The sequence below is a fragment of the Pinus tabuliformis genome, chromosome 9 (genome assembly GCF_031772625.1).
Source record: "Pinus tabuliformis cultivar Carrire ecotype Pingquan chromosome 9, CPIR1, whole genome shotgun sequence".
Lineage (NCBI taxonomy): Eukaryota > Viridiplantae > Streptophyta > Pinopsida > Pinales > Pinaceae > Pinus > Pinus tabuliformis.
This window is the reverse complement of record NC_142307.1, coordinates 1765330180-1765474358: the sequence shown is the minus strand read 5'-3', so window position 1 is coordinate 1765474358 and position 144179 is coordinate 1765330180. Positions and strand designations below refer to the sequence as shown.

Genomic DNA, 144179 nt, shown 5'->3' with positions numbered 1-144179 from the left:
ACTTTTCATAAATTTTCAAACTGGATCCATAAACATCAAGAGATCATCAAGTACAAGTAAATCACCCAGTCAACTGCAGTAACCAGATCAATAGTAACAGTGAACTAAAACCAGAACACCTTATCAACAGAAAAATTCAGCCAACAAAAGTCTTAAGACAGATCTGCAGTTTTTCTTTATCTGGCCTGCGTGGCTCCGCACTTCACCCTCTGCTCCCCTGCGTATACCCGCAGAGAGCCTTCTGCTGCACTGCGTGTCAACGCACCTGCACCTTCTATCGCGCCGCGTACATATACTATAGCTCCGCACCTGCGGCTTCTATCGCGCCGCGTACCTCTACTGTAGCTCCGCACCTGCGGCTTCTGTCGCGCCGCGTATCTTTACTGTGCCTCCGCACCTGAACCTTCTATCGCGCTGCGTACCCACGCACTGCGCCTTCTTCTGCTCTGCGTATCCACGCACTGCACCTTCTTCTGATGTGCGTACCCTCGCACTTGCACCGTTAATTACCTGCGTACCTCTGATTAGGGCCAAATTGGCAGTCAGTGTGTCATAGATAGTCAGATGCCCAGATCTGATCATGTGCCCGAGAGATCACACTTCATAGATTCGCTTTCAACTTCACTTTTATATAGATCAAGCCTTTTTTAAACCGATAACCCAATATTTCAGATCTTAGGATATTCAATTTGCAAAAGATGCTTTGGCCAAGTGATCTCCTTCCCTATTTATAGTCAAGCCCTCATTCACACCATGGGACAAAACCATCAATAACCAATACAAGGGATCCAAACCGGGGCTAAATTAGATCCTATACCACGGACCAAAACCATAGAAACAAGAACGGCAAGCTAAATACCACGGGCCAAACATAAGAAACCCCACGTGAGCGCGCTTCTCTGCCTTGAAGTGAGTGAACTGGGGTCCGCACCTTTTACATGGTGCACCTGCGGGTGTGTACGCACTTCCTGGCCGACATACCTGTGGGTATGCACCTTTTGAACCATTCACCTGCGTACCTCTTAATTTCCAACATTTTGAGAGAAGAGAGTTGCCATCAAGTACAACACCTGTAACATAGAGCCATATCAGAATCATAATGCCAACACACCCATCATCACTATGTTGCATCTCATCATGCTTCATCAATCATCACTGTACTACATCATGTGCCATTGCTGCACCATGTTGCTATACTGTCCTATGTGATTGTTGCACCTTGCTTGCTTGGTGTCCCTTGCTATACCATATGCTGCACCATGTCCCATTGTTGTCACATAGCTGTACCATGTTGCATATACCAGCCTTAGCTGCTTGTTATGGATTGCAGCCTAGCAAAGTAGCTAGGCTATAGTTCAAGTTCAAAGATACAACTTCTTCCTCAATATAGAGACAGTTGTTACCATACATAATCCAGGTTGAACAACAGTGTTTAGACATGGCTACTAGATTTCCAATGCAATGACTTAGGGCAGAATACAGGACAGCGTTAGTTCCTATGATTAGGCCAACGTATACATCTTACTGTAGTGGATATTATGACAGCAGATTAAGGTCTCCTCATGACAACATATCTGTGGTATAGAAGACAGCAGCTAGGGCTCATTTGAGGCTTCCTTTAACAGTGTATGGAAGCCTCCTTGCTGCGTTGAGGAGCCCTCTTTAAGGATAGAGAAAGAGTCTCTATCTATGGTGACAAGACCTGCGGCTAAGGCATGAAGACCTGCGGCTAGGGCTTGATAGAACATGCGGCTAGGGCAGAATAGGACTATGTATTAGGGCAGCGAGTATAGGCCTTAGATCTCCCTGCTTGGACTGCGGCTAGGCATCCTTTAGACAGCGTATGAGGGCAGGTTAGGGTAGCGAATGGGAGCCTCCTTACTGCTGTTAGGGTATCCCTTTTGCTGCATCTAAGGGATGTGTCAAACCCTCCCAGAACAGCGTATAGATTAGGGTATGATAGCACTGCGTTAGGGCTGAATTAAATCAGCATTTAGGGTTGGATTAGACTAGTGTTTAGGGCAGCCTCTAGGTCTGCATTAAGGCCCTTTAGTCTACATCTAGGGCTGCCTTCCATTTGTGTCTAGGGCTGCCTTCCATCTGTGTCTAGGGCTGTCTCTTTTCCTCTTCCACTCCTAGATTTCTCTTCCGCTAAAACCCAAGACAAGTGGAATCAAGATAGAAGTGTGTGTAAGAAATGACTCTCAAGTCATCTCCTTTTATACTAAAACGTTGAGCACATGTGGGCTTTATTTGGTTGTTGGCCGACCTTGACGAATTGTCTTATAACACAAATAAATTCATAACTCCATAAATACTTATCAGAATCAAATGATCTTTAGATCAATCCTACACCTCTCAATGAGAGGGATCCACGAAAAATATCCGCTGCTATAAATAAGATGACCCACATGGAGTTTGGCCCTAGTTGCCAATTTTAACAGTGTTCTTGATTAAATGTCAATTTATCCCCTTGTACATGACAAAATCCAATGGAAACGTTGCAGTCCTGCCAATCCTGAAATCCTGAAAAACTGTTAAGTTGGCTGGATTTTGAGTGGGATCTAAAATTCTTCTTTCTCCATATGAAATTTAATGAGGTCGAAACCACTCTCAAACATCCCGAGTAAGACCAGTTCAGACAAGTTTTCCCTAAAAACGGTTGGCTGGTCCAGTTCTGATAACACTGATGTGCATTATCAAATACTGTTAACACATGATGAACGTGCTACACATGTCACATATCACAGAGAAATTTATGTCTCCAAATCCAGAATGATAAAACAACAAGAACTCCAAGGAACTCTATGCTAAGGTCTAGTCATCAGGTTTGATAGAAAAGCGTCTAAATACGAAAAGGAACATCAGTGATATTGTAGTCAGGTGGATCAGGAGGTATCAATGCATCCGGAAGTCTTATACTTCCTTTAAGATATATTATTTGGAGAACTTAATTCTCCAAAATATTTTGCAGCCCAGGATCAGTTACATTGCTCTTGTTTTGATGATGGAGGTTGTGTGGTAAAGCATGTGCTGTTGAATTGTTTAGTTGACTGGTAGCTGCTGAACATAGTATGCTCTTTGTCGCACAGTTCAAAGGAAGGGACTTTTATTTGGAGACAAGTGAATAGCCCAGCAGCTGAGCAGGTGTATGTCGGATATGATCAACTTGATGGGCTTATTTTATTGTGGATTCATGAGGTATCATCTACATTCAGTTTGGAAAAAGTTTCTACATTCCAATCAGATTTGGCTTTCTTGGTTTGAGAAAGGATTAACATGTGCAGGAAGGATATAGATTGTCTACTGGTTGGAGCCAAAGTGGATATTTTGGCAATCCTGGCCTATGTAGCCTGGGGATTCCAATGTACCCCATCTCTGGTTCGTGGATATGGTGATTGATCTTGGTGTACATGTTTTATTTTAATAAATATATGTTGTATCTTTTAAAAACAAATAACATGGGCATAAGTTTTAATAAGAAGAAAACTTTCAGTCCCGAAGGTTAACTTAATTGGTCGAGTTCCTGTCATTAAAACACCTCGTTAATGGTTAATGGAAAGTCATGGGTCAATTCTCCTCAATACTCTCAAGGTGCATCTACCCAGATATTTTCTAAAAAAAATTAAGAAAAAAAATTCAAGAAACTTCAATTGCCAAAAGTAACGATACAGTCATATATGCTGCATTTTCAAGAAACAAATAACATGAGCATAAGTTTTAATAAGACGAAAACTTGAGCAAACTTCAATTGCCAAAAATAAGAATACAGGCCCCGGTACCTAGCGCACATTGTAGTTTGCCTGATGGCATCAGAATCTCAAAGCGCTGCAACTGCAAAATAAATTACATGAAGATTTTCTACGTTTCTGAGTTAAAAACCTAACGCAATATAAAGAGTAACATAGTAAGCATGTAGAAAATCCATAGTGAAGGACCATGAACAAGTTACAATGTTGAAAATAGTACGAAAATAGTAGTGAGAATGTTTCTTTGACTTGTATCTTAGTCAAAAAGATCATAATCACTTTTTATCATGCATGAATTCTTAAAAGTTGGGGCGAGTTCGTATAAATGCACTAGAGTGGGAAACTCAGTTTGTTGTCTCCTAGTGCGAGTTAGTTTAGTTTTGGAAATTGACATGCGAAGAGTCTCAGTGCTAAATTGGGACTAAACGAGTTACGAGAATCAGTTTGACTCAGTTAACTCATCAGCCATTAGTTCGACTTCCAAAAATAAAACTTGCCAGATTTAACCTATTCTAAAAGCTTATAAAGAGGATGAAGACACAAATGTTTCATTGTTTTGTGAACACGACTTGGTGAGACAAGGCAATAGAGAGCACTAGTTTGTGTGTTGAAGCTTGTGCATGGGAAGGGCGTACTAAGGAGAAACCTGTGCACAGTTGATAAAGGAGAATTGCCTTGGAGTTTGTGCAAGGAATTAGGGAAGCAGGATCAGGGTTCTTGCAAGGTGTTTCCGCTTAGGACCAGCAGAGAGAACATGGCTGTTTTTCTATTGAAACAAGGTTTTATGGTAAGGGATTTATTGCTCAAAATTCTATCAATCAAAATTCTCAAACAAGTAGAGGGTTTTCCCAACTAGGTTTCTTGGAAAATATTGTGCTTTTGTCATTGTGTGACTGTGTTTATTTTTGTTCCTATTCCACTGCAAACAAATAGAGAAATTTTGTGTCTTAATGAAAAGAAACTAATTTTCAGATTGCTCAGTTGCAGAATTTCATGGATTTTCTACGAACAATCAAACATAAAGAGGAACATGATAAAAATATAGAAAATTCACGGTAAAAGTTCACCCGCATAAAGGGGCAAATACAACCCAAAATACCATTTTATGCATTGATTGAGAAATTGCCATAACCAACCTCATATCAGATACAGACTGCGTGTCTGTACACTGAAGATTGGTAGTCTGATTCGGAGGGCAAAAAAATGAAAAAACCCGTACGGCATCATACTGTGCTTGGTGACACCAATCCAAGCAAAATCCAAGCAAAGATGCCATTTAATCATCAATCTAAAGAAGGAACCCTAAATCAGAACTTATTTCATTACGTCCAGAGGTTAAAGGTGCACTCCCACAAATTACGAGGGAATATAAACTCTGAAACTAGAAATCAGTGGCTTGAAATGAAATTCTGTAACATCACCACAATCCATAGCTCCTTAGGAGATTCATGAATTTCTTTCTGACACGTGAACTCACAATAACAATGATAGTAACAGTCCAAGGTATCGAACCTCCACCAATAAACTTGAGCTTGTGGACCCACTGAGGAGGTTCTCTCAATATTATGACCAACAAAAATGTCACCAGAGCCAGCAACATCAATATTTTTGAAATTGGTTTTAACCATGAGTCCTGCAACCAAAAGATTAAAGGGAATTAATTAAACTAACCCTAAACCCAGCAAAAATCAACAATATGGTTTTATGAGGATTTTAATAAAGAGCCGTGAAATAAGAGGTGAGAAGTCATTCATTAAACTCACCTGAACCCTACAAAAGCAGGGGGCTATGCATACTAAATATTTCATCCATTGAAAACTGTGAACAAATACATACCTTGGGCTCCCCGTCGAGGCAAACCAGATTTCCCGTGTAAGGCAGCATGGAGAGGCCATTCCTGGGATTTAACCTGAGACGCAGGCCTCGTCCTGACCTGGCACTATAGGCATAGAGGTCCTTGAGGCCATAGTCGTCCATGATCTGCTGCAGATCAAGCCTATCCTGATCCCACCCACCAAGCGGGGTTTTGAATACATGGATGGGTCCTTCTCCTCTCACGTATAGGCTAACCTCGACTTCTGGAATTGTGGTCGTTTTCTTTTGGGATCCATTATCGTCGTCTCTGATTATCTCCTCTTCCATTTCTTTTTCTCAATTTTTCTTTCTATGCCCAATTAGTCTGTTAGATTTAATACAGTTTTTCTTTGTATCTCCGGTTAGTCTTTGATTTGATTGAGATTGTGGATAAATGGGCTTTCACATTCAGGTTCTTTGAAACTGCATCACCATCACATTTGATTGGAAGCTAGAGCCATTGCCAATGGACTTGTGCCGAGCGCTCCAACTCATTCAATTCACCATAGCTTCACCTTACCGACGAATACTGGAAGCAGGAGTTAGAGGGTTATACATAGACTTATTGATCTCATGTAAAGCGTAAATGTGTGTTTATGATATATACAGTTCTATTTAGAAAAGATAAATTTATTATCTATTTTATTTATATTATAAAAAAAAATGTATGGATTTTAGGTGTTTCCATGGAGTTTTGAATTGGGGTCACCTTTGCTTTAAAATCAATCACTAAAATATTTAAATAATATTAATATTTTAATATTTAAACTAAATATGGATAATATTTTTGTAAATTAAGCATTTTAAAAATATATAATTAATTATATTTTTCTAAATTTAGGTCGCATAACTATAGCGCCGTCTTTATAGTAGAAATATTAAATTCAGATACGACTACAAGCAATAAGTGGCGTCCTTGCACCTTCAATACCCTCAGTTCAACATCAATGATAGCACCCTTGAACCATCCAACTCTCTCGCTCTGCATCCACCTCATGATCTCTTAGTATTTCGCTCTCATGCTCCATTCATGTCATGTGCCCCCCCTCAACTTGGATGAATTCATTGATTTCATGGCCCTCCCCTGTCCCATTCCATGCCCTGCTCTCTCCCTTTTTGGCTCTATCATTCTTTCGTCCCTCTCGACATTGTCCTCAATCACCTCGGCTTCACACATTGCATCCCTCAGCCTGCAAAAATGATTTGAGAGTGTGATAGAGTCTGATGAAGTGGTCGTGATCGAGGGCATCCCACTTGAAATCCTTCAATTGACGAGAATGCAAAGCTCTTCGACCTTGACATTCTGACTCATATCTGTCACACAATTACTTCTCTAGAAGCCGAGGAGAGCAGATGCACAGGGGACAAACAATGGGCCGTCAGAATTTGTTGGTTCATCACTTGTGGACACAGAAGCTAGCTAGAGAATGGGCAAAGCAGAAGACAGTGGAAGCCAATGCTCAAGTTAGCAGCACTCGTCAATCTTTGTGCCATCTATCTAGATGTATTGGCATTTCCTTTCCACCTGTCCCCCTTTCACCTTCTTCCTCCAACTCTCAGGATGGCTCTGACTCCCATTCCTTCTCTCCTCCATCTCATTCCCCTTCTCTCATGGTAGATGATATGCAACTCCAAAGCCAAGAGGGTTAGCACACAGAGAAGGAACTGGCTCAGCAAGAATCCAACTCATATGGTTGCCTCATTGTGGAGGAGAAGTTGGAAGATGAAGCGGCTTCGACAACAGTCAACAAGGAACATGAGGTCTCCTCAAGCTCCAAAGGCAAGCATGTGGTCTGACCAAACAATTAGTGTTTTTCTTGCCCTACCTCTTTACAACTCTATGCACAACACTCATGTAGACAATCATATCCATTTTTGTAACTTTGTTAACAAATATTTTGCAATATTTTCATGCACTTTGTATGGACTTTGCACTATCATACATATGCTTTCACTAAGGGATCATCTGATTTCCCCTTGGCAGACAAATGGTCCAAGCTCTACTACTCCTGACATTATTATGGTCCCAGGTCTATCAACGATATCATGACTATAATATATGTAAACTATTTTTACTAATATAAAGTTCCTTGCTTGCTTACAAAAAATAAAAATAAAAAAATTATATTTATAGTAATTAATCAAATTATTATGTTTGGTTAGTTTGTTTGATGGAAGGGTATTTAAGCCATCAAAGTTGTGATCCAAAAGCATGTAAATTATCAAATTCATTCAAGATTTGCATATCATCTATTCATACCAATTTTTAATATGGTTGGATTTGTGCCCATGGAATTTTGAACTTGAAAACTTTTTTTTTGGTTGATAAGTGGGTAAATCCTGAAAATCACGTTTACCCTGTGGCTGAGAGGCCACGACTCAAGGGCATCTAAACCGTCAAAGTCATCTGGGGATCACACCCGACCTGAGCCACACCATCGGAAACCATGCTGGATTTTTGGTATCGGCGAGACTAGAACAGGTGACCTTTGCTTACGGAGCGCCTTAACAACGCGCTCCTTCACCGACTGTTCTAAATCTCTTTGATTGAATTTTGAACTTGAAACCTTAACAATGTACCCACCCTTGTTTTAAGTCCATGACCTTAATTAAATTAACTTTTAAAAATAATTATATTATAATTAATTAATGTTAGTTGGATTTATGGATGGTCATTGTTATGCTCCTCGCCACTATTTAATTCTTCTTGTGTGACATATTGAAATTATAATGAATATTTCTTGTAATAGCTTTAAGCCTTGTTATCTAAATAATCTCTAAAGGACCAAAACATATATATTCCTCATAATATAAAGATATTTTTCAGAAAATATCAATATTACTAATAATTATTATTTTTTCATTATATTAATTTTAATGTTTTTTAATAATAAATTCATATTAAATTTATTAAGTGTTAGTATAGATATATATTAAATTGGGTAAATATGAATCTAACTATATATTTATGGAATGTCAATTGGGTTTTATCTTGGGTGGTTGGGAGGAATAGTTGGGATTCTCCCCAGCGAAATTAAATTTCTTCATGTAACATGATGAGCTTTGTTATAATGATTTCACGCCTTGTTGTTGAGAATTAATAGTCCCTCAAGGAAGGATTAGAACATGTATAGAATTAAAAAAAAAAAAAAAAAAAAAAAAAAAATCTTGAAATAGAGTAATAATATATCAATGAATGTTAGTTAGGGGCATCTCCAACTATTGATTTTAAAAGGTAATGAAATTGAAATCTTGAAATAGAGTAATAATATATCAATGAATGTTAGTTAGGGGCATCTCCAACTATTGATTTTAAAGGGTAAAGCAAGTACTTTGGTTTGGATCTTGGTTCATTGGTATGGTTTGTAGGCTATCATATGAGGTCAAAGAGGTTTTTCTTTGCAATAGCCCTACATAATCCCTACTGACAATAAATTAAAATAAATAAATAAATAATTCAACAAATTAAAAATTACAATTTTAATGAAAATTATTTCATGGAATTTTATTGCTAACGAATAAAAAAATTGAAAACTTAAAATACTTAATCAAATATGATTAAGAATAGCTTGATTCGTTGATCGTCCTTGGCAATCCTCTCTTTGTAATTGTGGGTTCAATGGGAATCAACAACAATAATGTTGCAGAATTTTTAGCATTGGAAAAAGGACTCCATCTTGCTAGCTCTAAAGGCTTTAACAAATTACTTGTGGAGGGAGACTCTCGTATATCTATTAAGACCCTCAAGTGGCTTCAAAGTGGCATCAAATCAAATAAATTGTCTACCAGCTAGAGGCTTGAGAAACACTTCACCAACATTGTGAGATGGTTGGATCACATACATGTCATCATTTTGACTCATGTTCGTCGATTAAGCATTAAAGTCGTAGATTGTCTAACCAATATAGGTTGTGTTGAGCATGATCTCTATTTATCTTATCATTGGGAATCTTTCCATTCCTCTACCCTGGTCGCGAACTATACAACCCTTGTTCTCAAAGATCAAAAGTCATCCTGCCCCTCCTCTAAGCACTCCATGTGATGTTTCTTTTTTTGATGTTCCTCATGGCATAGTTAGGATGAATTTTCAGGGTTGGAGGCAGACATGTCACATCTGTAGGTTTACTTCATCAATGGGCCCAGGGGATTTTGGAGATGTTTCATGGGGTTTTGAGGAGTTTCTATCGCATCCAATGACATTTGCTTAGCATATTCCATCATCTGTGCAACTTTTCTTTTATTTCGTCGTATTCCAACAACTTTCAGAAAATAGGGTTATTATTGGGACTAATCTAGTTAATTACACTTAAGGTGGCATTATGAGAGGAATACTTGACAAAACACCTTTGTGTAATAGCTCGTTGGAACCAGGATGGGTAGATCTACAAGATGGAATGGTTAGAAGTGATTTTCAGTGACATGAGGAGGCATGGTGGCCAATTTACCCTTTTCCCACATTAAAAAAAAATATTTTAATTGAAATAAAAAAGAGGGAAAAGTGTTCAATGATTAAAATAATAATAAAATGAGAGGTTTTAGAGGAGTCCATCACATCTATAAAAAGAGGAGGAGGAGGTCATTAGAAGACATCTTGGATTTGATATTTCTTCTTGTATGAGAGGTTGGGAACCCGATTCTCTACTTCACCGATAGCCCCAGGACAAAAACCCTTAAGTGATTTAGTGAGATTGGGGAGTACCCATCTCCCCTTGGTGAATTCATCTAGAATTCACAGGAGAGCTTAGCAATGACAATTCAGATCAGTTTTGGTGGAGGGGCAGTGCAAAATTGGAGCATATCCTTGAAGCTAGTTCTATCTTAGCTATATCAGCTATTTTGTTATTTCAACATCTAAAACTCTAGTTTATATATTATAATATAAATTGATATTATAATTGCATGCATTTTATTTGTTCTATTTTATATGGCAATCTTATGTTAATTGAATGGTAATTTTATGAAGAAATTTTGGTTGAGTTAGTTTACTACAAAATTAGCAAAATATCTTGTTTATTGCAATGCTATTAGGGCTAGCTTTTCCTCGCAGCCTTAAGGTTTATTGCAAAATGAAATTCATGGGTTATTCTAAAATGCCAAAGAGAAATCTATTGTGGGAAGATATTTGTTGCAGGTATTGAAGATATTGGAGTCGAGTTATTAAAAAAATAGGGTTGTAGGCCTTCTCGTAGTGGCCGAGATCAAATATTAATGTGATCAACTTCCTTGGAGATCCAATGCACCAGAGGCTGAGCAATATTCTTGTGGATTGGACTATTTACCTAGGAGCGTATATCTTTTTATTTTCTTCTCCAAGTGCGTGGGGAGTCGGGGACAAGATCTCAGCTAACTGAGCGTGTTTCAAACTTGGACCGATGTCAACATTGTCTTCCGCTGCCAGAACAATTGTAGAATCATTGATTACTACATCCATGGATCATGATTCATTGATCTGTTGACCTAACTTGTTATCGGCTTGGTGCTAAATTGGTGGAGGGTGCCACCGCGACAGAAAACAGCTCTAGTGGACCTATCCCCTCTATCACGAAATCCATGCAACATTGATTTGTGGCAGTGCGATTAACCTGATGTCGAACATAACCCGTGTGCCTTTAACAAAGACCGAGACATTGTGATTATTCAAGTGGTGTGTTCTTGGCTGGATCGTTGGTCAGTGACATCATGTTGAAGACGCGTGGAGGCCGAGTGGAGATCTGTACTGGTGTTTGAGAAATGGTGCATTGGCTAACTGCGATTCGAATACCTGTAGCTCAATGGTGCGATTAATGCCCAATGTGTATTGATGGTTGGTGTTTGTTGTGCAAATCGAACACTAGAGATATTTGTGGTATCCAAAAAACGCAGGAATTCGTAAAAGTCCAAGAGGGTAATTACGAATGAAACCTCGCCATTTGTAGCTCAGTCGAGACACTTGTTCACCGTTGTTGGGGTCGAACATCGTGGTTCATAGGGTCTGAGTTCTTTTTAACTGTTACGTGCAAAATTTGTTGACCGCATTCATTGAATTAGCCAGCATATGGGCTGAGCTCACTGAATCTTTCTGTAGATCAACGCACAGTAGAGATTGAAACATTACTAGTAGCCCAAATTGAATGATGTACATCACAGTATATAGATCAAGCTGACGTAATTTGGTAGTCTCAGGTATACCCGTAGCTGATGGAGGATTGCATGGATGCAGTTTTTCGAACATATTGCAAGGATTAATTTCTATTGGAGGTGACAGAGCCACGAGAATACATGATTTTTCACAATTTAGGGCCGAAGCATTGCATAAAGCAGACGTTAAAGGGGTACCGGTGCTGGTCTGAAATCCTCTGTGTTAAGTCGTCTCTAGAATAAGTGCCATAGTGATGTTGGTGTTCTTATGTCCATGCATGCAAACGTTCTTCCCCGGTAGAGTCTAATTTTCAAAGTCGTAGTTTAACTAGACTTTTTTTTTGCTCTAAAAATTTTGAAAATTCCGACAATATTTTGACAAATTCCTTTAGGGATTTTTGTAAATCCAGGTTAAAGTTGTTAATCTTAAAGATTTTGGGTGCCCCAAAGGTTTTTGATGGTGTTGAATCTATTGCCACCTTCAAAAACATGATTTAAACAATGCTTATGCTAGATTTGTTGAATTTTTTTTGCCCAGATTCCGGCCAAAAATAGTTGTCTGGGAAATTCCTCCGCCTCGATAGACTTGTTCATTTTCAAGTTTGTTAATTGAAGTGATATACCAGGTTCCATCTCCCTGGTCCCTGTGTATGCATGTTAGTAATGTGTAATTTTTGTAATTTTCCTAAGTTTGTAATCAGTCCAAAATATTGTCGAGTACTATCATGGTCACTAAGAAAATTATTTGAGTTAGAGTTATGTTGAATCTGATATATTTTGATGAGTTGATGAGTCAAGGCATGTGTTAGATTTATGAGTATGATAGAGTTATGGGTCTCACAGTGTCAATGTATGCATAAGAAATTTGTCATAGTACCATGAAAACAAATCTTTGGAGTGTGGTGGGAGAGCATGTTTTAAGACAATTGGTCATATCAATGTAAAATCATTATATACTTTTGTTGTGCTGCCAGCCAAGTCTTGTATAAGTCAGTTTGATGTTCTTGTCCTCATTGAGCCAAAACATGGATCAAACCTTTATAAACTCCCTTAATAAACCAGCAACAACAAACATCAGACCCTTCTCAAAGGGGGTCTATGCCATTCTTCAGAGAGAACAACCAAAGGATGTGCAGAAGGGGCAAGAAATAGGGCACAAAATATTTGCACTTGGGACAAATTTGAAGCACATGAGGGTCACATGGAAAGTCCTTTTCAAACTAGATGAACTAGATGCACTCCTTTCTGAAGTGAACCAGTTAGAAGGGAAGAAACTAATTTGGGCTCTAAAACCAGCTATGCTTGCTCTCATACAACACAAGTTCTTGGGGGAACTTTGTGAAGGGGTCAGACTTCCAGTTGCATCTTGTCTCAGTAACATTATGAGGTTGACCACACCTATACCTCCTTACAACGATGATGTTATGAGGAGAGTTTTCAGATTGATAGTAGAGACCTTTCAGGACTTGGATAACACTGTGGGTCTTACCTTTGGGAAAAAGCTCTGAATTTTGGAAGATATGGCCAAACTCTGAACCTATGACATCATGTTTGATCTAGAGTGTGATGACCTGATTCTTCAAATGTTCCAATCCTTTTTCAGCATTAAGAAACATCATCCAGACATGGTCAAAGCACACATGCAGTCCATCTTGTCTTCAGTTATGGGAGATCGTGATGCCATCTGCAAGAAGTTACAGTCTAAGTTGTTGGCCATTTGGAGAGAGGAACAAATGGTCTTGCCTACTTATGAGCTAGCCGAAAGGTTGGTTGAGTAGAATATTAGATTGTTCCGGAGATAGTTGACCAGGGAGGAGCTGCTCAGGATTGGTGGACCATGTAGCAAGAATGAGTTAAGGAGGAAGGGTCTTTGCTTCACCTGCAAGGAACCTTGGGGACTTGACCACTCATGCAGGATTGACACGGAGGAGATGGCAGAGGTAGATCAGGAGGAGGTTCCCTCTGACTTTTTGGTTGAGGATTCTTCTTTAGTTGAGTCCATGGGTTCTTATGGGGATGCCTCCGAGGAGCACGAGAAATAATATGACAGTAGCCCATATATGCATCGATGTGTGGGAGAGGAGTATTATGAGAAACCGATTGTTCCCATGAGGGAAGGAGACCAAGGAGAATATGAGTGACTGATGTTTCAACATAAAGAGAACATAGAGGAGCATGAGTTATATGATACACACAGTGTGTTGGATGGGACATTTTTGGAGGGTCAACTAGTGGCTCATGTTGAGCCCATGATGGGGTATGAGCAGACACCCTTGGGGCCGACCATTGGTGAGGAGGAGGAAGATGTGCAAACAACTACTAGGGAGGTAGTATTTGCAGATATTGGTCATCAGGAGGTGTTGGGACCTGACAAGACAATTTTGCAAGTAATGAGTGGACCGATGAAGCATGGACTTTCCGTTTAGACGAGGGAAACTCTTTGGGAGATAATGGTGCATCCATCATTAGGTATACCGAGTGACAAGGTGCAGATAGATGCAGTGGAAGCTAACGAAGTTGTGGTATTTCCAAGTCGCATCCCTCTCTAGGAGTACATAGATAGGGCGTGAAACAAAGGTTGCCCACTTATAGGGAGAGAGGTAGGCATTCTTAGACATATTTGGGGGATTGGTTGGGTAGAACTACATGAGTTGAGCATGGTGCAACTCAGTGGACTCTTACCTTGTATAGGTACACATGCATCTGATCCTTCCCACGGGATGGATTACCGGGAGACCATGAGTTGGTATCATGTTGGTGGCATGATATTTTCAATTTGGGGCTTAGGGCAACAGGAGCCAAGGAGTATTGATGCATGTTCTTGGTGGCATTGGGACACGGGAGGATTTTCTGATGACAGTTAGAGGATGGTCTAGGATCTAGGAATTGAGGGGTTCTTTCCTAGTGGATTGGCACAGAGCCATAACATCACCCAGTGGTTTGTATGGGATCCGAGCATTGGGTCTCAGTTGCATTGGGCCACCATATTGGTCCACAATTTTGGATTGCTTGAGGACAAGAAATCTTGGGGTGAGAGGATTTGTCATGTTCCTTTTTCTGGTGTTCCTCATGGCATGGTTAGGATGGACTTTCAGGGTTGGAGGCAGACATGTCACAAATGCAAGTTTACTTCATCAATGGGCCCAGGGGCTTTTGGAGATGTTTCATAGGGTTTTGGGGAGTTTCTATGGAATCCATAGACATTCGCTTGGTGTATTCCATCATCTGCATAACTTATATTTCGTTCCATCGCATTCTGACAACTTTCAAAAAACAGGGTTATTATTGGGCCTACTTCAATTACTTACACTTAAATGGAATTATGAGAGGAATACTTGACAAAAAACCTTAGTGTAATAGCTCGTTGGAACCAGAACGGTGTTGGGTTGTGTTATATTCTTTCCACGACTAGCCCACGTAGTTAACTGGGGGGTGCCCCACCTTTGTTGCGCTGATTGCGTAGCGGGGGGTGGGTAGCCCCGCTCTATGGGTCTGAGGCAGTGCCCCGGGCAAATTTTTTTTGGACCCTATATTAAGTTGGGCAGACCTACCTATGGTTTTGTGCATGGTTTTCACACATGGTTTTGGACGCGATGGTTTTCGGTCCATGGTATTGGACATTTCAACATGTATAAATATGTATTATAACATTGAAAGCAACATAATGAAAATCAAGCTAGTAGTCCCGGTTTTTGGATCCAGGGGAAAATCTCTGTGTATATGTGTTTTATGTGTTATGCTCTTGCATTGTTTATTTTCTGTGTTTTAAAATTCGTATGCAAGTAATTTCTGTATGGGGTTAAAACCTACATTTGGTATCAGAGCTGTTTTCTCTTCAAGGGGATGCCTTTGTTGCTGAGGGGTTTCGCTTGGGCCTGTGGTAGACCTTGTTCAGTGGGAGATCTGCGAGATAGATTCTGGTGGTGAAAGAAGATGGTGAGTGTGGAAAGATAGAGATCGAGAAATTTAATGGTCAAAGTTTTGAGTTGTGGAAACTCAATATGGAGGATCTGTTGGTGGACAAAGATCAGTGGATCGCAGTGGATCGGAGTACTAAACCAACAGGAGTTTCCGATGAAGAATGGAAGAAGTTGGATCGAAAGGCAAATAGCACAATACGATTGTGTGTCTCAGATTCAGTATTGTTGAATGTATCAGGGGAAGCTACGGCTAAGGCTTTGTGGGACAAGTTAGGGACTTTATACCAATCTAAGTCTCTGGTGAATAAACTGTTCCTACGGAAAAAGTTGTATAACCTGAGGATGAAAGATGGAGTCTCAGTGATAGATCATATGAACGCATTTAATACTATGGCAAGTCAGTTATTATTTGTTTATATTAAAATTTTAAATGAATATAAGTGCATCAGCTTGTTGTGTTCTCTACCAGATTCATGGGATAGTCTGGTTATTGCAATAGGTAGCAATGCAACTGCCTTGCAGTTTGATGAAATAGTCTCATCCTTGTTGACAGAGCAGATGAGACAGAAAAATATGGAGAGCCAGAATGGTGATGCCTTGTCTGTACGAGGACGATCCCAGAACAGAAACAAAAGAAAGTCATCGAGTGGCAGATATAAATCTAGAGGGAGATCTAAATCTCTAGGAAAACCTATAAAGGTGGTTCGCTGGAAATGCAGAAAGGAAGGGCACTACAAAAGGGACTATAAATCTAAAGTTCCTAACAAAGGAAAGAGATCTCATGATGCTCCTTCTGCAGAGGCGAAAACCACCTCAGATGAAGGTGGGGATGTGTACTTGGATTCTTCAAGTACACATGTAGATCATGAGGCATGGTTGATTGACTCAGGTGCATCATTTCACTTCATTCCCCATAGAGAGTGGTTCTGCGAGTATGAGAAATACGATGGTGGTGATGCCTTCTTAGGGGATGATAGGAAGGCTAGAATCGTTGGTCGCGGAAAAGTAAAGTTGAAGTTGCAAGGTGGAAGGGTTAGAACACTTCCGGGTGTTTTGCATATTCCTGTATTAGCCAGAAATCTGATTTTTGTAAGCAAGCTTGATGATGCAGGTGTAAAAACAATGTTCGAGAAGGAAACCTGCAAGATGGTTCGAGGAGCACTGGTATTGATGCGGGGAGTTCAAATTGGAACTCTGTACACGCTGCAAGGTAGCACTGTTGTTGATTGGTGCAACAATTCTATGGTTCCTGAAAGTGGAGTAGAAAATCTAGTGGTCTTTGGAGAGAAGACCATGTTGTGGCGTCAAAGGCTTGGACATATTGGAGAGAAGAACCTTCGAATACTTCATGGTAAAGGTATGGTAGAAGGTATGAGTAACAATTCTCTAAATTTAAAATCTCTGTGAAAATTGTGTAAATGAGAAGCAGAATCGGGTAAGTTTCCCCTTTGGTGGTAAGAGGGCAAAACAAATATTAGAGCTTGTACACAATGATGTGTTTGGACCTGTGAAGGTTCCATCATTGGGTAAGTCTATGTACTATGTATCATTTATAAATGACTTCTCAAGGAATACATGGATATATTTCCTTAAGAAGAAATCTGAAGTCTTTGACAGGTTTAAAGAATTTAAGGCTTTGGTGGAAAACCAAACAAAGAATAAGATAAAGGTGCTGAGGACAGATAACGGTGAAGAGTTTTGTAGTAAGGAATTTAAAGAATTCTATAAGAAGTGTGGTATAGCACGACAGAAGACTAATCCATATACACCTGAGAAAAATGGAGTTGCAGAAAGAATGTGTAGAAATTTTGAATAATTTAACACATATTCAATGGAGGTTATCCTGATCATGTACTATTGCGAAAAACATACACAATACATAAGCTCCTATACGTTGATCATCAATATCGCAGCATCAATAACAATAAAACATCAAGAGCATTCACACATTAACACAGTATGTAACCCGGGGAAAGCATCTCGCTAAAAACCCCACACTATCTGTATATTAATGATTGAGTCATGTAACATTACACAACATAATACTTCTCACAAGTATCTCCACCTCTGTTACACACAATACAGCTCAGATCTGATCTCCAAATCTCTTCCACTGCTTGCCTGCCTCCACTGCTCAATACCTGCTCAAGAACTGATGAGAATGGCTCACCAAACTCGTTTTTCACCTGCAAAATAGTCACTCACACTTTGTTGGACGTGAGCACAAGCTATAATGTGGGCAAATACGTGAGCAAACTCATTGGCATACTCAATCCCTTGATTGTGCAAGATCTGGTGCACAACTATAGTCACAACTGATAACAATCTGATTCTCTACCACCTGTCCCTGTTGAACTGAACATGCACTGACATGCAACTGAGTTAACTGATGTATTCATTAGTTGTATTATGAGTTAATAACTTGTGAATTAATTAATAACTAATTCACCCAACTCATCTCTAGTCTATTTGCCAGTTAGACTAAATACAACCAGTTTAACAAAGCTAAACTGAACACAACTCCATCAACTCCACAATCAACTCCACCAAACTCAACTGATTGAGTTCTAACTGAAGTCATGCATGCAACAACTCAACTGACTCATAAGAAAAGCGTATTTCCTTCTGACAACTGCATGTGCCACCTATGTAGCTCAAACTGAAGTGCTCCAAGAGAATAAGATTAAGTTTATAGTCCAAATATTATTGTGAGATAATAATATATGACTTTTCTATTTTTGACAGCCAGTCTAAAAATAGACTTTGATCACTCACACTGTGATCACTCATACTTTCATAAAAAATAGAAGTCCATCTATTTTTTCCCAACTTGATCAATCATCCATAAACAACAACCTGCAATCCATAGACATGATCCATATGTCTAAAAATAGACAGTCTAAAAATAGACTTGCGCCAAAAATAGCCTGCGGGCCCACTTAGTGAAGGCGACTCTTTTCACTAAGCTCCATCATCTTGTTGCAATCTCAACACTCCCTCTCGACAAGATATGGATTATCAGCAACCCCTATCCTGCCTCGGTGGTACTCGAATTTGCTCCTGGTGAGAGCCTTCGTCAGAATATCAGCATCCTGATCCTCCGTTGGAATGTACGAAAGTAACATGATCCTCCGCTGCACACAATCTCTGATATGATGGTACCTGATGTCAATATGTTTAGATCTATCATGAAATACAAGATTAGCCGAGAGTTTAATGCAACTCTGGTTATCACAGTAAATCACAGTAAGATCCAAATGAGAACCGAACAAACCAACTAGGATCTTCCTCATCCATATAGCCTCGCATGCAGCCAAACTTGCTGCCATATACTCGGCCTCCGCTGAACTGAGTGCCACGGATCTCTGTTTCCTGCTGTACCAAGAAACTGCTGTCGATCCAACACTGAAGACCCCTCCTGATGTGCTCTTTTTGTCTGTTGGGCTCCCTGCCCAATTTGCATCCGTGAAGCCACATAGCTTCACCTCATCCTCCTGTCTGTACCACAAACCATATCCCGATGTGCCTCTCAAGTAGCGCAATACATGCTTGCCCGCCTTCCAAAAGAGCTTGGTAGGCTTAACCATAGATTGTGAAATCTGGTTAACTGCATAGCATATATCAGGTCGTGTATTGACCAAATACATCAGCGACCCCACCAACTGTCGATAAACAATGGCATCCACTTCTTCTCCGGAAGTGGCATCCTCCTTCCTCCAACCTCCAGGAAGAGGAGTATCAACAGGCTTGCAGCCATGCATGTTGAACTTCTCCAGTATCTCCCGAGCATACTTGCCTTGAGAAACAAACAGTCCACCACTGCGCTGCCATATAATAGTGAAGGAGGCCCAAATCCTTCATCTCAAACTCTGTAGCAAGATCCTTCTTGCATGACAGTATCAACAGCTCATCACCCGTTAGAATCAAACCATCAACATACAGTACAATGATAAGCAACCTACCCTCCACCACAATCTGGTATAGGTTCGGATCCGCCTCGCTCTTGGAGAATCCAAGTCCTGTGAAATAGTTGTCTATCCGTGTGTACCAAGCACGTGGTGCTTGCTTCAACCCATACATCTCTCTCTTGAGCCTGCACACATGCGACTTGCTGCTGAAGACTTCAAAGCCTTCGGGTTGCTCAATGTACACCTCCTCCTCAATGACTCCGTTGAGCAACGCAGTCTTCACATCCATCTGATGAATGTGCCATCCCATCTGCGCTAAGAGAGCAAGAATCGTCCGTATGGAAGAATACCTTGCAACAGGTGCAAAGGTCTCCTCATAATCGATCCCCTCAATCTGTGAAAAGCCTCGGACAACAAATCTTGCCTTGTACTTCTCCACACTCCCGTCAGCTGCCTGCTTAACTTTGTAGATCCATCTCGAACCCACCACTGATTTCCCTTCCGGTCTAGGAACAATCTCCCATGCACTGTTTCTGACAATAGAATCATACTCTTCCACCATGGCGTCTACCCATGCGGGATCCTCCACAGCTTCCTCGAAAGAGGATGGCTCAGTCACAACACACTTTCTCATAAGAGCCATGTATCCAGTGTACCAATCAGGTGACTGTCTCTGCCTGCGTTGGGCTGTAGGTGGTCCGACAACTTTCTCTGCATCTTGAGCCAGTCGCTCAGCTTCTGTCAAGCGCTTTCACCCTCTGATGGTTGGCGCTGCATGAGTGGTCTCTTCCACTCCATGAACCTCGTCCTGAAGCTCATCCTTAGGAACTAATAGCTCCTCATCTGCATGAAAGTGTAGCTCCCTCTCAAGCGAACACTTCATGGCTTTCTCCTCCTGAAATTTTATATCCCGTCGCACAACAGTTTTACCACTGTCTGGCAAATACACACGATAGTTGTGGGGCGTATCAGTGTACCCCACAAATATCCCAACCTCTGCAGTCGGCTCCAACTTCTTCCTGGCATCCTTCGTCACATGCATGTAAACGTTAGCACCAAAAATCCTCAAATGAGAAAGATCAGGCTTCTTACCAGAATAAGTCTCCTCAGGTGCACTCATGCCAAGTATCCTATGAGGACAACGGTTCTGCACATAAACTGTTGTATTGCATGCTTCCGCCCACAAGTGAAGGGGTAGGCCCTGATCATGCAACATTGCCCGTGCAGCACCCACAATCGTTCTGTTCTTCCGCTCAGCTACCCCGTTCTGCTGTGGGTTATGGGGAGCTATGAGCTCTCTACGAATCCCTTCTGTCTTGCAGAAATCCTTGAACTCGTCCGAGATGTATTCACCACCATTATCGCTCCTAAGAGCCTTCACCTTCTTCCCCGACTTCTTCTCGACCAGTGCTTTGAATTCACAGAACTTTGAATATGTCTCACTCTTCTTCTGCATGAAGAAGATCCAGCACTTACGAGAGAAATCATCAACAAAAATCACATAATACCTGTGTTTTGCTGTCGAAGCAACTGAGAAAGGTCCACACACGTCTGTGTGAATTCTCTCAAGGATCGTCGTGGCGCGACTATCCTTCTCGTGAAAGGTGGCTTTCACAAACTTCCCCAAAGTACACCCCTTGCATTGATCTGACTGCGCAAGTGTGCCTTTAGGAAGCCCTGTAGTGATATTTTGCAGTATCTTCAAGGCTCCATGGTGAAGGTGACCCAATCTCCTGTGCCACAACTCGCCATCATCCCGGCTCACCAATCCTTCTGCCTTGCCTGCCATTGTTGCGCATCCATCTACATGCAACTGATAAAGGTTCCTCACTCGAACCCCTATCTTCCGGGTCTCACCAGTTGTCTTGCTGCGCAGGAAGGCCTTTCCCTCGCTGAAAACAACATCATACCCCTTGTCTTCTAACATCGCCACTGAGGTGAGATTCTTCTTCAATCCTGGAACATGCATGACTTCCTTCAGTACAAAGGGTTTACCAGACTCCCTCTCAAAGGAAATGGTACCGATACCGGTCGCACTGTATCTACCATCATTGCCCATCTCGATGTGCACTCCAAGATCTTTGTCCTCCAGATCAGAGAACAAATCTCTATCTCCCGTCATGTGAAAAGACGCACCACTGTCCAAGAACCACACTGATCCCATCACACTTGAAACCAAGCATGCGATCAATGAAAAATCAAGCTCAAACTGAGAAGCTAAGGCCTCTCCCCCTGCAGATCCAGCTGCTTGCTTGTTCTTCTTCTTCTGCGGAAAATTTGTGGCATAGTGTCCGTGCTGGTGACAGTGAAAACACTTCACCTTGGACATATCCTGCTTCTTGCCTTTCGCACCGGAATGAGAAGCTTTCTTGTTCTTCCCCTTCTTTGCTTTGGCAGCCAAAGCGCAATTCTCTTCATCAGATACCTTTGATGAAGATCCATTCTCACCTTTATTGTTACTGATTTTATCCTTGAGCGCCAGGTCACTCTTGCTTTGGAATAACATTCGCAATCCGTTGAAAGACATTTCAACAACACTGCTGCAAATTCGAATTCCACCAGCTACCAACTCAACCGCTTCCGATCTAAGATTCGTGAGAACACAATATTTCTCGTACAGAGATTGACTATATGGGCATTCACCAGATATCTCACCTTCCAAAGGAAGGATGAATCCAGAGGCTACCTGGCCCGATTACAGACTCTGCCTGAAGATATAGAATGTAAACACTTCCTGAATAGTAGATCTGATGATCAATCCTCGCTTGATATCCTATAAAAATCTCTTCTACAAATCAAGCAGCTCTGATACCATGTAGAAATTTTGAATAATTTAACACATATTCAATGGAGATTATCCTGATCATGTACTATTGCGGAAAACATACACAATACATAAGCTCCTCTACATTGATCATCAATATAGCAGCATCAATAACAATAAAGCATCAAGAGCATTCACACATTAACACAGTATGTAACCCGGGGAAAGCATCTCGCTAAAAACCCCACACTATCTGTATATTAATGATTAGTCATGTAACATTACACAGCATAATACTTCTCACAAGTATCTCCACCTCTGTTACACACAATACAGCTCAGATCTGATCTCCAAATCTCTTCCACTGCTTGCGTGCCTCCACTGCTCAATACCTGCTCAAGAACTGATGAGAATGGCTCACCAAACTCGTTTTTCACCTGCAAAATAGTCACTCACACTTTGTTGGACGTGAGCAAAAGCTATAATGTGGGCAAATACGTGAGCAAACTCATTGGCATACTCAATCCCTTGATTGTGCAAGATCTGGTGCACAACTATAGTCACAACTGATAGCAATCTGATTCTCTACCACCTGTCCATGTTGAACTGAACATGCACTGACATGCAACTGAGTTAACTGATGTATTCATTAGTTGTATTATGAGTTAATAACTTGTGAATTAATTAATAACTAATTCACCCAACTCATCTCTAGTCTATTTGCCAGTTAGACTAAATACAACCAGTTTAACAAAGCTAAACTGAACACAACTCCATCAACTCCACAATCAACTCCACCAAACTCAACTGATTGAGTTCTAACTGAAGTCATGCATGCAACAACTCAACTGACTCATAAGAAAAGCGCATTTCCTTCTGACAGCTGCATGTGCCACCTCTGTAGCTCAAATTGAAGTGCTCCAAGAGAATAAGATTAAGTTTATAGTCCAAATATTATTGTGAGATAATAATATATGACTTTTCTATTTTTGACAGCTAGTCTAAAAATAGACTTTGATCACTCACACTGTGATCACTCACACTTTCATCAAAAATAGAAGTCCATCTATTTTTTCCCAACTTGATCAATCATCCATAAACAACAACCTGCAATCCATAGACATGATCCATATGTCTAAAAATAGACATAGTCTAAAAATAGACTTGCGCCAAAAATAGCCTGCGGGCCCACTTAGTGAAGGCGACTCTTTTCACTAAGCTCCATCATCTTGTTGCAATCTCAACAGAATGAACAAGACGTTGATGGAAAGGGCAAGAAGCATGCTCAGCGTTGTCAGGTTAGGACAAGAATTATGAGTAGAGGCGGTGGAGAGAGCATGTTACCTGGTCAACAGATCACCTTCATCAACGTTGGAGGATAAGACTCCAAAAGAGGTATGGACTGGTAAGAAACCCTCTTTTTCACATATGAGGGTATTTAGATGTGATGCATATGTACATGTTCCAAAGGAGAAAAGAACCAAGTTGGATAGTAAATCTGGAAAGTGCATCTTTATTAGGTATAAGGATGGTTTAAAAAGTTATAAGCTTTGGAACCTAGTAATAAGGAAGGTTGTGTACAGCCGAGATGTGGTGTTCAGAGAGGTGAAAGATGTTATTAAACATAAAGTTCCATCAAAGGAACCTGAGAAGATAGAATTTGAGCTAAAGGAGGAAGAATCAAACTCTACAACAGAGGAGAAATCAGAAGGTGAAGAGCCACAAAATCCAGGTGTGAGAAGATCAGTTCGAGAAACAAGGCAACTACAAAGGTATAGTCCATCTGCTTTCTGTTCAAATTTTGCTTTATCTATTATTGATGATGATCCAAGAACTGTGAAGGAAGCAATAGATTCAAAGGATGGAAAACTCTGGAAAGAGGTCATGGTTGATGAAATGACATCTTTGCACAAAAATGAGACTTGGGTTCTGGTGGAGTTGCCGACTGGAAGGAAATCCATTGGCAGCAAATGGGTGTTCAAGAAGAAGACAAATGCAGAAAGAAAGGTGGAGAAATACAAAGCTCGGTTGGTAGCAAAAGGTTTTTCCCAGGTGCGGGGAATTGATTTTGGTGATATTTTTTCTCTTATTGCCAAGGTAGTTTCTATTAGATTACTTTTATCTGTTGTTGCTGCTTTTGATTTTGAGGTAGAACAAATGGATGTGAAGACATCATTTCTTCACATGGATCTGGAAGAGGATATCTACATGAAGCAACCTGAAGGTTTTGCGGTGAAGGGTAAGAAAGAACTAGTATGCAAGTTAAAGGAGTTTCTGGATGGGTTAAAACAGTCACCAAGGATGTGGTATCAGAAATTTGATACATTTATACGGGGACTTGGCTTCATCGGAAGAAAAGAAGATCACTGTGTTTATTTTAAATTAAATGGTGACCGTGTTATTTATCTGGTCTTTTATGTGGATGATATGTTGTTGGTTGGAAATGACAAAGAAATTATCCAGGATTTGAAGATCCAATTGTCCTCCAAATTCGACCTGAAAGATCTTGGTGCTGCAAACTATATTTTTGGCATGGAAATTAAAAGAGATCGGGCAAAGAGGAAGCTCTGGTTAAACTAGAGGAAGCATGTCGAAACAATACTACAGAGGTTTAATATGCAGGATAGTAAACCAGTGAAGGTTCCTATTCCTGTACGTGTAAAGTTATTTGCCGAATTGTGTCCCAAGACACAAGAAGAGGAAGATGACATTTCCGGTGTTCCATATGCAAGTGCAATCGGTAGTCTGATGTATGCGACGATTTGTACTAGACCAGACATTGCACATGCAGTGGGAGTATTGAGTAGGTTTACGTCAAAACTAGGAAAGGAGCATTGGACAGCAGTGAAACAGGTTTTCAGGTATTTGTGTGGCACTAGTGATTATGGTTTGTGCTACTAAGGAAGACCAGGATTGGACAGATTTTTGGATATCCGTGGCTTTGTTGATGCGGACTGGGTTGGAGATATGGATCAGAGACGATCTACAAGTGGGTACGTGTTTAACCTATTTGGAGGTGCAGTCAGCTGGATGAGTAAAAAACAATCTGTAGTGGCACTATCAACTACAGAGGAAGAATACATGGCAGCCACTCATGCAAGCAAGGGAGCAATTTGGTTGTAGAGATTGTGTTCAAGTATGGGGTTAGTACATGGAGCTATAAGGATAGGCTGTGATAGCCAAAGTGCAATTTTCTTGGCAAAGAACCCTGCTTACCATTTAAAGACAAAGCACATTGATTTTCAATATCACTTTGTGAGGGATATGATAGAAGACAAAAGGGTGTTGCTGGTAAAGGTGGACACTTTGAAGAATACTACAGATGCATTGACAAAATATGTGAGCTCTGAGAAGTTCTCTTGGTGTAGAGAAACAATGGGCGTTGCAGGGCTGGATAAATGACTAATCTCTCTTGTGGCCTCCTGTGGAAAGAAAACAACAAGTGGGAGAATGTTGGGTTGTGTTATATTCTTTCCACAACTAGCCCACGTAGTTAATCGGGGGGCTAGTGGGGGGAGGGGGGGGGGGGAAGCCCCCCCTTCGTTGTGTCGATTGCGCAGTGAGGGGATCACAGGGGGTAGCCCCCCTCTATGGGGTCTGGGGCAGCGCCCTAGGCAAAAAAATTTTGGACCCTATATTAGGTTGGGCGGACCTACCTATGGTTTTGTGCATGGTTTGCGCACATGGTTTTAAACGCAATGGTTTTCGATCCATGGTATTGGATGCTTCGGCATGTATAAATATGTATTGTAACATTGAAAGGAACATAATGAAAATCAAGCTGGTAGTCCCGATTTTGGGATCCAGGGGAAACTCTATGTGTATATGTGTTATGCTCTCGCATTGTTTATTTTCTGTGTTTTATAATGCGTATACAGGTAATTTCTGTATGGGGTTAAAACCTACAAACGAGAATATCTATAGGATGGAATGGTTAAAAGTGATTTTTAGTGACATGAGGAGTTTTGGTGGCCAATTTACCCTTCTCCCGCATTACAAGGGATATTTTAATTGAAATAAAAAGAGGTAAAAGTGCTCAATGATTAAAATAATAATAAAATGGGAGGTTCTAGAGGAGTCCATCAGATCTATAAAAAGAGGAGGAGGAGGCCATTAAAGGACATCTTGGATTTGATATTTCTTCTTATATGATAGGTTGGGAACCTGGTTCTCTACTTCATTGGTAGCCCTAGGATAGAAACCCTCGGGTGATTTAGTGAGAATGGGCGTTCAATTCAGTTTTGGTGAACGGTCCATGCAACATGGGGTAGATCCTTGAGGCTAGTTCTATCTCAATTACATCAACTATTTTGTTATTTCAACTTGTAAAACCCCAGTTTATATATTATAATAAAATATGAGATTATTTTTGTTCATTGTATGATTGAATTGCATGCATTCTATTTTATTTTGATTTACATGGCAATTTTCTGTTAATTGAAAGGTAATTTTATGAAGAAATTTTGGTTGAGTTAGTTTTTTGCAAAATTAGCCAAATATCCCGTTTGGGACATTACACTCCAGTAACCTCCTCTCTGATCATGGTGTCAATAGCCAAGTGTGGGAAGGGGTAAGGGGGGCTAGTCATTAGTCATCACCCTGCCCCCTTAAAGGAGGAGGTTGAATCTTCCCTCCCCCACCCAACTCACTCATTTAAAACTTGGAGGTGCATGTATTAAGATTTGCAAAGCCCAAGGCCCCTTTACCATGTGCAAGCGAGTTAACTTATTTCTCATGGATCCTTCTCCTGCATGCATATAGCATTGTAGCTAATCCATCATCCCTCGACACAAATTTCTACACATTTGTGTTGTTTCCTTTGCTCACACCGGAGCAAGAATAGGTCCTCCTTACATAGCCTCCACAAATATCACAATTCTCAACATTTTGTTGGCTTGAAGGCTCTCTCATCCCTTGCATGGTGTTGTGGCTTTTCAAGTGGTGAAGGGAGGGGGCCTTTGGTGCACTTGCAGTGAAGGGAATTTGGCAACTATGTTGTGTCAACTTAGGCCTTGCCTTGTCAATACGAAGGTGTCTCCCATCACTACTAGTATTTATTCCTCTACATCTCTAGTTGCTTTGATAAATGGTCTGTTATGCAAGCTCATTTCTACGTACAAGTATTTTTTTTTTCCACTATAGGTTTTGTATTAATCTCTTTCCCTATGCGATTTCCTCTGCTACGTAGTTTTATTGTTTTGGTACTCTGGTTGCTCAACCTTGCCACCATCTTGTGACATCCTCACTCTTTGGGTGGCTTCTTGAACCTTTATGTGCTCCTCCTCATTGTTGGTCGGTTGCGTCCTGTTACACCACCTCATCTCTTCTCGTTGTATCCTTTCCATTTGTTCGACATCATGTTCCTAGCTTGGTCCCTCAGTAACTAACTCTTAACACCATGCCCCGACAACGCATGCATTGCAGAAAAGTCTATGCTATTCAACATTTACTCAACCAAGATGTTACTGAACTTATGCATGAAAGAGATGCATGCATGGATGATGACATTCTCACTCACTTTGTTGATTGGATTCTAGACCCTGGCCACACTCGTGGCCGAAAAAATCAATATTTGTGCATAGTAGAACTCTATTGGCACATTAAGACACTCTTGGGCAAGGCTTTGGAGGATAAGGAAGACAATAAAAACAATATTTCACTGTAGCTATGCATCCTTCAAGGATGAAACAGGTAGATGTCCTTGAAGCACTACAACATGCCCATGTAACTCGCTAGAATTGAGGCTCTTTTATCCAAAGGAAAAGGTCCAATGTCTCCAAGTACCCGTGTGATGCCAATAGACTTGTATAACTCCTCTTTGTTATCTAATGGTTATCTTTATTAGTATGCATCATATCGTAGGAAGATACACTGTTATTTTGTGTTTGCTATTTTTTTTAGATTGTATATGCTTACAATTGTAGGAATGTATAGGGTAAGTTCCTCAAATAGAACACCAAAGGACATTGCTCACAAACAGATCACAGATCAGTACACCAGTATTCTTGACGTGGTTAAAACCCTCAAAGACGGAAACAGTCCATGACCTGAGCCAACGCGGCCACTTCAACAAATTTATTAACGTAAAAGAGAGGAAAATTTACATAAGCTTCTCTCATGGACATTCACCTTACAAATGACCCTCCATGCTCTTTAAATAAAGATCATGGACCAATCGGTGTTAAGCCACAGATCAAGTGTCGGTAATACCGAAGAGAGAATGAACTGTCAGATCACTTCATGTCTAGAACATATTGTGACCGTCAGATTGTAAGTTACAAAAAGTACATACTAAAGAAACACACTTTACCTAACTATACATTAGACCAATTTATACTTAACTATTTCCTATGTGTTGGAATATCCTAACATCCCCCCTTAAGAACAAATTGGGATAGGATTGAAGGATGTACGAATATGACACAATAGGAGAAGGAAGGAGGCATTAAAGTCTATCCCCCTTAGTGACAACTTCCTGAACTCCAACAATAAATTGAAGTTTAGTAAACTTCACCTCTATGAGAGCCTTTGTAAAGATGTCTGCAATTGATCATTGGTTGAACAATATTTCACTTCAAGAACATGGTCATGAATGAACTTTCCGATGAAGTGCATGTGTAGTTCAATGTGTTTGCTATGTTGATGTTGGACTAGATCTTTGCATAGTTGAATGACACTTTGATTACCACACCAAAGTGTAGTCGGATGTTGCTGCTAAAAGCCAAACTCTAATAGGATCTAATGAAGCCATAGGACTTCCTTACTAGCTTCTACGGCGCCACGATACTCTTCTTCTGCTGAAGAAAGAGAAATAGCACTTTGTTTCTTACAAGCCCATGTAATGGGTCGTGAACCAAGAGTGAATACATAACCTGCAATAGACTTCCGATCATCAGGGTCACCAACCCAATCGGAATTAGTGAAACCAACTAATAGAGGAGATGCTTTTGCACTGTAATGAATCCCAAACTGAACTGTACCTCGAACATAACGAAGTATTCTTTCAGCTGCTTTCCAATGACTCTCATGTGGGTTTTTCATAAACTAAGCAATAAGGCCAACAACAAGGGTAAGGTCAAGATGGGTATGGGTCAGATACAAAAGTTTTCCTACAAGTTGACGGTATAAGGTAGCATCAACATCAGGGGAAGTACAAGTGATTGAAAGTTTGGCTCCAGACTGAAAGGGAGAAGGGGCTGGCTTACAGTCTTCCATGTGAAAGTGGCGTAGAATATCACAGGCATACTTGGACAGGGAAAGGGAAATACCTTCCTTGGATTGCGAGACTTGAAGATCAAGAAAACAATGCAAGTGTCCTAAGTCTGTCATTTCAAACTGCTTTTTAAGGCTGGAATTCACATGGTTTATAAGCTTGGGATCACTACCAGTAATGATAAGATCATCAACATAAAGAACAAGAATGATAAGAGACCTACCCACTTTCTTGGTGTAGACAGTATTGTTAGAATGACACCTAGAAAATCCAGTATCTAAAAGAAAGCTATCCATTTTGGCATACCAAGCTCGAGGGGCTTGCTTGAGACCATAAAGGGATTTCTTAAGATGACATACAAGGTTGGAGTCTGTTTGTATAAATCCAGGAGGTTGTTCCATATAGATTTCTTCATGCAGGTCCCCATGCAAGATGGCAAATTTAACATCCATCTAATGTACTTCCCATTTGAAAGAGGCAACAAGGGAAAGAACAAGGCAGATAGAGTTCATTTTGGCAACAGGGGAGAAGGTTTCAATATAGTCAATGCCTTCAACTTGTGAAAACCCCTTAGCAACAAGACGAGCTTTATGTTTCTCAACTTTTCCATCTGGTCTAAACTCGGTTCTGTAAACCCATTTGCATCTAACAAGTTTTCGTCCCTTTGGAAGAGGAATAAGATCCCATGTATCATTTACCAATAATGAACAATATTCTTCATTCATAGTTGCATCCCAATATGGATGGCCTAAAGCTTCTGCAAAGGTGTTAGGATCACAATTCGTTGAAGCTTGAGCCAGTAAAGAAGAGGTTCTATTGAACTGAGAATGTGTACGTCGTTGATCTGTAGGATCACCTGCAAGAGAACATGCTGCATCTCGAGTAGGACGAACCTAGTTTAGAAGCTGAGGAGTTGAAGGAAGATCCCGAGAAGGCAGGGGAGGATTTTCATCCTCATTGTCATCATCTGAAGAAGAAATATTTTTAGAAGTAGAAGGGATAGAGAGATGTGGCACATCCGTCGAACTAGGCTCGTAGGCCGATATATTTTTAGAAAAATGTACATCTCTTCTAATGATAACATTTTTGGATTTAGGTGGAAGAAGTCTATATCCTTTGACATCTTCAGAATATCCAACAAAACTACATTTCTCACTCTTAGGTTCTAAGGCTTTATGTTTCTCATCGAGAATATGGGCCCATGCTCCACTTCCAAAAACACGAAAGTGACTTACATCTGGTTTAATTGAGCTCCAAGCTTCTTCTGGAGTGATATCCTTTAAAACCTTAGTAGGAGTGTGATTTACTATGTAATTTTCACAGTTAATTGCTTTTGCCCAAAAATTAAGACTAAGCCCTTTAGATTGAAGCATACAATTAGCCATTTCCTTTAAGGCGTGATTCTTCCTTTCAGCTACCATTTTGTTGTGGAGTATATGGAACAACATGTTGCAATCTTTTATTACTCCATGGCTTTACCATAGCTTTTATGTCTTTCATGTAAACTATATTTCCATTGTTGGTCTGGTTTCCCCAGCGACAGACTATGGGTGGAAACAATATGATATATGTTTTTTCTTACAAATCAATAGAACTACTCAACTTACAAAAAAAAGTGTGATTGGTTGAACATATGTGGAAATTGCATGCACACCTAAAGGAAAAAAATCTTCTATGGTTGGCTCTTTGCAATAAATTATTAACCTAGGATAATGGCATAAAAAGGGGTTTGATTGATGCCAACCAGTGTTCCCTATGTAAGAAAAATGTAGTCTATGTATCATCTGTTTGTTTCATGTAATTATACCTCCCAGGTGTGGCCTCATTAGTTAAAAAAATTGTTACTAGGACTAAATGGAATATGTCATCATTCAAAGAATGTGTTGGTGCATTGGTGGTTATTTTTTGTTCTTTCCCTTGTATCTTTATAGAGTTGATTTGATGGTCATGAAATATGTGCATTTTCATGATAAGAGCCTATTTTTGGAGGTTGTGTCTTCTCTAATTAAGATTTCGACTAGGGAGCACAAACATGATCCAAAGAAAGCAAAGAAATCCAATCCTTTAATCCCTTCTTTGGACTATGATATACATTGGGGCTTCTTCGATGGAGCCAACCAAGAACACCCACCAAAGTGTGAGAATGGTTGTGTTCTGCTCTTGGAATGGTTTTAAAATGAAAGTTGAGTTTGCAGCAATATGGACTCTCTTATATTATGCTTAGCATCTTCAGTTATCAAAGTTACAAATTCTCCGAGACTCCAAATTTATTATTGGTTGGGCCAAAAACAGATAAAAACACAAAACACACACAATTGATCTATGCTTCTTTAGATTAGAGATTTAATCGAGGATTTAGCATGGACCGTTTTTTTCCACATTTTCAGGGAACTCAATATAAAAGTAGATCACGTTTCCAAAGAAGCTTTAACACCCCAAAATGGGTCTTTCATATTGCAGGAAGTTTATGATGGTTGGGTGAACAAGGATATGTCCTTTCTCTTATAGCATGTTTCTCTTTTATGTGGTTATGGGATTCATATGTTTTTTTGGGGTTGACCACCTCACCATACAATTTTTGTTACGTTTTGTGCCTATGAAAGCAATTGAAGAATTGGATGGAATTGATAGTAGATGTTATAGGACTTGGTATGGATAAAAAGAGATAGTGGAAGTCGTGGTTTATTGAGATAGGGGGATTTGTATCATTTTTTGAAGTTTGATGGGATTGGAACATGCATTTTTCCTTTGAAATATAATGATTTTATTTCATCTCAAAGAAAATAATTAATTAGTTAAAATTAACGGTAATACATTCCTAAATCATTATAATTCTAATAAATTAAAAAATTTATAACAAATATTTTATAACTATAATTTAATAAACATATATAAATCTCTATTTTTACTATTTTCTTTTACTTTTAAAAGTTCCAATACATTTCTAAATTTAATATAAAAAAGGTGCAGTCTAATATTTTATGTTTTGGTTTTTTTAACCATGTTGCCATTACTACAACAACCTCCAATTTGTATATATTGGCTAATACTAGCAATTTCCCCTAAAGGTGTAAAGGTACACCAAAGGAATTGAAGATTGGAATTTCATCTCACCACGAACAAAGGCCATTGTTGAATGCATGCATGCACATAAGGTCTGTCAAACTCTCCAATCCAAACGAAGGAGTGTATCCCACCAAACCATTAGAGGTTTCTACATGTGGGAAGTAAATTCATCGAAGGTTTCCTTATAACAGATGATGTCATCGACAAGGATGCTCTAATGAATTTTCTTGTAAGCCTTTTGGATGAGCCATAGGTGCCAATGCACTGTCCACTACTTCCCAACCCTATTCCTTCAAGGATGTAGTGAAGACTGGGTTGTTAACATTTCATTAGGATTTGGAAATTTGTGTTAGCACTTTGTGGGTGGTTGAATCAACCAAGACTCCTAACTATGAGCTCCTCCTCTACTCCAAGGGTTTTTTTAATTGCAAATTTTAAAACTATGAAGGATCTTCCAAAAGTGTTCGTTGAAGGACCTTAGTTTTTGGGTCAGAGCAAGCCTCTCCTTTCAACCATGGCTCCTAAAATTTGACCAACCTCCATCACTGTCACAACAACTCTAGTTTGTGTAAGACTTCCAAATCTTCCTCTTCACTTGTGGTATTTGACATTTACTTGAAGTTATTGGAAACTCCCTATGTTACTTTGTTAGAATAGATGGAGATTGTGTTTCACAAGGTTTTGTCACCTTTGCTCATATTGATGTGGACCTCAATCATTGTTTACCCAACAAGATACTCATATAATGGGATGATCTCACTTTATCGAGTTGTTAGATTACGGAAGCATAGCTTTCAAACGTAGATCATTCCGATGAACCAAACACCTTTAGGAAGTACCACCATCTTCTTATGTATCTTCTCCATCTAATGGTATTAGGAGAAATCCTTGAGGGTGAAAATTAATAAATAAATTTTGTTTTGAACCAAATTGTAAACAAATTTGATAGAGAAGACGACCTAGTTGAAAACAGAGGAGCATATTATGGTTATGCACCCATCCCCCATGGTATCTATGGCGAGAAGGATGCAACTTAATGTTATTGAATCCCTTTAGGAGTTTATAAGAATTTAATCAATTGGACAATTTAAGTGAGGAAAGGGAGGCATAATGCATACCTTATGCATACAAAAGTGGCACAAAGGAAGGGTTTTATGACAAACAATGCCTTAAAAAGTTAACTATAGGACAAGTGATGGCAAGCCAAAGGAGATACATGACAAGTGATGGTTTAAAAGTTGTTGAAATATTAAATTTGTTTTCATAGCATTCATGGAATGCTTTTTAGGGAAAAACATTTTGCATATTCTCAACATAATTTATAGTGATGAAATGTTTTTAAAGCTTATATATATATATATATATATATAAGAGTAATTGATAATTGCTCAATTTTTGGGGGTGTCTTTGGGTGTTCGGTGAGGTTATTTGGATGGATTTAGTTGTCATAATAACCCAATCTCTAAGCTAGTACCAATAATCCACAAATCAACTAAGGCCTAGCAAAAGTCTTACAACTTAGCCATGGTTTATTCAGGGAAAATTGTTCCAACCGGAATTACTCCCTACTGGTATGTAAAGGAGCAGGCTTTCACTCTTTCCAGATTCCTATGAATATTGGGCCATTAAATCAAGGACCATTAACTTGTTAACTTAAGTCCAAAAAAAGAAACTTTTAACCAAAGATAAACAATTTTAAGACATACTCTAAGTCTAGTAAAATAAACACACCTATCAACATAACAAAATTTTATTTACTAAAATAAATTAAATATCATATACGAAATAAAATAGTCACAAAAGAACATTTAAACCTATAATAGTTTGAAATAAACATCCATAGATACATGGAATAAAACAGGCAAAAAAATATTTCAACCTATAATAATTTGATAATTTGAAATAAATATTGCCATTAAAGTAATTTAGTACAATATGGTTTTCCAACTCTTGCGAGCTCTGCGTGTACATTTTTGAGATTCATGACCCATGTACAAATGGGTAATTTCCAACCCATAAATTCCACTAATGTGAATAGGGTCATGATTATGAGCGTCAACGCTTCTGAAAAGTAATCTTTTTACAAAGACTAACTGATAGGAAATGTTTGTAAAAATAAACTTGTGGAGATAGAAATATATGGAAAAGCCAAACAACTAAATTTTGTATGTCATGAGTAAACGGATTTATGAGCAATAGCATCATCGATAGTTCCACACCATCGTACACTAATTCTCCTCGTTCAAATTTGCACTACAGTGAAATAAACTTTATATAATCCTTTGAATGCACGAACCTCCAATATTAGTAGTGGTGCAATTTCCACTATTTCCACTATTGTACATCGTTTAGGTTGAGTATTACAATATTAAAATACATTGGAAATGAAATTCTTACTAATATGATATTACACCATAGATATTATATAATGTTCTACCTCTCACTTCCAATTTTTTTTTTAATAGAAATGATCTTATAATAAAACATGCAAGATACCATAAGTAAGGGGATTTCAAAAGTGGTGATGTAGTATGGAGAATATGTTTTAAGTTTCACTCATTCTTAAGTTTGATAAAGATGATTTTATAATAAAACATGTGAGTTACTATAGGTAATGGGACTTCCAAAGAGGTGACGTTGTATGGGGAATAATGTAAAGTTTTATATGTTAAAGGCATGCAAAGCATTTGTGTTTTACATTAATAGTTGTTTTTTTTGACAAATAGTGTAAAGAGATTTTTTTTTTGACAAATAGTGTAAAGAGATATGATAATCTTAAAATGTATTTGGAATCTTTTGGATTTAAATAAAACGTTGTGCAATAATTAAGTTTGTATAATGCATATAGAATAAACATTTGAAAACTGCCTAACTCTAATTTGTTTCTTAATGGAAAAATCTCATTCATTGCTACTTTTAAATAATCCAACCCAAAAAGCATAACATTGGGTCAGATTTGAAAATGAATGCAAAAGGACATTGTTGTTTTCCTTGTAAACCACCTATTTCCCCATGGCAAAGTGCATGGCTTCCACATTTTAATCGCTGCAAGATTTAGAGTTAGAGCAATGGATGTGTGTTACTTGTAGCTGAAATGTTGAGACATTGGTAAAGAAGCATCCTCAAATCAAAGTAGAGTGGACCATAGATAACTTGTCCTTGTTCATTTCCTCCCCTGGCAGGAAAAACGATTGAGAGAATGAGATCCAACACTTATAACTTTCATATTTCTCCCTTTCTTTACTAGATAAGCAACTTCTTGGAGGAGCATTTTCTTTACTACACAAGCAACTTCTCGGAGGAGTGCATCGTCAGTCTTGGGGAAAATGGATTTTGCAAGCTCTCAAGGAGTTTCACCCTCCTAGAGCCCACGATAGTTTATGACTTGACATCCCTTAGAAGAGCACTGGACACTATTGCTTTTTCAATGGTTTTCTCCCGTTAATTTAACCCTGCAGTGAATAATGTATGCATTGACCTCATAACTTAAGACCTAGTAATATAAGATTTTATACAATTCAGAGGCAATAGATTGCAATTAATAATAACAATTTGGATTGGAATAAAGGTGACGAAAAATATCCTTTTGACCGTAGCTTGAGTCTAGTATTGGATTTCATAGGTTTTGAGTTGGAAAGGGTGTCAACCACATCAATGAAGGTTGATTTTTGGTCTCTGAAAGGTGTGGTTAGGTAAGAATTTATACCCAACACATTTTTAATTTGTTTGGGTTTTCACTTTCCCTCCTCTGATATGCAGTATGAACTTGATCATTATCAAATTCATAGCTTTGACATATTTCTATTATAGTTCAAATTTTGCATTCAAGGTGATGCTTTTATATGTCGGGGAAAAATGTACTTTATTTTCATAATAGAAGTAGATCACCAATAACATTCTTCAGATGTTGGCAGACAATTTTCCTTGAAGAACACTCATGTTATGAAAGCTTTGCACAAGTCGTCAGAGGAATGTTTGTAGGGAGCATTCAAGAAGTTGATCTAATTAATACTAAAGACTACTACAATCTCTCAAACACGATTCCAGGCTATTTGATTGCATATGAAGATAATGAAGGCGACTTGCTTCCGGTGGGAGACCTTTCCTGGAAGTAGGTTTGCACTTGTTTTCATTTTCATTATTTCAGATAAAAGGATATTTTTCTTTTCCATGCATGCTTAGATAAAGACATATTTTCTAGTTTTGAATAGCATGCTCTATTGTTTCTCGTTATTCAATATGATGCACGCAGATGAACCAGGGATTTTACCTGAGTTATGCCTGAAAGAATCTATCTGTTGTGAATAGATAGAAATAACATCCATCTTGCTAGTTTTAAAATAAATGTTATTGGTGGCTATAACCCAACTTGTACCTGCATTTGAAGGGAATGCTAGAGTGCACCCATGGGTTTTTGGGAGGGGGGGGGACTTGAACTATAGGGATATGTTGTTCAAATTTTTCCAGAAAGTTGTTCAAATTCAATTGCATAGTAAGCTAGATTGGGTACATGAAGTTGAATAACACTACTATACTAATCCCCTTATCAAAGGTGCATTGCTTTCCTGGCAAGTCTAGTAGGTGGATACCCCACCATTAGTGCATATTCTTGCTGGTGTATATCTATTTATGCTCTTGGTTTTGACCCCACATAGTTGCCTAGCTTCATTATTAATCCCACAAATGCGATGTGAGCAAAGAAAACAATAATTCTTTAGGGTTTAGGATTGGTTCTGCTACGTAGTCAAAATCAACTGTTATAGAGGTCTACTTGCTCATTGGGGTAGAATCGAACATTGTACTAGGTGAAGGGGATGGTGAGGAAGACTCAAAACCTATACCAGACAAAGGGGTTGGAGATGCATGAGGAGTAATGAGGAAAGATGCCTCATGCAAAACCATTTCCATGTGTTAGATTTGCACTAGATAGAGGACGACAAAATTATAGCGCAAGGATTAGTTGGGGTGAAAAGTGTATGCTCACCCCAACCCCACAAAGAAAACACCTTCGATGTAATTAGAATTTATTTAATTTTTAGATATACTTTAATATTAATAATGTAAAACATGTTTTTATACCTATAAACATTCATCAATTATTTAATTTATATGAAAATATATGTACACAACGAACTCGATAGATAGAAATTATTATCCAAATTCACAAATAAATATAATGAATAAATGTTAATCCGATCCAGGAGAGAAACAATTGATGCAGTAATATAACAATCTAGATTGTGGAGACGACCTAAAAATGTCCCTTTACCTTGTGAAAATTGATTGTCATAACACTCTTCAGTTGTATAAATAGAAAACATAAAATATCAGATCATCACACCTAACTTAAAGGAATAAATACACGTTTAAGTGTTGGATACCAAGTTCTCTTCTACACAGACCAGGCTCTTTAATTTCTAAAAACACGCCCAAGGTGGTTGGAAGGAAAAGAGAATTCATGTTATTACAAAATCGAGTGTGTTTAGATCTGGATACTCTCTCTTGTTGACACAACTTGGTTTCTTACTCAATAACGTAAGTATTAATATGAATTCATAGTTTACAATGGCATTATTTAATTCCTCCGAATTATGTAGCAACACGATACTCCATCCTGGAATTGCTCATTGAATGAAAAATCAGCATTGATGATTTTCATTGAGAAGGATTGGGTTACATCTCCATAGCCAACTAGTAATAAGGTTGTCAAAAGCATGAAAAAAACATGAGATAGTAAATCACAATCGGTATCAGAAGATTGACTTCTCTGAAATCTTAGAAAGAATAGCCTTAATTATCTTTCGCTTTTGAAGTTGGTACACAAAAGTGCAAGCCGTCCCAAGCTTCAACATACGTTCATAACAACCATCATATTCCAGATATGTGGTCACAATCTTCCTCTATGTCTCCAAGTTTCTTCAAGCTAAAATCACATGTTGAGTTTCACTAGGACAGGTTGTAGCATGTTTTCTTGGAGAGTTCTTAGATTTTTAAAATATTCTCTGCATGCATTTTCATCGTAATGTAGTTGATCACATTCCTCCGAGTTTTGGTTCAATTGAATGATCTACACCTCAACAATTATTTTATTTTCTTCAAATACATAGTGTTCAACTTTGTGTGTTTTTATAACCTTATTAATAAATGATTTTGAAATAATAATTTAAAGTTTTTATAGTATCGAGGGACCACATCTCTTGTTTACCAAATATGCCTGATACCTTATAATCTCGATAAATCAATATTTCATAATAATTTTAAAGGTATGTCATAAGACAAGAAGTTTGCCAACATATAACCCATGTTTAGAATTTGTCAATATCAGGTGGATTACACCTAAGTCTTACTTTCTATGCCCGATATATAAATTCTCGATATCCTAGCAAGCTATATGTTAAAGGACAAATAATTAATAGGATTTTCGAAATCTATTGGGATCGAGTGGAAAAGTTATTCATTCTTACCAATCTCCCAATTATACTCGATGGCTGATGCATTCGTTGACATTCCTGACAACTATAGTCATTTTGGATTTTGTTAATATACAAATGGAAACACATTAGCCTTTTTTCCATATGTCCTGAAATCTCAAAGGCCGATTGTAATGTTACTTGACAGACAAATACTTTAATGTTAATTAACATGATTTTTGAAATTTGTTGGTATCAGGTGGAAAAGTTATTCATCCTTACCAATCTCTTCATACATGGTGGCCAATACATTAGTTAATGTTCTCAACAACTGACAACAAAATTTCAGAGGGTTTTTCATAACAAAATTTCGAAGAAAGGAAAAGGAAGAGAAGAACCATAACTCTTTATTCTTTTCAAATACCTCACACAAAACTGGAGTCAATTTTTCTTGGGAATAGGGCAAGGTTCAAAGTTATTTCGAGAAAGGAAAATTTTGAAGAGGAATATGACGAAAAGATAATGGATTTCGTTGATATCAAAAAGTCTAACCTTCACAAAATTACTGCTTGCTCAACCATTCTTTTGTATTATGTCATGGTATGTTGAATAATTTCTCTCACAAATGTTCAAAATTGTCCTATTGTTAATTCTTTCAATCAGGTTGTACTATCTTCTCTACAAAAAAATATTCATATATGTATAAGTTATCCACACTAAAAAACAAGTTTGAATAAATGGTTAAAAGAGGATTTTATTGAGGTTGAAATCTCTATGTGAATGCTACCTAAAGAATAGAGGTACAACTGTCATTCTTTTAGGGTTGTTCAATAAGTTATACATTGTTGATCAACTCTAGATAGCTCATTCTTTCTTAGCTTACATGTTGTGTTTTTTATATGGAGAAGCCAACACTACTAAATTTATACTAGGATGGACCTACATAATGCACCAAGTGATTAAAAATGGTGCTAGGTTCAACTAGGCACATATTTAGGCTTTAAATCTTCAGAGAGAGGTCAGGAAATCTCAAGAAACCCTAGTTGGCTACTGTCCAATTTTCTTCATGTCTACATACCTTGTAGATGTTGTTTGCGATGTAACCGCTTTTCCACTCATGGTGTGGAATTGGTCTTTTTTTAATGAACACATTCATATCTATTGTTCTAAACTCTTGGAGACCAAATGCAAATATCATTTGTATGATATTAGTAATGACTTCATCATTTATTTATATGTTATACTAAATAAAAAAAATTGCACCCAATATCAGCGAAGATGCTATGAATGGTCTCAAAGATATCAGTGTTTATTATATATATTAGGATTACTTTTATATTTGTGTATACGAATGTGACGATGTGTCTCATCCACTGCCAAAATATATACATGAAAGACAAATCGTAGGGAACTAGCCTACCATATCATTGGTACTAGTATTTTTGCTTCATTAAAGAAGAGTAAAAAGAAGATTTGGCCTTATTTCCATTTCGAATTGGAATTTATACATTAGCTAATGATCCACAACATGCTACACTTGAAGCTAAAGAATTTCAAGACATTCATTTGATTTGAAGGACCTTGAGAGGGCATGATCCCAAGGGGATAATTAAAAAACATTGTGTTGCGGTTAAAGCTACTGCAAATATTCATGAATACTCCCCTTTTGCTATTCTTTTTCAAAAATCCAAGAATTTTGAGGAAGTATTACAAATACTTTATGAGATTCAATATCTTAAAAAAGCAACGAAGTTCACATGTTTCAAAATTGTTTGGTTGCTTGGGCTAATGGTATTAAGAAAAGCAACATTCTCAATAGGTTATGGAATTAAAGCAGATACACGACAACCAAGCCTCAAAGATCTCTGGGTATAATTAACATATTTCAATTCTAGAAGCTCAAGTTGAAGAATTAGAAAACAGAGGGAAGTGTTGAATTTTAAAGACTGAAGCACTATTAATAAATGTAAAATTTTTCAATTATAAAATTAGTTTTATAAAACATTGAATGAGATTGAGTTGTTGCATAACGAGCAAGTATTGAACATTCTGATATGGTTAAATCTCAGATTATTTAGCAAAATGTTGCACATGTTGCTTTGGACAATTTAAAATTATGGGAAGGGAAGTATACTGAACAAATTATTATATTTACAGAGGAGGAACATCTCTATTTTAAGGTTTCTTTGGATGCTTGGTTAGAAAACAATGAATTTACACATGAAATTATAATATAGACTAATGGGCAATGCACAAATATTTGGGATGGAACATTGGAAAATGTTGAAGAATTTGAGATGTCAACTCTGATATTTCTTAGGGAATCATTTCCACTTGTAAGTTATTTGAGTGATGTAGAAAAAATTGAGAAGGATCAACTAAAGCAAATTACATAAATCAATCATTGGAGCAACAATTTAATTCAAAGTTTGATTTCTAGGCCAAAAGAATGTTCAATTCTATCTCTTCCCATATAAATAAAATGAAGAAAACTCATTTAAGAATTTCAACTCGGCTCTATAGTTGTGAACTTATCATGAAAGCTCCATGGCCTACCCTTAGCGCCCAGTTACTTGACAATGTTGTAAGGTACCAATCGTATGGCGAGCAAAGTGAAAAGAAAGACAATGACAAATATTCTAAATCCTTAAAGCACATTTTTGCTTAATATATTTATATGTATTTTCTTTAGTATTTTTAGATATTAGTTGGAAAGAAGTGGAAATTGTTCTTTCTTTTTGGAAGTATTTTCTATTTAATGAACTTTTCTACTCAAAAGTATGAGTTGGAAAATTTTGTACAAGGAACTAGATATTATTGTTAGTCTGGAATACAATTTGAAGAAGACCAAATTTTAATGAATCAAAACATGTGCTAGTGGTTGTTTACACGAATTACATTTTTTTTTTTTTTTTTTTTTTTCTAAATAAAACTATTCTATTAACAAAAAGGAGGATAATTTACATCTAGACCGTAGTAAAAAACAATTTCCCTGTAGAAGTGGCAGATAGTAACAAAAACACTGCCCATGACAGTGAACTTAGCCAAGAACTGGTGTTCAAGTCCTACGCAGGGGAACAAGTATTGACTCGCTTGCTGAGCTTACAAAAATTCATAGAGGCATACAAAATGAACCATATCTTGCAGAAGTGAACCAAAATATGCATCCTGAACCAAAAATTGCCCGCCATTAAGGGCCGCGTAACCATTAACAGAACAACATATAAAGAAATTATTCGTCTGGAGGCTCCTCCACAATTCTGCACCAACCGAACTCAGGTTGAGCACTAGCACGAGCAACATTAGTGTCATCCCTTGCACGAGCAGCATCAGGTTCAGAAGGACCAGAAGCCTCTGTTTCCATCACCATGTCCATGGCATTGTACGCGGGGACCTCCAGAACCTGCATAGAGAGAGGAATCTGCGCAAAGACAGAGGCAAGGCCCTCTTGATGAGTGCTGGATTCCCTTACCTCCTGGCCTTCTTCAAGAAAAAACACTGAGACATGAGCAGTGATTCTCGGACGATTCAGGGAACAATTGAAGGTGAAAATCACCGAGCCAAAGGAGGGAGACGACGAGGAATCAGGAGGGAAATGGCTGGGGAGATGGAGACGCCCTCTCCCACTGCGCATGTGAGGGTAATGGCCAGCAGAAAGATCACTGGAAACGGAGGGAGAATTGGAGGACGAGTGGGAGGGCACATGCCCAGGAGTTCCCTTGCGGCTTCTCATTCTATGGCGGAGTCGGGGCATAACTAGCACCTCAGCCACCCTTTGAATACAAGACCATGCAGGCACCTCCACAGAGCTCGGTCTATTCAGATGGGCAACCAAATTCAGGCTGGAGGCCTTCAAACAAAGCCTAGGAGAAGATAGAGGCGGCGTCGCAGAGTTGGCCGGGCAAGACAGGATGACAGAGCATAACAAAGCAGCATACCATAATACACCTTTACCCGTCCAACAAAACACCAGAAACTTCAAAACGATTCCAAAGCTGAGCCTGTATTTAACACTATCCGCCTTTCCTCGGATTGCACCCGCCATAACTCCAACATTAAAGAGAGTTGAGGCCCAGCTCAGACCAGAGCATGCAGAAGCGATGGAGAAATTGGATAACAGTCTTGGCGAAACAAAACCACATGACATGAGTCCAGGTGAAACCAGATGCCCCTGTTTAAACTGCATCGGGCGATAAACCAGGTGGTACAGGGCAAGCAGGTGTTGTCCTACCTCGCCGCACCCCTGTCCCATCACATTAACCCGCTGTGTATGCACCCGCATCCTGGGTTTACACAAATTACATTTATATGAGTTGCATGAAATATTTATTTTTGATGAGAAATTTCTTTTCATAATCTAGTTCTTATTCATTAATACATTTATTAGTAGAAGATAAGGATAAGTGAATTTTATGAGTGATTCACTATCTATAGTGGATATTGTTTTGTGATCAAATAATTATTTATGCAAAATTGAATTTCTACTACCTTGCTGATGGGTCACTGATTTTCCATCATTTCCCCTTGTCTTTGACATTCATTAGGCCATTATTTTCAACCATCCATTCCACCATTTCACTCACTTACCACCATTTTTACCATAATTCTTCATGATGTGTATCTATATGACTAAGTGGTTAATTAACATAGTTTTCCTTTATTTTTAATAGATTAAGAAGAATTTTGCATGATTTTAACTAATGATGGTTTAGCAAGTTCAAGTTGTTGCAGATTTTTTAAGTTTCTATAGCTACCTCCAGGGTTGAGGTAGTAGCACCACTCAAGAATGAAATACGACACATGGGAATTGTTTCGAGAAGCTCCAATATGGATTGTGATTGGTCAAATTCCACCCGGCTCACACATGTGGACCTTGTTAAAATTGGCAACTAGGGCCAAACTCCATGTGGGTCATCTTATTAATGGAAGCTAATATTTTTCTTGGATCCCTCTCATCGAGATGTGTAGGATTGATCTAAATATCATCCGATTTCGATAAGTATTCATGGAGATATGAATTTATTTGTGTTATGGGACAATTTGTCAAGGTCGACCAACAACCAAATAAACCCCACTCGTGCTCAACGCTTTAGTGTACATAGAGGTGGCCTTCAAGTCATTTCAACACACTTGGGATCTCTTCCTCTCTACTTGTCTTTGGGTTTTAGTAGGAGGAGAGATCCTAAGGGACAACGCTGCCCTAATCCAGAGGGCATAAGCCAGAATTGCCGGAATTGCTGGGATTGTCGGAATTGCCGGGAAAAGCCAGAACTGTCGAGAAAAGCCGGAACTACCAGGAAAAGCCAGAACTATCAAGAAAAGCCGGAATTGTCGGAACTGCCGGGAAAAGCCGGAACTGTTGGGAAAATCCAGAACTGCCGTAACTACTGGGAATAGCCGGAATCGCTGGAACTACTGGGAACAACCGAAATTGCCGGAACAACCAAAGCATCTGTCTCTGAAGGAGTGCAGCATGCAAGGGACAACTAACTAACATTGGGACAATTGTATGGTACTTAGCAGCAAATACACCAAACATGCAATGTTACAGCTAGCATGCAAGGGACAACTAGCATGCAACAACAAGCATGCAAAGGAAAACAAGCAAGCAAGGGACGACAAGCATGCTAGGGACAGCGAGAGCATATGTCAGTACGGCAACATGATGTAGCAATGGCACATAATGCAGTACAGTGATGGGTACAACCATGATTAATGAAGCGTGATGAGATGCAGCATAGTGATGATGGGTGTAGCATGGTGCAGAACGATGAGGTGCAAAATGATGACAAAATGCAACACAATGATAGGTGAAGAAGTCACCTTGGAGAATTAGTTGAAGCAGCATGTCTTCAATTGATCTCATGTATCATCTTCTTAGAGATTATATGCTCTTATCTAGATAAGTCAAAGTGTTGACTTCTGTTGCAAACGTACTATCTGTCTCTCTCTCTCTGCTAAACTATTGAAGAACATATAAGAAGAATTGATCAAGGGTTTCCTCACATTGGGGTTTGTCCCTGGCCAGTGCCACATCTTATGCCCTCTTGTCTTGGCTTGTCTTCTGCGATTTATGTTTATGTTTTATCTATAGTTTAATTTAATGCTGATGTGATTGCTAATCTTGAAAAGATATTGAGCTAACTATGAAAATTGAAATAAATTGCTCTAAGCATGGAACATACCTAAAATTAGCATGGTATCAGAGCCGAGGTGAAGACAATGCCCAAGCAAGAGTGAAAGAGAAATCACCGAAGATAGTTGGGAAAGGAAAAAAGGATTAGTGGATTCCTCATCCCTCTTCAAATTGATGATGATAACAATAATTCCAGGGACATCTTCAATGATCAGAGGAAATGAAAGGTAATGCAGGTCATCAAGGAAATGACCGACTCTTCAGAGAAAGCAAGGAACCCCAGGTATGAAGGATAAAATGTTGTTTTCGATAAGATAAAGAAGTGTTATCTTGTATTGGACCTCTCCTTCAGATTCTTTGGGAATTTGGCTTATTGATTGTAGTGCTTTAAGGCACTTCATTGGATAGTAGGGTGCACTCTCTAATTTGGTAGAGATGGAAACAATCGTGGGATTATACTTGGAGCTGATGCCACCTATCCCGAAAAGGGTGTAGGGAATGTTACCCCTCAATTGAATGAGGGTAACTCGATTCATTTACATAATCTCTTTTATGTACCTGATCGCAAGAAGAACCTGGTGTCCATTTCGACAATGGAAGTCAAAGGTTACAGGATGGCACTCATCGATGGAAAGGTATGTGTTTGAAAATAGATTTTTCAAAGATGTTTTTGAGTTTAGGGTTGTATCAAGTTGCAGGAAGTCCACTAGGGACCATGTCCATTGACACATAACACCGGAGGTTTGTGAGTCAGATGGTGACAGGGATGCCCGAATTCAAAAAGAGCATGAAAGTACATGTTTGAGATGTATCGAAGGAAAATCTTACAAGGGGACCATTCCCCTCATGTAGTAGGTCCACAGGTTTGGAACAACCTGAGGGGTTTGAGATTGATGATCAGGAAACTCACGTATGCAGGTGGAAGAAATCCCTCTATGGCTTGAAGCAAAATTCCCGGGGCATAGTATGAGAGGATTGATAGCTGTTAGATGAAGCTAAGATTCACTAAGAGTGAAGCCAATCTAAACCATTGTTTGAAGGTTGTGGATGATAGACCTCTCATACTAGCACCTTATGAGGAAGACCTATTTCTGACAGGTGCAGACCCTCTCATTTTCAGAAGTAAGAGGGAGTTGGATTCTGGATGTGGAATGATAAACTACAAGCTTGTGACTACCTCGAGGATCTTAACTTTCAGAAGTTATATGGTAGTGATGTCGGACCAGATTTGGGAAATGCCTCTGAGTTTCATAAACTCATTCGCGTTGATGTTCTTGGTGAACTTCCATCCGGACATATGTTGCAGTTAGCATGGTGAACTCATATTTGGTTGAGCCTCACTGGATTGTTGCCAAGAATCTTCTGAGATATCTTTGGGGCAATATCTCTCATGGATTGAGATACACTACCGGAAATATGAAACTGCATGATTATTCGAATGTTGACTGGGCAGGCGGTGTGGAGGATCTTTAGAGCACTTCTCAGTGCTGGTTCTCTTTGGATTATGCTTCGATATCATGGATGAGCAGGAAGCAGAAGTCGGTTGCTATAAGCACCGCCGAGATAGAATACATAGCTATGAGTATGATCTCGTGTGAAGCTGCATGGTTGCAGAAGCTCTTAAGTGAGCTATTTGTACACATGATGAATACCACTATGATTCTCTGTGACAACCAGAGGGGGGAATTCAATTATTGAGGAATCATGTATTCGATGATTGCTCCAGCAGATAGACATCAGATACTGCCTTATCTGGGATATGGTAAGTCAATGAACGAGGAGGCTCCATCACATTGAGACTGATGTACAGGTCGCAGACATTTTGTCAAAGTCCCGGGGAAAGGTCAAATCCGCGACTTTCTGTTATGAAACCAGCTCAAGAAAAGATAGAAAAGATAGATCAACGCCTTAGAATTCAGCCTCTTCGAGGGGGCAACCTCATTTACATTACATAAATGAACAATTCTTGGATGATACAAATGACAAAACCTCATTTCTATATATAGGAGTCTAGGGAGTCACAATATAATCCAGCCGACCTAACAATAATAATATAAAGCCACAAAAATAACAATAGAGGGATTCTATGGGGCACAGAAATAACAATATGGGGGTAATAGGGGCACAACAATATAAATAAGGGGTATAACTACAATAGTAATGGGGTAATCACTAGTATTATAGGGACCCAACATGCCCCTCTCCTTCAAAAAAGTGTTGTCCTCAACGCTTGAGTAGTTCTGGATACTTCTGCATAAAATTCTCATCCTCCCATGTGGAATCTTCAGCGGATAAGTTCTTCCACTTGATAAGATACTCTGAAATTGATCGATTTCGTAGCTGTCGAGTTCTTGTTTCTGTGACTGCTTCCGGTTCCAATATAATTTTTCCTTCCTCGTCAAGTTCTGGCAATATTGTTTGAATTGGGAGCTTGTCACCTATAACCTTCTTTAAACATGAAACATGGAAAACTGGGTGCAATCGAGAAGCTGCAGGAAGCTCCAATTTGTATGCCATAGTACCAATCTTTTGCAACACCTTGTACGGACCATAATACTTTGGTGATAATTTATTATCCTTCTTAGCTTGCTTTAGGGACATTTGCTTATATGGTTGTAGCCGTAGGAATACCCAATCACCTACATCAAAACTTCTTTCACTGCGATGTTGATCTGCCTGTTGTTTCATTCTATTTTGTGCCAACACGAGGTTATCCTTTAAGAGTTGGAGGACTTGTTGTTGATGTTCGATGTGATGTTCCACTGCCTGAACCTTAGAATTTTCTCTTAAATATGATGTGATGGATGGTGGTTGATACCCATAAAGTGCCATAAATGGGGTCATTTTTGTTGCTGTATGGAAGGAAGTGTTATACCACCATTCAGCCAGAGGCAACCATTTGACCCATTGTGTCTGTTTATCAGATACAAAGCAACGAAGATATCCTTCCAAACATTTGTTTACTATCTCAGTTTTCCCATCAGATTGAGGATGATAAGATGAGCTATGAGCTAACTGAGTACCAAGACAAGAAAATAATTCTGTCCAAAAATTTCCAGTGAAAATGGGATCTCTGTCACTTACAATAATCTTTGGGTTTCCATGTAGCTTTTGAACTGTTTCCATAAATGCAGTAGAAACTGTACTGGCTTTAAATGGATGTGATAATGCACAAAAGTGTGCATACTTGGTAAGTCTGTCAACTACCACCATGATGACACTCTTTCCCTCAGACTTGGGTAAACCTGTGATAAAATCCATTGAAACCTCCTCCCAACGTTGGCTTGGAATGGATAAAGGTTGTAATAGACCCGGTGTCTTAATTGTTTCAACTTTATTTTGTTGGCAAACCAAACATTCCGCCACAAACTTTTGAATATCTGATTTAAGGCCATCCCAAAAAAATTCCTTCTTAACCCTGTGGTAAGTTTTTAAAAATCCTGAGTGCCCTCCTAAGGGAGAAGTGTGCAATTCCATAAGAATCTTTTGTTTTAGCTGGGAATTCTTACAGAGGTATAAGCGATCTTTGTACCATAACGAATCATTTTGCCAGCTAAATGTATCAGAAGTACTGGAATCTTGTTGTAGCTTTCGAATAAGTGCCCACACTTCTTCGTCATTCTTCCATTCCTCCCTTGCTTCGTTTATCCAATCTGGTTGGATAATAGAAATGGCACACAACAATGCTTCCACATCCTCATCCTTTCTTGAGAGTGCATCTGCCACCACATTTTGCTTCCCTTTTTTGTAGATGATTTCAAAGTCATAACCCAACATCTTTGTGACCCACTTTTGTTGCTCTTCAGAGGATAATCTTTGTTCTAAAAAGTATTTAAGGCTATCATGATCCGTTTTTACCTTGAAGTGTCTTCCCATTAGGTAGGGTCGCCATTTCTTAAGTGCATGGAGTATTGCCAACATTTCCTTCTCATAAATAGCTTTGCTTAAAAACTTTCCCTTGATTGGACGACTTTCAAAAGCAATGGGTCTTTCATCTTGCATTAGAACAACACCAATTCCATTTCCTGAAGCATCACATTCCACAATAAAGGTTTTTGTGAAGTCCGGTGTAGCTAAGACCGGTGCTTGGCACATTGCCTCTTTAAGATGTTCAAAGGCCTTTGTTGCTTCCGGAGTCCATGAAAATGAATCTTTCTTCAATAATGTTGTTAGAGGTGCTGCTATTCTCCCATAATTCTTAACAAACTTGCGATAATACCCTGTCAACCCAAGAAATCCTCGCAGATGCTTTATGGATGTGGGGATTTTCCATTCCTTAATGGCTTTAATTTTGCTAGGGTCTACCTTAACTCCTTCATGAGATACAATATGACCCAAATATTCCACCTCCTGGACTCCAAAGAAACATTTGGATCTTTTTGCATATAATTGTTTCTCCTCCAATAGTTGTAGCACCCTGTCAACATGTTCAACATGATCCTTCCAAGACTTGCTGTAGATTAGTATATCATCAAAAAATACTAACACAAATTTTCTAAGGAATGGTTTGAAAATTGAATTCATCAAACCTTGAAATGTTGAAGGTGCATTGGTAAGGCCAAAAGGCATGACCAAAAATTCATAATGACCCTCATGAGTTCTAAATGCCGTTTTCGGAATGTCTTCAATCTTCATTCTGATTTGATGATATCCCGAACGAAGATCCAACTTGGTGAAGTAAATTGATCCATGCAATTCATCAATAACAGGAATGGGGAACTTATCTTTAATAGTGAGCTTGTTGAGCTCCCTATAATCCGGACACATGCGCCATGATCCATCCTTCTTGTGCACCAATACTACTGGAGCTGAGAAAGAACTTTGACTCGGTTGAATTATACCAGCCTCTAGCATTTCTGCAACCATACGTTCAATTTCACTTTTTTGGACATAGGGATATCTGTACGGCCTGATGTTTGGAGGAACACTTCCTGGAATCAGATGAATAGCATGATCATGATCACGCATAGGTGGGAGACCTTTGGGAGTCTCAAATACCTTGGAATGATTGTCCAAGACTTTTTGGAGATCTGGAGAAATAGATGATTCCAATGTGGAAACATCTAGCGAACATAATTGTGCAATTACACCTCTTTGCTCCTTTTTTAGAAGCTTTGTCATACCATTAGAGCTGATTATCTTTCCTGGTTTCCCTGCAATACCCCTTAATTCAACTTCCTTTCCTTCCGTAGAAAATTTGATGAAAAGTTCTTGAAAATTAAAAGCTATTGTACCCAAGGATTGTAGCCATTGGACTCCTAGTACAACATCAGCACCTCCCATTGGAATGGAAAGCATTGGGCTAGTCAATACATATTCTCCCATGGATAGCTTGATATTATGGCACTTTCCAGAGCAATTTATTGTTCCTCCATTTGCAATCATCACTTGACACTCTGGTGCTGGATATAGGAAGCAATTCAATTCTTTTGCTACCCTACAATGAATAAAATTGTGGGTGCTTCCTGAATCAATCAACACTATTACCTTTTTCTTCTTGATTTGTCCTTCTATCTTGATGGTTTGAGGAGTGGTAATTCCCGCCAATGCATTACAAGATATGGTCGGATTTATTTGTTCTTCATCTAGGCTTTGTTCCTGAAGTATATCTTCTTCTTTTGACCTTTCTTGCTCCTTTTCTTCTTCCTCTTCACAATCTATGTAGAATAATTTCTTCTCAGCACACTTATGACCTTTAGTGTATTTGCTATCACAACTGTAACAAAGCCCTTTTGCTCTTTTTTCTTCCAATTGTTGTGGTGTCAACCTTATAGGTTGTGGAAGACTAGGGGCAACAACACTTCCGTCTTTATAGTTGTGAGTGGTATGCTTCCTGGTTGCCATAATTTTGCTTTCCATTTTTCTTGCTAACCTGAATGCCTTCTCTAATGAATCAGGTTCCCAAAGGCGAACATCATGTTGGATATTATCCTTTAAAGACCCTATGAACACATCAATCCTATGCTCCTCTGGAATATCTTTTACCCTTATGTTCAATTTTTGGAACTCCTCAATGTGCTCCATTATTGAACCCTTTTGTTTGAGACTTATCAATTGGCTAAAAAAAGTGTTGCTTTTTGTATCCTCATAATGTGCTATCAATTCTTCCGTAAAAATTGCCCAAGTGATAAATTGTTTACGAGAGCAAAGCCATTGATACCATACAAACTGATTTGGTTCCAAATATAAAGTTGCCATACGTACCTTTTGTGTGTTTTGCACATTATTGAGATCGAAGAATTGCTCCATCTGTAATATCCATGTGGCGGGATCCTTGCCATCAAACTTCCTCATATCGATTTTTGGAATATGGTGATTCTTCGATCCAACATTAGCATCTATGGAATCATGATTAACATTTCTTTTGTTCTCATCATGAGTTTCCTTTACTACCTTTTCACCATTAGTGACCCTTTCTTGTAGCAACTTCTTCAATTCTTCCATTTCTGTCTTCATATCTATCTTCAAATCTGCCATGTCTCTCTTCAAATCTGTCTTCGAATCATCCATATTAGCTTCCATGCCCTTTATCTTAGATTCCACGCCATTTATCTTAGATTCCATGCCACTTATCTTAGCTTCTGTTAGCTTTTGTGAGCGTGACATTTGTTGCACTTGTTCTTGTAATTTTGATATATCATGTAGCATTTCTTCCTCTTCTTCATGAGTCATGCTAGAGCTTTCAGGTTCCTTACTAGGTGTTTGCATTTTCTTTCCTCGGGGCATCAGTTACCGATAATAATGCTTTACTATGCCCTTTGAATTCCGTTAAACCAAGCTTACACAAAAAAAAAAAAAAAAAAAACTACACACCTTTTTTCACTTTATAGAAGCCTGATATTGAATCTGATGTATCTCTGTAATTTCGGATCATCCAATTCTGAAATTGCTACCTGTAGTAGCCTTCCATGTCCTCTTTCCAATGCCACAAGTCTGAGCCAAATTGGATTCTCCAAGGAAGAGTTATGTGAAATCTCCCACAGTGACTTGTTTTTAGACTGGTTCAGTAGAGCGAACTTGTACGACGTGCCACGAGTCACTGTTTCAACCTTTGAATCTGAAACACACACACAAGAAACTAAAGTTCGTCCTCTTTCTGTACCTTCTTACGAAATTTCAATCCGATCCCCAGAGAGAAAGTTATGACGATTTTCCCCAGGTCACCTGTTTTGAATGTAATTCAGGAGTCTGCAAAAAGACCAACTTCCTCAGATCATATCTCCGCAAATATCGCGCAAAAAGCTCTGAAATTCGGACCCAAGGTTCAGCGCGATTTCTTCTCAAATGGGTTTTTTTTCGACTTCTGAAACGTCACAAAAAAAAGTTATAGCGAAAATTCCACGATGACCTGTTTGGAGCAGCGAAACCCTAGAATCCAAAGCTCTGATACCAAATGTTATGAAACCAGCTCAAGAAAAGATAGAAAAGATAGATCAACGCCTTAGAATTCAGCCTCTTCGAGGGGGCAACCTCCTTTACATTACATAAATGAACAATTCTTGGATGATACAAATGACAAAACCTCCTTTCTATATATAGGAGTCTAAGGAGTCACAATATAATCCAGCCGACCTAACAATAATAATATAAAGCCACAAAAATAACAATAGAGGGATTCTATGGGGCACAGAAATAACAATATGGGGGTAATAGGGGCACAACAATATAAATAAGGGGTATAACTACAATAGTAATGGGGTAATCACTAGTATTATAGGGACCCAACACTTTCCCAAACGACTTGGAGTCATTGAGAGACCTTCTTATAAGGGTCTTGCATGTTGCATGCATTGAGCTCTGGGGGGCTTGGGATACTTACTGTAGAAACATACGACCACAGGGCGACTCAACCTCCCCTAGTGGTGCACTATGTACAAGATGATAGGTTCAACCTTCCCCTGTGATACCCCGTGGCAACTGTGGAACAGGATGATTAGTTCTCCTGTGGGCCGGGTTGATTAGTTCTCCCGTGGCAACTATGGAACGGGATGATTAGTTCTCCTGTGGGCCGAGATGATTAGTTCTCCCATGGCAGCAGTGGAATATGATGATTAGTTCTCTTATGGGCCGAGATGATTAGTTCTCCCATGGCAGCTGTGGAACAAGATGATTAGTTCTCCTGTGAGCCGGGATGATTAGTTTTCTCGTGGCAACTGTGGAACAGGATGATTAGTTCTCTTGTGGGCCGGGATGACTAGTTCTCCCGTGGAAACTGTGAAACATGATGATTAGTTCTCATGTGGGCCGAGATGATTAGTTCTCCCGTGGCAACTGTGGGGTAGGATGATCCGTTCTCCTATGGACAAGATGATTAGTTCTCCTGTCGAGGCATCCTACCCATGCAGTCTGGGACTCATGGGATGTACCTCTCATCTAATCAATGAGCAAGGAATTGGGGTTAGGGACCATAGTAGTACTATTGATGGACGCATCAATGTATCTATCGTACTCCCTATGCTAGGATGACCTCCATTGATCTAGGATCAGTATGAGTGGTTTGAGACACTCTCTTGTGATATTGATCTTGGATCAATAAAATTGACTTCGGGCTAGTAAGAGTGATGTGACACACTCTCTTCAAATGAAACTGACTTCGGGTCAGTAGAGAATGGTATGAGACATTCTCGATCAATTCTTCTTCTTAATGGTTTAGCAGAGCATAGCAGAGCATATCACAACAGAGTATAACAAAGCAAAGCTTAGCAGAGCAGATCAGTGCCGAGCACTGATGGCAGAGATAGTACAGTCGGACATATGGATCAGCAGATCGAGTTCTCCCTAGTTGAGAGGGAGTGTTAAAATTGGAAACTAGGGCCAAACTCCATGTGGGTCATCTTATTAATGGAAGCTGATATTTTTCTTGGATCCCTCTCATCGAGAGGTGTAGGATTGATCTAAATATCATCTGATTTTGATAAGTATTCATGGATATATGAATTTATTTGTGTTATGGGACAATTTTTCAAGATCGACCAGCAACCAAATAAACCCCACTTGTGCTCAACGTTTTAGTATAAATAGAGGTGGCCTTCAAGTCATTTCAACACACTTGGGATCTCTTTCTCTCTACTTGTCTTTGGGTTTTAGTAGGAGGAGAGATCCTAAGGGATAACGCTACCCTAATCCAGAGGGCAGAAGTCGAAACTGTCGGGAAAAGCCAAAACTGTCGAGGAAAGCCAGAACTGTTAGAACTACTGGGAAAAGCCGGAACTGTTGGAACTGCCAAGAACTGCCAGAACTATAGGGAAAAGTCGGATCTGCCGGAACTGCCGGGAACTGCGGGGAACAACCGAAATCGCTGAAATTACTGGAATAGCCAGAGCATCTGTCTCTGAAGGAGAGCAGCATGCAAGGGACAACTAACTAACATTGGGACAATTGTATGGTACTTAGCAACAAATACACCAAGCATGCAATGTTACAACTAGCATGCAAGGGACAACTAGCATGCAACAACAAGCATGAAAGGGAAAACTAGCATGCAACAACAAGCATGCAAAGGACACCAAGCAAGAAAGTGACAACAAGCATGCTAGGGACAACCAGAGCATAGGTCAGTACGACAACATATGTAGAAATGGCACATAATACAATACGGTGATGGGTACAGTCATGATTAATGAAGCGTGATGAGATGTAGCATAATGATGGTGGGTGCAGCATGGTGCAGCACGATGAGGTGCAGCATGATGACAAAATGAAACACAACGATAGGTAAAGGAGTCACCTTGGAGAATCAGTTGAAGCATCATGTCTTCAACTGGTCTCATGTATCATCTTCTTAGAGATGATCTATGCTCTTATCTAGATAAGTCAGCGTGTTGACTTCTATTGTAAACGTACTATCTCTCTCTCTCTTTTCTGAATTATTGAAGAACATATAAGAAGAATTGATCAAGGGTTTCCCCACATTGGGGTTTGTCCTTGGCTAGCGCCACATCTTATGTCCTCTTGTCTTGGCTTGTCTTCTGCGATGTATGTTTATGTTCTATCTACAGTTTACTTTAATGCTGATGTGATTGCTAATCTAGAAAATATATTGAGCTAACTGTGAAAATTGAAATAAATTGCTCTAAGCATAGAACATACCTAAAATTAATAGACCTTCAGGTAAAGATAAAGGGAAAATCGCAGCGGTTTTGACCAGTTAACTTCAAATGCTTTTTGAGCAAATGAAAGTGAATCTCAGCAAAAAAAAACACGGGTTTTGTTTTGAACGGGCCCAATTAAGTTTGTAGAGAGAATTCTCCCCAAATTCGTTACCATTTGGGAGATATTTCAGGTTCTTTGGAGTCCTATTTTGTAGTTGCGTGAGAAAACAATGCACCTATGTGTCAATAAACGACCAGTTAAGCAAACCGAGGTTGGAAGGGACTATGCTCCATCAAATTCGTGGCAACTAGGTGTCCATTCAATTATGATATTTAGTCATATGAATCTCCATGAAGTTACATTGTAATCACTATATAAACACACAATTGAAACAAAGAAGAGAATAATTTTGGATGTGACTGTAATATTGTGCTAAAAACTCTGTTTTTATTACCTGAATGAAGATGCATATTACACTTCCAATGCGTAGTTAGTTGATACTTGAAGTCGAGACCATAGGTTGTGGAGGGGCCCTGCAACAGAAGAGGTTCTGTTTTATTTTATATTTTGCAATTAGATGCTTTCGTAGTTTTGATTTTGTAGATTCAATTGTTATGTTTTTATTATGATATTTCAATCTCGTTTCATTCTAGATGCTTAAATCATCTTTTTCATCTCTTTAATTAGTTTCCAGCATTCCATAATATAGGTAATCTGTAGATTCTAGTTCGTTTCCATGGTTTTTAGCATAGACTTTTGGCTTAAATAGATGAACAATTATTTCTAGAATTGTTGTTTCATTTCCAACATTTCCTTTTCAATTACAATAGATGTCAAGCCGACGTAGATTTATTTTCTTTTGAAGATAGATTAAATCTCTTTTTGCATAGATGTTTATCATAGATTAGATTTTCCTTCTTTCATCTAAGCAATAGAAGATTTCTTTCAAATAGATTCTTTCTTGCAAATTGAGTAGTTTATTTTTCGATTGTAATTTAAAGATTATTTTTCTGAGTTTAAAATTGTAATTGCTTTCTAATGATTTCAATAATTTAATAGGTTGTTTATTTTCATTAATGTAGATTTCATTGACATAAAAAATTTCAAAAGACATGAAAATATTGAAGTTGTTTATTTTCTTTTTTAAATTTAGTTTTTCTTCTTAATTCATTCTTAACAAGTAAATTGGTTAAGATTTAAAAATAGATTCAACTCACTTCAATTAGAATTCAGTTTAAATCATCATGATCTTTTACATTTCATCAAAAAGGACAAACAAAACATAAAACAACAATCATCATAATACATGAGAGTAAGAATGGCTTCTAGCATATATAGTGCATTGCACTTCATAATTTTAACAACTCTGGTTGATAATTTATGCTTGCAATTCAAGAACATTAAATTGACTAAACATTTTGGTGGCATTGTCGGGGAAGTCTAAATAGGAGCCTACCACCCCCACTATATCACGTGGTCCAATAAGAGCCACACATCCACATCATGAATGTCAACCCATTCTCTTCTACGCATGTTGATTACTTTCTTCAAGATGTTTTCCAATTATTTGTTGTCACCTCAACTTGTCCATTGGCTTGAGGGTGATATGGAGTAGCCATCCTGTAATAGATGTGATGCTACTCCATAATACTGTTGATGACATTTGAAGTGAACTAGATCGCTTGATATGTGACTACTTCTCTTGGAAATCCATTTTCTTTTAAAAATTCAGCTACCCTTTAATTCGTGACTACCTTGACTACTCTTGCTTCAACCCTCTTAGTCAAATAGTCAGTACCTATAATGATGTATCTATTCTATCCTGATGGAGGATTAATGGGTCCTATGAAGTCCACCCCAAATTTCTCAAAGGGTTCATAAGACACTTATGCATGTAAAGGAATTTCATTTCTTCTATTAGGTTTTCCCATCCTTTGACATTCATCAAAATAAAAAGTGTATTGATGGGCATCTTTGTGAAAGGTAGGCCAAAATTATCAAGTCTACAAGATATCGTAGGTTGTTATTTTGGCAAGAAAATTCCTACCATAGGGCCCATCATGGTAGGCCTCTATAATGTTATGTACTTCATCTTCCCTTACACACCTTCTAGGGACCTAGTTAAGTCACAAATTGAACAAACATCCCTCAATTCATGTATAATAAGAACTTTACTTGATGATATTACATATTTCCATATATGATAGACAAGGGGGAAGTTTTCTTATAGGAGTGTATGATGATATGGACAAGAGGTGCTCATCAGGGAAGCAATCATCTACCATGCTTTCATATGCGAGAAGAGGTAACTTGGAAAAAAAATCTAAAACAACATTCTCTTTTCCAAATTTATCAATGATTGTCAAGTCAGATTGTTGCAATAACAATGGCCATATAATAATTCTTGCATTAGCTTTAGGTTTGTTCACCAAATACTTAATGGCAACATGATTAATATGTACAAAAACTTGGTAACCAATGATATAATGTTTAAACTTATTAAGAGCACGAACACTAATAATAAACTATTTTTTAGTTTCAATGTAATAGAATTCAACACTAGATAAGTTTTTTCTAATGAAATAGATTGCATAGAGAATCTTATCTATTTGTTGCCTAAGTACTACACCTATATCATTTTTTGAGGCATCAATATGAATATGAAAAGGTAGAGCCTAACTGCGTCCTCATAGGATAGGTGTATATACAATTCTTTTTGTAATGCATTCAAAGGCTTCTTGACATTTGGTTGACCAGCAAAAGTCTAAGTCTTTGGCTAGTAGGGAAGGGAAGCAATTTTTCTAAAATCCTTGATGAACCTTCTATAGTACACTACATGGCCAAGGAAACTTCTAACATCCTTTTGTTTCTGAGGGATAGGGAGATGTTTGATGATGTCTACTTTGTTGGGATCTACCTCAATCCCTTTGGAGGATAGGTAGTGTCCTAGGACAACCCCTTCACTTATCAAAAAGTGGAATCTTTCATGACTTTGTGAGAGATTAATCTTTTCACACCTGTAAATGACCTTACTAATATTGGTGAGATATTCTTGAAAAGTGTTTACATAGGGTGTAAAGTTATCCATATCGATATCTACTGCATGACGAATAAGATCATAAAATATACTAAGTACTTCCCTTTTGGAATGTGGTTGGGACATTGCATAGGCCAAAGGGAAGAAATTTATAAGCAAATTTCCTCCAGGGGAAAGTGAAAGTGGTCTTATCTTGATTCTCTATACTAATTTAAATTTGATTATAACCACTAAATCCATCTAGAAATGAGAAGAATTCCATCCATGTCAAAACATCTAGAACTTGTTCAATGAAAGGTAAGGGGAAGTGATCCTTTCTGGTGGCTTATTTAACTCTTGGCATTCCACACATATTCTCCACTTGTCATTCTTCATGGTAACAATAAACAAAGGATACACCCACTCACTATCAGAAATAGGATAAATGGACACAACATCCAAGAGTTTATGTAGTTCTTCTTTTCCAGTTTCCATTAGTGCAAGGTTCATCCTTCTCCGAGGTTGGTGAATGGGCTTGTGACCTTCTTTAATATAAATGTGATAAGTGTAGATGGATGGATGGATTTCCCTCATCCCCCTATAATCCTACGCAAAAGCATCAATGTGATTTCCCAAAATAGTGATGAGATCTTATTCTTGATCAAAAATTAAGGGAAGTGTTAATTTTTAGTAGTTTGGAGGAGCATATTTCAATTTTTTTAGTGTTCTCTTTGTCATATTCAATAGTGAATAATTTGGTAACAACCTCGGGTTAAAGTTTCATGTAACAAATGATAATAAAGGCAAAATAAGACCAAGGTCATGGAACACGTGTTCCAAGTTCAATGTTGGGAAAACACTATAATGGACATTACTTATGGTTTATTTATGGCTATGGAAATTGGCAAAGGCAAAGACAATAATTGGCATTTATTAATGAAATAAAGGAAAATAGGAGAAAAGGACATGAAGAGAGACAAACTTGTATGCTAAAGAAATTATGAAGGCTCGAAATGACGATTCAACGTTATAAGGGAGACCACCCAGATAGGACCTTAGATCATATCCTTTTCCGTTTGAAATGGTGGTTCCAACTGCTTAAACTAGGTCCAATTACCTTCTCTCTATCTCCATTGGCTTAAAGTATGCATTTTTTTACCAATAGAGAAGAGCCATCAACTCAACCCTCTTGTTGAGCTCATGCAAGAAAGTGATCTTTAAGTTGATATAGGGTTCAACCAAGCCACAACTAAAGTTTGCCTATTTGATAAGAGGACTTCTAGAAATGTAATGATTAATATAAATGCAAAATAATCCTATAATATTAGCAAAAGGAAATAAATCCTAATCTTATCTCGATTTGGAAGATGTAGATCTAAGCCAATTGAGAGCAAAGCAATTGAATGATTAAGATTTTAACATGCCTGATTTATGATGAATATTTGGCTAATAAAATAATTCTACTAGCTGATATTATAATTACCAAAACATGTCATGTTTGCAGATCATTTAACAATGAATAATTGACTATCAAAACTAAGAACCTTTTTTCATAATTTCAATAGTAATTACATCGATTTTTGATGACAGATTTATAAGTAAATAATTACTTAGAAATCTGATTTAAATTATTGAGCAAAAGGAAATTAATAACATATCTATGTAACTATGATTAGATAGCTAATCCAAAAGACATTTTCCCTCATATCAAACGTAAATGCACAACATGATCAAATTTTACACAGATCCACCATTACATAAATGAAATTTTGAAATTAAATAAAAATATGCAAATTACAAACTAATGAAATTTGGTCTCTTGCTCTGTTCCTTGAATTGACCTCAAACAATCTCTTCAAATTGAACACTCTGTCATCAAAAGGAAAAGTTGCAATAGTACAAGTTTTGCCTATAATACAAAGTCTACATTTGAAAAGGACAAATCCCAATGATTCTCAGATTTGATATTGATCCTCTATCCCTACAACATGAAACCCATATTACAATAGTGTTTTAAGAATTAAAAAAATGAAGAAGAGAGAAGGGCCATTTTCTCCATTCTACAAACCACTATTTATAATTACAAAAATGAATTCCAAATAGGAGAGTTGTTGAAGAATAAATATGCTCCAACAATTTTCATTGGTCAAAATTCTTTTTCTTCTCTTGCTGGAGCAATTCCATTGATTAAAATATTCTCTTCCTCATCTCCTTAACTGTTCTCCTACCAAAAACCAATCAAAATCAAATTAAAATGTAAATCAAAATAAAAAATACCAAATCTAGAAAACAAACAACTCCAATCAAATTCAATTAAATAAATAAATAAAAGGAAATTCGAGTTTTTAATTGATTATTATAAAGATCTTATTGGTCAAAGAGAACATAAATGAATGGATATGCAAATCAACAGAGGCTTTGAGCCAATGAAAAATGCAAAAATTGAACTCAGAAAAATAGCTTTGGTTAGAAATTCATAGTTTTGTTTTCTGATAAATTTTAGACTCATTTAATGACCAAATATGGTCATGCAACTACTTCAAAAATATTCTCGATGATTTTATCTATCTAACAAGCCATCCCGGGCCTCATTTGACCAAGTAAAACTCAACTTATGAGCTTCTAAAGTTGAAGAGTCAAAACTGCCAGAATTCTGGAAAAATTGTTGTCTGGGCTAAAATTATGAAAATTTAATTAAAAATTCTAATCCTATTTAATTGCATGATTATTAATTAATTACAATTTTGAGATAATTTAATTATATAAAAATTAATTTAATTAGAGATTAATAAAAATTAAATTACTAAATTATTATTACAAATCATAAAAATTAAACTAATTAATTAATATTAAAAAAACATGGTGGGACATGTGGGAAGTGGCTATTGGTCCATGAATGGGGACCCAAGTGGCTATCAGAACTCAAAAGAGTATCAATGTAGTATAAGAGGGAGGCTTTATTAAAAGGAGAGGAGACCTTACTAAAATGAGGTATCATGGAGCTTTGAAGGAGCAACTGGTATCATAACTTTGAAGGAGCATCGGGTATCAGAGAATTGGTGTATCATAAGTTTCTTATCAGAGTATCAGAAGATAAATTCCGATATGACATGGCTATCGAAGTTATTATATTTTCCGAGAATATTAATCCAAGCTCTTACGTATAGTGACAAACCATCAGATATTGAAATTAGTTGATATCGTAAGTTTTTTAAAGCCATGGTTCTGACATGAAGGACCTGAAAGTGTTGATGTCCCGAGTAATATATATCGGAAAATTAAACTATCATAAGTTTTTTGTAAGTGTTTGCTCTGATAGAAAAGACCTGATGTATTGGAAGTGAGAAGCATCAAAGGATTTGTTAATATCGGAACATTGAAGCTGTTGAAATATCAGAGGATTTTATGAAGTGAGTTACGATAAAATAAAGTCCCGATGTGTTTGGAATGCCGAGGGAGTATGGTTGGAGTGGGAGGTATACGGGGTCCCATCCATTATAAACTACAACCACTTGATAGTTAAAAATACGACAAAATGAACTATAACCACTTTTCAATTTTGAGATTTCAGGTTTCGTAATTTCTTTTAAAATTGGGAATTGGAATAAATTACCGAGATCCTGAAAACACATAATTTTAATTGTTCTACAATTTGGCTGCAACGATTTTGTAGGATCGTTAGTGAAAAATAAATTAATTAGTAAAAACTTAACTAAGAATTAATATTTACAATCAATTACTAATTTATTTACAAAAATTAAAATAATATACATTTTTTAACCTAGGCGGTAAAAATTATCAAACTTCGGATGAGCACCATTTGCAAACCATGTAACCAAATGAGATGAAACAAGTATTGATGGAAAATATAGAAAACTCAAACTCAATGAAGCAATCAAAATAGAAATTCGACGAAAACTGAAAATTGACAAAATTGTAGGACACTTAACCAAAATAAATATTAAAAAGGTGATTTAGCCAAAAATTTAAGGAAAAGGTCCCCATTATTTGAAATAAATAAGTCAAAAATGGAAGGGGGGCAGTTGAGTTTTATTTTCAACATTGGCGAGACATGGGGAAGAACTAGTTATCTCTAGTTAAAAGATGATGAAGTTTAATTTACCCAAAGGTTAAAAATTATGGATTCCACAAAATCGTCTAACAATGAAACGTTTTCATGGGTCCCACATAAATAGATTAAGCAATCTGAGTTCGAAAAGATAAGTACTCAAAGTAGACTGAGTAAAAATCTTGAATCCAAAATTTTTGGAAAAGTTTATCTTAAGATTACCTCGTATGAAAAAATAAAAGAATGTACATATAAGAGTTTTTGATAAAGCATATATCCATTGTTATGAATGGTCTCTGACATTGCTTTGCTGCCAACAAGCCTAAATAATACCCCGATGAAGTTGTATTTTATGCCATACAAGCATGGCCCCACTGCCAGGGAATGTCGATAGCCCCGATGGGTTTACTTGTATTTCCCATGCTTCCTCTTTTAATCACCCTTTTGACAAGCACATTTGCGAGATTTTAGTTTATGATGTACATAAGTGAAAGAGGTGGGATGGTATAGAGACTTATGTTAATGGATATAACACTTCCATAATTTTGACTCCAAATTCTTTTCCCGTGACTATCAATCAAAGGATTTTGTAAGTGGGGCGGTGGGAGGGATTTATTGATTTAAACTCATATCAACTCTTTCCTTGAAAAGGTGAACTATATCACTTAAAAATGATGTGTGTTCCTCCATGAAAAAGTTTTAATGCAAGAGGGTTTTATAATTCCATAAATATATGTCTTTAATGATAAATGAAATTCACTAAAATAGACAAAGTAAAGATTTCCCATGTATGCCAACCATTTTTGGGTGAGGAAAATACCTTCCACATAAATCATGGAGGAGTCACCAAAATCAATATAAATTCAAAAGCAAAAGGAAAGGAATTTCAAATTAAAGTGAAAAAGAAATCAATAAACACCAAAAAATGTCAAAATTAAAGACAAACCCTAAATGTCAAAAGCTAAAAGAAAAGCCTAAATTAAAGACAAACCCAACAAGACTAATTATACAAATGTCTCAACAAAATCGTGAAAGAAGATAAGCATGTGTGCATTCATTCTATGCTGAGATTTTAATAAAATTTATCTTGTAGAGTTATAAGCAATTAAGCTTCCAAACCATAAGGGAAATAACAATCATGAAGTAAAATTTAACCCAAATGAAGAGTCTCTGTCTGCTGCAAATTTTCTTGTTTCAAAGAAAAACCTGCATAAAAACATCTTGACAATTTTCCAATAAAAGAAATACTTATGAAACAAATAAAAAGTCTAGGGACTCATCAATTTAGCTAACTTAATGAACAATCCTTACTACTGCTCCAAAACTCAAAATCAAACAAGGAGAATGAGTTCCGAATCTGATCTGGTAGAGGTGTGCAATTTTTTATGAAGAGTTGCAAAACCAAGTTTTATATCAACAAAAACTAGAAACAAAACTGAAACCAAAAATGTCAAAAGATAAAAGAAAAGCCTAAATTAAAGACAAACCCAACAAGGCTAATTATACAAATGTATCAACAAAATCGTGAAAGAAGATAAGCATGTGTGCGTTCATTCTATGCTGAGATTTTAATAAAGTTTATCTTGCAACAATCATGAATTTTTTGTAAGTGGAGGGGTGGGAGGCATTCATTGAGTTAAACTCAGATCAACTCTTTCCTTGAAAATGTGAACTATATCACTTAAAAATGATGTGTGTTCCTCCATGTAAAAGTTTTAAAAATGTCTCAACAACAAGGCTAATTATACAAATGTGTTCCTCCCAACAAGGCAAATTATACAAATGTCTCAACAAAATCATGAAAGAAGATAAGCATGTGTGCGTTCATTCTATGCTGAGATTTTAATAAAATTTATCTTGCAGAGTTATAAGCAATTAAGCTTCCAAACCATAAGGGAAATAACAATCATGAAGTAAAATTCAGCCCAATTGAAGAGTCTTTGTCTGCTACAATTTTTCTTGTTTCAAAGCAAAACCTGCATAAAAACATCTCGACAATTTTCCAATAAAAGAAATACTTATGAAACAAATAAAAAGTCCAAGGACTCATCAATTTAGCTAATTTAATGAACAATCATTACTGCTGCTCCAAAACCCAAAACCAAACAAGGAGAATGAGTTCCGAATCTGATCTGGTAGAGGTGTGTAATTTTTTATGAAGAGCTGTAAAACCAAGTTTTATATCAGCAAAAACTAAAAACAAAACTGAAACTAAAAATGTCAAAAGCTAAAAGAAAAGCTAAAAGAAAATCTAAAAGAAAAGCCTAAATTAAAGACAAACCCAACAAGGCTAATTATACAAATGTCTCAACAAAATCGTGAAAGAAGATAAGCATGTGTGCGTTCATTCTATGATGAGATTTTAATAAAATTTATCTTGCAAAGTTATAAGCAATTAAGCTTCCAAACCATAAGGGAAATAACAATCATGAAGTAAAATTTAGCCCAAATGAAGAGTCTCTCTCTGCTGCAATTTTTCTTGTTTCAAAGCAAAACCTACATAAAAACATCCTAACAATTTTCCAATAAAAAAAATATTTATGAAACGAATAAAAAGTCCAGGGACTCATCAATGTAGCTAATTTAGTGAACAATCATTAATGCTGCTCCAAAACTCAAAATCAAACAAGGAGAATGAGTTTCGAATTCGATCTGGTAGAGGTGTGCAATATTTTATGAAGAGCTGCAAAACCAAGTTTTATATCACAAAAACTAAAAACAAAACTAAAACTAAACGTAAAGAAATGGAAATGAATGAAAGTGGGCATATGAAACATACCATTGGAAAAATTTGTTTGATCTTGCCTTAGAGATATCATTTTCTCCAATAAAAGTAACCTCTTCTTTTAATTAGAATTAAAAGCATGAATAAGTTGAATTTTCTGAAATCTTATTGACCCAAAATCATCATTTATTAAATTTGAACTAAGGCAAGCAGTAAACTAGAAGAAAACAATGTTTCATGTCCAAGGAATATGAAGTAAATAAAATCCATCAAAAATGAGAATGATGATGTGTTTCTTTATGAATTGCAACAAGGATTGTTCTCTTAATATTTCAAATTTCATATTCACTCCATGATTCTTATAAATTGTCAAGAATCAAGACCAAGTCCAAACAATGTAATGTATATGTGTAGATGGAGAGGTCTTGAAATTTTTGTAGGCTAAATATAGAGTGATATATCAAAACTCAAATATAAGAGAAATCAAATATGATTTAACCATGATCCATTACCTTTACCTATTCCAAATTCCTTACCAATTGTTGCATTACCATAGTGGTTGCTCAAGAGTGCCTTGAAAAGCAAATGAAGATGCACACTAAAAGATGATTGAGATAATGAAATGGGCATCCAATAGTGAGACAAAGGCAAAAACGTAAACGAACCACAGGTGATGAAATTTCTCATTAGCCAAGAAGATTTTCAAGAAGAGTAAAAAGAGGCCCATTTGTACACACCATGAAGAATGTATATCCCCAAAGTCACAAAGTCATCCTGAGGAATGAATACTTGGATTTGATGAAATTATAATTAAAATACATCCAAGCTCTTGACCACCATGATAACATGAAAGTAAACATATATATACAAAGATAATCAAATAGGACTTCATGTGAGCATAGTGAAAGATCAGGCTGAATTGATCAAAGATGTACGAGGATACTTAACCTGATATTATGAAGTTCCGAGGTTCTGAGAGAATCAAAGTGAAAGGTAAGAGCTCTGATAAACAATACTTCCAAAATGAGAACAATTCTCCGATAGACAAATTTTCGATAAATAATGCTTTTGCTATTTAAATGTTTTCGGCGGAATTCCTTTTCGGAGATTTAATTGAATTTCACTTCTGATATTGGAAGTCTCGATATATAAAAGTCTTAAATATTAAAGAAAAGCATAAGGAAGAAAGACCTCGAAATAAAAGAATTTGAGAAATTTTCATAAATAAAACTTTTGATAAATACATATCTGATAGTGAATGCCATTTTATGTATCATGTGGGTATATCAGTACATTGGGCATCCAAATATCAGAGATAAATAATTTTGTAATATTTGATAAAATAGCTCTGATTGTTGTTGGGAAAAGTATCCAATACAGAATGACCCTATCCCACTCTAAGGGTGATAGTACCTCAGCAACAACTGAACGTAAAGCTATTCAAGATTACTTCTTTATGAGATGAGAGAGAGAAGAGAAAGAGGATCCACTAACCGTTATCTTGCACTAATGGTTGATCCAATCTTCCCTCTTTGCTGCTTGCTCCTAGCCCCTTACTCTTTCACCGGCCCAGCTACACTAAGATCCTGTAAAAGCACAAGAAAAGGAAACTACAAGAAGCATACATCCATAATCGATTCAGGGATTAGCATAAATCAAATATACAAGCATCAATTCATCATCAAGACACATGCATATAGAAGAACCTCAGATACTTTATTAATGGAAGAAGTAAAGTTATGAGAGGGTTACAACCATAATAGGCCCAATCCGGCAACACCTCCCAGCAAAAAGAAATCTCCTCTTCACCTCCTTCAAGAAAATCACCCAATAGTTCTATACTCAAACCAACAGCACTTCCTTACTTGCACAAAATTCCAGCCTCCTTAGACCTCATGAGAGAGCTCTATATATAGGAGTTTTGGAGAAAGGATGAGTCATCTTGAGACTGGCATGAAGCTGACTAGCGTCCTCTCCCACTTTAGTTATTCTTCAGTTCTTGAGTCCACTTGGAGATTCTTGCTTCCACTTGGAGATCAAGACCCTCTTACTCATCACAAGGCAAATTCCTTGATCCAAGTGTCAGTTTGGAAGCTTCCTGGGCAATTGACACCTTGCAGAATGACTGTGCCACTTGGCCAATCTCGCCTAGCGCAGGTAGCCTTCATTAGATTTGACATTCAACGCAGGTACAGAGTGGAGCAGTTGACATTCAGCGCAGATGCTCAGTGGAGCAGCTGACATGATCCCGAAATAGCTTGTTTTTGAGTGTTTTCAGGTGGAGAACTGATTTTCAATGCTGTGGTTTGCTGACCTTGTTCCTCTAGGGGTAAGAACAACATGTTTAGGGACTTTGGATCCCTCAGATTATTGACATTTCATGCTTCATGCTGTTAGGCACAAAAATGTCTATAACAGTTGCCCCCTAAAGTATGAGGTCATTCATCGGGTGAAATGCTTTATTAGGAGGATCCGAAGTTCATTCAATCGCTGAGAGGTGCCCTGTAATAAAATACAATACAATACATTATTTTTCATTCTGCTTTCATGATCTAGCCGAGGCGGGCATTCCCATGCTTAGCTTTATAAATTCATTTTGGTACATATAACAGATGACCGTCTGATGGTAGACTGATAATTCTCTGCTGAAATTATCATCCTTTGAGTAGGATGATCATCTGCTGCAACAATGTACATATCAAATGCTTTTATATTTCCTGAATATATATCGCAGCCCAGATGGATGAAACTAGATCCGGGGTCTTCAAAACTCGTTCGATCTTCACTCTAAGTACAAGTCGATCCATGTGAGAATTGCGCTGAAGTCGAACATGGAAATACATCGCTTGATTACCAGTCAATAATGTAAACCGTTAACAAGCGCGAGAGGAATCACTGATAATGATAATGACCCTCAAGGTACTATAGTACAATTCACGTGGTGTGAATATAGGACTTGGCGTCGAACACCACGCAAAATCTTCTGGTCGAAGGTCATTGATGTATACCTGTCGCCGGAAGTGAGAAACTTGCCATTGAGGCATGCAAGCTTCAAAGTACTGGGTGGGTGTTCCTGGACCAACTTCTTGGATAATGAGCTGAAGTCGACAAGAAGCGATCCATCAAAGGAGGGCTTTAATGAATCCCACATCAGTGACACAGAACGGAGCTAATGATTTTAGTGGAGGTGAAAACAATCTGTGAGATATGATTCAGGGTGGCGATCATGGGTGGATGAAGGATAATGTAGGGCAGTGGATGGGACACGGTTGACTCTTTCTGGACACATCTCTTGAACATATAACGACATTGATGCGATGGATCGGTAGCATTACCCCAAATACGGGTGGTTTGGCGAAGACCATGGTGATGAGACCGGTGAATGAAACAACCCAACCCGATGTGATACGGAGGACAAAGTGTCATGTTCAAGAGCGACTTGCTACCATTAAAGCTTTGAGGTTCTCCCAATTTTTCCCCAGTCATTTCTGACAAGTACCTCTTTATTTTTGTCAAGCTTGAGGAGGATAACATATGCTTGTTCTATAACCTGCCCTTCGGGCAAGCCCATCGCTATGTTTTAACGAGCCTAGCGATAAGGAAACTCGTTCTCGTCTAAAGACAAGTTTGTCGCTATTTAATCATTTTAGCGAGTCTAGTGACAAAGACAACTCGGTCCTTTTCATTTTTAGAGAGTCTGAAAAGGTACAGAAAGTTAACTCCAAAATTCCTTTTTCGTCATCTAATCCCTTAAGTCCGAAAAAGTATAAAACAATACAGAAGGGATGAGTTTTCGATAACTTTAACGAGCCGAATAAAACAAGCTCTCGACCTTTTTGTGCAATAATCCCTCAGGTCCAAAAAGATTAAAATCTAGAGGAGGGATAGCTCTTCCGGTCCTTTTAACGAGCTGGAAGGCCAAAACTCGGCAAACTTTTCATATTTTACGAGTCAATTGAAAAGAGCTCAAAGAAGACTCGTCTTTTGAGGAACGAGTGATAAACAGGGATAGCAGCAGATTCCAGGTACAGGTTGGAATTTTCCAATCACGGCAGTGTCACAAGGATGGCTAAGTGAAATCACTCTTCGCAGCTGTTCCTCAAAATGGGTAAACAATCATATGGGGGTGAATGATCGGCCAAATGGAATGGAGGTGGCAGGTGCAAACACAACCAAGGCTTTTATGGCTAATAAATTTACGATCACAATGGTTATTTACCGGGATAGGTTCATTTTTTAATGAGCTTGAACTCTGGTGGAAACCCTTGCTCACGCTTTTCTATTTTTTAACGAGCATAAATTCCACGGTAAAACTGCTCGAACTTGCGTTTATTTTTTAACGAGCATGAACTTTATGCTAAAACTGCTCGATTATATGGTCAAATTTTGATTTTTTACCATTACTAGCTTTTCTCTTTTCAAATATAGTACTGCATTTTCAATTGCTGCAACAAACTTTGTTAGAAATGAATAATATTTGCATGGAAATGAGATTATAACCCTAATATTTCACTTCGTACTACGTAAAAAGCCATTAAAAGGTGTTTTTACCTCTCATTTACCATTTCATTTGCATTTGGTTTGTTGGAGCTCTGGAGGTGCCTCTTCCCCCTTGATTTTCACCAGCTGATTCCGGGAGATTCTGCGGACGATTTTCGGCGCCGTCTGGACCAGGTAGGAGCTAAACCCTAGCTCTTTCTTTTCACGGTTTCATTTCCCTGTTTTTTGCCTGTTTTCCGGTCTTTCTGAGCCCCTGGGGTTTTTCCAGGGCGCCCTAGGTTCAGCGCAGGTTCCCCATTCGAAACCTACGCTGAAGGTCAATCTGCCTTAAGGCAGTCTGACCCTCAGTGCAGGTAGAGGACCTTCTGCCTGCGCTGGGCTCAAAAGGACTGAGTTTCCAGGTCATTTTTGATGATTTTTTCGCCAGTTTTTCACCAAAACAGGAATTCACTCTTTCTCTTGTTTGCTTTGCAAGGAATCTTGAACAAAATGTCCCTTACTTGGCGAGAACAAGAACATGAAGAGGAGGACATGATTGCCCTCCATGACCCGGTCACGGTGAACGCGTTGCGGAACTGTGGCCTGCTGAAGTTCTTCCGTATCTCTAGTATGAGAGCACAGATTTCTTTACTGCAGTATATGCTTGATGCTTGGGATCCTGTTAACCAAGTATTCCAGATTAGGGGGAAGATCATCCCCTTGACTATAGAGGACATGTACTTCTTGACTGGATTGTCAAGACGAGGTGCCATCGTTTCCTTATCAGGTACGGCCCGGGGGACTGATTCCACCAGAGATTATGTCCGCCAGTATTGCAGGGAAGGCTCTCAGCCGAGCAGAGACGGCAAGATTGTTATCCGTGAGATTACTGATCGGGATCTCAGGTCCATTCTGTTCACTATTGGTAGGATGGCCGGCAGCGCAGCTCTACATGTTGCCAACAGGTCTTATATGCAGCACGCCTTGGAGTGTCTCCAACCGAAAATATTCAACTGGTGTGATGCAGTACTTGTTCAGATGAAAAGTCAACTGACCAAGGTAAAGGACGGGAAGCTGAAGAACTTTGGATTTGGTTCTATTCTGACTGCCTTCGCCTTGGAGAAAATCCCACTGATGCAGCCTCAGTACATCATACTTGACCTGCCTTCTCTAACCGAGCCACGCATGCAGAGGTGGGTTGACCACATGTCTAGGCATGCGGGTCAACCTCAGATTACTTTTACTGAGGCCTTCTTTAGGTGGTTCGAGCACCAGGAGATGGCGTTTTCTGAGTATCCATATGTGGGTATGGATTTCCGAGGTGATCCGGATTTGGTGCTACCGGATGGCGAGCAGTGGGGTGCCATTGGTAAATTCTTCGACCATATTACTGTTTATCGTTCTTACTCATAATGTTGCTGTGCTTTATTCTATCAAGACTTTTAATTGTACTCTTGGGTGCATGCAGATATTGGTCCTGTTCGTCTAGCAGTTCGTCCGAGATCGCCAACTGCTGCCCCGGCAGGGGAACCTGCTAGGAGAGTTGTTATTCGCGATCTTGACGACACTGAGACCCTTACAGCTGTGCAGGAGCAGGTTGAGAGCCTTACTCGTGGCCTTCCGGATGTACAGATTGACGAGTTACCTTTACAGCTGCAGCGGCATACCATTGGTGTGCCTAGACGATGGACTCGTCTCTTGCACATGATCGCACAGGCCGTGACGTACTATCATGAGCACCACTAGGCTAGGGTGCCCCCTAGCATCTTTTTGAGTTTTTAGGTCATATGACCAATTTTGTCTTGGTTACAGAACCTTATGTATGAACTTATATAAACAGCTTATATATTTTGATTTTCGGATTTTATTCTGGTTGATTTATGTGATCCATATGTACAATCTTTGATGATGGGTCCTTTTTATAAATGTTGCAAATGTCTATCTAACACATAGTTTGCTAATGAGTCAGTTAATGTATTTAAATTTCTTGAAATATGTTGGTATTGAATTGAATCAAATCGTATTTCCAAGATCTTAACCCTTAGGAACATGCGATAAATAGCTGGATTGCGAACAGAATATATACCATTGAGTTGTAGTATTACGAGCTGTGAGTCTAGCCTGACAATTAGTCGGCGTATGCCACGTGCGATGGCATCAGAGAGTAGTTCTATCAACGTGCTATACTCAGTGATGTTATTCGTTGATTGCCCAATACATACACCTCTGAAACTTACTAACTCGCCGCTTGGATCAAAAATGGCCCAGGCCGCGGAAGACAAGTTCCGCGAACTACGACTCGCTCCGTCGGCATATCCAACACATGTCTCCGTAAGGTTTGAAATCTGTCACAAATGAAAAAGGTGGATCATTCGACCAGAACAAATACTTTAGCGAAAACAAAATACAACAAAAGCATGTAGGTTACTATTTAAGCATAGTAACGCTTGAGATACAACCCGTTGCGGGGCTGCGCCAGTGGAATTCCATCGTAATCCATTAACTCGTAGGCTCCTTTTGCTAACACCCTTTTAACAATATAGGGGCCCATCCATAAGGACTTGAATTTACCTGCTCCCAATTTATCGGATTCTTGATCATAAAGCAAGACCAAATCACCTTCTGAGAAGACACGGGGGTTGACATTTTTGTCGAACTGAGCCTTGACTCGTTTCTTATGGGCCTCATTAGCCAAAGCGGCATCACGACGAGTTTCATCCAACTGGATTAATTCCAAGAAACGAGCCTCTTCCTCTGAAGTTCCGGGGAGGAGGTCGATCGCGAGTTTAAGCGACGAAATTTCGCACTGGATTGGCAAGACTGCTTCCAGGCCATACACCAGTTGAAAAGGTGTGAACCCGGTTGCGTTCTTTACCGAGGTCCGGTAAGCCTACAAAGTTGAGTACAGGATTAGGTGCCATCTTCTTTTATGAACCCCGATCATCCTTTGCAACATACGCTTCAGGACCTTGTTGATTGCCTCAACTTGTCCGTTGTCTTGCGGATAATATGGGGTAGAGCTGTCGTGAGATAGCCCTAGCTTGGCAGCTAATTCGACCATCATGTGATTGAGAAAATGCGATCCATGATCTGTAACTATAGCCTGTGGTACACCGAACCTGGAGACTACATGATTGAAAAAGAAAAGGGCAGCTGTTTCACCAGTGTTATCCAATGTAGGCATCGCCTCGGCCCATTTGGTAAAATAGTCCTCAGCGACTATTATATACCCATGCCCCCCGGTCGAGGTGGGGTTACATTGCATGAAATCGATGCCCCACTTGGCGAAGGGCCCAACAACAACTATCGGTTGTAAAGGTGCGGGTGGTCGTCTGGTTTTGCTATCAAAGATTTGACAAGCATGGCAACTTCTGACTGCTGTTATGCAATCTTTGAACATGGTTGGCCAGAAGTATCCTGCTCGTAAGATTCTTTGTGCTGTTGCATATCCAGACTGATGCCCCCCACACGCGCCTGAATGACAATCATTCAGGGCTTTTTCGGCCTCCTCATGGGTAAGGCACCTCCTCAGAACTGTATCGACTCCACGACGGTAAAGTGTATCACCGACGATCATGTAGTCTTTTGCTTGGTATCGTATACGTTTTTGTTCGGAGCGAGAGGTATTAGACCTGAATTTTTGGGTTTGGAGATAAACTATGATGTCTCCATACCACTCATCACTTACAGATATCAGAAACAAACTTTCGTCCACGATTGATTCTTCCGATGTTTCATCGTTGGACGACGATGGGAAATCACATAATAATTCTGCGAAAACTAGAGCTTTCTTTGATTTGGATTTTACAAATTCCAGATCAAACTCTTGAAGGATCGCTATCCATTTTGAATATTTGCCCCCCAGCAACTGTCGTGACAGTATATAAGTCATGGGGTTGCAATCTGCCAAGATGGTAGTTTTCCGAAAGAGGACATAATGTCGAAACCTTTGAATCGCTTGAACAGCTGCAAGCGCTAGTTTTTCAACATAAGAATATTTACTTTCTGTATCGTGTAAGTTTTTACTTAAATAATAGATAGGATGTTCAATTCCATTGACCTCTTGAACTAAAACCATCGCAATGGTCGTATCCGCTGCAGCCAGATACAGGTTAAAATCTCTTTGATAGTCCGGGGCGTACATTAATGATGCTTTTACTAGACAATCTTTCAGAGCATCAAAGGAAGCTTGCGCCACCTGGTCCCAGACAAAAGGTACATCCTTTTTCAAAAGACAAGTATAACCTTTAGCAAGTTCTGCGTAATTTGGAATGAACCTCCTCAGAAAGTTTGCTTTCCCTTGGAGTTTCTGAATCTGAAGCAAATTTGAAGGTGGAGGCAAATTAATGATTGCTTGGACCTTACAGGGGTCGAGACGAATCCCGTCCTTAGAGACTACAAAGCCAAGTAAACGACCAGACCCGACGCAAAACACACATTTGTGCGGATTGAGTCTTATCTTGTAGTGTCGGCAACGTAGAAAAATCGCTCTTAAATGCTGCGGATGATCAGTCCACTTTCGCGAATGAGCCGGAAGATCGTCGAGATAAGGTTGAACAATGTTCTTGATGTCATGGAAGGCATAATTCATCGCCCTCTGAAACGTCGCCCCTGCGTTCTTTAAACCAAAGGGTAATTTTCAATAAGCGAATGTGCCCCAGGGACAAATAAATGTAGTCTTTGACTGGTCCTGTGGGCGGATATTTATTTGATTATACCCGGAGAATCCATCCATAAATGAAAAGATTTCACATCCGGCGCATTCATCAATTATCTGGTCGATGAAGGGTGTAGGGTAGTTGTCCTTCGGACAAGCTTGGTTTACATCCCTATAATCGACACACACTCTAATCGTCCCTTGTTTCTTCATAACAGGGGCAATATTCGATACCCAATCGGTTAGAGGAACCGGGTAGATGAATCCAGCATGGAGAAGCTTTTCAACTTCCGCCTTAATGGCAGCGGCTTTCTTCGGGTGCACCTGCCGAAGCCGTTGTCTTACTGGTTTGACATCAAGATACATTTTAATTTCATGTTCAACGATACTCGAGTCGATGCCTGGCATTTCATCATATGACCAAGCAAAGACATCTCTAAATTCACGAAAAAGAGCGTTATATATTTCCAGTTCTGAAGGGGAACAACCTTTGCCGACATAAATATTCTCTACAACATCCGTTTTGGTCGAGATATTTATGGCTATAGTCTCTTCAATATTGGATAGGTTTCGCTCGGAATCCACCATATTTACAATATTCGTTAGGAATTCAAATACTGAAGGGTGATAAAGGTCACTTTGAGTATCTTCTTCATATTCCGGAAGAAGGGAACGATGGTGGTGATCATTCCATGGTGCCCCCTCAATCATCATTGATAGTAAGATTCCTTCGTCAGTCCCATGTACTTTCGAACAAGGATCTAATGGGGTTCCATATTCTCTAGACCTATCTACCCAAACGCTTGACGAGCGTTGATTTGGGCTCGCCTCCCATGCCTGAAACATTGATTGCTACAATATTTCCAAAGGGCTTGGGGACAACACCATTGAATGATCCATGTTGACCTTCGTGGAAGATATCATGTTGCAGGTTGCTACAAATGGTACATTTCCTGTAAAAATAGGAGTTGGTAGCGCGAAAGTTCCCATCAATGTGGGGTCTTTCAATAGTCATACTCCGATATCTTGAATTGAATGGTTACTCTCATGGATCATGGGAATGCTTCCTGTAACTTGTGAACCATTAGGGAGGAAGTTCTGTTGGTCGGCGACCGTTATCCCTCCTTCAAACGGGAATGCGATCTTCCTAAAATAAGTCGACACGACAGCTGCCATGGCATAAATCCATGGGTACCCAGTAGGATGTTATAGTCAAGATTTCCATCAATGACCTCAACATCAATTTCCACTGTCTTTCCTCCCAGTTCAACTTTCAAGTTATTAAGGATACCGTAGGGGGTATAAGTCCTTCCGTCGAAAGCTTTTAATGTCGTCGATGATCGAGACAAGGTTGGAGATCCTAAGGTTTTCCAACAGCTCATCGACATAATACATGTCGATGCCCCCTCATCAATAATCGTTCTGTGAACAGTTTTGTTGAGGGCTTTCACTTGAATAAGGAAAGCTAGTTGAGCCGGTAACTGAGGATCATATCCCTTGTGATCAAAGGATACAAGATTGGAATCCTTAGGATCTACCCCACCAATTGCTGATAACAACGCCTGCCTTTGGGTTGGACAATTTTGTAGCACCTCAAGAGTCGACATAGCGGATGGCGATTGAGCCAAATCTTCCACTATGTTATAATGCTGCGCCGCTCTGGCGTGAGGATTAAATGTCGACTTGTGTACTACCCCCTTTGGCGGTTTTATTGTTAATTCAGGGATGATGGGTGGTACAACTTCTGTTGAAGTTGTTATCGAACTACTTGGTTGATCTTTACCTTTTTCGTTCGACATCTGAGGATTCCCATAATCTTTGTTCCTTGTAGAAATCAAAGCATCATTCTGCTGTTTCAAAACCGACAAGATAAGTACTTGCGACGGGGAAGCATTTCCACTATCAACCAGATTTTGACCTGGGTTGGGAAATGGATCAGTTAACACAGCTGATGTTTGGGAACTTTTAAAGAACCTTTTTAACTCAGCTTTGAATGGGAAATTCCTCGTTTAATGATCCTCATCATCACATATTTGACATGGATAAATTTGTTTCCCTTTCCCAGGAGGGTTTGAAGAATTTTCCTTAGGCGATGATTCACCTTGTTTTTTCTTCTTCCCTTTGTTTTGCTTTTTCTTCTTGCTTCCTGGTTGATTGGTTTCTTTGCCTTTATCTTCCGATACGAAATTTACTTCCGAAGCAAGAATTTCTCCTTTTGCATTTTGATCCGAATTCTTACGGGCTTTCTTTGCGGAAGTGTTTATCGATTTTGTGTTTGCGGTGCCAATCACGCCATCACCGGCATGAGAGTCACTATTTGATTTAGGAGGGGGAGGAATTGAAAATTCCGGTCTAGGGGCGTCAGGTATTTTGTCATAGAGCGTGCCGGACTGGGTATAAACCAAGTCCAAATACTGTGCACGAGCAATGACTTGCTCCTCTGTTACGACCCCCCCTTTGGCCACATCTTCCGTAATAGCCGGAAGTAACGACTTTATAAACCATTCAGCTAATAGCTGATCGGGAACATATGTTTTCACCATCCTACGACGACGACGCCACTCATGTATATGATTAGATATATGGGTAGCAGTTGTCTGTTTGAAGTTGGTTAATATTTCTGTTCCCGTTTCATACCTTATCGGTAATTGAAAATGGGTTAAAAAGGTCGTGGCTAGGGAACTAAAATTGTCGAAAGAGGCTCTTGGTAATTCAATATACTATTTAGCCGCTGGACCTGTCAATGTCCTCTGAAAAAGGCGAAGTCTTATCGAATCGTCGTTAAGGGTGTTTGACGAACACCACAGATGAAAAGTCATCACGTGATTCGACGGGTCTTCACCTGGATTTCCATTGAATTTAGGAATGTCAGATGGAAGTTTATGAGGAATCGCTGGCCACCAAGGGGCATAGGCAATCGGATCATTCGTTAACCGATGTAAATCAGGTAACTCTAAAGTCGCCACGAATGGTAACTGTTGATTCAGGTTAGGCGAGGCGTAACCAGGGTACGATGGAATCGCTTGAGCAGTGGGTCTTTGCATACCCGCATAATGTAATTGATGTTGGTATGACTGATACGGTTGGTGGACTTGACCACTGTAAAGTGGTTGGTTTTGACCGTTTTGGATATACGGTTGTCCACTATTCGCAAAGATCTGTTGCTAAGAACCTTGGTATACTTGCTGGAACTGCGGTTGTTGGTATTGTACAAGCCACGGTTGTGACGCCATGTTCTGCTGTGCCATGCTAACCATTGGACCAAGGTGTGGGGTAATTGTACCCGTTTGTACTTGTGTCGACCCACCAGTTGGCGATTGTGGTTGTGACCCATGGTCAAGCGTTTGTTCGTCACAGGTACACATGTAACAGGTATCGCTTGAACTTGCGACACGGTTACAATAGCCGGTGTGGTTGGGATGTTCGTCACAGGTACACACTGTTGCATAGAATATACAATCCTTGGTTGTTGAGGTAGCATAGGTACCCAACTACTTGATGCAATTCTAGTATAACCTGAACATTGTTGTGAACTCACGTATGGGTACCCTCCCGGAGGGGGTAATGAAAGGGCATATTGCCCCCCATACGGTAGCAATCCGGAACTAAAAGGGATTGATGGCCCAGATTGACCTCCAAATGGATCAATTTGGCGAGTTTCAACATAAGAGTTACTGGGCATTACTCCGGATGAACAAACTGGAACAGACCATACTGTCGAGATAGTCCCTTGGTGGACTCCTTCTAGCTGTTGAGAACTAGTTGGGACAACTGGTATGCCGACAAACATCGTCGGAGCGACGGCAGGGGCTTCTGCTGTCGCTGTGTCATTTGACATAGTCCTAGATGATGACGGTTGCTCAGACATTTTAAGTCTATCCAATAGATTGCCTAGCGATTCTACAGGAACTTCCACTTGTGGTGGATTAACTTCTGATGAAGGAAATAGAGTGACCCCGACTCCAAAATGAGTTGGAGTACTTTCTTGCGGATCCTCTGCAATTTCCTCTATCGCAATCAAACCCGGTGGAAGAGGAAGACCGTTAGGTCTGTAAAATATTTCTGGTGCCGAAAAAGTGGTTGTTTCGACAGCGACAGTTGTTTGAGGAACAAAACTCTCTGGACCGGTTACAGATGGAACTGGTTCAGTTACACAAGTATTTGCCCCCATACTAGGATCAGTATTACTGTCCTTCTGTGGCTGTTGAACTTCTTCTAGAGAGGCAGGGTTTCCAGAAATGTTAGGAGTAACCGTAACCTCAGATGTAGTTGGAGCACTTGCTCTAACTTTCAAAGGAGATTTTGAACCGGTTAAACGAGTTCGCTTTGCCCGTACTGTTTTCGATTCCGGAGACAAAGACGGTTGACTCGTAAGCCTCCGCGAACGACGGGGTTTCAATTGACTTTCTTCCACGATTGCGGATTACTCGATCAACCAAAATATTAAAAGGGGAAATTTGTGTTTCCGAATTGAATGAATTTTATTAGACGCTTTTAGACACAACTTGCTTTTTCACTTTTTAAGAGTCGAGAAAAAGCTAAAGATGACTCTAGTCTCCTTCGATGTATTAGCGAGCCCGAAGTGACAAATGCTCGGTTGGACTTTTTCAGTTATAGAGTTTGAAAAAGGCCAAAAGAAACTGCTCTGGAGATCTAGGCAAAGGGTTTGCCAAACCTTTCGCAAAACCACAGAATACGTTTTACGGTACGAGTGGTCGATCTTCGTGAATGCTGTGTTCACTGCATTGCGATCAGTAGGGCGCCCGACACGGTTTCCTATGGATAAAGGCTTTGATCCTATAGGGGTCTCCCAATATATACGCGACGGTACGTGGGAGCACAAGTCCGTATTAGTGCCACCGACTCTCAGGAGGAATCACCCACCTTCGTCGAGATCGACAGTCACTACGTTTAACGACGCCGGAACACGTCTCTAGCTTAGACCTCTAGATGTTTGCGTTATGTTTCAAAGCGTTGTTAGGTTCATTCAATATATTTTAAGTTGATCTTTTTTAAAGTTTGCCTTTCAAGGTTCACCACGAGATGCTTTGATACAAATTCCTAAATGCAGTCTAAGATGAGAAGCAAGCTTTTTCAATCTTTTCGACTTATGAAAATCTTAACTACTGAGGGAAAAGAGAGATAAAATCCTTTTCACACAGATCAAAGAGCACTCGCTAATGCACTTTTTCCCTAAATCAACATACAAACTTATATGCAAAATGCAAAAATGCAGGTATTTCTTTTCTCTTTCTTAATGTTTGTGTGACACAAAAAGAAAGCTGTTGTATAATTTCGAATTCAATTTCAAGCGAAAACAAACAAGCTTGTCCAAAATCAAAAGACACCTTAAGGTTTACTTGTTTCGACACTAGAACTATATGAATTCAAACCATATGACGAAAGCGAAAGCTCAATCAGCTATGAACAGTAAACAAACTAACTCTTAAGATCAAAACGACACTTAATCACAGGTCTGGATCTAAGAGGTCACAGCAAGACTAGTTCACTTTTCGTTATGGGAAACTGTAAATGCACAAGAAATACACAAAGAATAATCACAGTTTCTTTATACAACCGAGGCGGAATAGTGACAAGGAAAGTTGGTTTCGGATAGGCACATTGACTGGTAACAAACAGCAAAAACAAGAGTGAAAACAGGGCAAGAAACAGCAGGAAACCCTAGTAGCACAAGGTAAGACTGGTCCAGCGCAGGTAGCCCCTTCGGGAACTGCGCTGAAATGCAGACAACCTTTGTACAGCCTGCACTGAAGAACGAAACTTTCGTCTCTCTTGGTTTCCGGGTCACAGATTGCTAAAAAATTCACAGTTTTTGCTCAAATCAGAAGCTATCAGTCTAGGAAACACTAAGGGATGGAAAGGAGGATGAAAAGCTATCACTAAGAGCTTATTAGAGTCCTTGTGGATCAGCTCTTCAAATCATAAACTTGCCTAGAAACTGAGCTAGAGTAGCTGCCCTCTACTTTGTATTTGATAGATCCAAATACAGTTCGATTCGGTACTCCCTTTGTTTATGAAATGAATAGCAAAAACACAAACAACCAACAAGATACGATCCCCAGCGGAGTCGCCAATTTGTTGTTGGGAAAAGTATCCAATACGGAATGACCCTATCCCACTCTAAGGGTGATAGTACCTCAGCAACAACTGAATGTAAAGCTATTCAAGATTACTTCTTTATGAGATGAGAGAGAGAAGAGAAAGAGGATCCACTAACCGTTATCTTGCGCTAATGGTTGATCCAATCTTCCCTCTTTGCTGCTTGCTCCTAGCCCCTTACTCTTTCACTGGCCCAGCTACACTAAGATCCTGTAAAAGCACAAGAAAAGGAAACTACAAGAAGCATACATCCATAATCGATTCAGGGATTAGCATAAATCAAATATACAAGCATCAATTCATCATCAAGACACATGCATATAGAAGAACCTCAAATACTTTATTAATGGAAGAAGTAAAGTTCTGAGAGGGTTACAACCATAATAGGCCCAATCCAGCAACACCTCCCAGCAGAAAGAAATCTCCTCTTCACCTCCTTCAAGCAAATCACCCAATAGTTCTATACTCAAACCAACAACACTTCCTTACTTGCACAAAATTCCAGCCTCCTTAGACCTCATGAGAGAGCTCTATATATAGGAGTTTTGGAGAAAGGATGAGTCATCTTGAGACTGGCATGAAGCTGACTAGCGTCCTCTCCCACTTTAATTATTCTTCAGTTCTTGAGTCCACTTGGAGATTCTTGCTTCCACTTGGAGATCAAGACCCTCTTACTCATCACAAGGCGAATTCCTTGATCCAAGTGTCAGTTTGGAAGCTTCCTGGGCAATTGACACCTTGCAGAATGACTGTGCCACTTGGCCAATCTCGCCCAGCGCAGGTAGCCTTCATTAGATTTGACATTCAGCGCAAGTACAGAGTGGAGCAGTTGACATTCAACGCAGATGCTCAGTGGAGCAGCTGACATGATCCCGAAATAGCTTGTTTTTGAGTGTTTTCAGGTGGAGAACTGATTTTCAGTGCTGTGGTTTGCTGACCTTGTTCCTCTAGGGGTAAGAACAACATGTTTAGGGACTTTGGATCCCTCAGATTATTGAAATTTCATGCTTCATGCTGTTAGGCACAAAAATGTCTATAACACTGATGTAATATATACTCAAGAGTCCAAGAGGTTTATGAGTTCCAACTCACGAAGAAAGAATCTTGAAAAGGTTATGAAACAAAAAGCATAGGATCAAGATTCCTGAGATTTATAAGTGAAAGGCTCTGAATCCTCTCGGAAGAAGAAATGCGACTAAAGTGGATGTAAAATGAATGGGAATAATGGAAAGGTTTTAACTCAACCAAAAAATGTAAGATTTGGAACAAACAAAGATAAAATCATGGATAGGATTATTTTATGGCTTGTTGCAAGATTTTTTGCAATTTTCTTTTCTTGTAGCAAATATGAGCAAGAAAGGGTGTAAGCATTTAATTTCAGCTGCATCAATGAGAGACAAAATATGATTATTGACTCATATTTCTAAATGTGCAAAGAAAGGAAAATATGGATAGAATCAAAACTATAGAAAATCTAGATTCTGGTGAAACGACAAATACTTCACTGGACATGTTGTAGATCAATCACTCGCTTGATTTCTAAAGCTAATCCAATCTCCAAATCAAGTCAACGAAGAACTGGAAGGATTTTGATTGCAATTTTACCTTATGAATCTTCAAGTTCTTCCATTCAGCTCTCAAAATTTGCATATGTTCAAATATCATCTAATTATTCAATCTAAAATGCTAAATAATGATCTATTAAATTGCGTCCGCTTCATATTGAGAAACAAGAAACAAGATTGATGGAAGTGATCATATAGAAATGCTTATGAATTGAGAATTGAATTTTCAAGAACACTCTTTGCATCATATGCTCATTACATGCTTATTAAAAATCTACACTAATGAAATAAATAAAAATAGGAAATGAATCTAAATCTAAATTAATCTATCCCTAATCATGACTGAATGAAAAGAAAAGTGACTAAGTATAGTTATACTTCCAATGTAACTCTTATCTCATTTTAACTCTTACATGTATGTACAGGTCAATCAATAAGAGTAAAACTTCAACTAAATTATTAAACGAAAAATTCAGCCTACTATGTACAATTAACAAATTCAACAAAATAAACTTATTTACAAAATTATTACCTTGAAATTCTTCCCACCAAATGTTTACAAGGTCATAAAAAATAGCAAGTATTTTACTAAATGATTGGAAAAAGTTTAAAGGAAGAGGAAACGTCATGCGATGCTTGAATGATACATTTTTAAATATTGAAGCCTCCTAAACACAAATTCCCGAGGAATGGAAATTCCAAATGTTTTTCAAATGGATCGATAAATTATGGATGAAAATTTAAAAGGTTTCTAGAAGTATTCTACTGCTGACGAGATTGTAATGATACAGTCTCAAGAACTTGGGTTTGTGAAACACTTATTTGAAAATCATAAATAAATTGGGCAAATATGATCATCAAATAAAATTTCAAAATAAAGAATAGCTCATGTTCATGCTTGAAATTTTGAAATTTATTTTCATATATGCTTATTAATGTACTTGACGAGTGTCTAGAATTTGAATGCTTGAATTGCCAATGCAATGTGCTCAAAAGCTTAAAAATGAAATATGAAAGAAAAATGAATTCAAACCGAAAGAACTGAAAATGAAGCCGATTATAATTTACATTAATGTTAGAAGTAATTTGACAACATGGTTGTGACTCATTTGCAAAGATTTCCTTTCCATAAGTGTTAACAAAATTATGAAATTAAAATTATTATTTCCTTCCACTTGCGGAGAAGAGGAATTTCAAGATTATGATCCCAACAAGGTATGCCATCTTCATAGGAATCATAGATTAGGATAAATTCATGATTACTAAAATTATTATGACGATAGGAATTAATTGAAATATCTAGATTAATGTCTTTATTATCTTCAAAAGTATATTTGTTTATGGAATTAGGAATATGAGATTTAGTCAAAACTATTTTTGAAGAAAATGAGAAATGACGCTTAGAATTTTCAATTTTCAATTCATCATTATAAATAATTTCATTAGCAATCCCCTCATTTGAATAAGGTGAATTAGAGCGAGGCGGAAAATTACATGCATAAATAGAATTTTTTGGACGATTAAAAGTATGGACAATTAAATCCTCTCTATCCCAGCTGGAATTAGTAAGCAATTCATTATTAATAACAACTTTTCTATTTTTTAAAATTATATTGGTGTAAAATGATATTGTTGGAGAATTATTTAATGAATTACAAATGTCAAAAAGATCGGGTAGAGGGAAAAATAAGAATATGGATTTTTGTACCAGAAAATTTCCCTACTTGAACAATTTTGCTCATTATCCAAAATAGACATTTTAGATTCTTCCATTCTCATGTTGTTGTCAATTTCAAATTGTTGATCATTGTCTTCACAAAAATAAGTTTTTCATGCAATTGATCAATCTGCAAAGTGTTGTTGAGTTGCTCCATTTTATTATCAAGAAATTGTGAATTAATTTTAGTAGTAGACTGTACGTTGTTTTCATTCTCTGGTTGATTTAATTGCCGTTAATTAAGTTGTTGTTGATTGTTGCTAATAGATTGTGCATTTTGTTGAATTTCTACTTGATCAACATTATGTAAATTTGGAGCATTTCCAACACAATGATTAGCATTTGTAATTTCATTTTGTGAATAATCGGAGTTTCCATTTTGACCAAATGTATCATTATCAACAAAGGATATACTTTTTGGTTTTTCATAGTTATCACCGGAAAAAGACACTAAATCTCTTAACCATCCAATTAATTGGAATTGAGGAGGAAAATATTTGGACCGAAATTGCATTAAAATTAATTTAAATCTAACATAAAACATATCCAAAGTCTCACCTTCCATCCTACACAATTATTCCAATTGATCACACACCTTTTCATAATCATATTCCTAAAATGCATGAAGGAAAACCTTTTAAAACTTATCCCAACTACATACATAGGCAACTGGAAGTGATAAGCACCAATCTTTGGCTTTTCCTGTCAAAGTAATAGTGAAGATCCTACAAATAATATCTTCATCAATATTAAAATTATTGCAACTTAAAATAAATTGAAGGAGATGACTAAAAGCATATGTCTTACCATTGTATTTTACCTGAGACAGGGTTCAGACTGCCTTTACTGGAGTGGAAGTTGGATGAAGTCCATTAAAGCAACTCCAAAGAAGTCTTTTGCATGGAGCCATAGTAATAAAATAAAATTTTAAAACACACAATCATCAGAGATATGATTTTATTATATCCCTCCTTCTGGCACCAAAAATGATGAAGACTCGAAATGACTATTCAACATTATAAGGGAGACCACTCGGTCGGGAACTTAGAGCAGATCCTTTTCTATTTGAAATGGTGGTTCCAATTGGTTAAACTAGGTTAAATTACCTTCTCTCTATCTTTGCTGACTTAAAGTATGTATTTTTCTTACTAATAGAGAAGAGACATCAGATCAACCCTCTTGTTGAGCTCAGGTAAGAAAGTGATCTTTAAGATGGTCTAGGGTTCAACAAGCCACACCTAAAGTTTCCCTCTTTGATAAGAGGACTTCTAGAAATGTAATGATTAATCTAAATACAAAATAATCCTATAATGCAAGCAAAAGGAAATAAATACTAAGCCTAACTCGATTTGGAAGACGTAGATCTAACCTAGTTGAGAGCTAAGCAATTGAAAGATTTAGATTTTAACATTCCCGGTTTATGATGAATATTTGGCTAATGAAATAGTTCTCATAATTTAAATAGTAATTAAATCGGATTTTGATGACAGATTGTAGGTAAATAGTTATTTAGAGATTTGATTTAAATATTTGAGCAAAGAGAAATTAATAACAAATCTATGTGACTATGAATTAGATAGCTAATCCAAAAGACATTTTTCCTCATATCAAACATGAATGCACAACATGAGAAAATTTTACACAGATCCACCATTACATAAATGAAATTTGCAATTAAATAAAAGTATTCAAATTACAAACTAATGAAACCTGGTCTCTTGCTCTGTTCCTTGAACTGACCTCAAACAATCTCTTTCAAATTGAACACTTTTCCATAATAAAAAAAAAGTTGCAATAGTGCAAGTTTTGCCTATAATACAAAGTCGAAATTTGAAAAGGACAAATCCCAATGATTCTCACATATGAGATTGATCCTATCTCCCTATAGCATGAAACCCTTATTACAATAGTGCCTTAAAAATTACAAAATTGTAGAAGAGAGAAACCCCCTTTTCTCCATTCTACAAACCACTATTTATAATTACAAAAATAAATTCCAAATAAGAGAGTTGTTGAAGAATAAATCTGCTCCAACAATTTTCATTGGTCAAAATTCTTTTTCTTCTCTTGCTGGAGAAATTCCATTGATTCAAATCTTCTCTTCCTCATCTCCTCAACTGTTCTCCTGCCAAAAACCAATCAAAATTAAATTAAAATGCAAATCAAAATAAAAAATACCAAATCTGGAAAACAAACATCTCCAATCAAATTCAATTAAATAAATAAATAAAAAGAAATATGTGCTTTCCATTGATCCTTGTAAAGATATTATTGGTCAAAGAGAACATAAACGAATGGATTTGCAAATCAACAGAGGCTTTGAGCCAATGAAAAATGCAAAAATTAAACTCAGAAAATTAGTTTTGGTTACAAATTCGAAGCTTGATTTTCTGCTAAATTTTAGACTCATTTAATGACCAAATATGGTCATGCAACCACTTCAGAAATATTCTCCATGATTTTATCTATCTAACGAGTTGTCTTGGGCCTCATTTGTCCAAGTAAAACTCAACTTATGAGCTTCCAAAGTTGAAGAGTCAAAACTGCTAGAATTTTGAAAAAATTGCTGCCTAGGCTAAAATTATGAAAATTTAATTTAAAAATTCTAATCCTATTTAATTGCACAATTATTAATTATTTACGATTTTGAAATAATTTAATTATATAAAAATTAATTTAATTATAAATTAATTAAAATTAAATTATAAATTATTATTACAAATCATAAAAATTAAACGATTAATTAATATTAAAATTAAAAATGGTGGGGCATGTTGAAAGTGGCTATTGTTCCATGAATATGGACCCAAGTGGCTATGATAACTCAAAAGAGTATTGATGTAGTGTAAGTGGGAGTCTTTATTAAAAGTAGGAGGCCTTATTAAAAGGAGATCTCATGGAGCTTTGAAGGAGCATCGGGTATAGGAGAATTGGTGTATCATAAGTTTCTTATTGGAGTATCGGAAGATAAAATCTGATATGACATGGCTATCAAAGTTATTATATTTGCCAAGAATATTAATCTAAACTCTTATATACAGTGGCAAACCATCAGATATCGAAATTAGTTGATATTGTAAGTTTTTTAAAGCCATAGTTTCGACATGAAGGCTCTGAAAGTGCCGATGTCCCGAGTAATATATATTGGAAGATTAAACTATCATAATTTTTTTTTGTAAGGGGTTGCTCCGATAACAAACACTCAATGTGTTGTAAGTATTGGAAGTGAGAAGCATCAGAGGATTTGTTAATATTAGAACATTGAAGTTATTGAAATATCAGAGGATTTTATGAAATGAGTTACGATAAAATAAAGTCTCGATGTGTTTGGAATGCCGTGGGAGTATGGAGTGGGAGGTATATGCGGTCCTATCCATTATAAACTACAACCACTTGGTAATTGAGAGTCCGACAAAATGAACTACAACCACATTGCAATTTTGAAATTTTAGGTTTCATAATTTCTTTTAAAATTAGGAATTGGAATAAATTACTGGGATCCCGAAAACAAATAATTTTAATTGTTCTAAAATCTGGTTGCAACAATTTTGTAGGAACCTTAGTGAAAAAATAATTTATTAGTAAAAACTTAACCAAGAATTAATATTTACAATCAATTACTAATTTCTTTACAAAAAATAAAATAATATACATTTTGTACATTTTTTTAAACCGGACGGTAAAAATTAGTGAACTTCAGATGAGCACCATTTGCAAACGGTGTAACCAAATGAGATGAAACAAGTACTGATGGAAAGCTAGTGAAAAGTCAAATTCAATGAAGCAATCAAAATAGAAATCCAACAAAAATGAAAAATTGGCGAAATTGTAGGACACTTAACGAAAAGAAAATATTAAAAAGGTGATTTAGTAAAAATTTAAGGAAAGGGTCCCCATTTTTTGAAATAAATAAGTCAAAAATAAGGGGTTTGATTTTTCTTTTCAACGGGAAATTAGAATAAAAATGAAGAAATAAGGGAGATATAACGATAGCTTGAGGGTGGAGGTGGTTTAACCTTTGGAGTCCATGATTGATTACATCTTGGCTTATCCCATGAGATCCTACATTCATGCTTGGAATATGGAATAAGAGAGATTGGCTAAGACAAATATTTGGTTCAAGCTAATCTACGGTCGGCTGGTACGTGGAAGTCCCTAACTTGGGTGGCTTTTGTACAAGTTAAAAAGAGTTATTTTCCTATTGTGATCTATGACCACTTGTGCTTGTTATTATGTTGATTTGATGGTTGATTTATCATGGTTAATATTCAGGCCAATTTGCGGTCGGCTGGTATGTGGAAGTCCCTAACTTAGGTGGCTTTTGTACAAGTTAAAAAGAGTTATTTTCCTATTTTGATCTATGAGCACTTGTACTTGTTATTATGTTGATTTGATGGTTGATTTATCATGGTTAATATTCTAATTATATGTTGGTTATAAGCATGGTTCTATGATTTATTCTAGCTATGGATCTTGTTCACGATTTGATAAGTATTTGAATGGTTGATGAATGCATGGGCTAACAAGTGTTGTTGTAGCTACTTGAGAGGGAATTAGACCTTCTTAGTGATTCTTATATGAAGTTCAAATATTTAAGATCAGATATGCATTCATGACCTATAACTTATATGTTTACCATATTTTTGACGAAATTCCTAATGTGTACTAGGCAGTCTACATCAAGTTCTTGGAGCCTGATAGATTAAAAACTACCTTTCGAGTAAAGTGGGGCACATTCACATTCCAATAAATGCCATTTGGGCTAGTCAATGTTGGTGCAACATTCCAATAACAATCTATAGAAGAAGCACCCGCGCTGTACAACCCAAACTTTAGTAAAGTCTTTTTTCTCTACACTTTTGCTTCTAACACCTCTCTTGTTTCTATGCTCACTCATATGGATGAGTTGAACAACGAACTATCTCCTTCATGAGTGAAAGCCTGTGAGGACTATTAGAGTCAGTGATCAAAACTCCTCTTTTCATATCATATTAGGGTCCCATTATGAAATTTTTGTCATTCCACTAGGTTGTCATGCAAAAATTTGGTCACTGAAGGTTGAATTAGGGTTTCCTTTACTCCTTTTAGAAATTTACCCCTTGCTGGCTCATTTCAACCTTGCTGAGTATCCATTGTCCATAAAGTTAATGACATCATGCCATCACATCAGTCATGTCATCTTGAAATTCAGTCCTTCAAGGTCTCATTAGGTCTTTTAGGGTTTTTCAAGGTTTCATTAGGTCATTAGGGTTTCCAAGGTTCCAATAAAACTCCATTCCATTGCATAAGACCAACAAGTAAAGGGTGATCAAATAACATCTCTTCACCATGTGAAAATGATTTGTAAAGAGAAATGCTTATTTCATCATGTAATTTTATGTTCACAATATGTAATAAGTAATGTTCCTAAGCTGCCAACTTCATTAAAGTAAAGTCAAATTCAAAGAGTTCTCAAAGACCATCAAAAAATCAATTTGTCAAAGGAAATAGTCAAGTGAAAGGGTAATGTTTCAAAAATTTAGGTGAAAGCTAGAGGGAGTTGTCTTTTCCCAAGGGTGTCCAAATCATCATTTTCCACAAGCACTAAACCGTAATTTCCTCTCCCCCTGAGCTAGGGTTGGCTATGGAATCAAAGATATCTAAGTAGAGGAGGCCTAAGGGAGGTCAGCAAGTATTAGGCCATTCCAACTCATAAACATCATGCTTCCATCATTTTTCAAGAAGTCATTCCAAGGGACAAATCATTTGCCACACAGAGGACTAGTTTTGCTTCAAAGTATGTTTCCAACCAAACAGAGATGAATTTTACCAAAGTGAGAGAGATATTTTTCCATAATAGTCCAAGGATGTAAAACATCCTTCAGTTTTTACACGTGTTATGGTTTTGGAGAAATGTAAAAAATACAATTGCTACAAGAGAGTTGCTGCACTTCTAGAGTGACCTTGGGAAAATCAATTTTTATCCTAGCTGGAGTGTCTAAATGACTTTTTTGATGAATCAAATGGTAAATAGACAGAAATTTATTTCCAATGAGCTATCATGAGCTCAATTTGGAGTTGAGGAAGACCTCCAAAAGTTTTTTGCAAGAGCACACTTCATTTTTGCACCCTCATTCTGTACTTTTTGACTAGGATTGGGAGAATTGATTTTTTGAGGGACTATAATTGATCATTTTCAGTGATTTATAGGTCCATTGTGTAGCCAAGGGAGAGATATGTCCAAAGAGCTATCATGGGCTCAATTTCAACTTCGGGAAGGCACTCAAAATGTTGGTCTATGTTTACCTCAACTGGACTCTTCCTCAGCCTTGGAGATCCGGAGGAGTGATAACATACTGGCACCGTTGCCAGGGAGAAAAAGCTCTATCTTCCCCGGGAAAGAACGAAAAATGATTTAGATCTAATTATTGATAGTGAACAATAGTTGGACACATAGGAAGGCTGTACCATTCACCTGCCGATTCCATTGACTGAAAGATACAAAAAATCAACACTTCATGGAGATTCCACTTTATTAAGACTAGTAGCCTGAAGAACTTTCAAGATGGGATCTGTTGCAAGAAGGTATGCTCCATGGAAAAGAGATCACATTCCAGGTTTACCAAATAAAATTCCTAAGGTAAATTGGCAAAGCAATTTTCCTATGTTCAAATATGTGAAACGTTAGGATGCTGCTCTTCATCTGGTGAAATTTCACATGCATGTGCATAGATTAAAGATTGAATTTCCTGAAGATTGCTTGATGAAGATATTCAAGGCCACTCTGGAAGGTGAAGCCCAATCTTGGTATGAAAATTTTCCGCCTCCTTGTATTTATTGTTTAAAGGATTTTCATACCATGTTCTTTGAAAGGTATAAATAATCTTGTCCATCCTTAATATTAGTTCAGAACTGTTGTAAACAAGTTGATAGTTTTATTGAAAATCTTGAGAATGTTTATGGATATGATGAATTCATGGATGATGAGATCATCAAAGCCTTTTATGAAAATCCATTTCAGTAGCATAAAGAAATCTTAGAGGATACTTGTCAAGATTCTTAGGAAAGGTCACAACAAGCTGAAAATATTTGTATAGTTGAAAATGATGGAAGACAAGGTCTTATTTCAGATCTGCTTGTAGCAGAAGATGGTATGAAGGAAAATCAAGTTCCAATTTCAGATTGTGATAAGGTCAAGCTGGCTATTCCAGATCTAGATTCAGATTGTGATGATGAAGAGTATGTTGTTCTGGATCCCATGAAGGAGAGATCTGTTGTTGAGATCACCTTGAATGAAGAAAACAAAGTTATCGACCCAAGTGTTCTCATCCCATCAGAACAAAGTTTTCAGAAGGATGTAATCCAGTCCCTTTATGAAAAAAAGATGAGATCTTTGTTCAAGTAAGTGAAAAATCTTCTTTGGATGACTTTGTGGTAAATGATAGAAATTTCAGTTTTAAGTTTCAAGGACAATCTGAAGAAGCTAGTCACTTTGATACACAAGATCATAGTCAGCATACAATAGCTTCCTCTTTGCTTGAAGATGAAGTAATTCTGCATCTTGATAGTCAAAAGGAATCACATGAAATGAATCAGTAGCCTGATGAAAATTTATATACTCCTTTGCTTGAAATTAATGAAGATATTCAATATCCTTGTCAAACTTTAGGAGGGAAAGAAAACAATTACTGTTTTAGCAAAAGAAAACAAAAAGTACTATCTCCTCTGTCTAAAGATGAGATAGATCAACTCTTGAAAGGCCATGTTACAAACCAAGCTAATACATGTTTGCAGTGTTCACATAGTCAAGAAGGAGTTAGTGAAACTTCTTCCACTTTTGAAAATAAGGACAGTCTTGAAATTAGATTTATAGATCATCTAACAAATATTGCTTTCTTTCATGAAGATGATAGGGCTGTCATGTTTGATAATCTTGAAGAATGTTTTCTGTTTAAGAATGACTTAGACTATGAATTTGAGGAGTATGAGCCTGAGAGAGACAATATGCCAGAAATCAAGTCAGAATTTCTCATGCTCGAGGAATTTACAGCCAACACTCAGATAGCAGAAGGTTATACTTCCCTATGCCTTCCTATCAATCAACAACCAACTGTTCTTTCAGATTAGAATAAAGGGAGTACTTGTATTTTTGCTGCTGGATCTCAAGACAAGGTAATGCTTTAGGATTTTCAAGATCCCTTCGACAATCTTTTGCAAGCATTGGAGAAGATGAATGTTGTCTTGTTTGTTAGCATAAGCCTTGGTTTCAGTTGTTATTGTGAGTTTCCTACATGTACATCATTCTGCCTACTCGAGGAAAGTGAGAGAAGAATTTCAGTAAGTAGCCATCTGCTGGATTGGTTACACTAGAAGGATCACTTCACATGATTGTACATATTTCTTCAGTAGACAGGTGATCGTCATCATGATTTGAAGCCCTCAAATCTCGATGGTATACTGCCATTAATAAGTTTTGTAAGTACTTGTGTCAGTTAAGTAAGTCAATATTGAGTCATTTTTTAGTCAGTTATTAGTTTGTCACAAGTCAGTTTGTGTCATTTGAGTTTTCAGTGTTTAGTTATACATTTCAGTTTAAGTTTTTGACCGTATTGGACCACATGGTTAGGCACTTGGTCTACGGTGTTCTTGACACATCCAAGGAGCTACCATCCCCAATAAGGGCAATGTTAGAGTCATTATTTGCATACTTCCATCAGTGATCAAAACTCCTCTTTTCATATCATATTAGGGACCCATTCTGAAATTTTTGTCATTCCACTAGGTCGTCATGCAAAAATTTGGTCACCGAAGGTTGAATTAGGGTTTCCTTTACTCCTTTTAGAAATTTACCCCTTGTTGGCTCATTTCAAACTTGATGAGTATCCATTGTCCATAAATTTAATGACGTCATGCCATCACATCAGTCATGTCATCTTGAAATTCAGTCCTTCAAGGTCTCATTAGGTCTTTTAGGGTTTTTCAAGGTTTCATTAGGTCATTAGGGTTTCCAAGGTTCCAATAAAAATCCATTCCATTGCATAAGACCAGCAAGTAAAGGGTGATAAAATAACATCTCTTCACCATGTGAAGATGATTTGTAAATATAAATTCTTATTTCATCATGTAATTTTATGTTCACTATATGTAATAAGTATTGTTCCTAAGTTGCCAACTCAATCTCTATATGCCAACTTCATTAAAGCAAAGTCAAATTCAAAGAGTTCTCAAAGACCATCAAAAGATCAATTTGTCAAAGGAAATAGTCAAGTGAAAGGGTAATGTTTCAAAAAGTTAAGTGAATGCCAAAGGGAGTTGTCTTTTCCCAAGGGTGTCCAAATCATCATTTTCCACAAGCACTAAACCCTAATTTCCTCTCCCACTAAGCTAGGGTTGGCTATGGAATCAGAGAAATCTGAGTAGAGGAGGCCTAAGGGAGGTCATTTCAGCAAGTATGAGGCCATTCCAACTCATAAACATCATGTCTCCATCATTTTTCAAGAAGTCATTCCAAGGGACAAATCATTTGCCACACATAGGGCTAGTTTTGCTTCAAAGTATGTTTCCAACCAAACAGAGATGAATTTTACAAACGTGAGAGAGGTTTTTGTCCATAATAGTCAAAGGATGAAAAACCTCCTTCATTTTTTACAGAGATGTTATGGTTTTGGATAAATGTAAAATATAGTCTCTACAAGAGAGTTGCTACACTTCTGGAGTGACCTTGGGAAAATCAAAATTTTCTCCTAGTTTGATTGTCTAGATGACTTTGTTGATATGTCAAATGATAACAAGATAGAACATTATTTCTAATGAGCTATCATGAGCTCAATTTTGAGTTGAGTAATACCTCCAAAAGTTTCCTGCAAGAGCACACTTCATTTTTGCACCCTCATTCTACACTTTTTGACCAGTCTTGGGAAAATTGATTTTTTGAGGGGCTATAATTAATCATTTTCAGTGTTTGATAGGTCCATTGTATATCCAAGAGAGATATATTTCCAACTAGCTATCATGGGCTCAATTTGGACTTCGAAAAGGCACTCAAAAGGTTGGTCTGTGGTTACCTCACCCTTGGAGATCCAGAGGAGTGATAACAAGGACCAGAGCTCAATTACCCTACTGTGGACAAGAAAGATTGTGCATTGTACAAGGTGGTAAAACACTTCAGACCCTATTAGTTGAAAATCATTGTATTATATTTTTTCCACACCCAACAGTCAGATCATTGCTTGTTCAACAAGAGCTGGGTGAAATAAGGGCGAACTGGATGACCAGATTACATGAATACGATCTTGACATCGAGGAGTTCACACCATCGAGGTCATTGCCTTTACAAACTACCAGCAGAAGCAGTCAACACAAAATGGAAGAAGAGCTCTTAGGATGGGAGAAAGAAATGAATATGTACAACGTTGAGCGAGCCTCCCCCACTTCGGACATAAACTCTTGGTATGCAGATGTGCACCAATACCTTGAGCATGGCACCAAGCCCTCTCACTTCTCTATGCGGTAGAAGAGGGAAATTCGACTCTGTTAGCGCTCAAATCTGCCTCAGGCTGAAGAAGGTAAAACTCGAGGCAACATCAAACCAAGCTCAGCCTTGTAACTAGCCCTACGAGGACAGGAGAGGGCTCTCTCCAGTCGATCTCGAGAAAATAAGCAATAGAATGCGAGATGACTTCAAAGTGGGACTGATTTTAGGCTAGTAAATTGATATGGAAAGGGGTTTTTAATAAATGATTGGGTTTTCTGGGCTGTGTGGGGCAAAGACAGCAAGAGCAGAGATTTAATCAAAGGCACAGATTATTCCATAAGGCGAGGTAGGAGTGAAGTTTAACAATTAAATTGAAATTAAATGGCAATGTAAAGACTGTTTAAGAAAGCAGAAAAGGGCATTAAACAATGAGTCCTTTCCAACAGAAGAAAATTACACAAATACTGACGCTGCTTCAAGGCAGAGCAAATAAATTGGATTCTGCCTATCTTACTGCAAAAGCATTAAGCTTGAAACGGTTGTGAATGGCTGTGAACATAACAAGGAAACAGAAGAAAAGACAAATGCTAAATTTTCACACCACAAGAATCTTACAGATCAGAGTTGCACCATTTAATTATTTCTCTGTCAAAAAATGTACAGTGAAAACTCTGTATTTCTCCAACAACGTTTTAGAACTCTCTCCACTTTTTCAAGTGATTTTTAATACATTAAATAAAACTCAGAAAGGAGATAACTGATCGATGAAAATAGGGCATTGTTACATCAATAATCATGAAAATAGGAAAACTCTGCTCTAAAAGGAATAGCATTGTATTTGTTTGTTGATGACCAATGAAAGGGCGGAAAACCGTAGCTGAAGACCTTTCCGAATCACAACTGAAAAACAAAAATAGACCCCCAATCTTACTGCTTTGCTGTTGTAGATATCTTCTCTCTAATTTTGGCTCTCGGACTATTTATTTCCCCTTACCAAATAAAACCAAATTTTAATAAAAATAGCAAACAGAGTTCCGCAACTACTGCACAAACTCTGATCGCTCTTTTTCAAATTTTTGTTCCTTCTTCGTTAACATTCTCATTTCTTCACCCTCACTTGGATTATGAGATGTACAGTCCCCTTCAACAGTTACTTAATTCAACCGGCTGGAACTCTTCCTTGATACTGGATTCAACTAGCTGGGAACATTTCTATGATATTAGACTAGATTCAACTAGAGCAGCCTCCTTCATACAGGTTGCTTGCATGCAAGGCAAATAATACAGGAAAATGAATGGGAAGTTTTAGTGAAAGGTCCCGTGATTCAAAGATTTCAAGCAACGGGTCAATATTATCCTCTCCGTTATAGCAAATAAACCTGATTTTACACAAAGCTATGAAAAATTCGACCTCACCATCTAGTTGTCATAATCAATTTTAAAACCTAGTGTGGTAGCCATGATCATTGTAGCCCTCCAAAGGAAGGAGGCTAGGCCGACTGCTGCTCTTCCTTATTTCTTGTCAAAATTCATCTCATGCTTGCTTGAGTCTTCGTCCAACCAATCCGCTGGAGTTGCAAGGCAACATAATTGTGGAAACAATAGTGGTATTTATTCAAACCATTGTTGTAGCAAGCCCAAGTTTGCGTCCTGTCTGGGTACATCGTCTAATGAAGGGTCACCTAGAATCTTGATGCAAGCTCGCAACCCGGCCATATTGGCGGAAGAACTGGAAATGGCCCTAAACGAACAGAGACTCGAAGATGCTCTGAAGGGCTACGAGAATTACAAACAACTTGAAGAAAGTCTCTTGTTAACAAGCTGATAAGTGTCTTGGCCTACGCTGGAGATTTAAAATGGCTTGAGAAGGCTTATGCTGTGGTCATTTTAGTCACGGAGGAGAAAAAGCAAAGACAATTGCTGGACTAGAAACATAGATACTCGCTTTGCCTTCGAAATCATACAGTTGTGACCCAAAAACTGGACTTTGACGAAGTTCATCCACCATTGATGTTTGTGCACCTTCTTGAATGTCCCTGTTCAATCCAGAACTTCTTAGTTCTATCATCGATCAAATTGGAATGATAGAGAATGAAATATAAATCTCTCCTCAACCAAGGCTTGTTTCCCAACATTGATAACACCACAATCATGCTAAAATCTACTGAGCAACCTTTAGAAGCCTACTTGAAAGTCGATGGAGTCGATTTAATAAGAAACTGAGCGCAAAACAAAAATTTTCTGGGCTCTGTCACTGTATGGGTAGCGCACCTACCCAACGCGTAGCGCACACTGTGTGCGTAGCGCCTGTGGTATTTAACACTAGCTGGAATCAAATGAATACAAATCATGGTATTTTCTTGTAATATCTAATCCCAACTTTTCCATGATTGCTTTTGGCATCAAATTGTGCGAAGCACCAGAGTCAAACATAGCATTGTGTAAAACATATTCATGCAACCTCAAACTGATATAAAAGGGAGGAACATCACTTTCAGGAGACTCACCATCTAAAGCAGGCCCAAAAATCAATTCCGGCTGATCATCTTCAACATTTACCGTGTCAAACATTGGATCAAAATTCATAATTTTGGAGACTTGACCTCGGTAGCTGCTGTTCTTCATGATTTCAGTCAAAGGAATAGATACTTTCAGTTTTGAAATTTCATTTTCCAAACTAAATGCCAAAAAATTTTCAACCTCTTTGAACGGAACTTCTCTTTTTTCAGCTTTATCCCTCATTTTGTTTGGTGGCTGATTTACCTTGTCTGCTGATGATGATTTACTAGCAGCGGGATCAATTATCTCTTTTCCTTTCTTCTGTGGTACAGCTGAATCATTTTTTGCTGAAATCTCCTTCTTCTTCTGAATGGGGTTTATGGGCACATCTCGATTTCTTAATGAGTATTGCTTATGTTGGGTTGTTATAGACATTTTTGTGCCTTACAGCATGAAGCATGAAATGTCAATAATCTAAGGGATCCAAAGTCCCTAAACATGTTGTTCCTACCCCTAGAGGAACAAAGTCAGCAAACCACAACACTGAATATCAGTTCTCCACCTGAAAACACTCAAAAACAAGCTAATTCTGGATCATGTCAACTGCTCCACTGAGCATCTGCGCTGAATGTCAACTGCTCCACTGTGTACCTGCGCTGAATGTCAACTGCAAAGAAGGCTACCTACGCTGGGCGAGTTTGGACAAGTGGCACAGTCATTCCTCAAGGTGTCAATGCCCAGGAAGCTTCCAAAATGACACTTGGATCAGAGAATTCGCCTCGTGATGAGTAAGAGGGTCTAGATCTCCAAGTGGAAGCAAGAACCTCCAAGTGGACTCAAGAACTGAAGAATAACTGAAGTGGGAGAGGACACTAGTCAGCTCCATGCCAAGCTCAAGCTGACTCATCCTTTCTCCAAAACTCCTATATATAGAGCTCTCTCATGAGGTCTAGGGGGGCTGGAATCTGGTGAATGTAAGGAAGTGCTGTTGGTTTGAGTATAGAACTATTGTGTGATTTGCTTGAAGGAGGTGAAGAGGAGATTTCTTTCTGCTGGGAGGTGATGTTGGATTGGGCCTTTTATGGTTGTATCACTTCCTGAACTTTACTTCTTCCATTAATAAAGCATTTGAGGTTCTTCTATATGCATGTGTCTCAATGATGTGTTGTTATACTTGTGTATTTGATTTATTCTAATCCTTGAATCAATTATGAATGTATGCTTCTTGTAGTTTCCCTCTCTTGCCATTTTGCAGGATCTTGGTGTAGCTGGGCCAGTGAAAGAGCAAGGAGCTGGGAGCAAGCAGCAAAGAGAGAAGATTGGATCAATCATTAGCGGAAGACATCGGTTAGTGGATCTCTCTCCCCTCTCTTACATCTCATAAAGAAGTAATCTCGAATAGCTTTGCTTTGATTGTTGCTGAGGTACTATCACCCTTAGAGTGGGATAGGGTCATTCCGTATTGGATACTTTTCCCAACAACAAATTGGCGACTCCGCTGGGGATCGTATCTTGTTGGTTGTTTGTGTTTTTGCTATTCATTTCATAAACACAGGGAGTACCGAATCGAACTGCATTTGGAGCTTTCAAATGCAAAGTAGAGGGCAACTACTCTAGCTCAGTTTCTTGGCATGTTTATGATTTGAAGAGCTGATCCACAAGGAATCTAAATAGCTCTTAGTGATAGCTTTTCATCCTCCTTTTCATCCCTTAGTGTGTACTTGATTGATAGCTTCTGATGTGGCCAAAAACTGTGAATTTTTGAGCAATCTGTGACCCGGAAACTGAGAAAAATGAAAGTTTATCTCTTCAGTGCAGGCACTGTGAAGGCAGTCTACATTTCAGCGCAGTTCCCGAAGGGGCTACCTGCGCTGAAGGTCAAACTGCCAGTGTACTACCTGTGCTGAACCAGTCTTGCCTAGTGCTACTGGGATTCCCTCCTATTTATTGCCCTGTTTTCACCCTTGTTTTTGCTGCCTGTTATCAGTCAATGTACCTATCGGAAACCAACTTTCCTTGCCACTATTCCGCCTCGGTTGTATAAAGAAACTGTGTTTGTTCTTTGTGTATTTCTTGTATCATTTTCAGTTTTCCATAACGAAAGTGAACTAGTCTTGCTGTGGCCTCTTAGATCTAGACCTGTGATAAAGTGTCGTTTTGATCTTAAGAGTTAGTTTGTTTGCTGTTCATAGCTGATTGAGATTTTGGTTTTGTCATATGGTTTGAATTTATATATTTCTAGTGTCAAAACAAGTAAATCTTAAGGTGTCTTTTGATTTTGGACAAGCTTGTTTGCTTTCACTTGAAATTGAATTCAAAATTATACAACAGCTTTCTTTTTGTATTGCATCAAAATTAAGAAAGAGAAAAGAAATACTTGCATTGTGCATGTGCATTATGACAGTTTGCATGTCGATTTAGGAAAAAGTGCATTAGTGTGTGCTCTATGATCTGTGTGAAAAGATGATGTCTTTCTTTTCCCTCAGTAGTTAAGATTTTCAAAGTTGAAAGATTGAAAAGCTTGCTTATCATCTTAGACTGCATTTAGGAGTGTTACCATACATCCCGTGGTGATCCATAAAGGCAAACTGCTAAACAAGATCAACCTTAAAATAAATTGAATTTACATAACAACGCATTGAAACATAACGCAAACACATAGAGGTCTAAGCTAGAGACGTGTTCCGGCGTCGTTAAACGTGATATCTTAGCGTTGAGTGGTTGGGTGATTCCTCCATGGTGAAGCGATAAGTATCAATGCGGACTTGTGCTCCCACGTACCGTCGCGTATATATTGGGAGACCCCTATAGGAACAAAGCCTTTATCCATAGGAAGCCGTGTCAGCCGCCCTACTGATCGCAATGCAGTGAACACAACATTCACGAAGATCGACCACTCGTACCGTAAAACGTATTCTGTGGTTTTGCGAAAAGTTTGGCACACCCTCTGCCTAGAACTCCAGAGCAGTTTCTTTTGGCCTTTTTCAAACTCTATAACTGAAAAAGTCCATCCGAGCATTTTTCACTTCGGGCTCGTTAAAACATCGAAGGAGACTAGAGTCATCTTTAGCTTTTTCTCGACTCTTAAAAAGTGAAAAAGCAAGTTGTGTCTAAAGCATCGTTATAAAATTTATTTTAAACGGAACATAATCACCTCCTATTCCTGCGTTGATCTGTAGGTTGAGAACATGGAATGCCCCAACCAAGGAATTCCACATGATGGAAATCCTAGTCCTTTCTCCTCTTGGGGAGAAGTTGGTGCGCCCCACATGGCCACATTGTCGCTTCTAGGACTGACAATTGGCCTGCCAATTCGGCTATTCTCAACCAATGTAGTTCAGAACACCATGGTTCCTGAACAATCGAGTCAACAGTTAGATCAATCTAGAGCTGCCCACCAGCCTTCTACTTCATATAACTCTTCATCCAATCCTTCATCTTCGCAAGGTAGAGCCGGCAAAAGCCAAGCTCCCATAGAGAAGAAGGAGAAGAAGAAGAGAGAGAAGAAGAAGAAGGAGCCTAAGGCGACTGGGGCAAGCAAAAGACATCTAACAAAAATCCACACACAGCACAGACCGGGCCTAAATCGCCATGTGTCATATGTAAAGGAGACCACTTCCATAGAGATTGTCCCTGTATTCCCTGGATACTAAGGGACTGGTCCCCTCGTTTGCAAAATTCGGGAGCATCAACCTCTGATAGCCATGTTGAATGCTTACCATCGACCAGCGAAAGTGAAGGTTCAAGACAAAGATGGGGAGCAAGATCCCCCTGTAGACTGTGTGAAGGCGATCACGCCATCCACCATTGTCCCTTCTTAGATGAAGCGAAGAGAGTTTTGGAAGATCGCCCGGTTTCACCGTTGAGACTTCCTCCTGGATACAAAAAACTCGTGCCAAGTCCTTCGTTGGTTGAAAATACAGCTGGCCCGCTCAAGTGGTCAGCTGAAGCGTCAGTCATTGAGAATGAACCTACTGAATCCAGACCGGACGAAAGTCCAAAGGTCGAAACGGCAGTTGACCTGGTTCTTCCTTCAGAGGTTTCATCCTCAAATGACACCGTCACTGAAGATTCATCTTCCAATGACACCCTCACTGAAGAGAATAAGGATGACACCATCCAGATTCTTTTCATCAACACAGACTCTGATGAGCATCAGGGCAATGTGCCCATTCCTTTATCGCAGGAAGGAACATCGTCAGGGTCATATCCGGCCGTATATTCGGTCCCACCGCCAAGCAACTTGGTTGTGTCCTTTGATTGGAACCAACTAGGCAGACCCCGGTTGCCAACCAGTATACCATTCAGAATCATAGTCCAAATTTATAGAATGGTAATGGCCGGCACTATCATTGATGAAGGGGCGTCTGTGAGTATCCTTTCCTCTATTGCTTGTAAAGAACTAGGTTCCCCGACGCTTTTGCCTGAGATAAGAAATCTCTCAGGTTTTGATAAAGGAACCAGTCGACCATTAGGGATCCTCCCCAATGTACCTGTTACATTGAAAGGGAAGACCGTTCAAATGAACGTGATGGTCATTCAAGGACCCTTGGATTATAACCTACTCCTTGGACGAGACTATATATATTGCATGGGAGCTATAGTCTCCTCACTCTTGAGAGTAATGTGTTTTCCACATGAAGGAAGGATGGTCAAGCTCGTAGACCAACTTTCATTTCCGGGATCACGCATCGCAAATAGTCACATACCAACCCTCAATGGTCTATTCACTCAAGAAATGTCTCCACCCCCAGTCCTCCTTCCCGATGAGTGCGAGTGATTCGGAAAGATGGGACTGGAACCCAGGGGGAATGCATCCTGGTCTGCTTCGGGCAGAGGAAACCTTGGGTATAAGGTAGAATTTCCGCGAAAGAATATGACTAGTCCGTACCCCGTCCGTGGATGGAAGAGGGGTTGTTCTAGAATAGGATTCTTTTGATAAGGTTACTTGTTTGACAAAGGTCATTCACCATTGTCTACTTCGGTAGACAGTGCCGAGGAAATGTTTTCGTTTGATGGTGTTAACAAAACAATCTTTGGGTAACCAGAAAGAGGCAAGCCTCACCCTTTAAAACAAATGTTTTATCGGATAAGTAGGGGCAGCCTTGAAATTGTACTTTATACCTGGGGGCATGCAACCTTTTGGAGTGCAAGCAAGGGACGACTATTTATTTTTTAAATTTTTAGGTCCTCCCTTTAAACATGTAGGTCTAACCCTTTAAACTCGTAGGATTAGCCGTTTCCGAACTTGCATAAAGAAAGGATGAGAAGGAGCATAGCTTCGTGAGATAAAGCTCCATAAAAAATAGCTATCTCACAGGAGACATTCTTATCTTATGACTGGTATATCGAGCAGTTTTACCGCGGAATTTATGCTCGTTAAAAAATAGAAAAGCGAGACCCGAGCAGTTTTAGCACATAGTTCATGATCGTTAAAAAATAAACATAAGATTGAGCAGTGTTTTGGCGCATTCAAGCTCGTTAATTAAAAAATGAACCTATTCCGGTAAATAACCACTGTGATCGTAAATTTATCAGCCATAAAAAGCCTTGGTCGTGTTTTGCACCTGCCACCTCCATTCCATTTGGCCAATCGTTCACCTCCATATGATTGTTTACCCTTTTTGAGGAACAGCTGCGAAGAGTGATTTCACCTAGCCATCCTTGTGACACTGCCGTGATTGGAAAATTCCAACCTGTACCTGGAATCTGCTGCTATCCCTGTTTATCACTCGTTCCTCAAAAGACGAGTCTTCTTTGACCTCTTTTCATCTGACTCGTAAAATATGAAAAGTTTGCCGAGTTTTGGCCTTCCAGCTCGTTAAAAGGACCGGAAGAGCTATCCCTCCTCTAGATTTTAATCTTTTTGGACCTGAGGGATTATTGCATAAAAAGGTCGAGCGCTTGTTTTATTCGGCTCGTTACAATTATCGAAAACTCATCCCTTCTGTATTGTTTTATACTTTTTCGGACTTAAGGGATTAGATGACGAAAAAGGAATTTTGGAGTTAACTTTCTGTACCTTTTCAGACTCTCTAAAAATGAAAAGGACCGAGTTTTCCTTGTCGTTAGACTCGTTAAAATGATTAAATAGCGAGAAACTTGTCTTTAGACGAGAACGAGTTTCCCTATCGCTAGGATCGTTAAAACATAGCGATGGGCTTGCCCGAAGGGCAGGTTATAGAACAAGCATATGTTATCCTCCTCAAGCTTGACAAAAATAAAGAGGTACTGGTCAGAAATGACTGGGGAAAAATTGGGAGAACCTCAAAGCTTTAATGGTAGCAAGTCGCTCTTGAACATGACACTTTTCCTCCGTATCACATCGGGTTGGGTTGTTTCATTCATCGGTCTCATAACGATGGTCTTCGCCAAACCATCCACATTTGGGGTAATGCTACCGATCCATCGCATCAGTGTCGTTATATGTTCAAGAGATGTTGTTCAGAAAGAGTCAACCGTGTCCCATCCACTGCCATACATTATCCTTCATCCATCCATGATCGCCACACTGAATCATATGTCACAGATTGTTTTCACCTCCACTAAAATCATTAGCTCCGTTCCGTGTCACTGATGTGGGATTCATTAAGGCCCTCCTTTGACGGATCGCTTCTTGTCGACTTCAGCTCATTATCCAAGAAGTTGATCTAGGAACAACCCCCTCAGTACTTTGAAGCTTGCATGCCTCAATGGCAAGTTTCTCACTTCCGGCGACAGGTATACATCAATGACCTTCGACCAGAAGATTTTGCGTGGTGTTCGATGCCAAGTCCTTTATTCACACCACATGAATTGTGCGGCAGTACCTTGAGGGTCATTATCATTATCGGTGATTCTTCTCGCGCTTGTTAACGGTTTACATCATTGACCGGTAATCAAGCGATGTCTTTCCATGTTCGACTTCAGCGCAATTCTCACATGGATCGACTTGTACTTAGAGTGAAGATCGAACGAGTTTGAAGACCCCGGATCTAGTTTCATCCATCCAGGCTGCGATATATATTCGGGAAACATAAAGACATTTGACATGTACATCATTGCAGCAGATGATCATCCTACTCAAAGGATGATAATTTCAGCAGAGAATTATCAGTCTACCATCACACGATCGTCTGTTCTATGTACCAAAATGAATTTATAAAGCTGAGCATGGGAATGCCCGCCTCAGCTAGATCATGAAAGCAGAATGAAAAATAATGTATTGTATTGTATTTTATTACAGGTCACCTCTCAAAAATTGAATGAACTTCGGATCCTCCTGATAAAGCATTTCACCCGATAAACGACCTCATACTTTAGGGGGCAACTGTTATAGACATTTTTGTGCCTTACAGCATGAAGCATGAAATGTCAATAATCTAAGGGATCCAAAGTCCCTAAACATGTTGTTCCTACCACTAGAGGAACAAAGTCAGCAAACCACAGCACTGAACATCAGTTCTCCACCTGAAAACACTCAAAAACAAGCTAATTCTGGATCATGTCAACTGCTCCACTGAGCATCTGCCCTGAATGTCAACTGCTCCACTGTGTACCTGTGCTGAATGTCAACTGCAAAGAAGGCTACCTGCGCAGGGCGAGTTTGGACAAGTGGCACAGTCATTCCTCAAGGTGTCAATGCCCAGGAAGCTTCCAAAATGACACTTGGATCAGAGAATTCGCCTAGTGATGAGTAAGAGGGTCTATATCTCCAAGTGGAAGCAAGAACCTCCAAGTGGACTCAAGAACTGAAGAATAACTGAAGTGGGAGAGGACACTAGTCAGCTCCATGCCAAGCTCAAGCTGACTCATCCTTTCTCCAAAACTCCTATATATAGAGCTCTCTCATGAGGTCTAGGGGGGCTGGAATCTGGTGAATGTAAGGAAGTGCTGTTGGTTTGAGTATAGAACTATTGGGTGATTTGCTTGAAGGAGGTGAAGAGGAGATTTCTTTCTGCTGGGAGGTGATGCTGGATTGGGCCTTTTATGGTTGTATCACTTCCTGAACTTTACTTCTTCCATTAATAAAACATTTGAGGTTCTTCTATATGCATGTGTCTCAATGATGTGTTGTTATACTTGTGTATTTGATTTATTCTAATCCTTGAATCAATTATGAATGTATGCTTCTTGTAGTTTCCCTCTCTTGCCATTTTGCAGGATCTTGGTGTAGCTGGGCCAGTGAAAGAGCAAGGAGCTGGGAGCAAGCAGCAAAGAGAGAAGATTGGATCAATCATTAGCGGAAGACATCGGTTAGTGGATCTCTTTCTCCCCTCTCTTACATCTCATAAAGAAGTAATCCCGAATAGCTTTGCTTTGATTGTTGCTGAGGTACTATCACCCTTAGAGTGGGATAGGGTCATTCCGTATTGGATACTTTTCCCAACAACAAATTGGCGACTCTGCTGGGGATCGTATCTTGTTGGTTGTTTGTGTTTTTGCTATTCATTTCATAAACACAGGGAGTACCGAATCGAACTGCATTTGGAGCTTTCAAATGCAAAGTAGAGGGCAACTACTCTAGCTCAGTTTCTAGGCATGTTTATGATTTGAAGAGCTGATCCACAAGGACTCTAAATAGCTCTTAGTGATAGCTTTTCATCCTCCTTTTCATCCCTTAGTGTGTACTTGATTGATAGCTTCTGATTTGGCCAAAACTGTGAATTTTTGAGCAATCTGTGACCCGGAAACTGAGAAAAATGAAAGTTTATCTCTTCAGTGCAGGCACTGTGAAGGCAGTCTGCATTACAGCGCAGTTCCCGAAGGGGCTACCTGCGCTGAAGGTCAAACTGCCAGTGTACTACCTGCGCTGAACCAGTCTTGCCTAGTGCTACTGGGATTCCCTCCTGTTTATTGCCCTGTTTTCACCCTTGTTTTTGCTGCCTGTTATCAGTTAATGTACCTATCTGAAACCAACTTTCCTTGCCACTATTCCACCTCGGTTGTATAAAGAAACTGTGTTTGTTCTTTGTGTATTTCTTGTATCATTTGCAGTTTCCCATAAAGAAAGTGAACTAGTCTTGCTGTGGCCTCTTAGATCTAGACCTGTGATAAAGTGTCGTTTTGATCTTAAGAGTTAGTTTGTTTGCTGTTCATAGCTGATTGAGCTTTTGCTTTCGTCATATGTTTTGAATTTATATATTTCTAGTGTCGAAACAAGTAAATCTTAAGGTGTCTTTTGATTTTGGACAAGCTTGTTTGCTTTCACTTAAAATTGAATTCAAAATTATACAACAGCTTTCTTTTTGTATTGCATCAACATTAAGAAAGAGAAAAGAAATACTTGCATTGTGCATGTGCATTATGACAGTTTGCATGTCGATTTAGGAAAAAGTGCATTAGTGTGTGTTCTATGATCTGTGTGAAAAGATGATGTCTTTCTTTTCCCTCAGTAGTTAAGATTTTCAAAGTTGAAAGATTGAAAAGCTTGCTTATCATCTTAGACTGCATTTAGGAGTGTTACCATACATCCCGTGGTGATCCATAAAGGCAAACTGCTAAACAAGATCAACCTTAAAATAAATTGAATTTACATAACAAAGCATTGAAACATAACGCAAACACATAGAGGTCTAAGCTAGAGACGTGTTCCGGCGTCGTTAAACGTGATATCTTAGCGTTGAGTGGTTGGGTGATTCCTCCACGGTGAAGCGATAAGTATTAATACGGACTTGTGCTCCCACGTACCGTCGCGTATATATTGGGAGACCCCTATAGGAACAAAGCCTTTATCCATAGGAAGCCATGTCGGCCGCCCTACTGATCGCAATGCAGTGAACACAACATTCACGAAGATCGACCACTCGTACCGTAAAACGTATTCTGTGGTTTTGCGAAAATTTTGGCACACCCTCTGCCTAGAACTCCAGAGCAGTTTCTTTTGGCCTTTTTCAAACTCTATAACTGAAAAAGTCCATCCGAGCATTTGTCACTTCGGCCTCGTTAAAACATCGAAGGAGACTAGAGTCATCTTTAGCTTTTTCTCGACTCTTAAAAAGTGAAAAAGAAAGTTGTGTCTAAAGCATCGTTATAAAATTTATTTTAAACGGAACATAATCACCTCCTATTCCTGCGTTGATCTGTAGGTTGAGAACATGGAACGCCCCAACCAAGGAATTCCACATGATGGAAATCCTAGTCCTTTCTCCTCTTGGGGAGAAGTTGGTGCGCCCCACATGGCCACATTGTCGCTTCCACGACTGACAATTGGCCTGCGAATTTGGCTATTCTCAACCAATGTAGTTCAGAACACCATGGTTCCTGAACAGTCGAGTCAACAATTAGATCAGTCTAGAGCTGCCCACCAGCCTTCTACTTCATATAACTCTTCATCCAATCCTTCATCTTCGCAAGGTAGAGCCGGCAAAAGCCAAGCTCCCATAGAGAAGAAGGAGAAGAAGAAGAGAGAGAAGAAGAAGAAGGAGCCTAAGGCGACTGGGGGCAAGAAAAAGACATCTAAAAAAAATCCACACACAGCACAGACCGGGCCTAAATCGCCATGTGTCATATGTAAAGGAGACCACTTCCATAGAGATTGTCCCTGTATTCCCCGGATACTAAGGGACTGGTCCCCTCGTTTTCACAATTCGGGAGCATCAACCTCTAATAGCCATGTTGAATGCTTACCATCGACCAGCGAAAGTGAAGGTTCAAGACAAAGATGGAGAGCAAGATCCCCCTGCAGACTGTGTGAAGGCGATCACGCCATCCACCGTTGTCCCTTCTTAGACGAAGCGAAGAGAGTTTTGGAAGATCGCCCGGTTTCACTGTTGAGACTTCCTCCTGGATACAAAAAACTTGTGCCAAGTCCTTCGTTGGTTGAAAATACAGCTGGCCTGCTCAAGTGGTCAGCTGAAGCGTCAGTCATTGAGAATGAACCTACTGAATCCAGACCGGACGAAAGTCCAAAGGTCGAAACGGCAGCTGACCTGGTTCTTCCTTCAGAGGTTTCATCCTCAAATGACACCGTCACTGAAGATTCATCTTCCAATGACACCCTCACCGAAGAGAATAAGGATGACACCATCCAGATTCTTTTCATCAACACAGACTCTGATGAGCATCAGGGCAATGTGCCCATTCCTTTATCGTAGGAAGGAACATCGTCAGGGTCATATCCGGCCGTATATTCGGTCCCATCGCCAAGCAACCTGGTTGTGTCCTTTGATTGGAACCAACTAGGCAGACCCCGGTTGCCAGCCAGTATACCATTCAGAATCATAGTCCAAATTTATAGAATGGTAATGGCCGGCACTATCATTGATGAAGGGGCGTCTATGAGTATCCTTTCCTCTATTGCTTGGAAAGCACTGGGTTCCCTGGCGCTTTTGCCTGAGATAAGAAATCTCTCGGGTTTTGATAAAGGAACCAGTCGACCATTAGGGATCCTCCCCAATGTACCTGTTACATTGAAAGGGAAGACCGTTCAAATGAACGTGATGGTCGTTCAAGGACCCTTGGATTATAACCTACTCCTTGGACGAGACTATATATATTGCCTGGAGCTATAGTCTCCTCACTCTTTAGAGTAATGTGTTTTCCACACGAAGGAAGGATGGTCAAGCTCGTAGACCAACTTTCATTTCCGGGATCACGCATCGCAAATAGTCACATACCAACCCTCAATGGTCTATTCACTCAAGAAATGTCTCCACCCCCAGTCCTCCTTCCCGATGAGTGCGAGTGATTCGGAAAGATGGGACTGGAACCCAGGGGGCATGCATCCTGGTCTGCTTCGGGCAGAGGAAACCTTGGGTATAAGGTAGAATTTCCGTGAAAGAATATGACTAGTCCGTACCCCGTCCGTGGATGGAAGAGGGGTTGTTCTAGAATAGGATTCTTTTGATAAGGTTACTTGTTTGACAAAGGTCATTCACCATTGTCTACTTCGGTAGACAGTGCCGAGGAAATGTTTTCGTTTGATGGTGTTAACAAAACAATCTTTGGGTAACCAGAAAGAGGCAAGCATCACCCTTTAAAACAAATGTTTTATCGGATAAGTAGGGGCAGCCTTGAAATTGTACTTTATACCTGGGGGCATGCAACCTTTTGGAGTGCAAGCAAGGGACGACTATTTATTTTTTAAATTTTTAGGTCCTCCCTTTAAACCTGTAGGTCTAACCCTTTAAACTCGTAGGATTAGCAGTTTCCGAACTTGCATAAAGAAAGGATGAGAAGGAGCATAGCTTCGTGAGATAAAGCTCCATAAAAAATAGCTATCTCACAGGAGACATTCTTATCTTATGACTGGTATATCGAGCAGTTTTACCGCGGAATTTATGCTCGTTAAAAAATAGAAAAGCGAGACCCGAGCAGTTTTAGCACATAGTTCATGCTCGTTAAAAAATAAACATAAGATTGAGCAGTGTTTTGGCGCATTCAAGCTCGTTAATTAAAAAATGAACCTATTCCGGTAAATAACCACTGTGATCGTAAATTTATCAGCCATAAAAAGCCTTGGTCGTGTTTTGCACCTGCCACCTCCATTCCATTTGGCCAATCGTTCACCTCCATATGATTGTTTACCCTTTTTGAGGAACAGCTGCGAAGAGTGATTTCACCTAGCCATCCTTGTGACACTGCCGTGATTGGAAAATTCCAACCTGTACCTGGAATCTGCTGCTATCCCTGTTTATCACTCATTCCTCAAAAGACGAGTCTTCTTTGACCTCTTTTCATCTGACTCGTAAAATATGAAAAGTTTGCCGAGTTTTGGCCTTCCAGCTCATTAAAAGGACCGGAAGAGCTATCCCTCCTCTAGATTTTAATCTTTTTGGACCTGAGGGATTATTGCATAAAAAGGTCGAGCGCTTGTTTTATTCGGCTCGTTAAAATTATCGAAAACTCATCCCTTCTGTATTGTTTTATACTTTTTCGGACTTAAGGGATTAGATGACGAAAAAGGAATTTTGGAGTTAACTTTCTGTACCTTTTCAGACTCTCTAAAAATGAAAAGGACCGAGTTTTCCTTGTCGTTAGACTCGTTAAAATGATTAAATAGCGAGAAAATTGTCTTTAGACGAGAACGAGTTTCCCTATCGCTAGGCTCGTTAAAACATAGCGATGGGCTTGCCCGAAGGGCAGGTTATAGAACAAGCATATGTTATCCTCCTCAAGCTTGACAAAAATAAAGAGGTACTGGTCAGAAATGATTGGGGAAAAATTGGGAGAACCTCAAAGCTTTAATGGTAGCAAGTCGCTCTTGAACATGACACTTTTCCTCCGTATCACATCGAGTTGGGTTGTTTCATTCATCGGTCTCATCACCATGGTCTTCGCAAAACCATCCACATTTGGGGTAATGCTACCGATCCATCGCATCAGTGTCGTTATATGTTCAAGAGATGTTGTTCAGAAAGAGTCAACCGTGTCCCATCCATTGCCATACATTATCCTTCATCCATCCATGATCGCCACCCTGAATCATATGTCACAGATTGTTTTCACCTCCACTAAAATCATTAGCTCCGTTCCGTGTCACTGATGTGGGATTCATTAAGGCCCTCCTTTGACGGATCGCTTCTTGTCGACTTCAGCTCATTATCCAAGAAGTTGATCTAGGAACAACCCCCTCAGTACTTTGAAGCTTGCATGCCCCAATGGCAAGTTTCTCACTTCCGGCGATAGGTATACATCAATGACCTTCGACCAGAAGATTTTGCGTGGTGTTCGACGCCAAGTCCTTTATTCACACCACATGAATTGTACTGCAGTACCTTGAGGGTCATTATCATTATCGGTGATTCCTCTCGCGCTTGTTAACGGTTTACATCATTGACCGGTAATCAAGCGATGTCTTTCCATGTTCGACTTCAGCGCAATTCTCACATGGATCAACTTGTACTTAGAGTGAAGATCGAACGAGTTTGAAGACCCCGGATCTAGTTTCATCCATCCGGGCTGCGATATATATTCGGGAAACATAAAGACATTTGACATGTACATCATTGCAGCAGATGATCATCGTACTCAAAGGATGATAATTTCAGCAGAGAATTATCAGTCTACCATCAGACGATCGTCTGTTCTATGTACCAAAATGAATTTATAAAGCTGAGCATGGGAATGCCCGCCTCAGCTAGATCATGAAAGCAGAATGAAAAATAATGTATTGTATTGTATTTTATTACAGGTCACCTCTCAGCGATTGAATGAACTTCGGATCCTCCTGATAAAGCATTTCACCCGATAAACGACCTCATACTTTAGGGGGCAACTGTTATAGACATTTTTGTGCCTTACAGCATGAAGCATGAAATGTCAATAATCTAAGGGATCCAAAGTCCCTAAACATGTTGTTCCTACCCCTAGAGGAACAAAGTCAGCAAACCACAGCACTGAATATCAGTTCTCCACCTGAAAACACTCAAAAACAAGCTAATTCTGGATCATGTCAACTGCTCCACTGAGCATCTGTGCTGAATGTCAACTGCTCCACTATGTACCTGCGCTGAATGCCAACTGCAAAGAAGGCTACCTGCGCTGGGCGAGTTTGGACAAGTGGCACAGTCATTCCTCAAGGTGTCAATGCCCAGGAAGCTTCCAAAATGACACTTGGATCAGAGAATTCGCCTAGTGATGAGTAAGAGGGTCTATATCTCCAAGTGGAAGCAAGAACCTCCAAGTGGACTCAAGAACTGAAGTATAACTGAAGTGGGAGAGGACACTAGTCAGCTCCATGCCAAGCTCAAGCTGACTCATCCTTTCTCCAAAACTCCTATATATAGAGCTCTCTCATGAGGTCTAGGGGGGCTGGAATCTGGTGAATGTAAGGAAGTGCTGTTGGTTTGAGTATAAAACTATTGGGTGATTTTCTTGAAGGAGGTGAAGAGGAGATTTCTTTCTGCTGGGAGGTGATGTTGGATTGGGCCTTTTATGGTTGTATCACTTCCTGAACTTTACTTCTTCCATTAATAAAACATTTGAGGTTCTTCTATATGCATGTGTCTCAATGATGTGTTGTTATACTTGTGTATTTGATTTATTCTAATCCTTGAATCAATTATGAATGTATGCTTCTTGTAGTTTCCCTCTCTTGCCATTTTGCAGGATCTTGGTGTAGCTGGGCCAGTGAAAGAGCAAGGAGCTGGGAGCAAGCAGCAAAGAGAGAAGATTGGATCAATCATTAGCGGAAGACATCGGTTAGTGGATCTCTTTCTCCCCTCTCTTACATCTCATAAAGAAGTAATCTCGAATAGCTTTGCTTTGATTGTTGCTGAGGTACTATCACCCTTAGAGTGGGATAGGGTCATTCCGTATTGGATACTTTTCCCAACAACAAATTGGCGACTCCGCTGGCGATCGTATCTTGTTGGTTGTTTGTGTTTTTGCTATTCATTTCATAAACACAGGGAGTACCGAATCGAACTGCATTTGGAGCTTTCAAATGCAAAGTAGAGGGCAGCTACTCTAGCTCAGTTTCTGGGCATGTTTATGATTTGAAGAGTTGATCCACAAGGACTCTAAATAGCTCTTAGTGATAGCTTTTCATCCTCCTTTTCATCCCTTAGTGTGTACTTGATTGATAGCTTCCGATTTGGCCAAAAACTGTGAATTTTTGAGCAATCTGTGACCCGGAAACTGAGAAAAACGAAAGTTTATCTCTTCAGTGCAAGCACTGTGAAGGCAGTTTGCATTTCAGCGCAGTTCCCGAAGGGGCTACCTGCGCTGAAGGTCAAACTGCCAGTGTACTACCTGCGCTGAACCAGTCTTGCCTAGTGCTACTGGGATTCCCTCCTGTTTATTGCCCTGTTTTCACCCTTGTTTTCGCTGCCTGTTATCAGTCAATGTACCTATCTGAAACCAACTTTCCTTGCCACTATTCCGCCTCGGTTGTATAAAGAAACTGTGTTTGTTTTTTGTGTATTTCTTGTATCATTTGCAGTTTCCCATAACGAAAGTGAACTAGTCTTGCTGTGGCCTCTTAGATCTAGACCTGTGATAAAGTGTCGTTTTGATCTTAAGAGTTAGTTTGTTTGCTGTTCATAGCTGATTGAGATTTTTCTTTCGTCATATGGTTTGAATTTATATATTTCTAGTGTCGAAACAAGTAAATCTTAAGGTGTCTTTTGATTTTGGACAAGCTTGTTTGCTTTCACTTGAAATTGAATTCAAAATTATACAACAGCTTTCTTTTTGTATTGCATCAACATTAAGAAAGAGAAAAGAAATACTTGCATTGTGCATGTGTATTATGACAGTTTGCATGTCGATTTAGGAAAAAGTGCATTAGTGTGTGCTCTATGATCTGTGTGAAAAGATGATGTCTTTCTTTTCCCTCAGTAGTTAAGATTTTCAAAGTTGAAAGATTGAAAAGCTTGCTTATCATCTTAGACTGCATTTAGGAGTGTTACCATACATCCCGTGGTGATCCATAAAGGCAAACTGCTAAACAAGATCAACCTTAAAATAAATTGAATTTACATAACAACACATTGAAACATAATGCAAACACATAGAGGTCTAAGCTAGAGACGTGTTCCGGCGTCGTTAAACGTGATATCTTAGTGTTGAGTGGTTGGGTGATTCCTCCACGGTGAAGCGATAAGTATCAATACGGACTTGTGCTCCCACGTACTGTCGCGTATATATTGGGAGACCCCTATAGGAACAAAGCCTTTATCCATAGGAAGTCGTGCCGGCTGCCCTACTGATCGCAATGCAGTGAACACAGCATTCACGAAGATCGACCACTCGTACCGTAAAACGTATTCTATGGTTTTGCGAAAAGTTTGGCACACCCTCTGCCTAGAACTCCAGAGCAGTTTCTTTTGGCCTTTTTCAAACTCTATAACTGAAAAAGTCCATCCGAGCATTTGTCACTTTGGGCTCGTTAAAACGTCGAAGGAGACTAGAGTCATCTTTAGCTTTTTCTCGACTCTTAAAAAGTGAAAAAGCAAGTTGTGTCTAAAGCATCGTTATAAAATTTATTTTAAACAGAACATAATCACCTCCTATTCCTGCGTTGATCTGTAGGTTGAGAACATGGAACGCCCCAACCAAGGAATTCCACATGATGGAAATCCTAGTCCTTTCTCCTCTTGGGGAGAAGTTGGTGCGCCCCACGTGGCCACATTGTCGCTTCCACGACTGACAATTGGCCTGCGAATTTGGCTATTCTCAACCAATGTAGTTCAGAACACCATGGTTCCTGAACAGTCGAGTCAACAGTTAGATCAGTCTAGAGCTGCCCACCAGCCTTCTACTTCATATAACTCTTCATCCAATCCTTCATCTTCGCAAGGTAGAGCCGGCAAAAGCCAAGCTCCCATAGAGAAGAAGGAGAAGAAGAAGAGAGAGAAGAAGAAGAAGGAGCCTAAGGCGACTGGGGGCAAGCAAAAGACATCGAACAAAAATCCACACACAGCACAGACCGGGCCTAAATCGCCATGTGTCATATGTAAAGGAGACCACTTTGTTATAGACATTTTTGTGCCTCGCGTCAGGGAGCATGGAATGTCGATAATTACAGGGATCCTCAGTCCCTAAACATGTTGTTATTACCCCTAAAAGAACAAGGTCATCAAACAACAGCACCTCCAATCAGTTCTCCACCTGAAAACACTTCAAAACAGGCTTATTTTGGATCATGTCAGCTGCTTAACTGAGCTTCTGCGTTGTAATGTAACTGTCCCACTCTGTACCTGCGCTGGAAGTCAAAAGTAATGAAGGCTACCTGCGCTGGGCGAGATTGGCCAAGTGGCACAGTCATCCTGCAAGGTGTCAACTGCCCAGGAAGCTTCCAAACTGACACTTGGTTCATCAGATTCGCCTTGTGATGAGTAAGAGGTATTTGATCACCATGTGTAACCAAGGATCCCCAAGTGGACTCAAGAACTGAAGATTAACTGAAGAGGGAGAGGACACAAGGCAGCTTCATGTCAGTCTCAAGCTGACTCATCCTCTCTTCTTCTATCCTATATATAGAGCTCTTCTATGAGGTCTAAGGAGGCTGGAATTTTGTATTAAGCAAGGAGGTGCTGTTGGATTACAGTTAGAGCTATTGGGTGATTGTTTTACTAGAGGTGAAGAGGAGAGTTCTTGCTGCTGGGGAGGTGCTGCTGGATTGGAGCCATCATTGGTTGTAACCTTCTCAGAACCTTGTTACTTTCTATCAATAAAGTTTTGCATGTTCTCCTATATACTTGTATTACATAGATGTTTTGTGTTTACATGTATATTTGATGCACCCTAATCCATGCTTCAGTTATGAGTACATGTATCTTGTAGTTTGCTCTCTTGTTTTGTGCAGGATCTGTGTGTAGCTGGACCGGCTGAGAGAGCAAGAAGCTGGGAACAAGATACAAAGAGAGAAGGACAAGGATCGACTAAGCGAAAGACACCAGGTTGGTTGACCTTCTTTTCATTCTCTCTGTATTTTCATAAAGTGGAACATCAAAACTTTACTTTCAGTTGTTGCTAAAGACTGTCACCTTTAGAGTAGGGATAGGGTCATCCGCATCGGATACTTTTCCCCACAACAAACTGGCGACTCCGCTGGGGAGCCTAGTATCTTGTTGGTGTTTGTAGTATTTTGCTATTCATTTCTTGAAGAAAAGAGTACCAAATCGAAAAGCTTTTGACTATATCAAAAGCGAAGTAGAGGGACTACTACTCTTGCTCTTTGCTGAGCAGATTCAAGATTTGAAGAGCTTATCTACAAAAGACTCTTTACTCTTTGTGATAGATCTTCATCCTCTTGATCATCCCTTAGCCTGTACTTGACCTATAGCTTTTTATTTCAGCAAAAACAGTGCATTTTTGAGCTTTTTATGACCCGGAAAACTTTGTAGACGAAACTCTCGTGAGTCAGTGCAGGCTGTACACAGGCAGCCTGCATTACAGCGCAGGTACTCCCTTCGGGAACTGCGCTGAGAGTGAGATTGGCAGATTAGAACCTGCGCTGGTCCAGTTAGCCCTTGTCTAGCTCAGTCTTCCTATTGTGTCTTGGCCCTGTTTGCACTTGTTTTTGGCTGATTGCTTGCTGGTTATTGTACTTGCTGTAAACCACTTCTCCTTGACATTATTCCGCCTCAGTTGTGTGATGAAACTGTGAATGTTCTTTCAGTATTTCTTGTTTCAGTTACATTTTCCCATTGTGAAAAGCGAACCAGTATAGATGTGGCCTCTTAGATCCTGAACTGTAAAAGTGTCTTTGTGATCTGAAGAGTTAGTTTCATTACTGTTCATGGCTGTTTGAGTTTGTTTGCTTTTCACTTTTATGGTTTGAATCTATACTTTTCCTATGTTTAAACAAGTCTATCATAAGGTGTCTTTTTGATCGTGGACAAGCTTGTTTATTTCTACTTGAAAGTTGATTCAAAAATCATACAACAGTTTCCTTTTGTTAGCATCAACATTAAGGATAACGAAAAGAAATACATGCATTGTGCATTTTGCATTTGACTGTGTGCTTGACGATTTAGGAAAATGTGCATTTTAGTGTGTGTTCTTTGATCTGTGGAAAAAGTTGTTTCTTTCTTTTCCCTCAAGTAGATTAAGGTTTTCAAAGTTGAAAGATTGAAAAGATTTGCTTCTCATTCTTAGATTGCATATAGGAAGTTGTATATACACATCTCGTGGCGAACCTGAAAGGCAAACTGTTAAGAAAGATCAACATTAAAATAAACTCAATTTACATAACAACGCTTTGGAATTTAACGCAAACATCTAGAGGTCTAGGTAGAGACGTGTTCCGGCGTCGTTAAACATAGTGACTGTCGATCTCTACGAAGGTGGGTGATCCCTCCTGAGAGTCGGTGGCACTAACAAGGACTTGAGCTCCCGCGTACCGTCGCGTATATTGGGAGACCCCTATAGGTTTTTATCCTTTATCCTTAGGAAACCGTGTCGGCCGCCCTACTGATCGCGATGCAGTGAACACAGCATTCACGAAGATTGACCACCCGTACCGTAAAACGTATTCTGTGGTTTCACGAAAGGTTTGGCACACCCTCTGCCTAGATCTCCAGAGCAGTTTCTTTTGGCCTTTTTCAAACTCTATAACTGAAAAGGTCCAACCGAGCATTTGTCACTTCGGGCTCGTTAATACATCGAAGGCGACTAGAGTCATCTTTAGCTTTTTCTCGACTCTTAAAACATGAAAAAGCAAGTTTGTGTCTAAAAGCGTCGTTAATAAAATTTATTTTAAAGCGGAACATAATCACCTGTTATTCCCACGTTGATCTTTCAGTTGAAAAGTATGGAGCCCACCAACCAAGGAAGTAACCTTGGCGGAAGTCCAAATCCCTTCTCCTCTTGGGGAGATGTTGGTGCGCCTCATATGGCTACATTGTCGCTTCCAGGATTGACAATCGGCCTTCCTGTATGGCTCTTTTCAACTAATGTAGTCCAGATCGCCACTAATCCTGAGCAGTCGAATCAACAGTCAAAACAATCTAGAACTACCCACTAGCCTTCCACTTCTTATGATACCTCCTCTGATCCTTCATCTTCACAAGGTAGAGCCGGCAAAAGTCAGCCTCCCAAGGAGAAGAAGGAAAAGAAGAAGAGAGAAAAGAAGCAGAAGGAGCCTCTGGCGAAGGCGACTGGGGGCAAGCAGAAGAAAGCTAACAAAAACCCACACACTGCACCGACCGGGCCTAAATCGCCATGTGTCATTTGCAAAGGGATCCATTTCCATCGTGATTGTCCTTGTATTCCCCTGATACTAAGGGACTGGTCCCCAAGGTTGCACAATCCAGTAGCATCAACCTCTGGTTGTCATGTTGATTGCATTCCGTCAACTAGCGAGAGTGAAGGACGAAGAAGGGGTCCAAGATCACCCTGTCTATTGTGTGAAGGCAGTCATGCCCTCCACAAATGTCCATTCTTAGATGAGGCAAAGAGAGTTTTGGAAGATCGTCCGGTTTCACCGTTGCGACTTCCTCCTGGATATCAAAAACTCGCGCCTAATCCCTCGATAGTTGAAAATCCAGTTGAACCACTCAAGTGGTCAGCTGAAGTGTCGGTCATTGAGAATGAACCTACTGAATCCAGACCAGACGAAAGTCTAAAGGTTGATACGGCAGTTGGCCCGATTCTTCCTTCAGAGGTTCTATCGTCCAATGACCCCGTCATTGAAGACCCGTCTTCAAATGGCACCGTCGCCGAAGAGTCATCTTCATGCGACACCCTCACTGATGAGAACAAGGATGACACCATCCGGGTTCTTTTCATCAGCACCGATTCCGATGAGCATCAGGGAAATGCGCCCATTCCTTTATCGCAGGAAGGAACATCATCAGAGTCATATCCGGCCGTATATTCGGTCCCACCGCCAAGCAACCTGGTTGTATCCTTTGATTGGAATCAACTAGGCAGACCCCGGTTACCAGCCAGTGTACCATTCAGAATCATTGTCCAGATCTATAGAATGATTATGGCTGGTACTATCATTGATGAAGGGGCGTCTGTGAGTATCCTTTCCTCTGTTGCTTGGAAAGCACTGGGTTCCCCAGCGCTTTTACCTGAGTTGAGAAATCTCTCAGGTTTTGATAAAGGAACCAGTCGACCATTAGGGATCCTCCCCAATGTACCTGTTACATTGAAAGGGAAGACCGTCAGGATGAACGTGTTGGTAGTTCAAGGACCCTTGGATTATAACCTACTCCTTGGACGCGACTATATTTATTGGATGGGAGCGATAGTCTCCTCACTCTTTAGAGTAATGTGTTTTCCACACGAAGGAAGGGTGGTCAAGCTCGTAGACCAACTTTCATTTCCGGGATCTCGCATCGCAAATAGTCAAATACCAATCCTAAATGGTCTATTCACTCAAGATTCGCCTCCGCCCCCAGTCCTCCTTCCCGATGAGCGCGAGTGATTCGGAAAGAAAGACTAGGACCCAGGGGGCATGCACCCTGGTCTGCTTCGGGCAGAAGAAACTCCGGGTATAAGAAATAATTTCCGCAGAAGAACATGACTAGTCCGTACCCCGTCCGAAGGAAGTGGGGTTGTTCTAGAATAATGATCTTTTGTTAAAGTTATGTGTTTGGGAATCATTCACCTTTGTCTAAAAAAGTGGGCAATGCCCAAGTAGGAATTCCCTTATTACGACAAGTAGTCACCATCTTTAAATTCAAGCCTCGCCCATCGAAACATATGTTTTGAAGGATAAGTAGGGGCAGTCTACGAAGAAGGAGACTGTATTGTTGTGACAGAGGGTAACCATCTTTGGACAACCCAATGATAGACACCGCCGAAGAAAGAGATTGATTTGCGGCAGCAAATCGAACCTTCTTTGGAATAATAAGAAAGAGGCAAGCCTCCCTCAATAATGCCAATGTTTTATCTTTGAGTAGTGTTCTTCTATTGTCACAAATAGCTGTTTGTTAAAAGTGGGCCGACGGGAAGCCTGAGTACTGCATAAGACCCCTTAAAATAACGATAAGACAAGTATCGTTAGCATTAGATTAGCAAGGTGACAAATAAGTGTGAACACCCAAAGAAAAACAGAAGTAGAGGAGAGGAGGGGCAGCCTCGAAATTCTATCCTATACCTGGGGGCATGCAAACTTTCTGAAGTGCAAGCTAGGGGCGGTTATTTATCTGTTTTTAAGATTAGCCGTTTCCAAACTTGCATGAAAGAAAGCCTGTGGGGCAAAAGTAAAATTTGCCAAAAGTGAGCATAGCTGTGGTAAGGCATAAGCTCTATAAAAATTGGTCCTTACGAGAGGCGTTCTTCATATGACTGGTATATCGAGCAGTTTTAGCATATAGTTCATGCTCGTTAAAAAATAAACGCAAATCCGAGCAGTTTTAGGACTGAATTTATGCTCGTTAAAAAATAGAAAAGTGTGAGCAAAAGTTTCCCTCAGAGTTCAAGCTCATGGAAAAAATGAACCGGTAAATAACCTTTTGAGATCGTAAATTCATCAGCCATAAGAACCTTGATCGTGTTTTCATCCATCACCTCCACTGTTCATTTGGCCGATCATTCACTTCCATTTGTGTGTTTACCTCTTTTGAGAAATAGCTGCGAAGAGTGATTTCACCTATCCATCCTTGTAACACTGCCGTGATTGGAAAATTCCAACCTGTACCTGGAATCTGTAGCTATCCCTGTTTATCACTCGTTCCTCAAAAGACGAGTCTTCTTTCAGCTCTTTTCACTGACTCGTAAAATATGAAAAGTTTGCCGAGTTTTGGCCTTCCAGCTCGTTAAAATGACCGGAACGCTATCCCTCCTCTAAATTTTAATCATTTTGGACCTGAGGGATTATTGCACAAAAGGATCGAGCGCTTGTCTTGTTCGGCTCGTTAAAAGTACCGAACAGCCATCCCTTCTGTATTGTTTTATACTTTTTCGAACTTAAGGGGTTAGCTGACGAAAAAGGAATTATGGAGTTGACTTTCTGTACCTTTTCAGACTCTCTAAAAATGAAAAGGACCGAGTTTTCTTTGTCGTTAGACTCGTTAAAATGATTAAATAGCGACAAACTTGTCTTTAGACGAGAACGAGTTTCCCTATCGCTAGGCTCGTTAAATCATAGCGATGGGCTTGCCCGAAGGGCAGGTTATAGAACAAGCATATGTTATCCTCCTCAAGCTTGACAAAAATAAAGAGGTACTGGTCAGAAATGACTGGGGAAAAATTGGGAGAACATCAAAGTTTAAAGGTAGCAAGTCACTCTTGAACATGACACTTTTCCTCCGTACCACATCGGGTTGGGTTGTTTCATTCACCGGTCTCATCACCATGGTCCTCGCCACACCATCCACATTTGGGGTAATGCTACCGATCCATCGCATCAGTGTCGTTATATGTTCAAGAGGGGTCATTCTGAAAGTGTCAACCGTGTCCCATCCACTACCATACATTATCCTTCATCCATTCATGATCGCCACCCTGAATCATATTTCACAGTTTGTTTTCGCCTCCACTAAAATCATTAGCTCCGTTCCGTGTCATTGATGTGGGATTCATTAAGGCCCTCCCTTGACGGATCGCTTCTTGTCGACTTCAGCTCATTATCCAAGAAGTTGATCTAGGAACACCCCCATCAGTACTTTGAAGCTTGCATGCCTCAATGGCAAGTTTCTCACTTCCGGCGACAGGTATACATCAATGACCTTCGACCAGAAGATTTTGCGTGGCGTTCGACGCCAAGTCCTTTATTCACGCCACGTGAATTGTACTGCAGTACCTTGAGGGTCATCGTCATTATTGGTGATTCCTCTCGCGCTTGTTAACGGTTTTCATTATTGACCGGTAATCAAGCGATGTCTTTCCATGTTCGACTTCAGCGCAATTCTCACATGGATCGACTTGTACTTAGAGTGAAGATCGAACGAGTTTGAAGACCCCGGATCTAGTTTCATCCATCTGGGCTACGAGATATATTCAGGAAATGTAAAAGCATTTGCCATGTACATCATTGCAGCAGATGATCATCCTATTCAAAGGATGATAATTTCAGCAGAAAATTATCAGTCTACCTTCAGACGATCGTCTGTCATATGTACCAAAATGTATTTATAAAATCTGAGCATGGGAATGCCCGCCTCAGCTAGATCATGAGAATAATGATGAATGAAAAATAATGTATTGTATTGTATTGTATTACAGGGCACTCTCCTCAGCACTGGAACGAACTTCGGATCCTCTAGATAAAGCATTTCACCCGATAAACGACCTCATACTTTAGGGGGCAACTGTTATAGACATTTTTGTGCCTCGCGTCAGGGAGCATGGAATGTCGATAATTACAGGGATCCTCAGTCCCTAAACATGTTGTTATTACCCCTAAAAGAACAAGGTCATCAAACAACAGCACCTCCAATCAGTTCTCCACCTGAAAACACTTCAAAACAGGCTTATTTTGGATCATGTCAGCTGCTTAACTGAGCTTCTGCGCTGTAATGTAACTGTCCCACTCTGTACCTGCGCTGGAAGTCAAAAGTAATGAAGGCTACCTGCGCTGGGCGAGATTGGCCAAGTGGCACAGTCATCCTGCAAGGTGTCAACTGCCCAGGAAGCTTCCAAACTGACACTTGGTTCATCAGATTCGCCTTGTGATGAGTAAGAGGTACTTGATCACCATGTGTAACCAAGGATCTCCAAGTGGACTCAAGAACTGAAGATTAACTGAAGAGGGAGAGGACACAAGGCAGCTTCATGTCAGTCTCAAGCTGACTCATCCTCTCTTCTTCTATCCTATATATAGAGCTCTTCTATGAGGTCTAAGGAGGCTGGAATTTTGTATTAAGCAAGGAGGTGCTGTTGGATTACAGTTAGAGCTATTGGGTGATTGTTTTACTAGAGGTGAAGAGGAGAGTTCTTGCTGCTGGGGAGGTGCTGCTGGGTTGGAGCCATCATTGGTTGTAACCTTCTCAGAACCCTGTTACTTTCTATCAATAAAGTTTTGCATGTTCTCCTATATACTTGTATTACATAGATGTTTTGTGTTTACATGTATATTTGATGCACCCTAATCCATGCTTCAGTTATGAGTACATGTATCTTGTAGTTTTCTCTCTTGTTTTGTGCAGGATCTGTGTGTAGCTGGACCGGCTGAGAGAGCAAGAAGCTGGGAACAAGATACAAAGAGAGAAGGACAAGGATCGACTAAGCGAAAGACACTAGGTTGGTTGACCTTCTTTTCATTCTCTCTGTATTTTCATAAAGTGGAACATCAAAACTTTACTTTCAGTTGTTGCTAAAGACAGTCACCTTTAGAGTAGGGATAGGGTCATCCGCATCGGATACTTTTCCCCACAACACACTTCCATAGAGATTGTCCCTGTATTCCCCAGATACTAAGGGATTGGTCCCCTCGTTTGCACAATTCGGGAGCATCAACCTCTGATAGCCATGTTGAATGCTTACCATTGACCAGCGAAAGTGAAGGTTCAAGACAAAGATGGGGAGCAAGATCCCCCTGCAGACTGTGTGAAGGCGATCACGCCATCCACCGTTGTCCCTTCTTAGATGAAGCGAAGAGAGTTTTGGAAGATCGCCCGGTTTCACCGTTGAGACTTCCTCCTAGATACAAAAAACTCGTGCCAAGTCCTTCGTTGGTTGAACATACAGCTGGCCCGCTCAAGTGGTCAGCTGAAGCGTCAGTCATTGAGAATGAACCTACTGAATCCAGACCGGACGAAAGTCCAAAGGTCGAAACGACAGTTGACCCGGTTCTTCCTTCAGAGGTTTCATCCTCAAATGACACCGTCACTGAAGATTCATCTTCCAATGACACCCTCACTGAAGAGAATAAGGATGACACCATCCAGATTCTTTTCATCAACACAGACTCTGATGAGCATCAGGGCAATGTGCCCATTCCTTTATCGCAGGAAGGAACATCGTCAGGGTCATATCCGGCCGTATATTCGGTCCCACCGCCAAGCAACTTAGTTGTGTCCTTTGATTGGAACCAACTAGGCAGACCCCGGTTGCCAGCCAGTGTACCATTCAGAATCATAGTCCAAATTTATAGAATGGTAATGGTCGGCACTATCATTGATGAAGGGGCATCTATGAGTATCCTTTCCTCTATTGCTTGGAAAGAACTGGGTTCCCCGGCGCTTTTGCCTGAGATAAGAAATCTCTCGAGTTTTGATAAAGGAACCAGTCGACCATTAGGGATCCTCCCCAATGTACGTGTTACATTGTTAGGGAAGACCGTTCAAATGAACGTGATGGTCGTTCAAGGACCCTTGGATTATAACCTACTCCTTGGATGAGACTATATATATTGCATGGGAGCTATAGTCTCCTCACTCTTTAGAGTAATGTGTTTTCCACACGAAGGAAGGATGGTCAAGCTCGTAGACCAACTTTCATTTCCAGGATCACGCATCGCAAATAGTCACATACCAACCCTCAATGGTCTATTCACTCAAGAAATGTCTCAACCCCCAGTCCTCCTTCCCGATGAGTGCGAGTGATTCGGAAAGATGGGACTGGAACCCAGGGGGCATGCATCCTGGTCTGCTTCGGGCAGAGGAAACCTTGGGTATAAGGTAGAATTTCCGCGAAAGAATATGACTAGTCCGTACCCCGTCCGTGGATGGAAGAGGGGTTGTTCTAGAATAGGATTCTTTTGATAAGGTTACTTGTTTGACAAAGGTCATTCACCATTGTCTACTTTGGTAGACAGTGCCGAGGAAATGTTTTCGTTTGATGGTGTTAACAAAACAATCTTTGGGTAACCAGAAAGAGGCAAGCCTCACCCTTTAAAACAAATGTTTTATCGGATAAGTAGGGGCAGCCTTGAAATTTTACTTTATACCTGGGGGCATGCAACCTTTTGGAGTGCAAGCAAGGGACGACTATTTATTTTTTAAATTTTTAGGTCCTCCCTTTAAACCTGTAGGTCTAACCCTTTAAAGTCGTAGGATTAGCTGTTTCCGAACTTGCATAAAGAAAGGATGAGAAGGAGCATAGCTTCGTGAGATAAAGCTCCATAAAAAATAGCTATCTCACAGGAGACATTCTTATCTTATGACTGGTATATCGAGCAGTTTTACCGCGGAATTTATGCTCGTTAAAAAATAGAAAAGCGAGACCCGAGCAGTTTTAGCACATAGTTCATGCTCGTTAAAAAATAAACATAAGATTGAGCAGTGTTTTGGTGCATTCAAGCTCGTTAATTAAAAAATGAACCTATTCCGGTAAATAACCACTGTGATCGTAAATTTATCAGCCATAAAAAGCCTTGGTCGTGTTTTGCACCTGCCACCTCCATTCCATTTGGCCAATCGTTCACCTCCATATGATTGTTTACCCTTTTTGAGGAACAGCTGCGAAGAGTGATTTCACCTAGCCATCCTTGTGACACTGCCGTGATTGGAAAATTCCAACCTGTACCTGGAATTTGCTGTTATCCCTGTTTATCACTCGTTCCTCAAAAGACGAGTCTTCTTTGACCTCTTTTCATCTGACTCGTAAAATATGAAAGGTTTGTCGAGTTTTGGCCTTCCAGCTCGTTAAAAGGACCGGAAGAGCTATCCCTCCTCTAGATTTTAATCTTTTTGGACCTGAGGGATTATTGCATAAAAAGGTCGAGCGCTTGTTTTATTCGGCTCGTTAAAATTATCGAAAACTCATCCCTTCTGTATTGTTTTATACTTTTTCGGACTTAAGGGATTAGATGACGAAAAAGGAATTTTGGAGTTAACTTTTTGTACCTTTTCAGACTCTCTAAAAATGAAAAGGACCGAGTTTTCCTTGTCGTTAGACTCGCTAAAATGATTAAATAGCGAGAAACTTGTCTTTAGACGAGAACGAGTTTCCCTATCGCTAGGCTCGTTAAAACATAGCGATGGGCTTGCCCGAAGGGCAGGTTATAGAACAAGCATATGTTATCCTCCTCAAGCTTGACAAAAATAAAGATGTACTGGTCAGAAATGACTGGGGAAAAATTGGGAGAACCTCAAACCTTTAATGGTAGCAAGTCGCTCTTGAACATGACACTTTTCCTCCGTATCACATCGGGTTGGGTTGTTTCATTCATCGGTCTCATCACCATGGTCTTCGCCAAACCATCCACATTTGGGGTAATGCTACCGATCCATCGCATCAGTGTCGTTATATGTTCAAGAGATGTTGTTCAGAAAGAGTCAACCATGTCCCATCCACTGCCATACATTATCCTTCATCCATCCATGATCGCCACCCTGAATCATATGTCACAGATTGTTTTCACCTCCACTAAAATCATTAGCTCCGTTCCGTGTCACTGATGTGGGATTCATTAAGGCCCTCCTTTGACGGATCGCTTCTTGTCGACTTCAGCTCATTATCCAAGAAGTTGATCTAGGAACAACCCCCTCAGTACTTTGAAGCTTGCATGCCTCAATGGCAAGTTTCTCACTTCCGGCGACAGGTATACATCAATGACCTTCGACCAGAAGATTTTGCGTGGTGTTCGACGCCAAGTCCTTTATTCACACCACATGAATTGTACTGCAGTACCTTGAGGGTCATTATCATTATCGGTGATTCCTCTCGCGCTTGTTAACGGTTTACATCATTGACCGGTAATCAAGCAATGTCTTTCCATGTTCGACTTCAGCGCAATTCTCACATGGATCGACTTGTACTTAGAGTGAAGATCGAACGAGTTTGAAGACCCCGGATCTAGTTTCATCCATCCGGGCTACGATATATATTCGGGAAACATAAATACATTTGACGTGTACATCATTGCAGCAGATGATCATCCTACTCAAAGGATGATAATTTCAGCAGAGAATTATCAGTCTACCATCACACGATCGTCTGTTCTATGTACCAAAATGAATTTATAAAGCTGAGCATGGGAATGCCCGCCTCAGCTAGATCATGAAAGCAGAATGAAAAATAATGTATTGTATTGTATTTTATTACAGGTCACCTCTCAGCAATTGAATGAACTTCAGATCCTCCTGATAAAGCATTTCACCCGATAAACGACCTCATACTTTAGGGGGCAACTGTTATAGACATTTTTGTGCCTTACAGCATGGAGCATGAAATGTCAATAATATAAGGGATCCAAAGTACCTAAACATGTTGTTCCTACCCCTAGAGGAACAAAGTCAACAAACCACAGCACTGAATATCAGTTCTCCACCTGAAAACACTAAAAAACAAGCTAATTCTGGATCATGTCAACTGCTCCATTCAGCATCTGCACTGAATGTCAACTGCTCCACTGTGTACCTGCGCTGAATGTCAACTACAAAGAAGGCTACCTGCGCTGGGCGAGTTTGGACAAGTGGCACAATCATTCCTCAAGGTGTCAATGCCCAGGAAGCTTCCAAAATGACACTTGGATCAGAGAATTCGCCTAGTGATGAGTAAGAGGGTCTATATCTCCAAGTGGAAGCAAGAACCTCCAAATGGACTCAAGAACTGAAGAATAACTGAAGTGGGAGAGGACACTAGTCAGCTCCATGCCAAGCTCAAGCTGACTCATCCTTTCTCCAAAACTCCTATATATAGAGCTCTCTCATGAGGTCTAGGGGGGCTGGAATCTGGTGAATGTAAGGAAGTTCTGTTGGTTTGAGTATAGAACTATTGGGTGATTTGCTTGAAGGAGGTGAAGAGGAGATTTCTTTCTGCTGGGAGGTGATGCTGGATTGGGCCTTTTATGGTTGTATCACTTCCTAAACTTTACTTCTTCCATTAATAAAGCATTTGAGGTTCTTCTATATGCATGTGTCTCAATGATGTGTTGTTATACTTGTGTATTTGATTTATTCTAATCCTTGAATCAATTATGAATGTATGCTTCTTGTAGTTTCCCTCTCTTGCCATTTTGCAGGATCTTGGTGTAGCTGGGCCAGTGAAAGAGCAAGGAGCTGGGAGCAAGCAGCAAAGAGAGAAGATTGGATCAATCATTAGCGGAAGACATCGGTTAGTGGATCTCTTTCTCCCCTCTCTTACATCTCATAAAGAAGTAATCTCGAATAGATTTGCTTTGATTGTTGCTGAGGTACTATCACCCTTAGAGTGGGATAGGGTCATTCCGTATTGGATACTTTTCCCAACAACATGGGTAGACAAAGCATTCATGTATCCTCTTTGGTACTCCTCCGATTCTTCTTCAAGTGCCGCATCATTTGATAGAATAAAATCCTCATCTTTGTGTGTGGTGGAGCTTTCAACATATTCTTCCTCTTCCGTGATGTAGATAGGCAGATCATCAGGAGTAAAGAAATGGTTTTCCTCCCCTACAGTATCACCATCATCATCAGATTCTTGACCAATGAAATTTTGTTGAAGAGGAGTCTTTACCTGCTGCTGAACTATCGGCTCTTGTGTTCTTTGTTGACGCTGCTTAATTCTGAATTGTGGCTGCTGCTGACCACAAAATTGGGATTGCGGATCTGCGGTTCTGTCTTGTCAAGAGTGAGCTTTTCAAATATCCTCTCTACCTTGTGAAGTATCTGATCTGATGTAGAAGCTTCTTCTTTGATGGTCACTCGCTTTTCAACTTTCATCCTAGCTCTTTTATCATTCAAATTTGCTTCAACACTAACAACAATCTTTTGCATATCCTCCAAGGTAGGCGGATCTCTGTCTCGTAACGAATAAGCCATCTCCGGATCAAAACCATCTGGGAATTTAAGGAGAGTTGATTTTCAAGATGGTCTTAAATCATCTGGAATAACATTATAAACTGTATTAAATCTGATAACATAGTCTTGGACAGTCTCACCAGGATTGCGTTTGATATTGTTATACTCAACATTGATTTGAAGTGGATCTTTTCTGATTTCCCAACGATCTAGAAACTGTCTATGAAGCTCTGCCAATGTAGTTACACTTCTAGCTCCCAAGCCTCTGAACCATTTTCTTACCTCTCCTCCAAATGTATGCACAAACAATCACATAGTTACATCCTCCTCATCAATCTCATGTAAATCACAAAAATCTGCCATTCTGTCTATGTGTTGTTGAGCGGAAACACTTTGAGGAGTGCCATCAAATATAGGAATCTTACTCTGATAATCCGAAGGCATATCATGCAATTGTTGAGGTAAAGCAAGAAGTGCAAAACGAGCAGCCATTGCTCTTGGCAGATTTGGCCTGGGGGTTGTTTGAGACGGTGTATGCGGAGGAGTAGCAATGTGGGATGAAGAAGGAGAATTTACTGCAGACATTTGATATGTGATGATGGGTTGTAGGGGAAGAGTGGGAATGAAAGGTGGTTCAGTGGGAATTTTGGAGGTGAAATCGGTGATAGAAGATCCAATATTTGCAGATGCAGCTTCTAGGAAATCAACAAGATTTGCAGCCTGAATATTTCTCTGAAAATGTCTCAAGATAAAGTTTTCAATTAATTTATTGTGTTTTTCAACTTCAAGAGCTGCAGCAAAGTTAGGATTTGGAACTAGAGAATCAAGTGCACTTTCAGATTTGGCTTTAAACAGTGACAATTCAAACTGATCGTCAAAGTCAAGTTCTTCAAGATACTTAAAAATTGCAGGACAAGAGGGAGACTTAAACAAATGAATTATGGGACTTTCTCGTCGGTGTATTCTCGCAATCAGATTTGGGTTCTCATATACTGGAGGTGGATCTGGATCAGTATTTAATCTCGTTTATCTTATGGAAGCCAGTGTGGAATTGTTTCGAACAATCAAAAAGGACACAACAATTTTTCAGCCTATCAACTTCTAGACTCAATCATCCAAGGTATAGAACAAATAAGTATACTGGGGTAAATTGCAAATGAAGTGCTACATTCACAAGCTCACCAGAGATCGACTGAAGCAACGTTTATCTACTTTCGCTTATGCATAGCAAAAGCGTTTCGAAGGCTACCTGGCATGACTTTAGACTTCGCCTAAGACTCATAAAACAAACACATCAACCAGCAAACAATAACAATTTTTCCCCAATATGGTTGCCACTATGTTAGCGCTCAAATCCGCCTCAGGCTGAGGAAGGAAAAACTCAAGGCAACATCAAACCAAGCTCAGCTTCGTAGCTAGCCCTACGAGGACAGGAGAGGGATCTCTCCAGGTCTATATCAGCTACAGGTCTTCAGAGGGGCTGAGATAACTCAAATTTAATACTGATTTTAGGCTAATAAAGAGATAGGAACGTTTGATTTAGATTTTTTGAGTTTTTTGTTGGAGAAACGGGAAATCCAATTTTGGGTGCGGGGATTAAGGTCAGATCTTTGCAGAATTCGAGTTGGGGCGAGGTAGGCAATAGTCTTGATGCCTTTGATCAGGTGTATGGATGGATCAAAATGACAAGGAGCTGAAGAGGGCAAATGAGAACATGGATCCTCTCCAAACTGGCGAAAACATGTAAAACTAAACAAATTTAAAGGAAGAGCACTGTGAACAATGAATTCAATCTCATTTACTCATTTATTTAGTTTCAGAAGCATAAGAAGGAATGGCATACATGTAAACATGAATAAACTTAAAATAAATAAGAAAAAACACCATCAAGAACTGAAAGCCACAAGAATCCCAACAGGTGCTGCAAAATCTCTGATATTTCCTTAGCCAAAATATGAAAAATATTTACAATAGTGTGCCAAAATCTTCCCAAGAGTCCAACCTGTGCTACTGACTGAAAATTTACATATATAGATCAAGCTAAGCTCATTCCATAACCTCTAGGGGTCGAGCTCCTCCTTCTAGGAGCAGTTTGAACAAATTCTAAACATGGAGCAAGAATCTAGGTGACCAAAACAACCTGCCTCTAAAAAGAAGGAAACTGATTCATTACATTAATTTCTTGCTAATTTGTGAATGAATCATCTAGAAGAAGGTAGATAAGTGCCATGTTACCTTACACACATCAAATTACATCATGTTGGGTCAAAAATCACATCAAGGAGTGAAACTGGTGAAAACTGGCCGAATTCCTGAGCTGGAGGATGAAAACTGGACCAAAAACCTCAATGCGTAGCGCCTTAATCCCTATGCGTAGCACACCTTTCAGCCTGTTTTTGGGGCACTTCCCGAAATTGAAATCAAGCTCACAATAGCTGGTTGGAAAGCTTTGGATGTCTACTATCCAGCCCAAGTGGAATTTCCCAATTTGGAGCTCATTTTCCCCCTCAAAATTTCATTCTCCCAGAAGTACTTCCTGCTATTGCAAAAGGTGGTAGCAAGGTGGTTTTTATGGTGTTTTTAGGTCTTTTGATCATCCAGAACTTGATGAAATGCCTCAGAAATAACTGAGCATGTATAAATTACCATGAAAAACCAAAAAGTATAAGGTTTTTCTCCACTAAGTGTCCCAATCAAAAGCGAGCGCGCCGACGCACTACCCATAGAGCGGAAAAAACTGTTTTTTGAGACCAAAAATTTCAAAATGACAAAAATTTCTCCGAATTTGCTCAAATTCGGAGTGAAGACCCTCCATCATGTGTCATGCTCAGCCAGAGAAGCCTCAGCCAAAACTCGAAGTGGATCTAGCCTCTTTCACCGTTTTAGTGCTTTGCTCAACCTCCTTTGCAAAATCTTCATTTTTGCTTTGCCAACATGCATGCGAGCCCAATAATGATTTTTCATGTGACGAAGCAAGTATTTGTCTCTATTGGCCTTCGCCAACAACTCCTCCAGATGTCGATTGACTTTCTCAAGCCAAAATTTCCGCTCAACAGGTGTCAAATCACCAGGTCTGTTTCGGGCTAGCCTTCAGTCCTCACAGATTTGTCGCAACTCTATAAGTGTATGCTCATCCTATAGCTGTTTATTATGCTGCTCCAAGTATTTGATCAGACATTCTGCCTTTAGTAACTTCTCATTCAAGCTATCAATCTCGGTCTTTTTCTCTTGGATGATCTCTTTCAGCTTCGAGCTAGGAGAGCTCCTATCCACATCACTCAATGCAACATCAACATCATGACCACCTGAATGGCCCTCCTCATAAATTGACCTCTTGCCTCTGTCCTGAACCTGTACTTGTACTGAAGAAGAAGGCAAGACCCCTTCCACACCATGTGGAGATAGTACTCGTCATGTAGCTACAAACAAGGCCCCGTGGCCTCGCTGATATGTCACATATGATGGAGCATTGACATGCTCGGTATCAGGAATGTCAAACTGATGTGAAGGCTCTCCCTCATCATGAACTATCTCGGGAGGTGGCTGTGGCGCTGTGAAAAAGTCACGAGAAATAAAATCCTCCCAAGTAATGCCCTGCTGTGCCAACTGATGAACCACTACGATCTTGATCAGCGCGTAATGATAAATACTTCTATGCTGCTGTGCTGGGGTCTTCCTTTGTACTAAAACAACCATCCTCTCTATGTTGCGAAACATGAAGTATGGAATGTTCATCAGACGTACCCTTGTAAAATGCATCAACAAACGGACATGGTACGCATAAAGACGCGAGAATCTGCCCTCACAACTGAAATACCGAATGATGAGTTTCATCAGAGGTGCAAACTGATCATTCAGGTATTAGAAAGGAAAAACCCTGCTCAAGTGCCTTATATACCCAGGTTTGATGTATGGCTCATAATAGGATTTCTCTAGCTGCTGACGCTTATTCCATTGCTCTCCAATATTTGGTATCCGAGTGGCCTCTGCAATAGTCTCTGGTGACAAAATGAAATCAAATCCGGCGAGGTTTACATGGCCATCATGTAAATGTAGAACAAACAAGCGAGATACTTCACGATGATGCTGAATTTGTGAAATTATCTCACAATAGTGATAGCATGACTGATGGCGAAAATAATCCATTGCAAGCGGGAAAGCCTGCAACTGAACCAAAGAAATGGGCTCTTCTCTGAGATGCTTACCACCTTTGCCACCTCTGCGAGGCCTCCGTGGCACATTACCCTCTGTTGTGGAATCACTGTCATTCTCCTGCTCATAAACTGAATCTGTGTCTGACATGGCTTTGAAAACACAATGTCTGCAATATGTAGGATGTCTGCAATATGTGTGTTGTAGGTGTGGTGAAATTACAATTTCAATGCATACTCAAAAGCCAACCGAAGCATCATAAGAATTAAGCCATAATGGTAATAACTCTGTTTCAGTGAATTGGCATGAAACAATCACTGTTTTGATCACAAGGACAATTTTGACAAATGAACAAAAGTATGAAGTGTACCCTTTGTGATGTTGGCTAAAATCTTACAAATGAGTATGGAGCTGTGTTTCATCAATGGAGAATGGAAAAATCTTCACCAGCCACCCACATGTCCTTTAAAAACCCTAAAGAATGATTTTGGTATGAGCCTAGGGTTTCATTTTTTTACACCCAATACATCACATTTCCCCCCATCAAACACACTACAAACAATTTCAAATTGACTGAGCAGCCATGAAACACCTACTTGCAAATTTTGGAGGCGATTTGGTAAGATCTAGTCGCATGAACAAAACAAATTTGGCGCTGTGACTGAGTGCGTAGTGCCCGAACCCAACGCGTATTGCACACTTGAGTGTGTAGCGCCTGTGTATTTTTTCACTGGCCAGTGAGGCCCAGTGCGTAGCGCCCACCTGAGTGCGTAAAGCACACCTCCAACGCATAACGCACACCTCCAATGCTCTCCACGGGTATGCAATCACGGTTTCGGCCTTCAAACACTTAAACACGATTTTGCCTTGGGAATTTTTGAACAAATGGACTTGTTTCCCCTTTTATATGTAAACAAAATATCTTACCAAATCAGATTTGATTTGAATTGGTTCAATAACCCACTTTATAATGTTTGGCACTTTTTCAACTTTGGTATTTTAATACAATACTGCTTTTTTATTTTCTCTTGCTTTTTCTGAGGTTTGGATTGATAATATTTTGTTGATTTTTGTAGGGATTTGGCATTTTGGATTTGGAGAAGATCAGAGGCTTGCTCTGAAACTTTTGAAATGAAACAAATACAATTATTTACAATAACAATTTTTAGTTCCAAAACAGAGTTTTGGACTAAAAATGTTTTCAAATGCTTTATGAAAAAACTATTAAATAAGAATCTTTTGAAATCAACCTCATGGCCTGCGGGCTTGTATTATGTATATGCAAAGGACTGACAACCCTAGACTCTAGGACTAAAGATTTTTTTTAACGAAACTAATCCTTTATGATGATGAATGCATGATCATGTACTTCAGTGATTTTTTGAGAAATTTTTGACTAACCCTGCAGGGACAAGCATGAGGGAACACTAGACAACCAGACCCCCTCGTCAGTCAATGGCATGACCCTAGCGAAATGCAACGAAGTGGAACGAGAGAGACACCTAAACATGATATGCAAAAGCGAAAAGATCTCTGACGGAGGGCTGTAAGGACCGACTCTAATAGACTCAAAGAACTGTCATATCAGTTGGTGCATGGGATGTTGTTCAGGAAGCACCACATTGGAATATTGCTTAGGTGTTTGGAGGCACATGAATAAGAAAAGGTGTTATGTGACCTCCACAATGGACCAGCTGGGGGACACTTCACATGATAAACTACAACACATGAGGTTATGTGGGTTAGATTTTACTGGCCTACATTATTCAAAGATGCTGATGCTTATGCCCTGTTGATCAAGAAAAAAGGCCTAATCAACATTTTAAGGATACCACCCGATCAAGATCTGTAGCTTAGATTTATATCCATTGAATGGTGGTTCCAACTGGTTCTATTTGGTCCAGTTACCCTTTCTCTATATATCTACTGGCTTACAATATCTCTATTCTCTCACCAACAAAGAAAGAACAATCAAGATGACTCTCTTGTTGCTATCTTGGCAAGAAAGTAATCCCTTAAGCTGATTTGGGGCTCAACCAAACCAATTCTAATGCTTTGCCTCTTTAAGAAGAGGAATTATAGAAGTGTGGTCTTTAAGCTAAATGCATATATAACTCTATATTCCTTAAGACTATATCAATTGAATGAAGGATTAGTCCTTCATGCAACCAAGAGAAAAACTAATCATAATTGGGATTTTAACATGAAAAGCTTATGATGAATATGTGGTTAAAGAAGTATTTCATTTAACTGACATTGTAATTACTTATCATGCTATGTTTAAGAGATCAATTAATCATAAATTTTGAATCACTAACATTAGGAAGTAGTTCACATAATGTTACTGAAAACAACAAATAATGAACCAATAACATTAGGAATTAGTTCACATAACGTTACTGGTTATTAAATCAAGATAAGGTAGCAGATTTTTGAGTAAATAGTTACTTAGAAATCTGATCTTAATAAGTAATGGAAAGAGATAAATGATAACAAATTTATGTATTGAAGATCAGATAGCTAATCTACAATATAAGAATCAATATTGATAGTAGTGCACAATATAAATTCCATAGACATAAGTCTTCTACCAAAAAGGAATGCAATTTGTTATTAAAATAATATTATCTCTATACAAACTAATCAAACCTCCTCTCCTTCTCAATACAAGATTTGATCCTCAACAAGCCTCCTCCAAGTCACAAACTATGCTGATAGAAACAACAGTTACAATAGTGCAAACCTTGCTCCTCTTTACACAACTCAAAATTGAAAGATACCAAACCCCAATCACATAAATCACATATCTGTGAAAGAATTTCCTATTCTAATAATGCCTCTCTATTCTACTCTCTACTCTATCTTGTGCATTTCCCCCCTGTCTCTGTCAAGGAGATTGTATTTATATAGATCTTAAGGTGAAATCGTGAAAATAACAACAACTCCATGTATCTCTCAACAACCGAGATAATAAAAGCAATTAAATCAGGTGGTTTTTGCTTCTGTTGAATCACAGGCCAAATGTAGATTGCCTTTGTTTGATAAAGTGCCCAGTTTAGCTTGCTGTTGAGTTCGATTTATTTTTTGTTGATAACCACTGAGAATATTGTCCAACAATATCATGCTCTCTATGGTATTAGTCCTCATTTAAGATTTTGTGTTCCTCTATCCATTTTGGTTTAGATCTCGACATGTGGTTGAGTATCTGTTAATTGAATGATCTATTCGATTAAGCCCAAACACTTCCCTATAACAGAGAAAGCGAAATTAGCCATTTAAAAGGACGGAAAACTCAATACAAATGAATTTTAATTATTCCCTAAGACCTTTTAATTTTAATTCAGTGGCTATAACAGTGGTTGGAGGATGATACGTTTGGCAAGATCTGAGTGGTATCGGAGATAAGCCCATCAGAACTTTTTACAATGCACACAAAAAAAAAATCGATTTTCCGATATTGGGAGGCTAAGATATGAAGAGGATGCGATATCTTATTAAACTCTTTTTAAATAGTGTATCGGGTCCAGATATTAGAGGTGAGTGGATTATCGAAAGTCGGAAGTCTGAGGGGTATGATTATCAGAGATTAGAGATTGAAGGGAGATGATTATTGGAGGTTGGAAGGATTGGTTATCAGAAAACTAAGTGATATGAATATCGCTTATTGGAGATCAGAGTTTTTAAAAGTTCGTTGAGTTGAAAATCTCTAATCGCTGATACTCGGTAGCGGAAGTAATGATGTGATAGGTGGGTCCTCCCAGCGGCTATATTATAATATGGTCGGACTTTGGGTTTGAAGTTTAAACCACTTAATAATTTCAATTTTAATATGGTTTGGATTTTGGTCATTTGTTTTATTAAACCCCTCTATAAAATGCCTCGGAATTTGATTCTCAAATGGGTTCTTTCGATATCAAAATCCTGATCACCCATAGCTTCGATATAAGGTATTAATATATATATATATATATATATATATATATATATATATATATGCCACTTGTTTTATGATTTAGACTTAAAGCCTAGGTATGATTATTGGCCTTGGGGGCTATGTAAGGGATACAAATAAAAATACTATTTACAAATATAAATAAATATTTTACAAATAAAAGTAAAAATAAGAAATAAAACCTATAAAACAAAAAAGGTAAAATACATTGTATACATATCATTAGGCCAAGGTAGTGAAAAATATTCAATCAACAATTAGGCGCCATTTACAAACCAAATGTCCAAATGAGATCAAACGAGTTATAATAGGAAGATAAGAACAAATCGAACTCATTGAAGCAATCTAAACTCTCAAAATCAAATAGTAATATGACCAGCTATTCAATTAAAGGGTCCATATAATGAGTATTAAGTGAAAAATGGGGGGTTGTGTTTTTACCACAACATGCCTGCAATGTCCAGTCTATCAAAGGTGCGCCAAAAAAAATCAAAAGTCAACAACCCCTCTGTAGCGCGTTGCAGTGGAAGAACCGTTCTAATAGTGGGGCTTAGATATCATTGGGGAAGATTTCCCACACTCATCAAAGAAACACCACTACATCCTAACTGCTACATATTATTTCATGTGGTGGATAGAGGAAGTTTTGCTAAAATAGGTGAACGGATAGGAAGTCAAAAGATTTCTGCAGTATAATATCATCTCCACATTCAATGTTCCTACGTCACTTGTTTTTGACAATGCAACATAATTTTACTCATTAAAGCTTTATGATTTTGCATTGGAAAATGGTATTATTTTGAAACATTTTGCTAATTATTATCCACAAGGGAATGTTCTTCCTGAATCCATGAAAAAGAACTTCATTCATATCATAAAAAGGGCCATATTCTCTGAACAGTGAAACTAGCACTTTGCTTTGGTTAAAGCCTTATGGTTTGACTGAGTCATGCCCAAGCCTTCTCTGAACAACTCTTATTACTTGCTGGTGTATGGAAAAGAAGATATCCTCCCACCGAACATTTACTTTCCCACTATTGAATTGTCCCAAGGATCCCAAGGCAAGCCATGTCTTTTAATTCAACGTAGGATGTGTTAGACTCAGCCTTGTCAGTCCTCTGTCAGAGTCAAATTCACCAAGGTTCATTTCTCATCATTTGCAGTCATCAAATGCCATTTTGGTAAAAAAGAGTCATTTTAATTCTTGAGTCCAGGGTTTTGTCGACTGAGTCTACATGAGAGGTTCCAAATCAGTTTCCAGTACAAAATTTCATCATCAAATAATGCTCAAGAGAGATTCTTCTTCAAAACTCTATTTTGAAGAAGAAACCATTAAATTCGCTTTCAAATATGAAATTGTTCAAAGTTTTTTTTTAGTTGAAGATGTTCACATGTAGCCTCGCCATGATCCTTTGCCGAATTCAACATCAGTTAGCCCTACAAAGAACAAGAATAATTTCATCATTCAAGCTCAGAAGATCAGTGAGGAAAAAAATGTCAGAGTTGTATTAAATATAAAAGTGCCAAAGCCAAAAATAAAAATAAAAAATTACAAAGTGAGAAACAAAAGTTGAATCCATGTCTATATATGATATTTCTCCATGTCTATATAAGTTATTAGTCCATTTGCATCAAAGGACATCAAAAAAAATCCAAAGGAGAAGTCGCGTTGAAGTTGGAGGAACGGAGCTGTGATTTTAGAGGGCCGATGGTGTGTTGACATTCAGTGCGGCGCACAGGCAGAGGGGCGCGGCGCACTGGGCGCTATCACATCATGTTAAAATAACACGTGCGTGACGTACACAAATGGCGCGGCACACAGGTAGAAGGGCGCGGCGCACAAAGCCCCAAGGCCGAAAATCATCATCGATTCATAAAAAAATCAATTTGTTTAAGCTCAATTCTTCTCCAAGAGCCCCAGGAAAGCATTCACCAGATACATCTAGAAGCTAGAAAATTTTCTTATCAAACTGGTCTTAAGGCGTTGGTAGCTTATGGAGGCACCCCTATAAATCAAAAATTCCGAGAATTGGAAAGGGGTGTTGACATTCTTGTTGCAACCCCTGGGCAATTTAGGGACCTCCTTGAAAGGGGGAGGCTGTCATTATCTATGATACAGTATTTGGCCTTAGACTAGGCTGATCGCATGCTTGACATGGGTTTTGAACCCCAAATTCGTGAAATTGTCCAAGAAACAGATATGCCTCTAGACGGTAGAAGGCAGACCATGCTCTTCAGTGCTACTTTTCCAAAGGAGATACAGAGGTTGGCTGTGGATTTTCTTTCAAATTATATATTTCCGGCAGTTGGAAGGGTGGGTTCCAGCATAGATCTGATTGTATAAAGAGTAGAGTTTGTTCATGATGCAGATAGACGTAGCCATTTAATGGATCTTATTCATGCTCAGAAAGTTGAAGGTACTCATGGAAAACAATCTTTGACCTTAGTCTTTGTGGAGACGAAGAGGGGAGCTGATGCATTGGAATATTGGCTATCATCCAATGGGTTTCCTCCAACAAGTATTCATGGAGATAAATCTCAACAGGAGCACGAGCAATCTCTGAGAAATTTCAAGAGTAGGGATGCGCCTATTTTAGTTGCGACAGATGTGGCTGCACGTGGACTCGATATGCTACTTCTGCCCTTGTATTCATCATAATCATCATCGTATCATCAGGCGTAATATCATCTATATCTGCTTCAAAGTGCTCGCTCGCATGCATTCCCCTACACTATTTTTTATTTGGATACAATCTTCCCCGGGCTGAACACTTATTCTTCTCAGGGCCGAACAGTTATTCTTATCCCTATAAAGGAAGCAGATTCTCTTGTCATGTCAATCCACACTTAGGGTTAAAATTTGAGATCCTATCTTTGCAAAAGTGAAGGTTACCAAGCATAGGGGATAGGGCCTCTTTTAGCAGAAGCGAAAAGATTGTGAAAGTTGTGTTTCTGGACACCTGCATGCACCTTCCTGTCCCAATCAATTTGCATTACACGAGAAGAGCATGTGGTATGGACCGGAAAAATGGATGCAAGCATGGAGATGAAATGAGGGGCTACTTTAATTTCAGAACTGAAAATCATATCAAATTCATGAGAACAATATCCTCCTCTCACTAAAACCTGTTAGGCACGGGTTGTGTATCTCTCAATATGGTTTTGCACATAGCAAGTACATTGCTTTTGGCCGATAGTCTATGGAGGATTCTATCTCTACTGCAAATCCCATATGATTTCTTCATGGGAGTTTGGACCTTCAAATCATATACTGTGGTGCATGTAATTAATTTTGATTTTCCAAATGATATTGATGACTATGTCCACCACATAGTGCGTACAGGTCGTGTTGGCTGTTGTCTGAACTCATGCAAGAAACAAACCAAGAGGTTCCAACATGACTACCAAATTATGCCACAAGGTTTGCATACGGCGGTGGAGGTCGTAATCATCAGAAGGGCGGTGGTGGCCCCTTTGGCATCTTTGCTGAAGAGAGAAGAAACAACCACCTGCATATGTTTTTCATCAGATAACACGCCTCTACCAATAGCATGAAGGGGTGCATGAATCTATTCTTGCCATCTGTCATTAATTTTGCAGAAGAAGTAATTTTGCGTGATCTAATTTATAGTCTATCGGTTAATGTGTTGGGAATTTGATTCCCCTTAACATTCCTGGTCAAGAAACCTTGAGCTGGCATGTCTATATCATAAAAAGTATTCCATTAGCTCTACAGAACTTGCTTTATAAAGTCCAGCACAATGACACCAGTGTTTCTAAACAAAATACTTGACCAAATCATTCGGATGGGACACATATTATTCTTTCATGCAACATGATGTGCAAGAGCTAAACCGAGTACTCTGCGACAATTTAGAAGATAAGATGAAGAGCACAGTTGTTAAGAATACAATAAAGCATCTTTTTGAAGGACATCATATGAAATACATTGAATGCATAAATGTGGATTATAAATCTACAGGGAAGGAATCATTCTATGATCTACAGCTTGATGTTAAAGGCTGCCGAGATGTCTATGCTTCATTTGATAAGTGTGTTGAAGTTGAACAACTTGATGGTGATGACAAATATCATGCAGAGCAGTATGGACATTAGGAGGCAAGAAAAGGTGTTCTTTTACTTGGTTTTTATCCTATACTACAAATTCAGTTGAGGCGATTTGAATATAATTTCATGCAACACAACAATGGTTAACTGGTGGTTTGGCGATTTTGTGGTTGTAAGCGGTGGAGGTAGTGCGGGTGCTATCATAATAACTTTGCTCAGATCGGAAGTGCTGTAAGAAACAAAAAGGATCCAGTAACACCCACATTCTTGACATCATTGAGGTAGTGCAGATGCATTCATCAGCCTGAGGATAAAAATCAAAGTTGTATCCATGAGGGCAAGATGAAATCTGTGAGATGTCTTGGATGTGATATGCCTTTTCCTAACTCTGAATGGAGGAATACACTGGAAGGCATGTCTGATTTGGTTAGAGTGAAAATTTCTAACGAGAAACCAAAGAAAAAGGATGGCCTCTTCAAATCTGCACAATCAATTTCTATTAGTGAAGACAATGATGAAATGTCATCCACTCCAACATCTAGCCTAGCATATGAGAATGATACATCTGACATTTTTAGTCTGAGAACTGAGATTGATGGTTTCAATGAGATCTGCAGGAAAAATGGTTTCCACCTTCAATCTGCACAACATATTCTTATTTGTGAAGGAAATGATTTCATCGTGTCTACACCATCATGTAAACCTTCATTTCAGAATGAAGACATTGAAAGATTGCCCGATTTGGTCGATACAGAAAGATCAAATGACAATCTCAGAGAAAATTATTGCCACCTTCACTCCGTGAAGCAAATTTCTGGCAGTGAAAGAGATGCTGCACATTTTCCTTCCCTAGGAAACCCTACATTTGATATTCATTTGGAAAATAACCAAAGCATGACTGATTTTGCTAGTATAGTTGAGCTCAATCAGAGACTCAAGGTAAAAGTGTCTCTTCAATATTCCCAGAATGTTTCTGCCAGTGCCATTGGTGATACAGAACAATGTGTAAAAATAGAAATATTGCAAATAAAAACAGAAGAGTCTGAGAGTATGCTTCCAAAATATGATCGTGATTCTCTATCTGTTCAATTAGAGTTGCAAGAGAAGCAGGTACTACCAATGGTGGCGATTTGACTAGCTTCCTGAACGAAATTGCAACTGCAGATGAAAAGCATCGAAGTTATGAGAGATGGGGCTTAAAATGCAAGATGTCATCATACTAGCAAATGACATTGATGTAATTTCCGAATGATGAATGTAAAACGATCCATCTGCGTATTCATAATCCAAAATTTAATGAAAGTGGCGTTATGTCTTAGGTGGCAGTCATTGCATACTTTGGCATTCGATCCAAAGAACATATGTGGCAGATTTGACCCAGATTTTTGCATTAAAATATTGGAGACCTTTTCCCTTCTGTAAAGTGGCAAACGCATCTCCAGAAATTTGAGGGCGGTTGTGCAGGAATGTGCCAAGTGGCATTCAAGAAAGAGAATTTTTAGGCCTAAAATCAGCAAACTACACGATTCCAGGTTCAAAATTTAGCAAAAGAATAGGATTCGACTACCTATTTTCGACTTCAGTTATGTTTCAAGGATTGACAGTTACAGCTTCCGCCTCTCCATTGGTCTTTTGAGTGAAAATGTAACGCTGCTTATCTTCAGAAAAGATGATTGGCTCCGGTTAGTTAATGACTAAACAACTCCCCATTTGGATCGATTTGTTTTCTCATAGTGGAGCTTATTTATTTCATAAAAAATCATTTGTAAAGGGTTCTGAGTTCTGGCAAACAGTGGGAGAGCTGTGAAGGAAAACTTCACTGTACAGTTTTTGACAGGGATTTAATGAAAAGATACAGCTCTGACTCCTGAGATTCTTGTGGTGTGAATTCAACATTTGTCTTTTCCTTTGTTTCATATGTAGCTTGTTATGTTTCCATTTCATTTCATAATCATTTCTAAATGAATACTTTTAAGTGAGAAAGGCAGAATCTAGTTTGCTGCTCTGCCTTGGGAAGGTATTCATGTTTTGTGTTTTCTTCTGTTTGATAAGGATTCATCTATTGCCCTTGTCAACCTCTCAGCATTCTTTTCATTCCATATAATTTCAAAATTGAATGCTAAATTTATTGCCTGTCTTGCCTCCTGAGATAATCTGTGTCTCGGATTTAATCTCCCTACTCATGCTATTCTCGATCCCACGCTGCCCAGAAAACCCAGTCATTTATCAAATTACCCCTTTCCTATCCATTTACTAGCCTAAAATCAGTTCCCATTTTTAGTCATCTCGCACCCGATTGCTCATTTTATCGAGATTGACTGGAGAGAGCCCTCTCCTGTCCTCGTAGGGCTAGCTACGAGGCTGAGCTTGGTTTGATGTTGCCTCGAGTTTTGCCTTCTTCAGCCTGAGGCAGATTCAAGTGCTAACAGGATGGAAACCTTGCACAAGCTACAGGAATAAATGCTGAAAGAAAAAGAAAAATATTCTCTTCACCAAAGTTGTATCAAGAGATGGTTTGATATAAAGTTTGTAGGGAAGAATAAATTTAGTGTGGGTGAATTTGTCTTGAATTGGGACAAAGCCCACAAGGACAAAGGAAAAGACACTAAGTTTCAGTCCCTGTGGATTGATCCTTACATAGTCCACGAAAATCCTGGCCAAGACACATATCGCTTCAATCACCTAATGAGAAGATTGTCTCTCTCCCTATCAACAATCAAGACTTAAAACAATAATTTCAATGAAGATCTGGGTTTGCACCTCACACTATGTACATAGTCTTTTGTTGTTTGTTGTTTATGTCTTTGCTTTAGTTGTGTGTTGTGTAAATAAGTGTTGTGCCTTACTGCGTTGTGGCTTCCAAGTGTGTCTATGGCTAAAGTTAAAAGAGTCTTGTGACACTGCAACGCTTGGCTGGTATTTTTTTCCACCTTCCTTATGTTGGTTGCCTCTTTTGGTTGATGAAGTTCTGATAGAAAATACGATCCGTCCGTAAGGAGAGTTTGGTCCAACCATGAACTTGTGTCAAGTTTGGAAAATTCATGCCTATACTCAGTTGTTTGCTTCGATGTTTTCAAGCCTATCCAATTAGTAGAAATGGAGAAGGCGAAAAATATAAATGAGAAAATCTAAATCAGAGGTATTTATATGCTTTGCTAAAGGAACAACCTCTCTGTTGTCAATAAGTTGGGATCCCTCTTCTGCCCCAAAATAAGTAAATGTTGATGCACAGTTCTCTTTAAATAAATAAATAAAGGTGAAAGAAGAGAAAGGATTCCTGCGTAGAGAGGTGAATCAAGAAACTTTGTCGGGGTACTGTATGGGCTCGCTAGTAGCACACCAATTTTTGTGTTCATACGTGACTCAATTGGGGTACTTTCTATTCTGGTAGTGAAGCAACACCAGAGATGAAAAACTATACTCTGAAAATCTTAAGCTCGCGAGCTAAACTACCCTTCCCATATCGAAACATTTTGATTATGCTGAATCTTATGTTGTGTTCAACTGAGAGGGTATAGAGGGGACCATGTTTTCCCATGGCATAAGTGGGGAAGCCAAAATAATTTTCACGATGAATCAATACTCCCTGAAGGACCAAGGCCCTGCACAGGAGAAACTAACCAAGACGTAGAAGCTAGAATTCAACTAGTGTGTCACCTAGTGTTGTAGCGGTGTTATAGCTCCAAATCCCACTCTTATGGTTTGTGATGCTGCACTCATGGCCTAGGGCAACCCTTCCTTCCAGACCTGGTCCAAAAATTTAAAAAACAGTGTTTTATTCCCTATACGCGACATTGCCCTGAGTTAAACGCGTGTACACGCGGGTCCGTCATACCCAACCCGCGTGTATCTATTAAAACACTTAAAAAATATATAATTTCCTCTTTTTCGGGTGGTGATCGCGGGTTTACCTGCTGGATCACCTGTTAGTGCCCGTGGCCCAACTGTTCCCAACCAACTCCTAACTAAAAAACTACTTTGGAGAGGGTATAAAAAGACATCAATGGGAAGGCCAAGGGGAGAGAGAAAGGAGAGCAAGATTATTATGCTGAGATTTTTCCCTTAGATCAGGTCTGAAGTCCTTGGTGCTGTCTGCACTTCCCCCATCTTGCATAGGAAACCCTTGTTTCCATGTATATTGGTGATCTTTCATCCTTGATACCATCATTGGAGTAGGACTTGGAAGGAGCTCTTGTCGGAGGCTTGAGGCTGGAACGAATCCGGGAGGAAGCTTGCTTGCACTCAAATTTTGGAGCCTTCCTTAGTATTTCCCTTGATTTTTGCAAACACTTAAGCTCATTTCACGAGCTTTCCCCAAGTCCTTTGACCCCTTTTTCTTGTTGGATCAACTATCGTCTTTTGGCATGTTTGGCTAATTTTCCATGCTTGTGGACCTTTTTTGGTGGTTTCGAAGGTTGGTATTTATGTATGTGAGTTTTCCTACCCATGTAAACATTCGTTCACTCATTCACAAATTCTTGAGAACTAT

At 39.1% G+C, this 144179-nt stretch overlaps 1 protein-coding gene and 1 pseudogene across 1 annotated transcript; one reads left to right on the top strand and one right to left on the bottom strand.

The window, feature by feature from the left end:
- Positions 1–4768: 4768 nt before the first annotated feature.
- On the bottom strand, positions 4769–6183 carry LOC149155846 (WD repeat protein). The gene is made up of 2 exons (XM_089446049.1): positions 5586–6183; positions 4769–5382 (listed from the first exon to the last, which is right to left on the bottom strand). The coding sequence occupies exons 1-2, from the start codon at positions 5889–5891 to the stop codon at positions 5167–5169; spliced, it is 522 nt and encodes a 173-aa protein (XP_089302175.1). The 5' UTR covers positions 5892–6183; the 3' UTR covers positions 4769–5166.
- A 36918-nt stretch (positions 6184–43101) lies between these two features.
- Positions 43102–139738, top strand: LOC149155845 (DEAD-box ATP-dependent RNA helicase 52-like; annotated as a pseudogene).
- Positions 139739–144179: the final 4441 nt, after the last annotated feature.

Coding starts and splice junctions, on each gene's coding strand:
- LOC149155846 (XM_089446049.1), bottom strand. CDS start 5,891: ATGGAAGAGGAGATAATCAGAGACGACGATAATGGATCCCAAAAGAAA. Junction 5,383..5,585: donor GCCTCGACGGGGAGCCCAAG/GTATGTATTTGT, acceptor TTTTGGTTGCAG/GACTCATGGTTAAAACCAAT.